The sequence below is a fragment of the Strigops habroptila genome, chromosome 4 (assembly GCF_004027225.2).
Source record: "Strigops habroptila isolate Jane chromosome 4, bStrHab1.2.pri, whole genome shotgun sequence".
Taxonomy (NCBI): Eukaryota; Metazoa; Chordata; class Aves; order Psittaciformes; family Psittacidae; genus Strigops; species Strigops habroptila.
In genome coordinates, this window is record NC_046358.1 from 48640005 (window position 1) to 48776730 (window position 136726).

General features: G+C 45.7%; 2 protein-coding genes and 1 long non-coding RNA gene across 7 annotated transcripts; 2 read left to right on the forward strand and 1 right to left on the reverse strand.

The window, feature by feature from the left end:
• The first annotated feature begins 5635 nt into the window (after positions 1–5635).
• On the forward strand, positions 5636–73579 carry LRRC56 (leucine rich repeat containing 56). The gene is made up of 14 exons (XM_030484646.1): positions 5636–5724; positions 6983–7128; positions 18619–18785; positions 28798–28885; positions 35487–35547; positions 54007–54103; positions 54510–54707; positions 58654–58831; positions 60957–61157; positions 63471–63535; positions 64720–64850; positions 65604–65797; positions 68411–68774; positions 69539–73579. The coding sequence occupies exons 2-14, from the start codon at positions 7065–7067 to the stop codon at positions 69726–69728; spliced, it is 1998 nt and encodes a 665-aa protein (XP_030340506.1). The 5' UTR covers positions 5636–5724; positions 6983–7064; the 3' UTR covers positions 69729–73579.
• A 19197-nt stretch (positions 73580–92776) lies between these two features.
• RASSF7 (Ras association domain family member 7) lies at positions 92777–128502 on the forward strand. Of its 5 annotated transcripts, none has more exons than XM_030485350.1 (6): positions 92777–93088; positions 123620–123773; positions 123988–124886; positions 125852–126020; positions 126706–126816; positions 127518–128502. In XM_030485350.1, the coding sequence occupies exons 2-6, from the start codon at positions 123671–123673 to the stop codon at positions 127547–127549; spliced, it is 1314 nt and encodes a 437-aa protein (XP_030341210.1). In that variant the 5' UTR covers positions 92777–93088; positions 123620–123670; the 3' UTR covers positions 127550–128502. The 5 variants fall into 5 exon arrangements, with proteins under 5 accessions (XP_030341210.1, XP_030341213.1, XP_030341209.1 ...); XM_030485349.1 differs by lacking the exon at positions 92777–93088 and adding an exon at positions 109874–110059; XM_030485351.1 differs by lacking the exon at positions 92777–93088 and adding an exon at positions 121823–121883.
• Positions 128503–132414: 3912 nt separating this feature from the next.
• LOC115607729 lies at positions 132415–134777 on the reverse strand. Its single transcript, XR_003991330.1, has 2 exons — positions 134709–134777; positions 132415–134271 (listed from the first exon to the last, which is right to left on the reverse strand). It is a non-coding gene; the product is annotated as an uncharacterized LOC115607729 (long non-coding RNA).
• Between the last annotated feature and the right edge of the window lie 1949 nt (positions 134778–136726).

Consider the following 136726-nt stretch of genomic DNA (forward strand, 5'->3'; position numbering starts at 1 on the left):
CATATTTGAGTCAGGAATAATAGAAACAAGGGACTGCAAGCATACTTTTCTGGTTCTCAGTATTTTTTTTTCGGATAAGAAAGTTCTTTGTAAAAATGGAAAGGGAGAGAAATCCTACATTTTAAAATTAATTTATTTATCCATTTATTTACAACTCTTCATTAAAATTAAAGCAGAATTAGCATTATTTAGGAGATAAACCTTTCTGGAATTAGGAAATCCTGCCTTGGCGGCTCAAATATTAATACAGTACACTGTCTCACCTTTGCTACCTCATGTCTTTCATCCTGATCAATCATTTGGACTGCACTGTTATGCAGCCATTTCTGGGTAGAATCCCTTTGTTGTGAATCTGCCTTTCTAAAGCAATAGTACAAAGGAAAGAAAGAAGCCTCTGGTGTGGTGTCTACAGTGGGTATTGCTTGAGAGTAAGTGGGATTCCACCAGTTCTTTCCTCCCAGAAGAGCTGAATCAGGGCTTAAGCTAATGAGATATCCCAACACAACTGAAGCCTGCCTTAAGCTTACCTTTCTTTAAAAGACCCTTTACCATGGGAAGGTGCCATTTGCTGTTTTTATTGCCTTCTAGTACCCCAAAAATGTACCCCAAAACTCCACCAAGACAAGGTTTGTTTTCTTTGAGTGAGCATGCAGCAGTGAGAGAAGACAGGCTCTGTCACTCAGAACCTAGCTCAGGACTGCCTTCAGACACCACACATGACTTCTGTGTGACTTTGTTTACTTCAGTAGTTTGGTTTACTTGTTCACAGAAGCAAGGACAAAGAAAAATGATGGCCCATTTTTCAGTGTGGGTTAAAATACTCCATAAAAACTCTTAGCAGAACTCTTTCTAGGTCTAGTTCAGCTTGAAAAGATACAGCCTTGTACAAAATGCGGTATGTTGCCTGATGAAGCTGTCCTTTCAGATTGCAGTTTATGAATTCACATAAGCCAGTGAAAAGGAACAAAGACAAATGCCTGGATTCAGTGACTCAGAAAAGACATTTTTTTTAACTGGATCCTCTCATCGCCCTTTCTTCTCATGCCAGGTGCAGTGACAGCAAAATAAATTTAATTCACAGTCCCCGTCATCCTCTGGATCTTTGGATCAGTTCTTACTCCCTCCAGGCCTCATTCATTGCTTCTGAGGATGAAGTCCTACACACCTGTCATGGTTGAAACGTTTCTTATATAATCTTCTGAATGCAGGGACTTCAAGCACATGAAATCATGAGGTTAATGCCATAGTCAAGGCTTCAACCAAAGCTCTTACTGCAGACCTGAGCTGATTTTTTTGAGAATGCCATGGTAGTGGTTAGTTCTTAACCAATAGAGGAATTGTCAAAGGTAGTGTTCTGCTTATCATGCAATACAAGAAGATGTGAGAGTTTTCCAGCAGAGTAGCAGTCTGGACGGGAGTGGCAGTACCATAGGATGAATTCCTCACTTAATCTCAGATTAGTTTTGATTTTTCTCTGTTTGTATGCAATGGAGATAAATAACCTTGCTCTGTATTTTCTACTTTGAATTACAAGTTTCTGGAGGCATGTCTTTTACCATGCATTCATGCATTCATCTGGTAGGGTTAGCTGTATTGACATCTTTTTGTGTAAAGATTAAGAATCATTGAAAGTCAAAACCAAGTGGGGCAAGCCTGAAGATCATCTAGATCATCATCTGGATGTACAGCTAAAGTAATTTCTGTTCCTCTGCTTTCGATAGAGAATAACACTGCGGCAGTGTTATTGTGTTGGATGTGTTAGATGGCTAATGAAAACTGCACAGAAATGGAAGTTATCCAGGGGAAAGCAAAATTTCAGGAGTTTAATACGCTTCACTTGGCAAATGAGTAATTTCTGCCTTGCTGTGCTGAAAGAACAAAATTGTCACATTTGTGACGATGCTACAGAAATAGAGGACTAGAAGTGCGTGCCAGTTCTGAAGAAGTTGAGAGGCAAGAGAGAGGAGATGTAGGCTAACACACACCCGTCAGTCTGACCCCTAACTGCACGCAACATTTTAGAACAAATTTTGACTGCAAGCAGAATTAAAGACATGGGAAAATGTGGCAAGAGTTTACCAAAAGGGTATTATAGCTACCTCTGGTAAGAGGGCTAATCCCATAGATGAAAAAAATACTACTAGTTTGTGACTTTAGGACAGCCTTCAGTACTGTGTCCCAAAGGAAATTGATAGTTCTGGTGGAAAAGGGATTCTCACTAGACAAAAATGTGATTACATTTCACTAATGGGGACTGTCAGGCTGCATGCTGCAAGGGGGACTATGAGGCTGAAAGATAGTTTGTAGTCAGGGTTCTTGTGAACAATACTCATCTTAGTTTCAGTTAGTGCCATTTGGAAAAGACAGAAGCCTGCTAATGACATTTGCTAATGATTAAGGGGAATCACCAGGGGAAGACGGGAAGAAGGGGTTGGTATAATAGGAATTGAATATAATGTAGTGGTACACAGATCAGGGTCATGTGCTTACAAAACCTTTTTAGTACAGTGGGGACTTCCATTCCACTTGACTTTGAACCTGGGGAGGACAAAGAAAGAGAGGAACCCCATCTTAATAGTGATTCTGAGCCACCAATTTGATATGACCTTGATTATGTGACCCAGGATATACCAGACATTTACAGTACAGAAAGGAGAGTATTTATTCCACTGCACAAGACATCTGGAGTAAATTAAATAAAGAAAAAACAGGATGATAAAAAGAATTGTGAGCCTGTCTTTAATGACAGGAGATTTTGAGCTTGGCTTGTATTACTTAGCAAAATAAATGTCAAGAGGAGATGACAGTGGGCCCTATAAATATATCAGGAATGCAAACATCAGAGGGTAAGAGTTATTTTAAGATGAAAAATAATTTGGCAAAAGAACAAGTAGGTATAACTTGTCAATAAATAATTTTAGCCTATAAATTAGGCAGTCTGTAATCTTCAGAGAGAGGCTTTCGGAACAAGGAGGAAGAGACTGACAGGTATCTAAATGCCTCTGATGTGATTACCTGCAACAGCAGAAAACTGGTGCCTCTGACCAGAAAGCCCCTTCTGGTCCTGCATTTCTAGGTTGTAGAACAATGGAGTTCCTATATGTTAATAATGCAAGTGGCAAGAGCAATGAGCTATTAATCAATAGTATTAATTAGGATAACTGGATGTTGCTTGTGACTGGATAAAACCAGGAGGACAGACAAATCTCTTCTTTGTAAGATAAAAACCCAAAGGAAAACATCTCCATCTAGGCTTGGTTTTCGGAGAAAGTTTCCCCCGATTCCCATTCATTTCGGTAGCAGCAATGTAATTAATAAAGACTAACCTGTTTTGTGGAGTTTCTGTGATGGTAAGATCAGAATCAGGTCCAACATTTGTGAATAGGTCCAGGGACGGAGTTGTCAATATTAAGATTTAAAATTTTTAAACATTTCTTAAAAAAACTGAAACATGAATTTTGTCTCCTATAAAGCTTCATGAATGTACAATGTGACTCCTGGATAGAGATCACATCAGCTCCACAGTTATTAATTTACAGGTTTCTCACTGACCTTAGCTCAGCTCTGGGAATGGTGCCAGCACAATTACAATAACTCTGAGCAGGGCAAACATAAAGCTCCTGTATCTACACTGAAATTGTGCCAGATTTTTCTCTTGCTCAATAATGGGAAGATGCATTTCTTCTTTGTTTGGTTTCAGACAGTTCAGACTAGGTTGGCCATAACAAGATTATTTCCAGCAAAAGAAGGGAAAGAAGTATACTGCCATGGAGATGTGTACATACATGATACACTTACTTCATAGATAACCTTTGGGAAGTGTGTCCCAGGAAGAGGTGTGGAGGAAAACCGAGTCAATGTGACTTGAGCTAGTCACCTGGAAGATAAATGGCAGAGTCGGGAATAAAATTCAAGGGTCAGAATCCTGATTCGGTGTTGTTTTCACTGAATCACGCTAGCTTCCCCAAGCACGTCAAGGCCCATTGCCTTCCTTCCTGTGAAGATGGGCAGCTGGACTGCAATGACACCAGGTGGAGCTGAGTGAGCTCATCACCTTGGAAAATCAGGCCCCCGGTGATTTTCTCTGATGTTAATTGAGCATCAGACCCTGCAAGAGGGGAGTTAACACATTTCCTGACCTATGGTCTAAGATAGCGTTTTCCAAACCCCAGAGTAAATTTAATGTTGCTGCAGAGGAAATGCTGATGCAATCCACCAGCAGCTGCTGCTCTCCAATATCCTCGCAAAGATACAGTGTATATCGGAGGTGTGAGAGGGTAAGTGTGTGCAAGTAGGGTATTTAAAACCCCAGCTTCTTCTAAATGGCAGGTAGGATTCCGTGTCTTCCTTCCAGGCCTCCAGTCTTCCTGCCCCCAAGAGAAGTACTGCTAAGGACTGCTCCCAAGAAAACACTGGGTACCATCCTGAAAGTAAACGCCTGAAAAAGCAGGCTTTTCATATGAGACCACCAAGGGTGTGATCACATTTTCCTATGTGCTCGATTTATGAATCCTACATCTAAAGTGTGGAAATGTGGATTCCTCCTAAGTGTGAGGGAGAATGGCAAGAGCAATGTTCTGAATAAATATATTGTGATAAGTCTAAAAGATCAGGTAATGCGTGTGTTCAAATAGGCAAATTTAATTTATGAACAGCTGAGTCTGGATGATTGAATTAACCTGTTTTAATGGATTACTGCCTCTCAGTGGAGCTGTGAAAACTGACTGCATTGTGCTTTAGTCCCTTGCTTTTTAAAATAAATCATCTTAAGGGAAAGCAAACATGTTGTTTGGTTTATATAGTGGAAAGTCTATTAATGTGGTCAGTCAAGATGGCTCTGCAGATGCACGGTAACTCATTAAATGGGAGGAAGTTAATCCTGCGCGCTAGCCTGTCTGTGCCTTGGGTGTGCACATGACACTGATGGCTCTCTGTGATTTTCTGGTGTCCCAGAAAATTCCCCCCCCCCACCCCCCCCAAATTAGTGAGTATCCTTTATTTGCATCGAGGTTGAATAGTGAAAAAGGAATATGATGATGCCATGGCAATCTCCAACCAGGAAATGGTGAATGGGAAAAGAACAGTGCATTGCTGTTCACGGAGATGGACTGGAGTTGCACTCTTGCACCAAAAGAGCTGTTTGATCATGTCACCGACAAAATTTGAACCACATCCTAATCTTTTGACCACTCCGTTTTGGAACTTTAGTCTTTTAACCTGTTTCTCATTCTTAAAAAATGCAAAATCATTTGGTGAAACCTGCCTTGTTACACACCACAAGTTGTATTTTTCAGTCCTCAACACGCCACAGGAGTTCGGAGTCACCTTTCTGCACGATGGCAGTGTCAATTATCCATCAGCCCACAAAGAACATTTCAGATGCCCCCAACTCCCCTCCTACTGCCACCCCGACACTGTCAGCTGTGTGGTCACCTGCCACCCAAATCCTGTTGCCTTTCCCGTCCCGTTCCTGTCCTCAGCGCCGTACCCACCCTGCTCTCCCCACTTGGCTGTTGACATTTCCACTCTTCCCCCTGCAAGCATCGCCCTCCGCTCCTTCTACACAGAGACGGGGTGGGCGGGCCCTCAGGGAGATGGGCGGAGCTTGCTGCGGTGTGCGGGGCCGGGTGAGGTTCCTTGGCCGAGCGCCGTCGCGGCCGCGGTTGCCGGGTGACGGTCGGTCTCGGCGTGCCCCAGCGGCCCCGGCCCCGGCCCCGCTGGTAGGTAAGTGCCGGCCTCCCCCCGCCACCGGCAGTCAGCCCCGTGCAGAGGGGTCGTGCTTCCCGAGGGTGGGGAGGGCAGCCTGGAGGTGGCTTTGTGCGTGTGGTAGCGACTGGCTGAGGGGTGGTTTCCCCTGTGTTACCCACTGTTTACACACGTGTGTTTAAGGGCCTTTAAGAAAGGCTTTTGTGGTGAGTGACCACGCTGAGTGTGTGCGGTACACATCCAGTGCGTCCCAGGGCTTGAAGGCCCCACGAGTGTGCATTGGTGGAAAGCACCTGAAGGTCTCTGTTTACATTGTCATTGATGTTCACAATGAATCTGGTAGGTTTAACAGCGTGTTTAGGTTTTGTGCTTTGGTGTAGTTCTGAGAAGAAAAGTGCTGATGAGTAAATAGTCCCGGGCCCTTGCAAGCTGTAGAAGCATCCCTGGGCATTTCATGTTGAGAGAACGCGGCTCCTCCATAGAGCCTGCTCTGCTTCTCCTGAATGACTGGAGACCCTTGCCAGTGCCAGGTTTATAGGCTTCAAGCTTTGTTCAGATTCTTGCAGAAAGGGCTCAGGTATGGTCCTTGTCCTGCTTATGGCCCCTCTGTGCTGTGGAGAATGGTTTGGGGATGAACCCCCAATCAGCAAGGCACTCACAATACCTGCCCATAGTTTTAGCAGACACTAATTGGTTAATTGGTATCTTAAGCTCTCCCTTTGGCCTGTCTGTGAGGCTGCACCCATCTTCTATAGAGATTGTTTCCTGATGTAACTGTTCCTGCTCAGCTATCACTTTTCATTCTGACAGCTTTTACCACGCAAAATTTTCTGATGAGAAATACAGTGAAAATGTATTAAATGTTGAATTCAGCCTTTTACCCCACGCTAGTTTTCTCTAACACAGATACAACTTACTCCTACAGCTAAGGAAACAACTGTTATTTGAGTAAACAATTTGTCAGTGAATAACTGTTTTTGCAAATATGTAGATTCTTCTGTATCAAATTCTTCGTGTTCTCATGATCTCCTTGGGAAACCGTTTTCAGTTACACTTTTCATTAAGCTCTTCTGGGCTGCGCTGCTTCATATCCTGTTACGCTTCTAAGATCTATTGAGCATGGAGTTCTGCTGCTACAGTGGATGAAGTACTCCTTTATTATTAATTGTGGAATGCTCAGACTCTCTGGGTTTGGTTTTGGTGGGTTTTTTTCGGTTTTGTTTTGTTTTTATTGTTTTGTTTTCTACTGAAGGTTGTGTTCTTATTGTTGTTTTAGCAGGATATGGAGCAACCAAATGAGAAGTTGCACTGAGTCTCTCTGTTCAAGATAGATGGAGATGAATAGCTGTGACTAGTAAATGAAAATCTGCACAGGAGAGGAATGGGAAATAATGCCAAACAGCAGTGGCATTGAAAGAAAAGGTAAAATAATTTCAAATGTACAAAATATTTCAGAACTTTTTTTTAATTACCCTCCTATACACTTTTATTTCACAGAATCGTGGAATGTTTTGGGTTGGAAGGGACCTTAAAGATCATCCAGTTCCAACCCCCCTACCATGGGCAGGGACACCTTCCACTAGAGCAGGTTGCTCAAAGTCCCGTCCAACCTGGCCTTGAACACTGCCAGGGATGGGGCATCTATGGAAGCATCAGCTTCTCTGGGCAACCTGTGCCAGTCTCACCACCTTCATAGTGAAGAACTTCTTCCTGATATCTAATCTAAATCTCCCCTTTTTCAGCTTAAAGCCATTCCCCCTTGTCCTGTAACTGTATGTCCTTGTAAAAGTCCTTTTCCAGATTTCTTGTTCAGGTTTTACTGGGGAGGGAAGGGTGGTGATTTATTTATTTATTTATTTTCCTCTCCCTGGCCTTTGCATTCTCTGTCTTGGCTTTAACACTGCGAATTACTGTGCTCCTATATGTCTGACTTCTCAAGGGATTGATATGTGGATATGTCCACCTACGGGCAATTAAATTTGTTCATTTAGTTGTACTCTCCAGTCAATGGAAGAGAGAACAGGCTCATGGCCTGGGATGCCATCAGCCTGTTCTTACACAACTCAAGGGACCTGATCCTGTATAAAAGCAGGATTTTGATTCAATGTGAGACCAGATGTGAGTTTAGCACTGGACTGAAGTGATATTATTGTTTATTTTGATGATGAAGCATGTGCTTATCTAACTGAAGCTCCTTAGAGAGCTTAAAGAAACCACATTTATTCTCTGAGTTTGAAGTCGTATATAATTTAGCGCTGCAAAATAGTAACATTATGTAATATACCATAAATTTGGGATTGCTACATTTGTCACTGGTGGAAACAGTTTAATATCTATTCAGGAGAAATTATGAAGAGGTTATTTTTTTTTTTATCAGAAAATTCATGAGCTTTTCACAGAAATTAATTTAGTTACATCTGCATAATTTTAATTTGCTAGATTCATATGTTGGCTTGAAAAACAATTAGGAGCAAAACCTGTTTTATATCAGTAGAGCTACAAGTACTTGCTATAATACAAATCAGAAGACCAGATTTGCCATGGCAGATATAATAAAGGCTAATATAGCAGTATTAAAAGGAAAAGACTGTGGACTCTGTCCAGTTCAAAGAAACATTGTCTGATATTTTAAAAAAAGTATTTCAGAAGGCACTCATTTCTTTGATTGTAGTGTCTCACATCAAGAAGCAGTATTTGAAGTATAGCATAATGCTGGCTGTTTATCTTACATTTTTTGTGTCTTAAGTTTATATTTTTTAGAGTTACTAGCATGAGTAGTGCTTGGGTATGTTTTTATTTTATTTTAATAGAGTATCCACCCAAGCTCAAAGTGATGAATGTGGGGGAAACAAACATATATAGAATGAAGAGCTTCATGTAAATTATTGCTATTCGGGAAAGAGCAACTGTGGTAGTTCTCTGAAAATATCATCTTGCAGCTAGCCAAAGACAAAGAGTGTTAAAACTTTGAAGAAAAGGAGTCGAAAACAGTGACAATTCATGTACTGTCTCTGTGGCCATTATCTTGAATCTTGAGTTCAGTTTTGATCATCCTGGAGGGTAAATGGCAGAACTGAAACCGTTTCTGTGAAATACAACAAAATAGGAAATGGTAAATGGACAAAATATACGAGACTTACCAGCTAGAAGAGGAGATGAAAAAGGAGATGGTGCAAAAGAAAGCTATAAATTAATGAATAGCATGGACATATGGATGAATCCTCCATAATTCTATCTAACTGCTTTTGACTTTATTTATAATTTTAGCCTCCACAACAACCTATGCCAGTGTCTTCCACAATTAAAAATAAAATGATGCAAAAATACACTTTCCTCTTTTTAGAAACCGATTTCTAATAAAATTCCTGATGTTTCTTTAGTCGTTGGGTGACTATTTGTCATGTCTTGAGACATGACAAATCACTGCTTATCTATATATCTCCCCGGCTGTCGAACACAACACACCTTTTGGCTTGGGAAGTTACTGAGGAACTGATTGCTAGAAATTAAAACAGTGTGTCAGTGGAAGGATCACTTTAGACTACTTCTGCTTCTGTTACTGTTTTTTAAGCATCTGTTTCTGATTACAGTAGCTAGCTGGACATCTGCCTTGATCTAGGAGGACAGTTATAATTCAACCTCATTAGTAGCCTATATTTAATTTGCGAAGTTATTTTTCTGCCCTTGCTAAAATTTTGGGAATGTTTGTTAGTAAATAAGTTCCTGTGCCATCTTCCACTGTTTACTATTTTCCTATGAGTTCAGCTAGAATTAATCTCTTTTTGTACAATGTATCCCATGTGAGCAACACATTGGAAATCAGAAACATCCCAGTGTTGAAAATGACTCTCCAAATGGCTTTGTAGGCCATGGAATCTCTTGCTTCTATCAGCTGAATTACCTAATAAAATGGACTGAAAATTGTTTGGGGACAACAGAGCACTTTGAAACTCATGTTTCAATGCCATGTATGATTCATTTTCATCCTGCACAGAAGTTTGGATTTCAGAGGGCTCATAAAAGCAATTCAGCGGTAGCCAGAAAAAAAAATCTGGTTTCATTGTCCTTTTCTTAGCTGGAATCTGGAAGTGTTTCTAAATGGTGGATACTAAAAGTGCTCTGAAGACCAAAAACGTAGTTTTTCTTCTCTGCAGCTTTGGACTGTCACTTAGCCCTGAGTCCATGGGTTAGAGTGGCCTGTGAATGAGCAGCCAACGCTATTGGAAGCTTGACCTGAGACTGTGCTCACCTGTGCAGGGAGACACTGAGCTCTTTGTGTCTCAGAAAACTGAGCTGCACTGTCATATTATTATCCTAATGAACGGAGAGAGCCTGCAAGATCTTTGGGCATGTGGGAGACATGGGGGAAGGTGCTGGAGAGAGACCAGTATACAGGTGATTTACCCAGCTTCTTCATGGCAAGGTGGGAGAGCGTCAACTGATGTGGAAGCCTCTTGCCGCAGGTAAAGGCAGCAAGGCTAGGTTAGAAGCAGTATTTGTGCAAGGTGAGCAGAGTTTACATGTGACAGGAAAGGATAATTACTCTAACACTAAAGCAAAACTAAGTTTGCAGTGAGAGAACTTTTTTTTTTTATTATTTGTCACTTCTTTGCAACAATTGGCCCTGCCTTGTATATAGTATTTTTTAAAGTGTGTGAACTCTTGAGTCTACGTGGGACATATTAGCTTATTCTTTGGCTCTCATCACTTACAGAAGATTAATCTCAAACATTTTGTGCCGTGTGACCACCAGTGGAATATGGTACAAAGTGTGCAAATCAGCTGAAAAATTAGTTTATTCACTTGCAAAAGCTTTGTTAAATAAGAAAGTACCTTTACACTGGTACCAGAATAGATCCAAAGGCCTCACCCACCAGCACTAACCCAGGGAAATTATTGCTTGGGTGATGAATTAGCCCTGAGCCACTCAAATCTTGATTAATTTTTTTTTATTCCCCCCTAAAATATGATTTCATCATGCTGCTTCTTGCTTTTTAAATACATATACTGCAAGCTATGTGCTGAGACAGTATTGATTATTTTTCCAGATGTTAAATATACATCATAAGTGGAGAGCTCCCTGAAGGTACCTTTTCTTTTAACACACTCAGACTTGCATACAGAGTGGTTGTAGGATGTGCAGAGCACATCTTGGGCACATGCGCTGTCTGACTGCTTTTTTTTTTTCAGCCCAGCTCCAGAAGTTCAGAAATAGTATGCTGGGATTCATATTTTCAACTCTTCTCAGTTAAATTGGGAGCTAAAAAAAGATACAATTTGAGCAAATTTTACTTAAGTGTGAGCGTTGACCTATGGGACTTTGTGTAACATGGCTGATGAACCTGGTTGTGGACCACCTCTTGCATAGGTGTTGTGGTGAAAGAGTACACATCTGGAGGAGGCTGGTGGGAATGCTTTTATTGATACTTTACATTATACCAGTGGGTGTCTTGGGTTAGCCCCATGATGAACTCCTCTGCTTGCTCTGAGTAAAGTTCTTCATGTGAATGTGTCTTTTTCAGGACTGGGACCTAAATCCTATGGTGCTGACTTAAATTTACTCTTCAGGCTTGGAGAGTACAGATGTCTGCCCATGGCACGAAGAGGGGCTTGCATGCCTTAAAATTTGTCTTGTTTTCTTAAATATATCTGTTGATCTTAAAAAGATACTGACTCTGCAAACCCTTACTTTGTTCATGTCCTTCCTTGACCTGTCCAGTAATATGCGAGCATCTGCAATTTAAGTAATTGCTGAATTAGGCCTTTTGAATGCAAGAAAGGTAAATGAAGGACCTGGCTGATGTTTTAGAAAAAAACAGTTGTTTGGGTTATATCCAATAGATATTAAGATAACCTGTGGAGTATTAAACATGAGATCAAATCTTAATTCAGCCTGACAGGATGCACTTACCTGTACATTCTGTCTTCTGAAATAAGAATAGGATATCATATGTAAAGCCCCAAAAGAAGGATATTAAGCATTTCCTGACAAAAGACTTCATTAAGCTGATGCTGTGGTTTAAATTAATATCTGTACCTTGGGAATAGTTTAAAAGAATAACATTATAGTTGAGTACTTTTTATTCTAACAAAGCTGAAAGTGTAATGTTAGAATTGCCTAAACTAATTACTTTCCCTGATCTTCTGCTCCAGTGACATCTACATTTAAGGCAGGATCTATGTGTGTGACAAGCACAGGTACGCTGATTCCTGTGTACCTTGGCCTGAGCTATCCATGGCAGGATCCCAATGTAAGGACAGGAGAATTTTAAAAAGAGCAGCCTTGTTTCTCCCTTATTTAACATGTGGACACCGTTAGATTAAAGCTTGTGGCCATAAAGAACCAAACGTAGCTTCCTGATCCCTGGCTAGCCTGCTGAAGTTAAAGTAGTGAGAGACTTATTCTTCTCTCTCCCACTAACTGAAATGATGATAAGATCATTTGGCAGCCTTCTAGCAGTGAACATAGGCACCTTGGGGCTCTGTTTTTCCATAACCGCTGTTGTTCACCACCTATCCCCCCATTTACCCCCTACTTTGCTTTCCTTAGGCTGATTGTGGGAAGGAGTGGCGGCAGACAGCAGAAGAGCCTCTTGAGACATTTTCTTGCAGCAGGAAGTTCACCTATATGAGAAAAAGAAAATCGTCTCAGTCTGTAGCGTCTTGCAGTTTCGCTGAAGGTTTTAGATAATCCATGTTCATTCATAGCCACTGTCTGTAGGCTTGCACTGCAGAGAGTACCAATGAATATTTGTAGCCAGACAGAAATTGCCACTGATCCCCTCACGCCACAGGACTCTAAAAGCCAAACACAATTGTTTGGACACTGGTCTATTGTTTCGTTGACACATAAGAGCACATAAAATAGAGTGATCTGCTTTTTACCCTGCTGTTGGACAGCATTTGACAAGCTAGCTTCAGAATTATTTAATTTAGAGGCATATCCAGCACACATGATAAAGAATTTCTCATCACCTTACAATCTCCTCAGCAGGACTTGGGAAAGTATTATATATCCTGCTTTTTTAATACATGTCATTTGCAGATATATAAAGGAGAAATGGGTAGCATTTAAATACATTGCCTTTTTATTTATTACTGCTATGGTTTTTTTAAGATTATGAAACACCTTTTATTGCAAGCGTGTTGGCTCAAACCTGGTCTGGGTTTGTAGCATGCATTTTCTTCTCTGGGATCATGGCTGCTTTAGCTCCCAAGAACTTTTACCGAGGACTGTATGGGACATAGATCCTGAGGCTCGCCTACCATGGTCATGGCAACTGTAGAGTAGGATTTACATGTACTACCAAGGGACTTTCTGGCACTTAAATAACAACGAGACAAATTGGTACACTTGCTTTATATTTGCAAATTTGGGTGCTTGAACTAAAGCCTCTAATTGACTAAACTGTTAAATAAACCCAGCATTGTAAGCATTTGAGTCATTCAATGTCTTTGAAGTCAGTGAATTTTTGATTAAACAGGATATTGATATCATGATATTTCAGCATTCTTATAAGAGCTGTTTTTTCTTTAGTGGGGCACACAAGTGGAATATTTATGTATGCTCTTTATAGTGTTTACATGATCCCTTGATAGTAAAGCAGCATTACTGAAGTAGTCATTATCTCCTTCTGCTTAACAAATACAGAAGATTAAAACAAGATTGTTTTGTCCTATACAGAAAAGATTCACATTAATATCAGGTCAGATGTTTTATTTTTCAACTTTTTAGAAGTTGCACCTGCTAAAATAGACTGATGTGTTGCAGGATGCTTTGTATTACATAAATGTAGCAGGAACTGGTTTTGCCATTAGGGGTGGATTATTTTAACAGTAGTTTCCTGATGACATCATAGTAAATTCCAGCTGCCCAAACAGTTATTTTCCAGAAGAGGTTATCTATAGTGCACTTGCACAAGATTACGCTTAAAAGGGCACTCATAGTTCCCTTGGGATTTATAAACCAAACTTTTTGTCAAATCCTTAGTAAACACAGAATTCTTTGTTTTCCTTCTGTGGCAGTGGTAACAGTACGGGCACTGCTGTAATTTGTGATTCTGGATTAAAAAAATAAAAACTACATTATGCAGGGCAAGAGAAATGGAAGTCTGCAGTGCAAGCTTCTTGTTGTGAAGAGCTAGATAGCACAATGGTTCTCAAATGGGGTTTTTTTCTGGAGAATTTTTAGGCTGGTGACATAAAGCTACGAGCATACAGATTGCAGTACCCTACCTGAACTGGCAATCCTCCCTGTCCACTGAAGCTTTTTGAAGGCATGGGAAGCCACAGAACTAGAGGATGCTGGTTGAGAATCTGGCCGAAGGGAGTAGAGATTCATTCTTGTATGAGATGTTAATATATAGTGGTATATTTCTTTCCTATAGTAAATCTGGATTGATTACTGTTGGTTGTTTTTTTGTTGTTGTTTTTGTTTTTAAATGGCAATGTATTTGCTTGGACAAGCTCTTTAGCTGATGTCTTAGCTGCATTAGAAATTATCATGCCTAGTCACACTACTCAGAGAGTCTTTCCCAGACTTAAGAAGCCATAATTAATATGAAGTCAAACATTTCTGGCAATTGCTGTATTTGAAATGCAAAATAATATATATTTAATGAGAATACATGATCCCATCATTGACTCTGATAAATCTTGTAGCAGGAAAAGAAAACCTTGGAGTTTTACCAGTTTGTTGGACCCTAAGAACATCAAATAACTATTTTCTGCCAATTTCTGTTTAGCAAATTACAGTATTCTGCAGGAGTTTGAATAACATGTTGTTCCAAGGATCATTTAATTTTGATGATAATCTTTATTAGCTGCATTACTCTATATAGGTTGCCAATGTCATGCAGTTTTTGATGAACTTTCACAACATGTATGTGAATTGAATAGCTTACCATCATCACGCTTGCTTTGGGAAGGGGAGTGGCAGCAGTGGGGAAAGTTGGCAGATTAACTGTTTGTAGGATTCAAAATCTTCCATCTCACTGCTTTGGTCACTGATTTCTCCTGCACTCACTGATTAGCGCTTCTAGTTATCAACATGTGCAAGAGCCTGCAAAGTCAAGACCTATGATACAAATCCTGCAAAATCTAATTCATTGATTTCTTTCTCTTCTCAATGTTCACATGCAGGAATGCAGGACAAAACACCATGTTTTTTTAACCCATTTTCTTTCCTGACACTCTCATCTGCTTACTGATATTGCTTTGCTCTCCCATTGAATTTATTGAAGGTTTTCATTAGGTGCATTTAGCTTCCATCCTTGTTGGTCCTACAAAGTCTTGCAGCAATGATCTGCGTTACCATTGAGAGTATAGATCCAACATATATCCAATGCAGCCATCTTCTCTGTGGAGTAAATCTTCAGGTTCATGACTTCTCAGACCTCTTTAATGACAATGAAGTCTTTCCAGTCCCTGTAAACTGTCCTGCTGAGGGTGATACTAGTTTGGGTCAGTGGTTGCTTGTCCTGTGCATTTGACAGAGCCATAGATTTTTGTCATAGTTTGACCCCAGCTGGCAACTAAATACAATGCAACTCCTTGCTCACTCACACACACACACCTCCCAGTGGGATGTGGGATGAGAATTGGGAAAACTGTTGAGGTAAGAACAGTTTAATAATTGAAATAACGTATAAAATACTACTAATAATAATAATGAAAGGGAAATAACAAAGAGAGAGAGAGAAAACAAACAAAAACCCCCCAACAAACAACAGTGATGCCTGGTACAATTGCTTGCCACCCACTGACTGATGCCCAGTCTGTCCCTGAGCAGTGATCAGCCCCTCCTAGCCAACTCCCCCCAGTTTATGTACCGAGCATGATGTGCTGTTGCATGGAATACCCCTTTGACTAGTTTGAGTCAGGTGTCCTGTCTCTGCTTCTTCCTGGCTTCTTGTGCCCCTCCTCACTGGCAGAGCATGAGAGATTGAAAAGCCCTTGATCAGGTAAGTGCTACTTAGCAACAACTAAAACATTGGTGTGTTATCAGCATTATTCTCACACTAAATCCAAACGCAGCACTGCACTAGCTACTAGGAAGAAAATTAACTCTATCCCAGCTGAAGCCAGGACAACTTCTCATTGCTTTTTGGTATTATGAGTGGCTGAGGTGGCTTTACAGGAATGGTTTTACCTGTCTCAGAAAGTCAGGTGGACCTGACAAAAATGAGCAATCCAACTCCTGTATCTGTAGGGGGACAAGCGTTGTGCTGGGCCCCATTCTCACTCCTACGCAGTGCTGGAGATTTCAGAGGTTTACAGATTTTTATGTAAGATTGGTACCTTACCACTAGGATTCCTCCACTCTTAGCTTTTCTGTATTCCTCATTTTGAGGATGTTATTTTGATCCATGTTCAGGACAAGATTCCTCTCTGGAGAAAGTTCTGAAGTAATGGAAGCATGTGAAAAAAAAATAGTTTTGTTTGCTGACAATAACTCAATTTGATCCCAGACAATTTGTAATAAAAATACTTTTCTTCTCACTAATCCAACTTTACAATAATTACAAACAGCAGGTCAATAGCAGGAGCTATGGAATTGGAAGTGTTACTCAGATATTAAGCCACAAATTGATCCCCCTGTCAAACCTTAAGTAAGTGCTGTATCAACACATATTTCAAACACTGGAGGGTGTTCTGAAATGTAATAGTGATGGACTGAAATAATTTGTTTTATGAAAGTGTATTAACTCTTCACAGACTGAATCTACACAATCCTGCTGTTACCTCATTGTGTTTTGCGCTCACACATTACATCAGTAATTTCTGACTATTGCTCCACTTGGATCCAATAACATACGGGATTATTTCTGGATAATCACAATCCTCACTTGAATTAGAAAGAACCACCAGTACTTGCATGGGATCCAACACATGTGCAACTGTCGAAGTATTCCAGCATTTATATGGCAGATATTCTAATGCAAGTCAATTATTGACCAAAATAATTCTTTCTTAGGAAAATAAAGACAACACTGGAAGACCTTCATAGAGTATAAGATTCTTGAATTTCCTTGGACAGCTGATGACTGCTGCAACTCAGTGTACTGACTAAATCATACTGATCTGCTGTAAACAATGTAGAGGAAAAAATCTGAGAAATTATAGAATGCTTTGGAAAAAGAAACATAATAGAAATCTATGGGTTGTAGCGCTTCTTCCAAAAACTAAGACACACTATTTTTTAGATCTCTTTTCCCTCTTAATGGGCAGAAGTAGGAAAGTTGTCCTTATACTATAGGCATGCTGAGGTTTTAGAAGCTACAAAGGTCAATGCTCAATTCACTTTAGGTGGTTTTTTTATAAGCCGTTAAGAAAGATTGAAAAGAGTAATGTGTCTGAAGAATTTCTTCTTGAATATGTTTTTTAAGCATTGAATGTTGCTGTGGCTCAGGCATCGCACATTTGAGAAGTCAGCTTCTCCTGTAGGAATGCTTGTAGTGATCTGGGAAAAACAGTTGTTGCTTTCTGTGGGTTGCCTCTTCCCTGATGAGCACATGGAAGGAGGATATGGAGTGTGAGGTTTTGGTTCCTCTCTTCCCAGTGCTAGTAGATCATGCAGGGAGAGGTTTGGTGGTTCATTAATTTTTTGTTCTAACTCTTCTTCAGGTAAGGGCTGCTATTTTTTTTCTGACAGTATCGAGTCTTTTGAATTTCTTTTGTTAGTGCAAAATTGAAGACTTCTGACTGGCCGTGAGTAGTCAGAGCAAGAAGCCTGTTTGGTGTAAACCTCTCTCACCTGCTAACCAGTCAGTCTTCTTGAGTAGAGATGACTAGCTGAGCAGTCAGAACTTCCATTTTACCTAACAGAATTCACTCCTGTGTTCAACAGTTTATTAGTATGAGGGGGAAGGAAGGTGGTAATTCTCAGGGTCTGGCCACCACTGAAGCCCTGTCAGCCAATTATGATTAGCTTGATTATTTAATTACTTTTCCAGCATGAAGAATAAGTACTGCTTCACAATGGAGAACAGAGGAAAACTGCAGGTGTCCCTTCAGCAGAGTGAGAAGGCTTTTCTCTAGTCTAGCCTTTTGTTGTTACAGCAATGTTTCCAGCTGTGATACTTCCTTGCTGCCAAGTAGTAGTAAATAGCTGTATAAATCATAGTAATGCTTGTACCATTCGGGTACAGCTGATTTGCTTTTTGACTCTTAACAGGTGTACATATGCTTATTCTCATATTTCAAAGTTAATTGTTAATATTTCTGTGAAAGGAATAGCTTTGGGAGTTGAAGAATGAGCACTTCTGAACTGCTTTATCTTCAACTTTGTATTTAATTCTCACTTGAAGCATACACGGTTTTGTTTGAATTGTATTTTAATATTATTTTCTCCAAGACTTTCTTCAGAACTTGAAGTCAGTAGCCATGGCCTGCCTGACCAGAGGGCAGTCAGTAACAGTGCAGGTATGTTTAATTTAAGACAGTAAATACAAACTGCTGCTGTCCAAGCTACCTACAGGCAGAGCTCAAAACTCTGCAGAGAAACGGTGGCATGTCTTGGTGCTGGCACTTGCAGCCTAGATCCTGGCAGAGTTTTGCTGTGTGCTGTTTCCAGAGAAGACTGGAAAGGACTAGTGTCCTGGTTTGCTGCTTCTTGACTTCCTTCTTTGTAGAGAGCCATAGGTATGCCTGGCTTTTTGTATAACTGCAAATGATAGCTTGCTGTAAAAGCTTACACTCAAAGCTGAATGAGACGTGGGACTACAATAGCTCTTGAGGGTGAAGAAAAGGAAGAATATATGTTACATAATGCATTGGGTTCTTTCTGATTAAAGAAACCTGTATCTCCATAGCCACTTTCTGACTTGGAATGGGAGTCAAAATAGATTTTCCTGAAGGGAAAATAATAAATACAGGGGAAAAAAGCAGACCACATGTTATCCTTTTATTCAGAGAATATTGAGATGGACCTGAAGTGGAATCCTGGCAGAGTTTCTCATCTGGACTCAGCTGCAGACCGAGTGACTGATTTGAGTTGGCGAGGCAACCTAAATCCCAGTCCACTGATTAAAGATGATGGAGAGCTACTTGTGGATGAATACCTTTCCCCCAGGAAACTGGTGAGTAGACATGCAGCTTTTTAATGAAGTAGAAGAGGCAAACTGGCATACACAGAGCTGTATTAACTTTCCAACTGCCTTTGTGATGATTGCAGATTGTTGCATATCTGACAGTTAGACTTCTGCATAAAGTAGATTCTGTCTTATGGAAATTTATCAAATGCTTGTCCTCCTTTCACCTTGTTTCATATAAAAAATACTCCCGGTGTGAATGCTGCTATCTTTATTGCTAGGTTTCTTGAAGCAGCGTGAAGAAAAGTATGGGTAGCATAATTATAATTTAAACAGATCTCATTAATGCCATCTGAAGTACCTTGAATCTTAGCAGAAGAAAAAGCCTTTTTACATTAACCTTGTTCTAGAGATTGGAAATGTAACTTTAAAAGCACAACTTTTTTCTGAATTAGTGAAATCTTCTGTCCTGCTAAGAAGCCTATTAAAATATTCTGCAAGTGCTGGAAGTACTTTCTATATATATCAAAGTGTGTGAAATTTCAAAGCACATTTGAAAGCCATGTTCATTTTTGACAGGAGGGAAATGATTTTGGCATGCAGCCTGTTGAAAGAGAATAACATGCTGAAATCTTCATGAAGGAATTCACTTTGCAAAATATTTGTGAAGGAATACTTGATTGTATATTGTGCTGTATTTGCTCAGGACTAATTAAGGGTAAAATCCTTTGGGATGAGTAGGGGCTGAGAAAATAACCTCAGTGATTCTTGCTAAAGGAAGGAAGAGGTGAGAGCAGTTTCTGTGTTGCAGAGTTGTGTAGAGCTTAGTGAGGAAGAGCTGGGGCCAAGGCTGTGGTTCGGATGCTTCCAGCGGGCAGGATGATGATCACTGTAACCATAATCCTCTGTGCATCCACTGCACCGGTGGAGAGACACTAGCTTCTGCAGGGGCATGTTCCAGCTGCAGGTTTACACCGCTCCCTGACTATACACCAGCCACAATTTTAACTGTGTGCTGGAGATTAGACAGCAAGTTATTCTCAGAACTGCTCTTAGCAGCTAAGTTTTCTAGTGTTTATAAAATGGTTGGAGATGTAAAAGTCACTTTCTGCAGAATGTCTATTTAAAGCATTCTGAGGAAATTTGATATATGATCTTATGATGTATGCCGCTCACTTTCTTTTGGCGCATATGAACCTCTGACAGCTTCTTGATCTTTTGCTAAAATCTGGCGTATAGTTTGGCCGGTCTAACGTGTTTGTGGCCTATAATACCCTGTATAAATCCAATGGCAAGCTCTCAGATTAGTCTGTTTTCTTGGGGCATGAACCAAAGTCCATTAGAGTTACCAAAAGAGCTGCCCTCTGACTTCAATAAACTCTGAATTAAACCCTTAGGAAGTTCTTTCATTGGCAAGAAATTCTGTTTCAGAAGCTCTGCTGCTTTTAGTTCACAGTAAGTTTTAAGTGTACGTAGTACGTACCCACATCCTATGAAGTTGTAGTTCATTATTTAATAACATTTTTTTAAAATACAGATCAGAAATTAAATTCTCCCATAATTATAGGCTATTGTTAAAAATGGGGGAAAAAACCTTTGCTATTCATATGTACCTTCTTGAAATTAATCAACCATTGCTTCTTTAAGATTGTGCATATTAACATTTGTAAGGAATTCCATTTCAAAAAGTCTTTTAAACTGATGTACACTATCCTACCAGTTTTTCTGGACACAGTTATTTGCTGGCCCTGGAAACCAACATTTGTGTTGGCACAGCAGGGATACTTCCTGCTCAGAGGAAAAATTATATGACATTGTCAAGGAAACATTTAGAGTGTTTGTAGCTTGTTTTAATAACTTATCCAATATATCTATTCTTTGACCTTTATGTTGATCAAATGAAAACTGCTGCTTCCATAAATTTACTTCCTCTGGATTTGCAAATGTAAAAATAGAGACACTGTTCAAACATTTAATCAGAAACAAGTTTTCACATGCGTATTTTTTAGGGAATCTCATGCCATTGGTAACCAAATGGTTTGAAAGGTTGTTTTGCTTAAATCAATACACTTGCAATATCTTCTTGATTGTCTTCTAGTTGTGAGTATTTTAGGAGTTATTGATTGTATTTGCTGAAGTGCTCTGAGAAGGAAATTAATAGATTTTTAAAATACAAGTTCACTAAACTAAGATTCTTTTACATTCAAATAAAGACATAGGCCCCAGTTCTGCAGTGTTGTGTAGGCAGATTTCTAGAGGTTCCTGAGGAATGTTTTTGTTCTGAGATATATACTCAGCTTTACTCCTTGCCCTTGCAGTGTTCTGTCTTGCACCAGTTCAGTTTAAACTTGGGGAGGCTGGAAGGTCTAGCTGTACAGAATCTGTGAAGACTGGGCACCTTGAATTGTAGCCCGTGGCCTTATCTCTACCTGCACATTTTACTACTTTTTCCCTTTTTTCCAGGGATATGGAAGTCTAGTAGTGAAAATGTTAGCAGTCCTCATTATTGAGGTCTTTTTAAAAGGTATGATACTATATTCCTTCTTTTTACTTTTCTTTTCCCAGTTGCCAGGTTGTTTTCCTCAAAGAGAGGAAATTTTGGCTCAAACTGACCCTTTTTCTCTTTTGTTTTTCCTTTTTGCCTCCGTGGATCCTGTTGCACATTACAAAACTTCCACAAAACCACTGATCCTTTTCCTATTCTCTTCCTCTCAATTCTGGATCCTCACCTCACTTAAATGTTATGCTCACTCACTATGGGATTTGTGCTCTTCTGTGGCCTCATTTCAGCATAAGGTTCAGTTTAAAGCCCTGTGTGATTCCATATTCCCATTATGTTAATCTCATCTTGAGTAGTTTCTGCTTGTTGCCATCTCTCTTGCTGCAATGTCATGTAATGTCCTTTTATTTTTGAATACTCTTCATCCAAGCCACAGGTCAAAAGCTTTTTATACAAGGGTTGGTATCATTAGATGTTCTTTTTATTCTTTCTGCTATTATCAATGTCAATTTTCTGTTGTGCTGTGTAATCTTCGTCTCTATGAATAGGCATTCTTGCTTTTCCATTTGTACCTGGCCAGTAAATATTTCCAGCTCCCTGCTCTGCCTGTACTTGTGTTGTGCATTCATGTTGTTGACAAATGATGCAGGGTGAGCAAATTCCCCATTCCCCCTTTATTCTGAAAACTGGCTATTAATGTGCAATACATTGCAGCCCTAACATTGTTAGGGCTGTGGCACAGATTCCTCATTAAGTGTGGAGGAACTGAAATTAAGGGCTTCACCTGTCTTGAATCAGATTTTTATTGTGTTCTATTAACCCCCATCTCCTTCCTGCCCTTTGCAAAGGATCTTTTCCTGACTTCCACAAAAAGCATTCCGATTCTCAGAATAAACTCATTTTACAAGGTCAAATGATCTTCCAGATATTGTCATGTTATCACAACTAATCACATGTGTGTGTGATCTTTAGAGAAGAAAGGAAGTAGTATTCTGATTTCACTATTTAGTGATCCTGCTCCAATTAATCATGTTTTCTAAACTTACGAACACGTGTTCGGAAGTGGTGTTTAGTTTTGTTGCTCAGGAGGTTAGGGTGTATTTCATATGGTATGCACTCATCCTCAGGGGGACAAGAAAATCCTGGAGGGTCCTGGAACAACAGACTGGATTCCTGCTGAAATGACTCAATCGTTTCCTTTTTCCCTTTGCAGAAAGTTTTCCTCTTAGTTTCAAGCTAAATGGATTTGAGGGGGGAAAAAAAAAAGGTAATAATGGAAGCAAGTGCAAAATTGTGTTAAATTAAGTGGAGTCAAGGAGATGGAAGTAACTGACCAGATTTGGACCTGCTGAATCCTTTATTAGAATTATTTGAATTGTATATTAATTTCAAAAATTAAACCTAAAAGACTTGAAGGGACCTCTGGAGGTGTTCCAGTTCAGTCTTCTGCTCAAAGTGCAGCCAGCAAGTTTCAAGGTTAGATCAGATTGGTCAAGGCAGCAGATAGTAGTAAACATAATACTGTGAACAGGAAAAAAATTACAAAGCCTCATTTGGTTTCAGAGCTTTTATTTTATATGTTCTTGTCCTAACACAAATGCCTTTACTGTAGTTAAGGCTTGTAGTTGTTACATTAGTGTTCATCCAGCTACTTAGGCATCGGATGTTTTATGTTCAAATCGTCACATCAGAAACCTTTATATTTATATGCATACACACACATTTGCATGCCTTTATATGAAAACTCCAGATTTTCATTTGAATACAGTCACAGCTGCTTAGCTAACGTAAAATGGCAGATTACAGTCTTGAGTTTTACATGTTCAGTGACACAGCACTGAGCACTGGTTGTAGCTACTTATGCATCTAATTGCTAGATAGGAAAAAAGAATTAATATTAGGTATGGCTTTTTTAATACCTATTTTTCTTTTAAAGTAAATCTTTAAAAGAAATTTAGAGCAAAAATCAATGTAAGAATATTTACTATCATGTCCACTCCTCACCTAATTCAGCACATAATTGAAACTGAGCTTGTTTCCTCCTACAGAAATGATACAGGCTATTTCTGAGAGATCAGCAAACCTCCCATAAAGTTTCTGGTGCCCCACGTGCCCACTGAGGTTTGTGACAGTTAAGAGATCTCTCAGCAACTTGCAACATTAGATCATTAATGCTGGTTTAAAAAAAGGTGTCAGTACTGTGAATCCCCTGCTCGAGTCAGTGAGGAGCTGAACTGGAGATGGCAAGACTAGGCAAGGGCCCATCCATGTAGATCTGTTGGTGTAACTTGGAGGCTTTGGCATGAGAATAAGGACATCTTTACTAATGCATCCACCACTTAAATTTCACAATTATTGCCCTCATCTATACTTTTCATACAAGCCAAGAAGATCTCTTTATCACAGATTGAACACCTAGTTAATCTCTTCATCTGAGCTGAAAGAATGTATTTGTATGTATATGTAGAAAATATAGCTAAATATTGTAACTATGGGCATCTGCAGCATTTAGCCATTTTGAAAAGAAGATTGCATGTGGGACCACAGGGAAGTTCTGTTCCGTCTCGTTGGAAATCCCTTACTTAGAATCACTTAAAACCTTGTTAACATTCTAGTAATTTTCTTCTTAGAAGCAATATTTTGTCATACTTTCAGCAACATTAGGGTTTTTGTGCAGGGAGAGATGGGAATTCAAAATAAAATCCCTACAAAAAGCAATGAACACATGAATGGACATGATTCTGGTATTTCCATACAGGTGTAGTATTAAAAGAAAATAAGCTCACCACTCAGGAATTCCTGTCTTAGCCAAATTAACCAGGATCAGAAAAATAAACACACAGCTGGAAATGCTTCTCTGACAGCTGCACACAACATGCTCTTCAGTAACCTATCTACTTTTCTTGGAGTATGTGAAAAATCTAGGGAAGAGGGAAGAAAACAGTTGTATACACCAGCTTTGATTGAACAGATATTATTTGCCAATTAAGGAATTTACAGAGTTGCAAGTGGGACTTGAACTGAGTTTTCCAGCATTCCCAGATGACTGTTCTGCCAGTTGGGAAGCTTTGCAAGCACAAAAGTATTTTTCACTTGCTATTTTTTACAGAATACTTATTGGCTCTTCTTGTCAGTCAGAGGAAAAGCTTTCCAAACTAGTGCACACTCTCCTCTGAGATGTTGGCCAGACATTTTGCATGGTGGGAATGATTTGTGAGCCATCATGGAGTTGCTTCTTAAATTACTGGCTAAATTATTTACCAATATGTTCTGCATGATCTCATGTGAAATAATTTTACTCCTATTTTGAAGGAGGTGCAAAAAGATAAAGAAAACTTTATCTGCTCTTGTTTTACTCATCAGGTATTAATCTTCAAGGAATAGTGCAGTGCTTTACCATGGAAATTTATCTTCTCAAATAAACAAATTTAGGGTGAAGTTTAATGCTTGCTGTCAGGCCACCTTCTTGAACATCATGTGCCAGAAAGGACTTGATGTTTGATTCTTCAGAAAACATCTTCCTTCTCTATCTAACTGATACCTACCTTGCTGGGCAGGCAGTAGATAGGTGGCAAGCAGAATCCTCTTTGAACACCAACAATCAGCCTGGAATTATAGTTATTTTTTTCAAAGTTTCTTTTTGCTGTAAAATAACTCTGAGTATATCCAATTCTTTGCCTAGAACAGATCCTTGGTCCCGTTTTTGTCTGCTCTACATTGAGGCTGAGCAGCTATTCACAGACAAAGAAATCCCTAGATGGCACAGCACCTTCATGTCTGAGCATTCCTTGGGGACAGGCAGAGAGACATTCTGTTCCTGGCTGTCAAAACAGCCCTTTGAGCTGTGGGCAGGCAGTCATTACCTGGAGCCACAGTGGAAAACCTCTGAATTAGTGCAGTAGCCTGCCCTAGGCCTGGCATGGCCCTAGGAATGAAAAGATTCAGAGCACCTTAGCATCGCTTTAGCCTTCATGGTGCCAGGTATCTCTATCCAAGCTGATGATCCCTTCAGTGTTTTTGGCTTTTTTTTTTTTCCCTTTTACTACTCAATAGCAACAAAATTATTCTTAAATATCCTTCCTTTCAAATTTTGGTGAAGGTTCCTGTGCTTTGGTGTTAAACTACAACATAAAAGGGAGATCCTGCTAAATATGTGTCATCTTTGTTTAAATGTTTCCACATCCTTCCCTAAATCTCCTTCATTCCTGGTGCCAGAATTTTAGCTGTGGCACATGAGAGATGTCACACTTCCAGCTGCACCAGTGTGCCAAGAAAGGTGTCTGGGGGGTACGATTGTCCTAATTATCTTCCGAAGGAACCATTCACCACAGAACCTTCTCTTGAGCTGCTGCCCTGGCCTTTTGCTTGCTAACTAGCTTGTAGTCAACACCTGGGGTCTCTGTGCTTCTGGTGCCTTTCAGTGAGCTCAAACTGAAGAGCATTTCTTGTTTCCTTCATGTAGTATGATAGCTTTTGCATCCCATAGCAAATCAGTTCCAAACTCTCCAACCATCTTCTCAGCATCAGCAGATGGAAGGACAATGATTTTCACAGAGACTTTTGGAAAAGCAGAACAGGGAAGTGGGGACTGAGAACACATGGAGTCTGGTTAGCACATGCTTCAAGGCAGCTATCTGTAGTTCAAAGAGCTGGTGATGGCAGCCAATAACCCTTTTCAGCACTGGAGCCACAGCTGTGCCTGTTGCAGTACAAAATGTGGATGTGCTAAGCTGCTCATCTCTCAGACAGGGGAAAAAGTACAAACGGTGGATCTGGAAGAGGAAAAGGAGGGCAAAAAAGCACACTAATATCCCTGGTTTGAGGAAAAGGAATAGGGAACCCTAAAAGAGGAGAGAATATAACTCTGTGCAGTTTTTATGCTTAGATTTTGAAAGAGGAGGACAAGGAGCAGAACTGGGAGAGGAGGCTATCTAGAATACAGCAGGGGGAAGGATAGCATGCAGGGAACTTGCAGACAGCAGAGAAGAAAGGCAAAGCCAGGAGCTTTTGCTACTCTGCTTAAAACCTGTATGACCCTAAGCTTATTACTTGTTCTGAGACTTCTTCCTATTCTGTCTTCTAATGATGTAGGCTTTTAAGACTATTTTGATGGGGAGGGGGGAGATATTTTTCAGAAGCAGCTTCCTTTAATGACCAAAGCTTGTGTCCAAGTCCAGCAATCCAACTGTGTACTTGTGTGCCAGGACATCAGCTAGCTCTCATTTCGCACGTACTCTCGTGCTATATGACAGACAGCGTCATCTGCTGAAAAGGATTACTGCAAAATATATCTTGCAGTGAGGGATTTTATGTTTATTTGGGGGGAGAAAGCAGTCTGTAGTTGGTAAGCATGGCTTCTTTGCAGAAGCAAAACAGTTTTTGTGGTGGCTGCATCTGGGGATAGAAAGCAAATTTTTGAATGCTATTGGGAACTCCCAGGTTTTCACCTTAGACCTTTGTTTCTCATACTGTAGGGGGAAAGCAGGAAAGTCTAGAAGCCTTCTTAGGTTCAGGCTGCTGAAAATCACAGTTTTAAAAAAATAAGATTAAAAATAATTTCAAACACAGTGTTTTAAAGACAATTCAAAAGTAGTTGAAGATTTTTGATAATTCTGACCTTACAAAGGGAGCCAGATTTTCAAGGAGGGATGCTCACCATTTTCAAAAAACCATGCCCTTTTAATCTGCTACCTCATTTACACTCAGATTGTGTTTGGTCCTTTGTAAAAGGATGCGGAGCTATCATAGAATCGGGTTGGAAAGGACCTTAAGATCATCTAGTTCCAACCCCTGTGCCATGAGCAGGGACACCTCACACTAGACCATATCACCCAAGACTCCATCCAACTGGCCTTGAACACTGCCAGGGATGGAGCATTTACCACTTTTTTGGGCAACCTGTGCCAGTGCCTCACCACCCTCACAGTAAAGAACTTCTTCCGTATATCTAACCTGAACTTCACCTGTTTAAGTTTGAACCTGTTACTCCTTGTCCTATCACTACAGTCCTATCAGGGTGGATGAAGTTGTAGTCGCGTGCCTGCAATGAGCAGGAATGTCGCAACTGCCGTTTTTCTCTGCAAAATGAACTGGATGTTCTTGTGGTTATTTTTTCTTCTCCAAACTCATAAACATAAGTGGTCCTACACATTCTCTTCTAATGAATAATTTCCCCTTTATTAAACAAACTAAAGAATGTTATAACTTTTAATAGGAAGAAAACTTGTCTCCTGTATGTGAAGGTTGTTGAATGACTTCCTGCTTTCATCTTAAATAGAGGGGCAAAAGGCAGGTGACACTACTGACCCATGCTATTGATTTCATTAGTGAGGGGGAAACGCTGATGCCGGGGTCAGCCATTTTTTTGAAGTGGGCTTTTTTTAGCCCCACATCCTAACTTCTTTGGCACAGAAAGGTGAGAATGTAGCAGTTGTATCACTACACATAGCATCAACTCTTTCAGGCAGTTATTGTGACACAAAGGCCTTGTTTCTCATCTTTCAACAAGTGTTTCAGGCCCCTCCATAAACCACTAACAAATCAAGGACAAAATATATAGTTCCCTCCTGGTCTGTTTTGGTGAAACCATGCGTGGAAGGATTCACTAAAGCACCCAAAGCTGTTCCAAAGGACATGGTGGGACATGTAGCCTGGATGACAGAAACTGGGGAGAGAGGAGCTGAGTTGTAGCAGGAAGGAATAGGGGATGAGAACAGTGGTAACATGAGATTGCTTCAGCTGCTTGTGGAATTGCAGCCGGGCATATTAGGACTCTACAGCCTTGCTGTAGTTTTCATTGGCTGTCCTAGAGCTTCCCTCTCTCTTCTGCGTATAGTTTCTGCTTGTTTCTGTCCTCCTGCTTACCTCTGCCAAGGCTAAACTTACATGAACATATCAATGCAGACTTTAGGATACTAGGAAAAATCCTGTATTCACACACTCACCCTTGCTTAGTGCAGTGGTTGACCCTATTACTAAGATTTTGCAAAAATAATGGAATATTTTGGAGGCTTTTATTTGCATTGCCTAGATATTATCAAAAGAATTTGCAACTCTTGTAATTAGTGCTGTCTTCTTTCAGAAAAGTGGGCTGCTTGACCTAAAGTCATGTCTCTTTTTTGTAGTTTTGGGTTAAAAGGCTAAACAATGTGTTTTGTTAAGTTTTACTACCTAGTGCCTTTTTGATTACAGGTGACAGAGTAACACTTCTTATCTGCTGAGGATTAGTACAAGACTTATGCAAATCTAAAAGCATGGACATACTGTTTAAATGAAGTTAATTGGCGTGTAGGTCTGTTGATTTGCAGCTTGAATTTAATCCTCAGCTTTCACTTCAAATTATGTGAGACTAGAATAATTTGGAGCTATGAGGAAGAAATATCTTTGAATACTAAATTTATTTCAATGTGATCACACATCTAGCCATTTTGATCTGGAGTATGTGTTGACAAAGCACTGGTTGAAAGCCTTTCTACACCTTTTTACTTGTCATCTGGTTTATTGCATGTCATCTGGTTTATTGCAATGAAAATATACATATATGTCTGCTTATCTTTACAGAAAATTTTGACAGGGGTAGATGATCTGCAGCAAGTGAATGCCCTAGAGATGCGAGTAGATACAACAGAGAACAGCTTGGGGAACTTTGGTAAGAAAACACTGTATCTTCTGCTCACTGTCTCAAATTTTCCTTTATTGTGTCTTGAGGCAGGACTGGGAACTCAGAAACTAACAACCATTGTAATGTACTGTCCTGCTCAAGAGCTCCTGAAACATGGTCTCCCTGGTACCTCGCATTCCTTGATCTCTGTTTTCTGTGAAGCTCTAAACAGGACTGAAAACTCTGGCAGTGGGATGAGTGACGCCATTTCTGTCTAAAGCAAATTAGTTTGGACAAATTCCTCTTGAATGACATGCTTCTAGGACCTAAATGAGCATTTACTGATGACCTTGCCCTCTAAGTACTTGGCACTAATCTAACAAAACAGTGGCCAAAGTTCACAGGGCCACTGTAAGGTTTTCCTGTGGGTGAGAAATCGCTAGTGGTATGAGGCTACTCATGCTGCCAGCCGCCTGTCTTTGCGTCCTGTACTGCCTCATCAAGCTGTGCTGGATGATGTGACAGAGGAAGGTCCTATAGATACATCATTTTGATGAGTCCTAAACAGCCCTAATGCTTGTGCTTGGTTTCTATGTCATCATCACTGCACTGGGGAAGTAAGGAAGTACCTCTGTGGCAGAGGAATGGAAAGGAATTCCCTCTGTAGTAGAGTTAACACTGAGAATATGAAACCTTCCTTTTTTCCACTACTGGCAGTCATTTTCTGTCATGTGGATGCCCATCACAACCAAGTCATCTGTTACGATGAAGCTGGGTAACTACTGCAGGGTAATGTTTTCTGTGCCAAAAGGAGTCACAACCCCAAAAGTTGGTGTTGGTGTTTCAGCCAAGCAGTTCATTTTTGTATGCAAGGGGCTACAATGTAACAGCCAATTAGCTTTAGTGGATTGATTGATGTCGATTTGGCAAGAATGGTGAAGCAAGTACAGTGAAGGGGGCTTTTGCCTTGAATTATATAACCACTTTGTACTGGTTATTCTGTTTATTTTGTAAATAGTTCTCTTTATGATAATTTAAGGTAATTTAAGGTAAATTACATGCATTTTAGAAATCATAATCTATTCAGTCATGTTTCCTCCACTTGATAAGAAAATCTCATTATGCCTTTTCTGTAATGCTTGAAAGTGCTGCTCCCATTCCAATGCCATTTTACATGAACTGTGACAAGCAAGCAAAATATTTCACTCTTTTCACTCTGTACTTCCCTTTCCTTTCCATTACTGGAAATAAATCCCTTTCTGCTCCCTGTGGTTAGGCTTTTCCAATTTTTACAGAATGCAGAGCGCTATTCCCATATTGCAGACCATTTCCATCTTGTTTATATCCCACCATTTGCACCAAGACTTGGCCCTTGAGGGCTATAAAAACCAGCAGCTGCAGGTCTCCACTGCTGTTGAGAATAACAGAATGTCAAGACCAAATAAAACTTCCTTCTGTCCTTTTTTTTTGTATAGTGCAGGTCTGAATTTCCATCCTGTGAAAACCTCTTTACAAATGTCAGCAGGTGGCTAGGGCAGAAAGTTTGCCACTTGAAGTTTCCAGTGATCATCAGTTCTTTTTTTCACATGACAGCTGATTAGTAGGTGCATGGAGTAAGGTCTACCTTTTTAGGGGTATCACAGAGCAGTTTGCACCATCAATGTGAATAGTGTAAGCAAGTCTGCTGTTGGAGGTATTGGGCTCCTTGCATGCTCCTCGCTGGCTGCCTGCCCCTGAAACTCTGCTGCTGACCTGGTCTCTGCTCGCATGGGTCTGGATAAATAGCTGGAGGGAAGGAATAGGGTAAGAACCAGACCAGCTGGAATGACGGAAGTTACAGTGTGACAAGAAAGAAAAACTTCTCCACCATTAGGACAGTTAAGCAATAGGGGTATCCAGAGAGGTTTGAGTCTCCACCCTTGAAGGTTTTCAAGATCCAGCTGGGTGAAGACCTGAGCACCCCAGTCTGATCTCACAGAAGACCTGGCTCTGAGCAGGAGGCTGTCTTGGGACCTCTGGCTCTCTCCTCCAGGCTGGATTGCTCTGCAGTTTGGTGGTTTTATTTGCATTCCAGACCTAGCTAATTAACTTTCTCTATAGCCATATTAAATCAGTTTACTTTGCTCTCACTGTTTTCCTCAGTTGCAGGAGGTGGATTGGGTAAGAGTATCTGTATCATCAAGGAGTTCTTTATTTCTGTGATCAGTTTACACTCAATAAACAATGTTGTTTGACTGGTTTTATGTGTAAAGATAAACTGGGCTGTGCAAGCTCTTAAATGGCCAGGTAAAATAGTTGCAAGTTATGAGACTGCACATAACTCTGGGTCACCTGGAACCTTGCAGCACTCAAATCCCAAATTTACACTGCAATTTCTACTTGAGAAACATTTCAATGTTCGCAGCCATACACAGACTGTAACACAAGCCCTGAGGGCCTACATCTCCTTTAGCATGATTTCCAGAGTGATTTAAAACATATGACTTCAGTTTTTCTTACGAGCATTCCAGTTTGGGATGTGCTAAACTTCAAAGCGCCATCTTGCTAAGCTTTCCCAGTTTGTCGGACCAGCCTCTACACAATGCTGTGACATAGTGGGGAGGAACTGTTGCATTTCTTAGGGACAGAGTGTGGGCTAAAACTCAAAAAGACCAATACTACAGTATTTTCATGTGATCAATTTTAAAATTAAGGAAAGACTTTGTGGCAGAGCTTGAATCTGAGTCTCAAGGCTTGGGATAATTGCTGACATCTCTAGCTGTTTGTTTTCAGTGCACCCTGCTGAATGACAGTTGAAACAGTGAACCACCCTGGCAAGTCTTGTATCCAGCTTTGCAGATCTTGGGCTTCACTTCTGTGCTCTTCAGCTTGCATGTAGGCTTTAGTTCATACTCAAACAGATGGACTCTTTTTCTTTTCATTACCTTATCCCTTCAGTTCTGATTGCTGACAGATCTGGGACTGCATTCATGACCAGCTCGTAGAAATTCCTGTTGAAAGTAATGGTGGGATACAGTCATTTAAGACACTACATAGTCCTCTTCTTTCTAAGTGAGTTTAATAGCTACAAATCAAGTTACCCACAGTGCTGTTCGCTGGTACTTATTGAATTGTTGCCTGCTGGTGGCCAGGCTAAGTGGATTATGTGTCTGAAGACTGCTGCTTCCCTTGCATGTGTTTTGCCAAGGAAAAGCTCTGCTAAAGTTTCAGAAGTAGGCCCATGTTGTTTTTCACTCAGAGTCATCATCTCTCTTTTCTCTTGTTCTATTTGTCGATATTCCTGATGAGAAGCTGGGAGACATTTGTTGGGAGCCAGCGTTGCAGTGGCAGGTACTTGTGTGGTCAGGAGGCCAGTGTGGAAATAACATCAAGGTGATGGATTTTACTTGATTAAACACAACTTAAGTGAATTAAATAGTCTGTTTAATTTACATATCATGTTGTTCTTGCTAGAAGACTGCAGCCTGTATTCACATGTTCTGTAGGATCACATGTACTGTAGGATCAGCAAAAGGCATAGGTTGCCTGGTAGCAACTCAAGTATTTGTCAGTAATTTCTTTTGTGTATATTTTTCACTAGTCCATATTCCCGAAGGCATAAGAAGTCAAGCCACAATGATTTTTTTTGTTAACAATAGAATAAATTGTAACGTAAACAAGTTTTATAAACATGTGTTGTATATTCTACAAGCGTAGCTTGTAGAATATGATAAAACCAGCATCTTGCCTATATTTCTCCTTACTCCTAGTCAGTTATCTAAACTTCATCTGCTGTACCAAAGCAGCTCAGAAAGACATCTGCATTGCTACCTTGCTTGTGAAGCACAGCACTTAAGGCAGCATTGTTGAGTGTGCATGTATCACTTTTATTCACCTACCTTACACTTTGATTTCTTTTGCTCTTCATTTAGTTTTGTTCCACTGCGATAATACAGTGGAATAGTTTAACACTAGCATATTGTTGGTGGTTGGTAATTTCAGAGACATGTAACAAAAAGGGTATTCAGTGAATGGGAATCTTAGACCTATGAGATAACATTGTTCAGCATTCTAAATTCTTAGTCTTGTACTGTGGTCATCAGCATTTTTCTAGACCATTCTTATTTTAAAAAGGCAGTTTCAAGATGAGGAATATATTGCTTGTACTTTAAAAATTATTGAAAGTTACTATTGTTGATATTTTAGGGTATCTTTATGTTAGTGTAAGAATAAATTACATCCTTGCTCTCAGGAAAGATGCCATGAGGGTTAAAATTAAGAAAATTAGAAGTATGTCGTTACATTTGGATAGATCTCTTATTTCTGTTATCTTAATTTTTCAACATTCTTTTAACTTAATCTTCCAGTCTCTAATATTTATATATGTATATACATACGTATGTAAGTGGGACTATAAAACCAAGTAAAATTAAATGGGCAATAAATTCTTAGCAGCAAAGAATAATTACATATCAAATATAAACCTTAGAGGAGGGAAGAACCTGCAGAATTGGATAAATATACAAAAGTCTTGTTGGTAGAATTTTGCACCACTGCACATAGCATACTTTTATTTCAGTCTAGTAAACAGCATATTAGAGCTTAACACTCTACAAGTTCCCAGGGATAGATTGTGCCAAAATACAATAAAATGTCTGAGATGGAGGATCAGGTTACAATAATGAAATAACTAGATGTGAAAATTGTATTGTCAGCCTGTCACTCTGCCTCTTTGTATTCTTTAATAGTTGCTTTTTTCCTGAACCGACTCTAAATGCATTCAGTGGGAAGCTTTTTCTTGAGCAAGTCTCTCCTTTTTCTCTGAGCTAGTCTTCTTGTCTCCTCATTCAAATCTTCTGCTTGATACTAGTTTTTAAAACCCATTTACTTTGTAATGCTTTGCAGTAGCCTTTGCTTGGTAACCCTTTAACCTCTCTGGCTGAACCTGTGGCAAAGCTATTACCCACTGCTGTGCTGGGACTAGAAAGGCTACTGCATCTTTCTTGTTCTTTCCTTTAACACTTTGGGGAAGGCATTTCTTCCTTCTATGCTTCAGTTTTTTTATCAGAAACATGGTAGCAATCTAGATTAATTAACAGAGATGCTAGTATCTCCCCTGTCAGGACTCCAAATTATTTTGTGCTATGCTTTATAAAACTTATTTGACATAAGAAAGTATGCCCTGCAGGATGAGGATGGTGTGTTATAATTTGTACAATTTTTATGGGTTATGAAACATTATAAAAAAAAGTTAGAAATGTGTTTTGAATTTTTAGTATTTTCTAAAGAGGTTTGCAATGACATGAAGTTAAATATTTGCAGTACAGCATGAAGATTTATGTGTATTATATGTGTTATAATCAATATATGCATGAAAGTTGATACACATTGTAATCATTCCCAACTACCATTAGATATACATAATGCTTCTACTAAACCATGATTTATTAAAATGTTTTTGCTGTAAATGCTCTTGTTATGTTTGGGGAAATGGGATGAACAACACGACCTCCTTTGTTTGCTTTTGAAAACCCACTCCCATTTTCTTTTGTTTGTTTGTTTTGTTTCATTTTGATCCTTTGCAAAGAGTTGGAATGATGTCTCTCTGGACAATGCTAAGTCACCCTTGCTAGAGAAAGATTACTCAGAGCACTTATAAAAATATTTGCTTAGAACAGATTTTAATGTTCTAGCAATGATCCGGTTTGTCTAAAATTGGTATTACCTTTACATGGTTGCATGTTATACTGGAGGGTGCTCACCAGCCATGGGTAAACTCCTCTAGTGGGAATGGGTAAAATTTTGCTGTTGTCAATACCAAATGTTTCCTGGGACTAGAGCTTATGTCCAAGTTATTTGGTAGCTTGGAGAGATTTTGTGTATGATTTTGGTTCAGATATATCTGTAGAAACAACCAAAAAGAGAAATGTCTCCTGGGAACAGAAAAAAGCATTAATCAAAATAATAACAGAATACTGAGGTTTTCATAGGTATGAAACTTGTACAATTGAATAGTAAGCAATAGATGAGATCCAGAAAATTAAAAGGAGATGACAATGCATATCAAAACAAAGTAGGATTTTGGGGACCTCTGAACTATAAATGGTGAAGTTATGACATGAGAAATTATGCTATTGTTGTTTGAGTCAAAATTACATTTTGAAGAAGTGTTACTTAGCTGTGTATCCAATAAATCCATCACTACTTGACATTAAATTGGTAGAAAAAGCTTTTTGGGGAGAGAAGCAAGAACATTATGTAGAAATCAGAGGTCATGGACTGCTATACTCTGAGCACCCCTTACTTCTTCAGAGTAATCTCTCAGTTAATAGGCAATGAGGGTTGGGAATCAGACCAAAGCAAGCAGTCACCCATAAAGCCAGTTTCTGTTGTTGTCTGTCTGGAAAGGTGCTCTGTCGGAATTGTCAGAGCAGGGTTCCAAAAATTATAGCTGGGTAGTCATGCAGACAATACGTATATAGTGCAAAAATGCAAAGGGTGAAATATTTTTTGAGTGAAATAATCTCATTAATTTTCTTAGAAGAGTTCCAGCACAAATCTGGCAGAAACAGGTAAGAAGTGCATGTAAAATTAGATGCTTCAACTTGTAATTTTCAGCAGTTTCCTTTACTCCCAGATCTGCAAAGTGATATTTATTCTGTTCCCATAGGTGCCTATCTACCTAATCTGAGAGAACTGAAGTTGAACAATAGCTTGCTTGTGTCTGTGAGGTAAGAAATGAATGAAAACTGAAATAAACATAAAGAATAAGAGCCCTCAATTTTATTTAAGTGATAAAAATCTTCATTTCTTCTATTTCCCCATGCCATGATAATGGATTAAGTCATGAATATATGATCCACAAGCACGTAAATTTAAGGACAAGACCTTAGCTGGGATAAATCAGTGTAGCTGCAATGGTGCCAATGAATTAGCCCCAGTCTACCACCACAGAAGTTCTTGCCATGCTGAAGTCTGTGAAAATTTGTTACAGAGAGCTAGAAATTCACCTCTTACCCACGTCTAGGCACTTGGATTTTGGAACGTTTCAGCCTTTGGGCGTTCATTGTGCACAGTAGTGTGTTCTATACAAGTCAGACCAGTTCTTCAGCTGATAAAAATCACTTTGGCTTTATTGAAGTCAATGAAGTTGGTTTTATGAGAGCTGCTATGAAGACTGCATGTCCCTGGCTTGCTGAGCTCCTTGAAAACATCACACATTTTCTTGCAGAGAACTGGGGAGTTGGCAGGTTGGGAAGGTAGAAGTGAAAACCATCACAATGAGGAGGCAGAGCTGTCTCCTCTGTCCTGTGCTGATATCTGTGTTACCCTTGCTAATTAATGCATAATGGAGAAGTACAGTTCATATCCACAAAGGACTGTGTAAAAGGCTATCATTTTGTTAAATAGGACTGCTTTCTCGCTTTGCATGGCTATCTGCTAAATTTTTTTGGGGGGGAAAAAAAGTGGAAAAAGTGATTTTGCAAATTCTTGTTAAAGAGAATATGTTCCCTGATGGTAAATGGCAACAAATTCTTCCTGGTCTCATGCATCATCATTGAAGTAGCTCATGAACTTGAGTTATCACACTTTGATATTATTTTCTGTTGGTCTGGTAGTGAGATTAAGTATTTGCAGAGTAGTTTTTTTTTCTTTTCCACCTTCTAGTCTATAGCATGGAGAAGTAGTGATTCTACGTTGCTGCAACTATTTTACTGGCAACCAACCACTATCATAACCATTAAATTGCTCCATTATTGCAATGGAGGAGTAACCAGTGGGTGGAAAATATATTTTTTACAATATCAAAAAGTATTTCATTATGTTAAAAATACTATTATATTTATTTTTTTATTATAATAAAAATATTTTTAAAAGGTGGTTTTTTGGTCAGAAATCCATATTCTTTTAAAATGTGTCAGTGGAAAATGTTATGACAGATTCTGTTGGTACTGAATACAGGGTGCAGTTCAGGGAAACTAAACTTTTTTTTTTTGACTTATGGCTGTAATAGGATTTTGCATATCCCTTTGTATTCTGAGGCTCTAACTTCTATCATGAAAAGTTTTGTCAAACCATTTTCTGTGACCTGTCATCCCTGTGGTCCTTGACAGAGGTAATGTTTGGTCTCAAGTCGAGCTTTGGTTTGATCAACTGTAGCATAAATATGTTTGGGTTTGGATATCAAGTCTAATATTTTGATGCTTCCCAGGCACACAAACCCTAGAAGATGCTACCCGTTCCTCCTTTAAATAAGCATGCTTTTTGTGTGCCAGTTAAATGCAATTGTCAGAGAATAGGTAAAGGAAGAAGACGACTCTGTTAGGTCTCCCTGTCTAGAACTCAGTCAAGTTCTTTACAGTGAGGGTGGTGAAGCACTGGAATGGGTTGCCCAGGGAGGTTGTGGATGCTCCATCCCTTGCGGTGTTCAAGGCCAGGTTGGACAGAGCCTTGAACCACGTGGTTTAGGGCAAGGTGTCCCTGCCCATGGCAGGGGGGTTGGAACTAGATGATCTTAAGGTCCTTTCCAACCCTTACGATTCTATGATTCTATGATTCTATGATTCTATGATTCAATACAGTTACAGCAGTAGCTTTCCTTTATTAATTCCCATCTTGACAATCTGTCATTGATAAACACAGATTACTTAAAGGCACAGTCCATGCAAGCACAGCCTGGGTACTTGAACTTTATTTTTGGAGGTCTGCATCATGTCAACTTAATGCCCATTAAAACAACATTGCAGCCACAGTAGTAGTGATGTCTGATATTGCTAATGTAACATAGCTGCTTCCATTCTAGCAGGCTATTGCCATTTACTTAAAAAGATTTAGAAATCTTATTTCTGAATTAACTTGTTGATGTTTGAATTCTGTCAAAAAGTGACTCTTTTGTTGTATTTGACTTAAACCCTTGCAACTGAGGTTTTTGAGGATGATAGGAAAAATGTTCTTTTCACTAAAAGCAATTCCCACAGACTTTCTCAGCCATAAGGTCACAATCATTGTGGTTGTAATTTGAAAATGGGCAGCAGATAACAGGAAATGTCTTGTAAGGACAGACTGGAAGATTGTTTTGTTTACTGAAAAGAAGGTAAGGGCAGAAAAGCAGGCAAAAGGTGGAGAGTGTTTCATATATACTTGGGGTGTTGAAAGCAGACATTCTTTTAATGCTATATTATATGAAAAAAATGTATTATGGTGAATCATTCTAAACAAAAGACTGTCAGTGTGTACGCGTGAGTGGTTAGTAAGATGGGAAACTTGCTTTTTGTCACTTTATTTTTGTTTTGTTCTGTCTTGCAGAGTAGAATTTCCTAATTATTTTAGGATGAAAAGGAATTAAAACATCTTTTTCTGTTTGAAAATAGAGGAAGAATTCTCTTGATAGTAAACTGCATATAGGGAGATGTCAAATTAAGGATTTATGATCCTGATCTTTAGTTACTGATTTTTTTTGTTGGAAACATTTGCTCGTGTTGACCTCGCATAGGAAGCTAAGTTGTGAGGATGTTGAGGTGCATGTTGATTCAATAGAAATCAAGGGAGGGATGTTCTGGACGTGAGGAATCAAGGTACTTGTGTATTACAATTTTGTATGGAAGGGCAAGGCTTGCTAACTTGATGAGTTTGGATATTGCCTTTTCCTGGTAGTTCCTGAAGAAGCTCTGATTTCTTTGATGGGAAATGTAGTGGAGCTACTTTAGTTGTAAATTCATGGTCCCTCCCCAACCCTCCTAAAGCTTGAGTTACTTTCGAATACTTGAAACTTTGAAAGGCTATATGTAAGTGCAGGATATAATTATCAACTATTTCATTTAATCCATAAGGAAAATATATCCAAATTTATTTGCACATAATCCAGCCTGGCAGTTGAAAGGGAATTTCTGTTTTGGCTGTTTCTGGGTTTTAGTTTTTACTGGCCTTTTACTAAAGGGGAACAACTCTGGAAAATCCAGTGTACTGTGGAAAGAAATTAGTTCAGATTGTGGTTGATTTTCCAAATCACACTAATTTTATGAGGTCCTTTTTTTGGTGACCTTCACCCATCTGCTAGCAGCTAAGAAATTCTAGATTGATGAACTGATAATTGAGGGTGAAACATGGAGCCCATTCTAAAGAGTGCCTGTTAAAAACTGCCCCCCCCTTTTTTTTTTGTGATGACACACGGTCCTCATCTTCGTAATGTTTCCAGTAAAAGAACTATATTTCAAGGCCAATGAATTACTACTTCTGTTTTTGGCATGTAGCCTATGTATTTTTTATCAGATTGCTTTTATTCTCAATTCAGGGATGAATGAAAAGATCTGTTTGAAAATGTTAGATAGATATCTTTATGAAAGGGCTTTTAAATCAGATATGGGGATCTCAGGACCTGGTTCCCATAAGTTTATAGCAAAAGCTGTTTCACCAGCTGAAGTTCATTTCCCCCCATTCAGCTGTACACATTGTACCCAGCAGAAGACTGATCGGCTCCCAGGGCTACGTAAGCGACTGCTTGTAACAGAGAGAAGTTATTATATTTTAGGTGAGATGAAACACAGAAGCTGCAGAATGTGGGGACAAAAGTAAGTATGAGGGATATAGGGAAAAGAAAGCATATTTCCTTCATCTAGACAAAGTTAAAATTTTTTCGAGCAGTCTGTGTTGCATGCAGTTCTCAAATTGCTCTTGTCCTCCTGCAGAAGAGTCTCCAAAACAAGTGGACAGAAATCCTGATCCATCTGGGTCAGTAAAGTCATCATGGAAATGGACAGCTGTCCTGAAGGCTCAAATGAGCAAGGTGCAGAGTACATCCAAATTCAACAACTCTCATGCTTTTATGAGTCTTAGGATAGATTTTTTTATTATTATTTATTTCTTTTATTTTTTTTTAACACCAGCTGCTGGGGACAAGATTAAGCTACACAGGAATCTCTGCATTCACTTTTTGAAAGTTTCAAGCCCTCTTAACTATGGAAAAAAATAACTGCAAGTGTGAGCCAAGTGATTTGAGGAGGGATTTTGCTGATCATTTCATGACTTTCAGAAATCAGAGCCAAACTAATTCTTTCTTAATTGAGGGCAACGGCTTTAACCCCATGTTTAAAAATATTTTGGAGACCTGAATTAAGATCTCTAGGAATTCGAATTAAGCAATAATTCTCCTTGGTACTTATCCAACAAAGATTTTAAAAGCAAATGCTCAACTCCTAAAGTCATAACAAGTTTGACTTTGGTGGAACTGCTCACAAGCTGAAAATTGAACATTAGCCCAAGTGCTCTGCTGGATCTGGACCAAGTTATACCATCTTGTATAAGACTAAGCCGTGATACTCATCAGCCGAAAATTTGATGTATTGTTGATAGTATGTGTCTAGACACCCACTGTTTGCTGCAGTTTTCTTTCAAGCAGAAGAAATTTAGGGCCGTTTTCCCCCTAAATTTGTTTTTACCTTGTCATTTTTGCTTATTCGTTTCCTTGCTCTTTTTCGTCTCCAGTTTGCTGTTTCTTCTGCCTGTCATTTCTTCTGGTTTTTGTGTTAGGTTTTTTGGGGTTTTGGTTTGTTTGATTTTTTTTTCCAGTTACTGGACTACCACGTTTGTAGCATAGGTACTGCACATAAATGCAATGAGTTTTGTGCAATAGAGATCAGCATTGCTTTGATGATAGATAAAATCCCAAAATGTTTTCTAAAATCAATTCAGTTTAGTTTGTATTAAAGATGTAAATGTTTGTCAGCAGATGATTTATTTGTATTTTACAGTATTTTTTTTATATTGTTTAATAAGGGATCAGGTGCTCTTGCTCTAGGCTGTGCTTAAACATGCAGTCAGAGAAACATTGCTCTGATTTCGTCCGGGTGAATCCCTTCATGTCTTTATTTCAGTGCCCAGGGCATCGCTGTTTACTTTGACGTTTGCTTTTCTGGATGGGGAAAGCATTTACTTTCAAATGCAGGCTAGTTTCTTTAGGAAGTGCTTCTGTTATTTCTTTTGTGTAGACAGCCTGAAAGTCCTTCAGCAGTTAAAGTTGCTATGAAGTCTATCTTAAGAACATGTTCTTTGAGGCCTTTGGGTGCTTGCCAGGAGCTAGGAAAGCATTTGAGTTGATTTTTAATCTCTGTATTAATGAGCCTTCTCTGTATTAATGCCTGCAGATCCCTGGGAATATTACAAACCTTGGCAACATTGCTGTGGCCTCAGGTTGTACTTAGCATTGACAGTTTTAAGGACATTCGTCTGAGATGAGAGTTCAGCTTCTCTTTACTGCTGCCTCAGCCACTACCTTGCCAATGTAGCTCTGTTGAATATTTGAGCAGTAAATACCTCTGCTGGGGCCTGGGCTTGTTGACATGAAGGCCTCAAATGTTTTCCATGTATAATTTTCTCTGGGGTCCAGCTTCACTTGGTGTTGTCCACCCAGGAGATGTGGCTCATCTCAAAGTAAGAAGTCCCAAGTTGCAGATGTGCTGACGGTATGGTGTGTTCTAGGGGGTCAGTGAGTTAGAGGGAAGACTGATATTTCTCAGGTTTCCCCTTCTGAGAAAGACTGAGAATAGAGGCTTCCTGCTTGCCTTCTCTGACTTTTGAGGGTAGACTGTTTGGTCCCATGGGAAGAATTCAAGCCCTCACTCTTTTAAGGTCAGTGAGCAGAAGCAAGTGCACGCATCCACACCTGCAAAAGTCATATCTCTGGCTCCTCTCACCCTCTATACACCATGTCTCCTTTCCTTCATCAAGAAAATACATAGATAAAAGCTTTTGTCATTTCCAAAGGGAACATATGAAGTTCTATACAAATACTATTTGCTTACAAGCAGTGATTACTTAAGATGCACCAATTTGTTTTTAGTGAATGAGGAACCTTTTAGAGGTCCACCAGCTCACCTGATTCCAGTCTCTGGGATTACAGGGGCAGCTTTACTCTTTGAACCAACTGGAGATAGCAATGGTAATGACTAGGGGTTTGTGGCTGACTAGGCTTTGGCTAGACTAGGTTGTGGCAAGACTTGGCTTTGTGGATGAGCCACTGAACTAGGATTTTAAAAATCTGACTCAGTTCCTGGGTTAGCTGTTGTTTCTACAGCATCCTGGGTTAGCTGTAGAAATTCACTGTATTTTCAATCTCAGTTTCATTCTCCAGAGCAGGCAAAGTCTTTTGAATGAGTTATGTACAAGGCTTTGCCTAATGGGATCATGATCTCACTTACATCCTCTGGATGGCTACTATAATATGATAAATAAAAGCATTGGTAATAACTAGCTGATTTCTGCCAGCAAGTAAGTACTTACATGCCTGGCCATTAGGGTTTGCAGCTGCTCTGATTCAGCTGTCAATGTCAGGGATCACTAATGAAAATTTACACCTAAATGTTCATTTTAGTCAATGATGAGAAAGAATGGTTATAATTGTTGTCTGAGAAAATCCAAAGAACTGGAATGGGAAGGAGTAGTAATTATACAATTGCCAGTGGAGCTATCCAGCTGCGGAATTGTTGTCTTCATGGAAATTGGTAAGAAAATAATCTTAGCATTGGTTTAATGGGTTTGTAGGTTGCTTTGATTCTCTTGTACTAGAGTTGCTTGTCTGCAGCTTGCTTTTGGTTTTTGGTTTTTTGTTTTTTAATTGAAAATAATTGTATTCAGTGGGAAATTATGTTCTTGGAATGCTGATTTTAAAAAAGGAAGAGAGTCAGGTTGGAGGGGAGATTAAGCTATGTGATTGTATTCATCAGTTGGTAACTGCCAAGCAATATGAATAAACAATGAAGAAATAAATAGAATTTCAGTGTGCAATCAGTTTTTACAATCTAATTTCTATAAAATATTCCCCCAGAAGTTAATTTAGTTGTTCTTTTTTTCTGTGGACACATTACTGCACACAAAGGACCTGCTGCTATTTTTTTTCCTAAAATACATGCACACTTTTTCAATAGATTTATTTCTGATTTGCTGTTTGGCACAGTTTTATCCTTCTGTCCTGAGATCTTTACAGGGTGCACCAGGTCTCTCAGGGGTGGATCAATACCTGCAAAAAGAACTAAGAAATACCTTTATGTTTTAGGCTAAGTTTGCAATTCCATCAACAGGTATTAATATGTGTACGTTCTTCACCCTTTGCCTTAAGCTGCATTTCATGTTCTTCTCGTGGAGATGAGAACCTGAACACAAAAATCTGATGATGAAGCCTACAACCCGCTTTTGGTAACAGAAGTTTTACAAAGGATTGTGTGTTTGAAAGACCACTTGTAGCAGCTCCTGGTTTGAACTTCATCAGCCTCATAGTCCTACTACCCACTTTCCTCTGCTTCATTTCACCATAGGCAAGAATTTACAGTGCTCTCGGTTACTCTGCCTACTGTTGTTTAGTTTATTGTGCCCTTATTTATAATTATAATAATTATCCCTATTAAGGTCCCACAGACTTTTTTTAAGTTCTTGCTCTTAGCATCCCAAGGTAAACCTAATTTTTAAATGTAACATTTGTTGCATAAAACCTTCTTAAAAAAAAAAGGGGGTTACTTCCACATGTTAAATTCTGATCCTAGAAATAGTAAGAATCAGCAGCATAATTTTTCTCCTTATAGAATAAACACATTATAGTTGTTAAATCATACTGGAGGATCTTAAAAATAGTTGAAAATGTGCTTATTTGTGTAATCGTTCTTATTTTGTCACTCGTGTTTAAACAATACAGTGACCATTGCTGAAAAGACCTTCTAAAAGGTTCATCTATTTGAATAAGAAAGTTTTGTATATTTTGAGTATTTACTCTCATTTGCAATATGCAACGATTCTTACCACTACTCTAAGGTAAAAGTGCATTTTGGGTTTTTTTTTTCCTGAGTGGATTGGGGTTTTTTGTTTTCAGGAATCTCATTACTTTTTATTAAATAGTTTAGGTTAACTGGTATTTACTTTTAAACTCACAAATCATCATAATCAGGGGGAGTCATCTTTCTCTACCTTTTACACTCATTAATATTAAATACCACTCATAGCCATCTTCACTGAGGATTTTTTTTCTTTTTGCATTCCCAAGCTAACTTAATGGAGCAGAAGAAACATTAGTGTCAACATAGTTTGAAAGAAAACTGTATATCTGTATGTCTATATATTCGTGTCTTGTGAAATACATTTCTTACTGTCCGTACTTAACAGTGATACCAAATTGTTTGTACAGTACCTTTGAGTTAGCTTATTAAAATTTGATAGGCATGTCAACTTGGAAACTTTTGTCTTCACTGGGGAGATACAGAGAGCCACTGAAATTCATTGTATGAGTGTCTGCTTTTTAATAATGTGGCTAGGGAGCCACTCTGCTCACATGTGATGGGGTTTCTCCCTTGATCAGGGGAACTGATCAGTGGCTTCTCTGGCAGCTGAGAGCCCTTGTGAGGGTTTGCACTTCCGCCGTAAGGCTCAGCTGCATGACTGAGGACACATTACAACACTTATTGCTAGATCCCACTGGAGTGGGAATCGGCTTGGAAGGAGTCAAGCTGTGGGGTGTGGAATTTACTGTACATCCACTTAACACACCTGCACCAGATCTGGGATGTCTATTGGTGTACTGTGAAATAAATACTGAGGTTCTGTGTTGTAGCAACACTCTCAGTATGGAAACCTGTAAGGTCTCATCTGCCTCAGTAGCCAGGCTGATGGGCTCAGGGGTCCCCCAAGGTTCTTTTCTGCATCATTTGCTTGTTGTAAAAGAACATCTGGAGGCCAGTACAGGCAGAGAATGTCTCCCTTGAACCTATCATTTAAGGAAAGTCTTGACTCAGGAAATATGGAGACAAGTCTATCATGCCAAATCTGGGGTGAACATTAGAGGCTGAGAGAGAAAACAATTTTGGAGGAAATCAACTGGCATTTGCCAGCCATTCAGAGGCACAAGTTGTTCCTGTATCTCTTCCTTGCAAGCTTCTGTATTTATTCTGTTTTCTTACTGAATATATGGACGGATAAAAAAAGAAAGGAAGGAAGAAATGCCCATCAGCCATGGAAGAAAATCATTAGTATCTTACAAATGTGCCTAATCTAAAGAAACTCAAGAACCTACATTCCCATCACTGTACATTCAGACTAAATCACTTTAATTTACTTTTTTTCCTCTAGGTTTTAATATCAACCCATTTCTGCAGTATCTCAAGTTTTGGTTGTTTTTCCAGTGGAAGCTCTATAGCCATTACCATGACAAAAGTTGAATAGCAACTCACAGCTGATCCAATTCTTTAGTTCTGTATGGTCAATTAATCTAGAATTCCATTTTTTTCTGGTACTTAGAAACAGGGGTTTGGGGGCTTTTTTATTTGTGTGTCTTAGCATCACTGAATCTGTCAATTGATTTGGATCTTTGACAGAATATTCCTTCTGCTTACCCTGCAGCATTAAAAGTTTCAAATGTTGATTTTGAAGGATGAGATCTATACTAAATCAAAGCTGCAATATATCTGTCTTACTCTGCCAAAGCTCAGACCTGGAACATGCTGTGAAACAGGCACACAACATGTGGGAGACTGAAAAGTTATTCATGCAGGAAATTTTAAAGCACTGTGGGATTCATTCCTTTAATGTAAATAACTCATTCTGTAACCACAGTTTCATTATCTTTTATTTTTTTAATATGTAAACTTTCAACAATGAGAATGAACGATTGCCAAAGCTATAGAAACTGTCAGTAGCTCTGGGGCTAAATTGAGGGGCAATGGATATGTGGGTGTGAGAGTTTTATTTACTGTCTCAGCTTTATCCTATTTGAAAATTCACTTGCTCTTGTGGAAGATGGAATGCACTCAGTGAGATGCAGCACAGTGCCGTGGGTTTCTACAGCATCTCTGGGGTGCAGCTTCATGCCAAGGGCGGGAGCTGGAGTAGGGTGGAAAAGAAAGATCAAGGGCAGGTCTTGGCCCACAGAACCACACTTTGGCAACCCCTTCTCCTTTTAGACTGTGGGACCTGAGTTAAGGCAACTGATCTTTCATTGTTAAAATGCTACCAGTAACTAAGCTGACAAGCAGTTTTAATGATCAAAAGGAAATTAACACAAAATTACGTTATCCTTCCCACACACACTGTATATTCGTGTATTAGGGAATTGCTGTTCCTAACTCCAAGCACATCAACTTTGATCAAGCCCATTATTCTGCTTTAAGTTTTTTGACAGCAACTAAAAATGAGAACACTTGAAACTAAAGCTATATTTCATGTGTATTAACTTTAACAGAAGTGTCTGGGTTAACTTAAGCATGATTATGACTAGTTGCAGAAGTGTGTGTATCAGCACTCAATTTAATTTACAAATACCTCTTTCCTCTTGGTCTCAGCAAGCACTTTTGGTTTAAATGAGGTATAATGTGACATGGAAAATAAAGTGCTTGCAAGTAGCATAGCAGTTAGTGTAATATTGCGGTTGCTACAGTGAGTTCAGTGAAGCAATGAGAAGCAACAATGATGAGTGAAAATGTTGAAAGTGAAGAATGGCCCAGAGATATATCTCGTTGGGGTTGGGTTCTTCCTCTGTTGTCATATCCTGTCTCCAGGTGCCACCCTAGCCTGCTGGCACCAGAGAGGGAGATCTCAGCCCCACTGAAGGCAGGGGGAGGTTTGTCATTGGTATTAGTGGAAAAAGGATTTTTTTGGAGTGTCTTTGGTTGAAGCATTGGTCACAGATGTGTCATGACAGAGCTCAAGTACTCTATCAGGACCACCAGCATGGTCTCTGGCTCCAGTCCTGTGCAAAAACCAAACTGCCTTGAACAGTTCGTGATTTTTACTGCTGTAGGCAGCTAATCTTCTGTCCTTGTTTTCAGGCTTTCGCTTTAGAGAAAGTGCTGGCCAAAAGTATGTGGCTCCTTGATAATCACAAGCTGCTCTAGCAAGCCCATGAAAGCTGCAGCAGCTGGCTTTCACTTTGGCATAACAAAGCTGAGAAGGCAGAGTCGGGGGCTGGACAAAGCGTGAAACCCTGAATGCTGTCCCCAGCTTACCCATTGTGCAGCACCATGGGAGTTGCATTTCCTACTGTCAGCAAAGTGTGCGGCAGAGACCCGCAGGTAAAAAAGCAATATGCCAGACCTTTGCCCCTTTCCAAACTTGAAACTTAAAACAAAAGCTACCAATGAGCAACAAAAACAAACAAACAAAAGAGGACTAAAGCGGTGAAATCCTTTTGTTGGGAGAAATATTGCCAGTAGCATCACCACTGCAGCCCATTTGGGAAACATCTTCTTATTGATGTGAAGTTTGCCTCAAAAAATGGGACGACAGAGACACCCTACTGCAGAGACCTTTGGCAACAATAACTTCATTTGCACAAATTCTTCATTTGCATGTAAAAGGGAGTTATTTAAAAAGACATTTTGTAAATGCATGGTTTCTGTTCAGCTTAAAACATGCTTGCCTTTCTCTGATGTGTTTAAGCTTATGAGTTGAGAATTGCCTAGGAAAGTTTCTTTTTGCTTAGTTTTTGAAGTCTCCAATATCATGTCTCAGCAGGATTAAGAACCCTTACTTGGAAAAGTGGAAAAGCTGCAGTGTTCAGAAGAATGAGGCCAGAATATTAGGCGCTACATTTCCATGGCATTTCAGCCTAAAACTGGGCTTCTGGCAGCAAAAGATGGGACATGATCCTTCCTTGTTATCTTACACCTTGGGCAGTGGTTCATGTTTGCTTAAGTAAGCTTAGGGCAGCCTATGTGCCGTCGCTGTGTGAGGTGCAAGACAGAGGAGACCCAAGACAGTTGTATTTAGCGTAGTGCTACTTGAATTTGGAAGAGTAAGTGCAAAACCAACCAAGGCTGCAATACTGCAAAGTGAGTCAGGTCTTCACATTCATATGACATTTGTTTGACTTCAGAAGGACATGGGAGGGACATAAGGACATGGCCTCAGCGCTGCTTGCTGACTTGGGGCCTGTGTCATGGGTTTGATCAAGTATGAGCAACACATGCATACAATCAGTTTTACAATTTTGAATACAGCTATTTGAGAGTACAATTAAACTATTATGTAAACTTCGTATTAGAACATATGTTACTGATTTAAATAACATCCAGGCTTTAAAAGTTTTTGCTTCTGATGTCAGAATTATCTGTACAACCAAATCATTGTGTGCTGACATGTGGACTGGATCATTGTTATCACAGTGCTGCTTGATAAATTCTACTTGATTTCTGTAGATCAGAGATGAGATTTCTTTTTTTCCTTTATTTTGGAAGAGTGTAACTTGGTCACTTTTTAAAAATCTGAATCTCTTCAATTACTAGTGCATCTGTTTTCAGAGCGACCTTAAAAACGAAATGATATCCACATTAATGGCTATTTTAGATATATTGCTACTGAAGATTTACTCAACAGATGCATGTGTGCTTTGAGATAGTTTGCAAGTTCAGTGGATTTAGTGTTTTCTTTCAAGGTGAATGATTCAAAAACAGCTTCCAAAAGAAACTATGGTTTTAAAGCTGATGAATGTGTTCAGGGTTGTGCTGTTAAGTGTTTACCGGGTAGCTTGATCTCAGTGGAGCTATTCAAGATTTATTGTGGTGAAACCAAGAGCAGGATTTGGCTCTCTAGGTCTGGTCTCTGTCCAGTAAAATTTTGGCTGGAACGATCAATCCCTGAAGAACAAGGATGTTGGATTAATGGAGGAACACATTATTTCTCAAACTTGTTATTAGGTGTTGCAAGCCAAACTGTTCCTTGCCCCTCTGCTCTCTCCCAGGCTGGGGGAGTGATGACAAGATGGGAGCATCAGATTTCATGGGAAAGAAATCCTAAAGAGTCGTGCACAAGTGCAATGGGTGTTGCCAAGACCCTCACAGAAACACGGAGTCGTTTGATTCATTCCCATCCCTGCAGCAGTATCTGGAGATAGTTAGAATCCAGGTTTCAAACCCTTCAGTTTATTAGCATTACTTTTTAAAAATCAATTATAAATGCAAGTTTGTGGGTCCAAAGTGAAACTATATGTTGGTTTCTTGGCACTTTTGGATACTAAAAACATGATCTGGTATTCAGTGTGTGTTCTTCAGGCAAGTGCGTAGGTGCATGTGGAGTAATTGCTCTGGAGGACACTGGTTTGGCAACCTCAGAGGCTGTAATCCTCTGTTTATCACAACTAAAAGATACGATGTACACATTCCCACCACATGCCCTGTCTCTGCTTCAAACCTGAGCTGCAGGATATGCAGTGGCTTTACCTATTACTTCCTTGCCCTTTCTCTTAAGTTCCCAGCTTCCATGTCACTCGGGACGGGAAACTTGTCTACTAGAACTGAATTATCCGTTGTGTACATTAATGGGAGCTACGTTTCCTCTGCAGTGCCCTCTGCTTCTTTCAATATGGTCTTTGTCATTTGCACATTACTGAGGCACTCCTGTGCTACACCACATGACCCACTGCCACCAGCCTTGTACAATGTCTCATTTTTTTTCCTATTTCAGCTGTCAAACTTCTCAATCATATGCTCAACCCTATTTTTTTTTTTTTTTTAAGAGAAGCTGTCACTTTCTTTATGTTTATGTCATGCCTAATACAGGAGGGTTCTGGTCTCTGACATGTGCCTCATTAATCTTTGTCTCAGTCAATGATTATTTTGGGGGGAGTGTTTTATTACACCTCATGTATAATTTTAGTGGATTTTCTCTCTTGCTCACCTTGTAATTTGTTATAAAGAGTTTATTATTGTATTAAAACAATTTACCCTGGTGAATTATTATCAGGGAGATTCCTGTTAATTCCATTTCTTGTTAAAAAGTCATGAGATGCCTCTCCCTGTTTTGGTCTGATCTGACCCTCTGCGCTTGACATAAATGAAAACATACCCGTGTGCATGCTTGCACGCACACGGCAGTCATGCGTGCTCACACAGCTCCTTTCTTTGCTCTGGCCCCCTCCAAGATGGACGTGCTGGATGCAATAGGGCTGGTCCCAGAGGAGGCACTCCCATCTCTTGCAAGCTCTTAAGTTCTCTTCTCACCAGCCAGAATGTTTCAGAAGTATTTTCAGAAGTGCAGGTGCATGCGGCTGTGGGGAGCAGCTTGCTTTGACTTACATTGCCATTTCACCTCACAGCAGACAAGCTCTTAGGAGCAATTATCTGTGTAGTAATTAACAAGGGAGTTTTCTCTGATGCTGCAGCGTGATTCACACAGATTCCAAGAGATTAGTTTGTTAGTTACCGAATAAAATATTTGCAGATGTACTTTGCTGTGATAACATCTCTGACTGGAGATGACTTGTTACGGACGCAGGAGTAAAGATCTGTAGGGCCAAAATGTGACTGCATGATCCAGAATTTTAGGCTCTTCCAGCAGCTAGCATGACCCCAGAGTCAGTGAGGGGAACTTTGTTCCTGGCTTTAACTTGCAGCAAAGTTCTGCGATCGGGGCTGGGCAGAGGAAAAAGTCCTTTTGCCTCTTCTCCTCACTGCTGCTTGTCTACAGTAGCAGGGAAGGAGAGACAGCAATCATTTGCCCTTCCTAAGAGGTGAAGTACTCTTCTGAAGAGGAAGAGGACAAAGATGCCTTGGGTTGCTAGCTCCCTTTCCTGAAATAGACAGCAAATGTGGGCTGAGTGATACCAAACAGTGCAACAAAGTTCATGCTTTCTTAGTATATTATGTCATGAGTTAAAGGTGAGCTTGGGACAGCCAACTTTTGTCTCCTAAGAAGCCAGTTTGCATTAGCTTTCCTTTTTTTTTTTTTCTTTTCTGAAGTGTCTGTGTAAGCATTTCTTAATAACGAGACCTGTTATCAAACACTGGCCTGTACTGCAAACAAATGCAGCAGTTCTACCTTTTGCAAGTACCCAAGACGTGGGCTATACAACTGAATTCTTTTCTCTGCAATACTAATACTAATCAACAATGTTTAATATCTTGATTAGTATTAACCTTATTAAACATGCTGCTCCTGACTTGTGCTGAAGTTAGCTGTAGGAGAGTCAGAGCTGCAACTCGTGAATGAAAATGCTACAGATTTGAAACTATAGAGTTGGCAGTGTAAATTGTAAAGAGTAAGGTAAGTAGGTTTTAGAAGTAATTTAAATTAGTGTCTTCTGATGGTGTCTGCAGCAGGAGAATGTTTGAAGATTTGTTGGCTAATAATTCATAGTGAATATGTGCTGTGCATGACTTAGCAGGTGCGGTGAGTAGGGACTGACCCCATTTGTGTGCACTGGTTTAGCCATAGCCAGCACTGGAACTGAAAACCATAACACACAGAGGGAAATATGATTTAACTGTATAAGTCTTTGACCTCTGAGTAGGAGGAGGGGACTGCTTTTTCAAAATTCATGAAGTGATATAGGTTTTAGCAATGGAGGGGATAGCTGTTTCTTCCCAGGGCCTTGCATAAAATCTGCTTGGGAATTAGTCCATTGCTTTATTTTGGCATGCTTTGTATTGACAGAGAAACGTTAAGAACAAGCATGTTACTGAAAGCTCCTTGTGTGGCAAAAAACCTTCTGTTAGGAGGTACAAGACAAAGAAAAAAATAAAAATTAAATTCATTAATCATACCTTACCATACATATGTAAAATAATCAGGTTAGGTTGTCTTCAGTTTTGATGGCCTAATAAACAGAGCGTCTATCAGAAACACTGTTTCAATGGTACAAAAATGAGCGTGACCACTTTCTTTAGCTATGTTCAGCAGTTTACAGAAAGGAAAATTCTGTACCAAAATTTGCCTGAAATTTGAAAAACTCGTCAGTGCTTTAAGTGGTTTGTGAAATGAGCAATGTAGTTCCTTCACATTACTCCTAATGCCATATTTGTGTTTATGGATGTGTTGGCCTTGGTTGCTGGTAGGTTCTACTTTTGTAATTTAATTTCTTTCCTATTATACACATGCAGCTTACAAATCTAATAATAAATTTATATAAATATTACTTTGGAGGCATCTGTTCCTTAAGGAAGCCTTAGAAACCAGTGTTTGTTTTATTTATAAAATACAACGTAAATAGTCCCTAGAAGATCTTCTGCAAGGCTGGGGATGTGGCAACATACAGGGACATTACAATCCTTCAGGACAGGCAAATCTGAATGAGTACTTGGAAGGAAATGTGATAAACTTCCATCTTTTTAGGTGCTTATCTGGTCACAGGTACAGCGACACAATACCAAGTGTTCCCTGTTGCCCTGATAGCTGTAAAAGGTAGAGGTAAAGTAAGTTTGCAGCAAATTGGCAGAAGGAATTTTATTGTTTATACATGAAGGGAGTTTCTGCATGTGCTTGGCTTGCTTTACCCATGTGTCTCTACTAGGCAGCTATGTCCTGTGTCAGTACGGGCAAGCTGCCTAGATACACAAACTTCAGTGAAGCAGTTGTGGTTTATGACAGTTGAGGGTTTTCTCCTGTAAGGAGGAGTAGCCTTAGACAGAAGGAGATGTGCTGTGTGACTGAGATTTTTCTTATTGGCTTTGTTCTGGCCATTAGATCAACTGCATTGTTTGTACTTCAAAGGCTATAAACTGTTATGCAAACACATTGCATGGTGTATCCATCGTGAGCTTACTTAAATTTGCAGCACCGAAAAAAGAGACGATCAGAGGCACCCAGTGCATGGGGCTCCTGCGGTGGTGGTGGATGGATGAAGCGAGACAGGTCTGAATGATGCCTGTGGACAAACCCAGAAGGCAGAGGGGTGAAAATCCCCAATTTCACACTAGAAATTCCTATTCAATCCTGTATTGGGCAAATCGCAGGAGAGAGGCATCTGGGCATATTTTTCCATGCATCCATCTTTTATTCAGCTTTATGTAGTCTCTTTTCTCCTGACATGACCCTTCCCAAGTGTTCAGATAGTGGAGAAACAACAACAAAAAAAAAAAAAAAAAAAAAAAATAAAATGGCAAGAATACATTCACGCTGGTAAAAGTACTGTTCCTGGCCTCTTGGACTGCCTGGCTGTGCAGTATCCCTGAAGCAGACAATTTGACTGTAGGGGTTTTTTCTGCAAGGCTGCATCAAAGCTGCAAGAGGTTCTCAGAGGGCAATGCAAAGCTGCTCTTTTCCCCCATGATCCATAGAGGGAAGACATGAGTAAGAGAACTGTATTCCAAGATCGGAAGGGACCCCATGACCATATTATTTTCTCGTCTGCAATTTTGCCTAAACAATGCATGAAAGTATTATTTAATTATTAATTTATTTATTATAACATACATTATAAAAATTGATATTATTTAAAGATAGCCAGTCCACCATTTTTAAGTCCAAGAATCTCTATTTAAGAACTATTTTAGCTGTTTGAATATGGTCCTGGGTAACTGGCCCTGCCTGAGCAGGACTGGAGAAGATTACTTCCGGGCGTCCCTTCCGACATTAGCCATTGCTGTGATTCTGTGAACTCCTCTGATAAAGTGTCCTCATATATAGTTCCCCACTGATTAGCTGTTTGTTATTAGATAGCCTGACATCATGGTTACAGTAAAGAATTCTGAGTTTCTGATTGCTTTGTTATTTCATAAAGTGCCGTATTTTGTTTATAATTGAGTAGTGGCTTTATGCAGCTTGGTGTTATGGAAGGTGGTTCAGGCCCTACTTTGATTTGCCACCATTTCTGCGTTTTGCATTATCTTTGTATTGCACACTGTGGCAATGGACTTAAGCAGGTCAGTATGTGGTTTTCTGGGTTAGGTCCAGAAAGGTTGGAATTCATATAAATGATCCCTTATTTCTATTTTGCTAGGCTAAAAGGGTAGGCAAATATGATGGAACGGATTATAATTTTCTGCTGATTCAAAAAATGTTATTTGGCAAGAGTGCTATTCCTTTCAACTGCAAAATCAGAAGAAAGGTAACTCCATAAGAGGACAGAGTGAGGTGACTTTGCAGTCAGCTGAGATATGTTAATTTGGGTTATGTGTGTAGAGCGAATGATGCTAACATAAACAAACTTCACTTAATTCTTAGCAGTTACCTGCCATTTTTGACAGAATTACCATGATGTAGCTCTTGGAAGAATCTTAATCAAACTGAACTGGAGCGACATGTTGTCATACAAGAGCAAAGATCTCTGAGAGGTAGAGAGAGATATAATTTTATTCTCCACCTTTGAAGGTGAACATTTTTAGTGACATTTCTTGTAAACAATGTGGAATTTGAAGGATGTAGCAATGGCCTAGTCTTAGGAAAAAGAAGCAACTTTTGATTTCCTTCATCCGTTCAAATAGAGCTTGGATTGTTTCTTTTATAAGGGATCTTGGAACCACATTGTCCCATCTCTACATCCTGTGGATGACTCACTGTGGGCTCCCAGATTTAGATGGGATCTCCTCCTGCAACTCTCTAAGAGTAAGTATAGATGTGTCCTGCCAAATGACAATCTCAAAACTATCTTCAGTTGATACTTTTTACTTGTAGTCTTTTTTCTCTTCTCACTCTTTGTTTTTCTAAAGGACTTTAGTTAAATGCCTTGAATTGCATGTGTTAGGTTAAAAGATGCCACAGTTTTTGGTTTTTTTTTCATGAGGTGTAACATTCGGGTCTGATCCTGAAGATGCCTAATGCAGCATAGCGTTCTTTGCCATATTAGCCCCAGTTATTTAATGTGGCAGCGGCCACACTTGAAAAATGTTCACTTGCATGCTTATTTCATGCTGTCATGTAATATTTCAAATATTAGAAAACATTTTGCAAAGCTTGAGTGTTGCCTGTGCAGTCTGTGGTTTACATATTTGTTTTGTTTACTTCTGCTGAGGAACTCTACATAGCCTATAACAATATCTCTGAGCTGAGCCAGCTGCCCTGGCTGGATCACCTTGAAGTTTTGGACCTGGAAGGTAACAATATTGAGGACATCAACCAGATGCAGTACCTGGGACTTTGTTGCAAGTTGAGCCGCTTGACAGTGGAGGGCAACCCTATTTGTCTGAAGCCAAATGCAGAATCTACAGAGGTGGGAACTTGGTTTGCGTATATTGTGTTAATTTTTGACAATGCATTTTTAGTTTTGAGTTGGAAATAAGAAATGTTTCTGCATCTTCTTATTGTATCATTCTGAGTGATGATATGGGATGTATTTCCCATTTTTCATTTCTGTTGATATTGTCTTCTCATGGGTATTGTCTCCAAGATGAGCACCAACGAAATACGAGGAGTGCTAGTGAGACTCAAGCATGTTTCCTAGCAGTGTGTTCCTTCTTACCTATGAGAATGGGATTGATCTAGAAACGAGCTTTTTCTGATCCGTACAGCTGTTCTATCTACTCCCAGCTTCAAGAGCAAACAGGCATCTCAAAGGAAGACCAAGGAGAGCATGGACCCCAGCTATTTGGATCTTTCTAGCCTGTAGGGATCTTGCAGCAGGTTAGAAGGCAGCCAATATTTTTCTTACAAAATGTGCCATTTGCAATGTCTCAGTTACATGTCTGTATTAGGGCTTTTACATTTCTTTTAGGAGGCTCTCTGGTCCAACAGCAAGTGCTCCAGGACCACCACACTCAGAAGTTGAACCCTCAGAAAAACAAAGCTTGAGATAACTAGGAAAAGCAGTGTTGTAGGAACCGCTACTTGTCCTTTCCCCTGAAAGGTTAAAATCAAATGACCAAAAATTACAGTAGTTCACCTCTTATTACTGAAATTATAAAACCATTTCTGTGGAGGTTCTGTGGAGGTGTTGAGGGCATGAGATCCTCTGTGTCACAAAGATGAAAACACAATGATACATGATCTGTTGGCATATAAAACCAAACATCTTGGCATATACTGAAAAGGTAACTGGAGGAAAAGCAGAGTTTAAAAAACTTGGTCAAAAAAGACTATTGCTCATTTTTGTCACATAATGTCTAATGCATATCATCAGATGACAGTTTATGGCCAGTGCGCAATATATTGTCATCCAGGTCTTTTGGAAGGTCACAGGCCTATGCACATACACATAGATATGTAATACACAGCACTCACTTTGAATGCTGCAGTCCCCAATGGCTCCATAAAGAGCTGATAACGCAGGGGTTAGAAAGCAAAGCAGGGCTTGGTGCTGTGACTCCGCTGTGCCATGTTCCGTAGCTTCGCTGTGCATTTCAAAATGATCATGCCCATGCTACTAATTTTCATAAAAGGTTGGGTTCGATATTTATCCTGGATTTAGACTTGAAAACTGAGGTGCTATCACTAACAGTCAATCATGTAGTAGACATAAACATATTTTAAATATTCTCACTTCTTAGATAGATGAGTTATTAGCATTTTTCAGATTTAATTGTTAGCTTGATCATATTCCTCAGTAAAATGAGCCACAGAAGGTAGTGCTTTAGCTATGATAATATTCCTCTCTGGAATACAAAAGAAAATATTGTACTCTTGCCTTTCTGTTTTGAACTGGTAGAAGTATACTTCAGAGACTACACTTGTAACTATCTGTAACCAAAGGATGCAATCATGAGAGGAAAAAACATATTCCTACAGTAAGGAAGCACTGCCTGCTTCTCATGGACAAAGTATGCTTAATATTTTGGCTCTCATGGAGTCAAATACAACTTCTGACACTTCCTTGCCATAGCTTCCTACCTTGAAAATGGTGAGGTATATCCTAACAGCATAGAAAGACTCTCGTCATTCCTGCTAGGCAAAAGTGGTGATTTTGGAGGATGTCATTTTCTCTTGGCATCTTCAGTCCTTAAATGTACTTGTAATGGAGAAATGACAGATTGCCCTTGGTTTGTTTAGCTGAGGAAATGAGTCCTTGGGATGCTGCTGCGTGTTGTCACGTAAGAGGAGTTCAAAGAGGAGTGGTATGTGGTCATGAGCCCTACTGCTCTCCTCCACGCTGAATGGCTGTCTCTATTCCTGTGCTATTAGTTGCATTCAAATGCCAGCCAGAATTTGGTGAGGGATGGTGTGTTTTACACTGAACTGTAACAGAGACAGACTGTAAGTTCACTGTAGTCTCTGACCCAGTCTCCATGCTGGGAAGCTGCTCAGCCCCAGGGTGGTTACAAAGGTGGCCCTTCCCTCAGCTGCTGAGAGTTTCTCCATGGACTTTGTTTCTTTCTCGGTTTCAACTGAAGTTTGTATTTTTTCAGGGTATAGAACCTGAAGATATGGGCTTATTTTGGTGTGCCCTAGATGGCCAGCTCTAATTCTTCAAGCTCCTTCTTGCAGTCTGGCCCTTGCTACAGCTCTGTAAAAAGCTCTCCTATTTATTTACTTTTAATCTACAGAATGGTCCAGCTAAATTTACTGCTTTTTCTTCAGACAGCCTGTTTGCTCTCTGTAATTTGATTTTCGGATGAGCTCATCTTCCCCTGTTATCTAAACCAAGAGCACCAACCTGATGATAAATCCTGCAGCCTTTGCTGCACTAATGTAACATGAGTGTAATGTGATGCTCCTCTCCAGTAGGACATGGCTGGAAATTGGCTGTAGCCCAGACACTGTTCAGAGTACATGTGGTACAGGGTAGCATGGCGATTGGTTGACTCGTTTTCTAAATTAAGATTAAAGGCTTAGTTAGAGAACTCCAGTGTTTGCCTCTCAACAACAAAAAACACACCCTTTATTTGGTGAATTCCCACTGCCAGCCTCAGTGCTGGATTGTGCAGAGGAAGGGAGCATACAGCCAGCCAGGTCCCACAGAAAGATTTCTGTTTGTGACAGCTCTGTGTTGAATGAGGACTTGGCTTTGTGAGGTTTTCTAATATTGCATGCAACATCCTGAAAAGCATAACATTTATCTGGATGAAGCAATTCATTTGCAGGGAGCTGTCCATTCATATTCTGCCACTAGCAGTGCGCTCTTGCTTTATATTTTCTTTTAGTAACATTCATCATTGTTTGCCGCTTTTTGTAAGCTGAGACTATTTTAACCAGAAATATTCCCATTGCAAAGCAGCATGACCCAGTCAGCCCTGCTGTATTGCTAACTGTGCTAAAGACAAAGGTGCCACATGAAGGTGTCTTTATACCACCTGAACCCACCAAAACAGCCCAATTTGCAGTGTGCTCTGAGCACAATTGTAACTGTTCTGGATTGGCCTTGCTGCTCAGATGTCCCCAAGCATTGGCATGTGCTCGTGAATCATTTTATAACATGTCAGCTCCCCACACACATGCAGAAGGGGCTACACCTGTGCTTTCCACATGGCTGTCACACTGAGTCCATGTGCTTTGGGAACAATGGCATTGTTTTTCCAGCACGCAGAAAAGAAACCCAAGTGCAGTCCATTTTAGCCTTCTGTGTGCCTGCTGTTGGTATGTGACTTCTTGCAGAAGAAAATGTAGTTTGAAGTAAGCCATCACTTCTAACAGTGTGTAAAATCCCACACCAAACCCCTGAAGGCTGCCCCAGAAAACCAGTGCAGTTCACTTGCTGTACCTAGTTTATCGGTGTGCCTAAAAACACAATCCATGAAAACGCTCTTTTCCATCAGCAGGTGTAGCAACACTCATCACGTTTTCAAGTCTTCCTATGACCTGCGTATTGGCGCAGCAACCGGAGAATCACAAAAGCAGGGAGAGAGGCTGGCTGAATGCTGAGGGTGCCCGGGCTTTCTATGGGCATTAGTGGTTTTGTACACTTTTGTACATTATACATAGTAAAACAAAGACAAATGCCACAATCACCAGTGGGTAAACAGCAAAGGAGCCTTTGGGCAGGTGTCATATGTTTGCACTGCTCAGAGCATGTTCACAATAAATTTTAGTAGAAATTATGCAAGGAGAAAGCACAGTGAAATGAAACTCTTGACTGTATTTGTTTCTGTTGAATTAATAGGTTTGCCTCATAGAAGGCGTTTCAAATTATATGGCAGTCACACAAATTGAACACTGCTGTGCTGCTGGTGGAAGTCCACAGTCTGTTAAATCAACTGTTCAAGTGACCACTCTCTCAATTTCACCAGGAACCAGATTATAATTACAGAGCTGAAGTAAAAAAACTCATTCCCCACTTGGAGTATTTGGACGAAATAGCAGCAAGCCAGACTGCTCTCCTTCCTTCCAATAAGATGCATGAGGATTGGCTAATCATCAAGGAATCCATCAAGGAAGGTGGTTTAGCTGGAGACATCTCATGGTTAGGTATGTCAGGTTTCCTGTCGGGGTTCATTTTTCAGGTTATGATGTGTGAAAAAGAAAGATGAAAAGAAAGCTGGCCTCTTCAAAGCCAACATTTAATTATAGTGAAGGGACAAAGGATGTTGTCGTGACTTGGGAAGTCAGGAAGCTAGAATTCAGCACGGTGCAGGTTTAAATGAAAGCTGTCCTAAGCTGGGCATCAAGATCAGAAAAATGCAGATGACTTCTAGAGCATCAAGCAAATCCAGTAGTAGCTGGAAGTCTGTGTTTAGCATTAATTCTGCATGATGGGAAGAAGCAAAGCTTGGAAAGGAATGTTTCAACAGCAGCTCTTCGTAGCTCTTTTCATGGTAGCAGTCAATCCTACATTGGGTGGATGTAGCAGGATTTCCTACTCCAGTTTAATAATAGGAAAGGCAATTTGGTCACCACCCTGCAATAGTAGCAACATCCTAGCAACTGAGATTGCATGGAGATCTGTTCCATTTTCCTTGCCGCTGCGATGAAGTCCATCACATTCATTAGTAGGGAGTAAATGATTTGAAAAAAAAATCTGTTGTCCCCTTGCCTGTAGCCTTGGTTATAGTTCAGTTGTCCATGCTTTTATGTATCATCCTGCATGCATTTTACCACGTACCATTAAATATTACCGAGTATTTCCTACAACTGCTCCTGTTGCTCCCCATTAGTGTGGGCAACGCACTTGGCTTCCCAGCCCTCTCCCCCACCCCCATTGTGGTTTGCCTGCCAAGTGTATTCCATTAAATATTTAATTTGTTTTGGAATAAGTACATACATTTGTCATTTATTTAATCCCTATGGATACAAATCAGTAGTGTAATAGATGCTATTGTAGGGAAAAAAAATCCATTAAAATCTGATCCCTCAATGATCCTGCTTTGGCAACATAGCTATGGTTCAGAAAACTAGTTAACTAAAGTAAGCTGCCAGAAACACTAAGGACAGGGCACAAAATTGTAAGTTCATATTATTTTCTAGTGTAACCAGACTCATATTCTTGCCTTCAGCTCTAAACTGATGAGCTCATAGGGTCAGGTTTGAACATCCCCATATTCGTTTCTTTCCTAGAGCAATGTTTACTCGGGTGCTTTTCACGCACTGTGTGTTTCGTGAGTTTGTATTAACAACTATGGCCCAGATATTTTACAGGTCCCTAACGCTCAGCTCTTAAGGAAATGGCCATGTTATTACAGAGCTGATTGCTCCACTGTTAAGCTGGTAGGTGCTCAACACTTTTCAGTGCCTAGATGAATGGCATGCTTAGTAATGAAATTCGCTCTCCTGTGGGTTATTGGCTGCACATGCTGCTCTTACAGCTGTGATGTGCTCCCAGGACAGCCTGGGCAGGCAAGAGGACAGGGCTCTATCTGCCTTAGCTTTTGTATTATCCACCCTGCCCTGTAGCATTATGAAACCTCAGTTTTCACCTTTCTTTCTATGGTAGAGAAATATCTGTCTCTGATGCAGTACTGGAAAAACCTATCACTGCCATTCCCAGATTTCCGTAGCTCCTGGTATGTAGTTTGCTCTGATTGTCTAATAGCTCTGGTAAGGTGGCTGTCACCATCTGCATTATGCCTGGGCATTTAAGCAATATATTTTAAGACTGGGGGCTTGGACTGTGCCTGTAGCAAGCCTGCAGTGGTTTCCCCGCAGGCAGGTGGGCAGCAAATGAGAGGCAGCATGCTCTTACCCTAGATATGCAGACAGGGGAAGTAGCAGAGCCCTGGATATGTCCAGGATCACCTGTGGGGCAATCGGAGGTGAGTGGTGAGCACAGAACAGTTCCCGACCCCATGTTCAACCACAGTCGGTCTCTGGTGTCCAGAAGCAGGAGGAGGGTGGGAAGGCACTTTGGTTTAACTGGGGATCCCCGGGTTCTACTGTCTGCAGAGAACAGCTATGGGGGACTGCATGCAGCACCAGGAAGCCGCCTGTCTCTGGGCTTGACCCATTCCAGCATGTTTCTTCTATCTGCAATGATGTGTTTTATTGTCTGCTACAGCTCCAAGTGTGCAGCAGCAGCCCCTGTATTGGCAGTGTATGGTGATGCTGTGGTTTGAAGCCTTGAATGACTGTGCTTACTCTAGCAAAATCTCTCTCTTAGATCCATGTCTTGGGGCAGTAGCAAGGCAGTCTAGATGCAGCCCAAGACCCTCAACAACTTCCAGACCTGGCACTACACAATCATGTGCTCATGCAGGGAGATCTAGCAGTGCCTGCCTCTTGTATGGCGACTGTCCTCTTCCAGATCCCACTGTTTCTGATGAGCCGTTCACAGAAGACGGCTCCAGTGATTTGATACATGGTAATGTATGTTTTTTAATCCTGTTCTTTCCCACACCTCCACCCCCTTCTGAATGTTACTATTGCTGATTAAAGCCTGAGTGCTTTGAATACCACTTACCCATGGTGCTGCTAATCAGGTTCAGCACATGTTTTCTTCTGTGGGACTCACTTGCTTTAGCATGGGATTTCCTTTATTTCCCCTTGCAGAAGAAGGCGCATGTCATCTGGGCTTCCCCCTCCTCAGCCCCTCACCCCCATCTATTATGTGCTGCTGTCCCTCTTAACAGCCCTGAACTGCAAGGGTGCTCCCTTCCTGAAGTTGCCTTTCACACCTTGTCAAAAGCTGTTCTGTTCAGTCCTTCAAATTACACATCAGCCTAGCTGGAACTCACTTAAGTCACATCTGGCACATCTTGTTCAGTCATAGGAATGTGGTCCAAGGTAGTACTCTAGAAAGGCACGGTGATGCACGTTCACTCCGTGTGGGATCATGTGCTCCAACATCATGTACTGCAGTCTCATGCTGCAGCAGTATTGCTGATGTCAAAGAGCACTTTCTTTTGGGTTTCCAGGAGTGGGTCCCTCAGCAAGAGGGGTCAGTTCCTTGACTTCACATACCTGATCTACAGGCTCACCCAAAACACAGGTGTATCACCTCCGTTTGTGCCCTGGCTACCCGGAAGTACTGCCAAGTTAGCAGCTGCTGGTGTCAGCTGGATGGAAAGGGAGCTCACTTCTGGTACAATATTTGGTACTTGCCAAGGTGTCCTTTCCTGGCTCCTGAAAATATCTTGATGGTGCAACTCTACTGGCCCGTAGAGTGCAGATTAGATAGGAAGAGGTGTTTGCTTTCCCAACATTGTGGCTGTTTCTCTCAGACGCCAGTTTCAACTCAGTTCTTTGCTGTAGGTAGGACTCAGGATGATGAACTAGATGAAGCAATGTAGTGTCAACTGAGTGCACATTTGGAAAAGAACACGGAAACTGAATGCAGCTTGCCAGGGAATGAGACCCTCCAGAGGCACCTTGACAGGCTTGAGAGGTAGACTCGTTCAAACCTTGTGAAGTTCAATAAGGCCAAGTGCAAGGTCCTGCACCTGCGTCAGGGCAATTCCAAGAACAAATACAGGCTGAGTGGAGACTGCATTGAGAACAGCCCTGAGGAGAAGGACCTGGAGGTGTTGGTCAATGAGAACTGATCATGACCCATCAGTGTGCGCTCGCAGCCCAGAAAGCCAACCATATGCTGGGCTGTGTCAGAAGAAGCGTGATCAGCAGGTCAAGGGAGGTGGTTCTGCTCCTCTACTCTGCTTTCAGGAGACGCCACCTGCAGTACTTGTTCAGCTCTGGAGCCCCCAAAACAAGAAGGATGTGGACCTGTGAGAGTGAGTCCAAAGGAGGCCATGAAGATGCTCCGAGGGCTGGAGCACCTCTCCTACGAAGACAGCCTGAGAGAGCTGGGGTTGTTCTGCCTGGAGAAGAGAAGGCTCCAGGGAGACCTTATAGCAACCTTCCAGTGCCTAAAGGAGCCAACAAGAAATCTGGAGAGGGACTTCTGACATGGGCCTGTAGGGATAGGACAAGGGGAAATGGCTTTAAACTGAAAGAGGATAGATTTAGATTAGAGAGAAGGAAGTTCTTTACTGTAAGGGTGGTGAGGCACTGGAACAGGTTTCCCAGAAATGCTTTGGATACCCCATTCCTGGCAGTGTTCAAGACAAGGTTGGACATGTCTTTGAGCAACCTGGTCTAGTGGAAGGTGTCTCTGCCTATGGCAGGGGGGTTGGAACGAAATGATCTTTAAGGTCCCTTCCAAGCCAGACCATTCTATTATTCTATGATAATTTTACATGCACTTCCAGGTAGCTGGCACTACTGACAGAGACAGTTTCACTCGGTGTTCACTGCTTCTTCCTGCCCCTTTGCTACCTTGTGCCTTTTTTGGCAGAGCATCTGCATAGCCACATGGGGAACCTGATTCCGATCGAGATCCAGCTGAAAAATAACCCAGCAAAACAAACACACACACCCCACAAAAAACGTATTTAGTTTTAATCTGGATCTGTTCCCTGATCTGACTCACTATGTGGCCATACAAATGTTTGCAGCAGCACAGTGGAGGAGGCAGGGCAGAAGCAGAAGGAAACAGATTCTGGTAGAAGCAGAGAAATGCCTCTTAGCAGTGGTGTCAGGCCATGCCAGCTCGCACTGTGAACCTACGCCATGAAATATTACATCTTCCTGCCTATGGAAATGATATTGACTGATTTCAAAGACAGCACCATTTGTTAAATGCTGGAATAAAATGTTTTCTTTTTTCCTTTTTTCTTAGGACTCAGTCAAGTTACATGTGGGAACCACACCGAGGCTATTTGTGCAAGGAGGCAAAAGCTAGGTGTATGTTTTTCTTGTATATGTCATATTCCTGCCTGGTAACCCCCAGGATCCTGGGATAAACTGAACTCCCACTGTGGCTTGTGGCAGCTTACTCTCTTCTGTAGCACAAAAGCCCTCCAAGATGCAATTGGCCTTGAGGAGGTCAGAGAGTCTCTTGCCCTGAGGTTACAAATGCTCCCATGTGCTAGCAGCAATTAATCATCAGCCTTAAAGGAACACATGAAAATCAGGTATCAGCTGCTGGCAGTGCATTTCCTATTGTCCTGGCTGAGCAGAGCACAAAGCAGGATCGCAAAATTTGACAGTATTTCTACAGCAGCTATTAAGCAAAAGATTTTTTTCAGCAGTGTTTTTTTTTTGATGTTGGTGTAAATAGTCAAATTGCTGCAAAGTCGTTCCTATTGACTAAACAAAGTTTGTTCCTCTTGGCAGTGGGGTTGGTACCTCAGCCCTGTGGGTCAGCCTGCTCATTTCAGCAGAAACTTAGTGAGAGGATGCCCATGTGTGTAAAGGGGTGCAGTATGGGTCATCATGGTTAGCTTTTGTGGGCCCTGAGGTTCAACACGGCACAAATGCGCATGCGCATGTTTAAACAGGCTGGACTAAACCAGGGAAACAGCATGCACAGGACACCTGCATCACTGCACTGTCAGCAGCCTCACTTAATGCTGACAACAGATGTTGAAGAACCACTGGAAAAAATGTGTCCTTCCCTTGTCTCTCTGCTGCCACTGCATAAGCACTGGAAGCTTTTCTGAAACAAATTTGAACGTTGGAACTAGATGATCTTTAAGGTCCCTTCTAACCCAAACCATTTTATGATTCTATGATTTGAATTAATTACTCAAATCATAATGTGGAAGGGGACTGCAGTCACATGCTGAATGATGCAGTTTCTGGGGTACTGGTCTTAATATGCTTATTGTCATAGATACTACAGGCTTATACACCAGTGAGATATAAATCAACATCTGTGTTACTGCCACCCTGGGTTCCTCAAGCTGTAACGGTGCACACGAATGGGGTGTGGGGCTTCTTTAAACTGAAGAGCAAAATAATAGTGAGGTGTGATCTGAAGATTCAGGAGTAACAGCAGACTTTGATGCCTTCTAAAATCCACAATTTAGAAGCAGAGCTGGAGAGAGCTCCTGAGGTTACCAAAATAATTTCTTGTCATTTTCCAGCCACCTGCAGTGAGCTCTTTGAAACTGTGTGGTCTGAGGACAGAAAACCTTTACAGCTCTGCAGGAGGAGGAAGTCTGCACCAGGAAGATGTGTTCTCTGAACTGAGCACCAAGAGAGAACAGCAAAAGAGGTGAGATTGCAGGAGAAATCTTGTCGTGCAAGAAAGCGGGCATTCATTTTCTGCTGTAATAATAAAATAAACTCCTTGGCCACCTGGTGGCGGTTTCAAGGGATAGTCTTGGCCTCCTGCCTTCCTGTCCCTGCGGTGGCAATCCTTCCATCAGTCCTCCCCACTGGAGCATCTGCAGGGTGGGCAAGGGACAAGAAACCTCTGACCTCTCTCTAGAGCAGGCTGAAGACCTGCATAGTCAGGGTGGGCTCACTTGCTTAGTGAGAGCAAGGAAATGACTTTTCACAACTAATAAAACATTCTTGTTTTAAAACATTCCTTCAGACGGTAAAAGAAGTGAAAGTGAATAAGGTTTTCTGCAAGCATTGCATTGGCCTAACCAAATGAAAGGGTGAAAGGAAAATAATACCCAGCTGACATTCTCCCATCTCATAGACAAATAATGGTTGTTTTGGAAGGAAAACCAAAACTCAGCTTTATTTCTCTGAGCTTACTTCACTGTGTTGTATTTTAAATCTGCCCCATTTCACTTGGTTAACTTTAGGACACTTTCAGATAATCAGATGCAGGAAGATTAAGTGGCTGATCCATTTAGAATGATTTTCCATATCTCTGGGAAAGCAGGATATCACAGTGGGTGACTAAATCCACTGCCCGGGTGTTTGCCTATGTGGCCGTGCCAAGCTCCACGTGGCTGGCTGCATATTCACAATGCAAAGGCTAACTAAAGGTGTGATATTTGATATTGTCCAGATGCCTGCAAAGAGGACAGCAAGAAAAAGTTACCCAACCACTGAAGATAACTCTTAGTGATGAGGAAGAGGGTGAAGACTGCAGCCTGACTGACAGCTGGGAAGGTGCATTGAGTGAGACCTCTGATAAGGACCTCATTGAAAGGATTTCACTTGATTCTTCTGGCCTCTCCTGTCTCTCCCAGTCTTCCTCAGGTACTGGACCTAAACCTCTGGGGAAGGATTAGCATCAGGTAGTGACACATGCTACTAACCATTTGTAGATAGGTGTATTAGTAACTTCACTGTTTTAAGAGATCTGGCTTCTGTGCTCTAGATCAGCAATTTGGAAATACCATTGGAGAGCCAGACCCTAAGTAATCCATTCTAGTTTTTAAGCAGGACATGGTGGCCAGCTGTGTTGACTATCAGTTGATTCGTCAGCATGGATCTGTAGAATTAAGAGGAACAAAGCTGAACTTTGTTCCTCTAGACTTAGCATCAAGTCTAGAGGAAGGACATGCCTCTGTCTTCCACCTTGTATCATTAATTTATGGCAGTGACAAGTAAATCTAAAACACTGGTGTTCCAACTGAGCTATATTTTAACCCAGTTGGCACTGGTGGAAATATTGGCTAGGCTTATGATTAAGGTTTAATTGGGCAACTGGGAATTCTGGAAAGATATGCAACCAAAGGGATGCATTCAATAAACAGTTTAAAAATGAAATATGTTCCTCTACTCATCAAGAACAAAGCCAAAGGCCTCTCCAGAATTGCATTTACATGAATGAAGACAGAATTCCTGCTCTTCACCACTTACTGAATATTGTATTCAAGAATATTAGAAACATTAATAATGGTTATTTCAAATACATACCAAGTAGAGGACCTTACAAAAGTACAACTTTAATCTATTACTATTGTTAATGATAACTTTTTTTGGGGTCTCAACAAATACTGGCATGTGAGTTTTTGCTGTATGTTTCTTTCAAGGGCAAAATTGATTTATTAAAATTAAAAAATAAAAGTTTTGGAAAAATCAGAAGTATCATTAAACTGTTCAAAGCCTCTGTGTACTAACAGTAATATAAGCACTATCTCTTTAATAAGAACAGAAACTGGAAAAATCTAAAGGAATGGCCAATTGCCCAGTGACCACAAAGGTCTTAGATTATGATCTTGTGGTCTCTTTAGGTTTAATCTGATCTTGTTTAGATTTAATATGATTTCCATAAATTGAGTATGATTTATTATGATCTCACCGTCTTTGTAGATTGAGTAGACAATGCCCCAGATGTCTCACAGTGCACCAGTGTCATGCCTTATAGGACTATCAAAGTGAATGGTTGAACATAAATCTGCCTGTCTTGTAAGCAAATCTGCTAGCATTTGGTTACAAGATTGATAGAGTGGCTTGAAATCTAGTATTACATAGGGGATGGGGGGTGCGCAGATGACCCAGATCCCAAATTACAAGCAGCTGGCCACAATAACCAAAATTCAAATAATCACAAGCACAGTAACCTTGCCCACTGTCACTAATAGACATATGTATTTTGCAGAGCAAATACCTGATAAAACTTTAGCAACTGATAGATTTTATTCAGCAAGGCAATTAAAAATATACTTGACCTCTGTGACTTGAGACTGTGTCAAGATTTGGAGAGGCATTTAAATGCCTCAACACTTAACTTCAGAAGCGTGTTCTACCCAATGTGATTTTCTCACAGAAGAACTTGTTGCTGAAAACAGTCCTTCTGACCAGGAAAGGACAAGTCATTTGAGCAAAACCACTCTATTTAAAAGTAGTTGCAGCAACAGATCCATATAATCTGCAATCTTTGGAAGTTGTTGAGTGTTATTTCGGGCTCTTGAGTCAGACATACCAGTCTTTCAGAGTGTCTTTACTTAAAGCAAATAAAAACCCCTATGAAATTTAGACATTTTTCAAGTATATAGTATTATGGAAATCGTTCAGTGAAAATTTTGTATCAGCTTTAAGTGGTTACCTAAGCAGTAGAATACATCCCCGTCAATTAGGAGCTATGAAGCTGAACTTTCTGGGCCTGGGGTTTGATGGCACGTTCTTTAGATTGTGTTCCTGCCCTGGACCCTGCACATCAGGCACTTAAGTACAGTTGGTTCTTTTAATAAACAAGAGCAATTGGACCCCTGCTATATATAGCATGGTTTTAAGCATGCATACATGCATGTTATATTCGTAAGTTAGAAACAAGACTTTTCTTCTCTATATGTTACACCTGAGATTACATGGGCTAAAATATGAACAGCCAGGTAGTAGCCCTGCATGAAAGACAATATTTTCCCTGGCAGTCAGGCACTTTCCATAATTTTAAGGCTAATCTCAAGATTAGCCAGGCTAATCTCTTATTCTTACACCTCTGCCTTCGATTTAAAAAAAAAAAAAGTGAATCCACACATCTGCAGTTATTCCTGTGCTTTGGATTTCAGATCACTGGATGAGTTCCTCAGGTATTTAAAACAACTCAGTGCAAATGCTGGCCAGGAATGATGCACATATGATCCTGCCAGAGAACAGGAGGATGGGTGAGCTGGTCTGTTCCACTTGAGCTGTGTGTGGCTCATGAGCAATTCCAGTGCTTGGCATGTCACCAGTAGTACTGGCTGGGAGGCTGCCAAGTAACCCAAACCTCTGGCTATCAGAGGAAGCAATTCAACAAGGCCAGGGGCACATCTGCCCGCCCAGCTCCATCACACAGCATTCTCCAATACCTTTTGCTCACCAGGTCAGTCATTTAGGAGTAAGATAAACTGGTAAATCGCTGTGCTTCTCTCCCTGTTTCAGGTTCGTCACAGGCTCAGGAAGGTGCAGTGTTCTCCAACCCAAACCACTGCCTAATTCCATCCCCTCCAAAAACCCCTTCACCTGCATCTGTAACAGGTGTTGCAGCAAGACCCTGGAAAAAAAGGAACCACAGGATAAGATGCCTAAAAATACCCAGCCAAGAGGAGAGGCAGTGGATACAGCACTGCCAGCCAAGGGCTCATCAAGAAACTTCAGCCCAGCTTCTGGGCAAGAAATTTGCTCTTCTGAGCCAGCACAGCATGCCGGCTGCCTCTGGATCTCGAGGGCAGCACCAACCTGCTGGGAGCAATGGCCAGCAAAGGCCTATTTCAGTACCAACAGCTGTTGGATCAACAAGCATCAGGTATGTACACGGCCAGCAGCAGTGCCTGCAGTGTGTCTGGGGAAAACAGAAGGGACTTCACAGCAGGAAAAAGCAGACTTCTGTGTTGTCTCTGGAGTCTCCTGTCTGTTCTGTAAAAAACCCCTCCATTTATTTGTGCTGACATTTACCTTTGTGCGTCTAGTGCTAAACTAAACATTTTCTTATGTTCCTTATAGCTTAAGCATTGGAAATTTTGTATTTTCTTAAATAATAGTCCAGAATTTTCTTGTGTTCTTACTGCTCCATTCTCATGGGCTGATGCCCGTGTCTGTTGCAGAGCTCTTGTAGTGGCACTTGTTCAAGACTCTCCTTGGCTAAACCCCCGGACAAGATCCTGACATCACACTTTTTTTTTTTTTTCCTCCCCTTAAAACTTACATTAATTCATGTTAGAATGAGCTTTGGAAAATAAAGTAGGCATTAGAGAAGTGCTACATGCACCAAAGCATGGTTATTTATGAACCTGCTTACTGTAAGATTAGCATCTTGTTGCCTCTTTTTGAAGAAATAAAATTGTGGAGTTGCGAATGACACTTTGATTTTGAAGTTAACATAGACATTCTAGAGCAGTATAGGCAGAGAGTACATGCCTTGTGTGGGAAGCTGGTGTGTCTTCTGCTATCCTAAGCCTGGCAGCTTTCAGTTGACTTTTCAGAGTGAGAGACAGCAGAGCTCGTGGGGAGGATGCAGATACCCAGACCCTGAGTGCAATTTCACCGCAGTGTTTCTCTCTTTTCTCTCAGGCCCATCGTGGATGAGAGCCCTCCTGGAGAGAACAACCACCACCAGCCAGCTGCCTGCTCATCCACAAAAGCCTCACAAAGGTCTGGGCTGATGAACACTGCTTGGCCCCTGACTGCCAGGGCCATGCTGCAGCCACTGCCACACAGACCCACTTCCTCAATATCTCAGAAGAGAAGTCCCCAGTCCTAGAAGATACCTAGGTGGCAGCATGTGTTGGATCCACTTACACAGCACAGTCTCGAAGGATTGATGCTATCTTCTTTCAGCTTCTTCTGCAAGCTAAATGCAGAGCTGTGCAAGTAGAGCAGTTCAAACAAATGACATGATTTGCCTTAATTAAGGCTACAGCTGGTCCAGAACTGCTTTCTTTAAAGAGCACCCGCTGATCAACAGAAGAGCTAATCAACCTCTTATTATAGACAAACATGGTTATTTTTGCAGCCTTCATGCACTAAAACAGAACAAGTCCTAGTGTATTTCCTCTCATCCACACTATGCTCTGCTCTGTGAGTCAGGCAGGGACACTGAACCAAGCAGAGCATGGAGCTTGCAGTTTGTGGTGTAGAGTGGGCTGGAGGAGATGAGGGTCACAGAGCATTCCCTCTCACTCCTATACCCCCGATCTAGCAGCATCCCACAATGTGTCTTATGCAGCCCTGGATGTTTAACGTGTAAGGGACAAAGCCAAGGGCTTGAGAGGAAGCGATGTCTGGAGCAGGTTGTAAGGAGAGGGTGCATGGCCTGAGGAAGAGCCCAGGAAGGCCGCGTGTTTTCAGAGCTTATGCCCCCACAGCAGCTCACCCATTCGCAGGCATCTGAGGATCTTGTTGCCTACATTGCTATGGGAGATAATGCTGACTAGGTGGCTTCCAATATTAACAGGTTTGTTGGCTCCATAGCTACCTGGAAGGATTTATCTTGCTTCCTATGGATAGATGCACACTGGAATGTCATTAGCATGTAAGCAGGTGTCAAGAGCGTCCTCTGCATGTGCCTTTAGAGTCAGGCATCCCATCTCTAGCTTTCTAGACCAAATAGACTTTCTAATTTCATATGACCGAATAATTTTAAGTAGTGCTGCAGCAAAGACAAGGCAGGGAAGCAAGGGAATAATCTCTTCTTTTTTTTTTTTTTTTCAGTAGGGCATTTGTTTTATATTTGTGAGATTCAAAACATTGATTTTAGTGACTGCAGACTGAGATGCTTATCCAAATGACTGTGCCTTAAAACTTCATTGATGTTGCAGTCTGAAATCATGCATCATCATATTTTTTTCCAGTTTAAATTACTGTGTTAGATATATATTTTTAAATTGGTTGATAAACAGTAATTACATGATAGGTTAATGAATTGGTTTATGTCTTCTTTCTGCTGGTCAGCTTAACATAGAAGAGCAGAATAAGAGAAAAGCCCAAAACTTTGTCTCATCATGGTTATACTTGTACCAATTTTTCCTACAAAATAGTCTGGAGCTTTAAGCTGATTTGTCCAGTTTTGGCAAGTCCTAGAGGAAATCATCCATCAAAAATCATTAAAACCTATGAGGTGTGTGATTCTGTGCAATACTGTGGGTGCAGGCAGGATTTCCTGTCAGATGTCGCCCAGCGCCAGTGCCTGTGTCCTTAAACAGGCTCCTAAAATTCACTTTTTGCCAGTGTCGCTGACCATGACCACCACCAAAACACAAAAATCTGACCTTGTAAAAGAAAGAAGGAAATGGCAGCATAGTTATCAGAAATGCTCTGTGCTCCCTCCTCCTGCTTGAGGTCTGCAGGCCTCACTGACCATCAGCACTGGTGACAATCAGGCCCTTCTCTATAGCCAGGGTCATATCAGTGGGTGATGGATAGAGCTGTCTTCTCCAAATATTCGAAGCCAGCTTCTCAATTTGCATCTTTCATTTCCAAGGGGTGGAGAGGAAAAAAGAAGGCATAAGTGATTTTTTTGTGAGAGGAAACGGGCAGCTAGATGGGTCTGCATGTGTGCATCTGCAGATGCAAAACCCTGGGTACAGATCTGGAAAGTACTCTCAAAAGCTCCTGTGAGCTTGTCTCATGGCAAACACAACTTGGCTCTGTATGTGCATGGGGCAAGATGCTTCTCTGTGGTGGTGGAAAGGGCTTGCAGAAAGGGTCAGGGGAAAAGCTCTCCCCTCACGCGTGGGAAGAGTGACTGAGGGCTTCATCAAAACCATTTAATACAGGATTTCCTCTCTCAGATGGAACTTGCACTTAGGATGCCCAACGCTTCTTGGGGAGGCATGCTCAGTCTCGAGCTGCATTGCTGCCTAGAGATATCTGGGCTCCTATGCTCAGCAAAGTGACAATGCTTAGATCTTGCGCATTGCTCTCCCAAAATGGATCTCCAGCTGTGTTACCAGAGCAGAGACTGGTTTTGGGCATACAGAGAGGAAGGTGAAGCAACTTGGCAGGAGAGCAGTGGCATCAGTAGGAATCTGACTTCCCTTGATCAGGCACACATCTTCTTAATAGTTTTGGTGATTGGGAATGGGGGAAGACTCATTAGTTCTCAGCACATGAAAGCTTAGCAGGTAGCAGAGCCAAGCATTGGTGGACAGCTCTGTCCAAGGCTTCAGTTTTTGTGTACCACATTTGTTGTGTGCTTTCTGGGTGATCTGACCTGCTGAGTAGTATGTGCAAGAGTGCGTGCTCTGAAGCTAAACGCATAGCATGACTCAGCGGCAGGCTGTCATGCTTGGAGCAGCAGGGAGGCTTGTTAAGAGAGCAAGCTTGTGATCACAGCCAGACCCGATGGCTGGAAGAAGGGCTGGTTGCCTCCTCTGCCAGTAGTGGGTGCACCTCAAGGCTGCCATGCTGTTGTCTGTTGCAGTTTCCAGGACAAGCAAAATAAATAAAGCTGTTGCAGATCAGATCTGCACAGCTGTAACAGATCCACAGAGGAAATTGTTGCTCTGATTTTAGCCTCTGCTCATCCACCTTACACCCTTTTCATCTAGAAAATGTAAAAAGCCAGCCAGGGCTTTATGGGCTTATTAGGAAATGTCGGGCATGATGGGCTACCCAGGAATTCTGTTCTCTTGGCCCAAAAAGGAAATATATGGGGACTTTCATTGTGAGTTTTCTTGTCACTGTTTCCTCTGCTAAAATCCTGTGTTGGTCTATTGAATATGGACAAAGTCCTTTAATGAATTAGCTTATTCCTATCCCCGCCTTTGTATACTCAAATGATATTTATCTCGATAGGATCCTTGCTTTTGGTTGGATGCAACTAGTTTCACATGCACATTACCAGGGTCCCATCCCCTCATTCTTGTAAGGAGCTGCTGATGGCTTTAAGTATCTCACTGTCTTAATGGGATTTGCTCCCAGCTGCCAAATTGATATCTAGTGTGGAAGCAGGAGAGAGGGGTGAGAACTACTCCCCCCCCACAGTCCCCCCCCAGCTATTAATAAATCAGCACTGCAGGGAAGTGCTTTCTGCCAGGAGCTGAGTCTCATCAGCACATGCTGCTAAGGGAGGGGGTGGTTAGCTGGGGCAGCTGCCCTGCAGGGAGCAGGGCTAGCAGCAAAGGGATGTGGTCCGAAGTGACACTGCTGTGGCGTTAGCAGAAGCACGGTCCATCCAGGAGGCCTCTCAGCCTCTTAGCTGATGTCCTGCGAGCCCCTCTGCTGGAGTGGCTGGTGATGCCCTTCATACTGAAAGGCTCCACTCAGCCAGAGCTTTAGAAAATACAGAAGTGTGGATCTGCATGCCAGCCAGTCAGTTACTGCAGCGTCTAAAAACCCTTTTTTCTCCTGAAGGGAGCATGGCTGGGACAGCATCCCACCCAAACGGGCTCTGACCTGTCCCCCAAACAAAGCATCCACCACTGACTCTCCCCATTGCCATCAGGAACCTTGCTGTGCCTGCGCATCCCCAGCTAGAGTTCAGCCTGATTGTGCTAAAATTAAGGGAGTAATTGAGATGATTTTTTAAGCATGTCAGGGGGTGATGGCCTTGCAACAGGATGCTCCCGCATGGCACAGTGTAAACCAGAAAATAAAATGTTGGACTCCTGGGCGGAGAGTTGCAGTATCATTTATAAATGTGAAACCTGTGCCTGGGGAAGAGGGTGACTGCACATGCAATCAGGCAAGCCGCCGCTTTGCTTGAATTTGAAGCGCAAGAAGAACGTCTTGAAGTGGACGCTAGAGGGAAGAAGAGAGTCTCACAAGTGTAACTTTTAGAAGGCTCGGAAACCAACCACAAGTAGCTCCAGAGCATTTGGGAGGTGTTCGGCGCTCACTGGGCTCAGCATTTTCTTTCTTACCTTCTCCAGCATCCAGTGTGCTGGCCTTGAATGACGCTCCTGAATGCACTATGCTGTATCGCATATGACTTTGATTTATTTGGAAAAACTTCCTTAGGAAACCTGCAGTGCCCACAAAATGTAATGGAGAACATCCTGGGCCCTGCCTCAGCATGGAAAACTGTGGTGCTGTAGAGCATCCGTGATACTACAGGACATCTGATGATGCTACGTGCAACCCCAGCATGTCTTAAAGAGATGATTTTTGTCACAGGCCATAGCTGCAGACAGGCTCTAGACTGCATGGCTTGAGCTCAAGCTATATCCCCATCCTGCCTCTTGCCATGCCCAACTGAACTGAGCTGGTTTGGGGAGGGGAAGGGGGTTATCCACACAAGATCTGGGTGCTCCTACAGTTGCAGCAGGAGCAAGTGTCTGTTGAATCCCCAGCTCAGCAGCCAGCCTGGTCATCTCAGCTCTCAGGCTCTGCTGGACAATGCTCCAGGAGCGCTACACCGTGTGTCAGGGTGTGCAGTGCTGTGTCCCCTCCTAGGGCGATGCGTCTGTGTGTCCAGGCTCTGGAGCATGGGGCACATGGGATGCCTGCATGGGAATGCTGCCAGGCCCGAGCAGGAGGGGCTGTGCTGCCAACGCAAATGGGCAGGGATGGAGAGGGGCTGTGGTGTCATGCTGGCATTTGGGATGGTGGCCAAAAGTGCTAGAGGGGGACTTTGTGTGTGCGCATATGTGTGTGACTGTGTGTGTACGTGTGTCTGCTCCCTGCCAGGTATTGAGCCCTGATGAGAACAGCTCTGGCACCACTGCCACCTTGCCCTGAGCCAAGAGCAGAGGGTGTGGGAGGTCGAACCAGGACAGCAGGGGGGGTTCAGGCTGCAGGAGGGCTTACCCAGCAAGATCCTGATCATTCTGAGTCAGCCATTGCCAATCTGGGGCCAACGTGGAAATAGCAAAGAGCTGCAAAAGCACTCCTCCTCCATTTGCAGGTCTTGGCAGGGTTTGTGTCTCCCACTGCATGCTTCAGCCGGCACAGTCCCCCGCGGAGGCTCTGGCAGAAAGGCTGTGAGAATCCTTTCATTCGAGATGCCCCAAGCAGTGTCCTACCTCAGGGCACAGTCTCCATCTACTCTGTTGCAGCCCTTCCCTGCCCCTGGCTCACCGTAGATGGAGGAGATGAGGACCAAGCAGCTCTGCAAGTCCCAGCCTCACTGCTTCCCTCTCTTTTGAGGTGTCAGTGCAGTGGGGAGCACCTCCAGGTTCAGTGGTGTAGTTGGGTCATCCCCATGCCTTCAGTGATCAAGCAGCATTTCAGCCTCACAGGAAGGTAGCAGAAGTCCTTTCCTCCTTCCCGTGGCCAAGGTAAGCTCTTGAGCAGCACCCTGTGGGGTGCATGGGGTTGGAGTCAGTCCTTCTGGTTTACAAAGCCTCAGGCCAGATTCCCAGCTGGTGCAAACTGGTGGTGTCTCCCTGATTTTCACCCAAGCCAGATTATATGTGCTAGCTGCAGAGCTGGTCCTTCACTCTGTAAGCACTGTGCCCATCTCAGCAAGGATCCTGGAAGGCTGAGATGGTTTATTTGATGGGCACTGGGGCTGTTGCTGCCACATGCAATTTGTTCCTGTTCTGGATCATGGAGCTTGAACCATCTTTCCTATTTTCATTGCTTTTGCCATGGCTTCGTTTGCAGCATCATCACTGTTCAGCAGCTGCCCATGCTGCATGTCCAAGTAGGGTACCAGAGCTGAAGGGCATCTCCCAGGCTCCCATGGGACCAACAGGTGCTCAGCAGCCACCTACATCTGTGTCCTGCCCACCTGCAGAAGGCATTGCTCAAAGCTTGTAGCTTCAGTCCAGGAGCAGTGTGCTTTGGTCCTGGAATGTTGTTTATCCAGTGGGTCCAGGGTTCCCTATCTGCTCAGGCTTTTCATGGGAGCAACCAGCTTTTTGTGATGGGATCAGGTTGGCTTGGGATGAGAGACCCAGGGACATGCTGGTGTTGGTCTATGTGAACAGGCAGGTGCCGATTCACCTGCTCTGAGGATATTCATGATGCTGTCAGGGAGGGGGCAGCAGACAGAAAATAAATACAGCTCAAACGCAGGAGAGAGGTGAATATAAGGAAGCACAAGAATACCTCTGCAGGGTAAATTCTAAGCCCCTGGTCCTGTGTCATTTCCAACTGTAGCAAGTAGCAGATGCCCAAAGAAAAGCCATCAGAGCATAGGAACAGGACAAGTAATTTCTCCTCGTCTTGCCCCATCTCTCAGCTAAGTGCCTGTTGCACAGGACAAATGAGCATCAAAATGGGCCCAAAATGCTCTCCCAGTCTCCAGCAATCTGTGAATTTAATTAGTGAATTTAAATCTTTGCATTTAATACATGGCATTGGTTAGATATGGTTAGTTTTTTCTCCATTAAGTCTTACAGGCTGTTCTCCAGGGGAGTATCCTTTCGCAGCTCCTTGTCCCCATGCCACAGCCTGAGGGTGGGATGCAGCTGGTGTGACTGCCAGTGGCTCCACATTTCCAAAGACTTGGTGTCATTTTGTCTTTTTTCTAATAACGAAAGCCCAGAATAACAGCCACGAGGGGACACAATGTTTGTTTGCCAAGTGGTGTGGAAATCCAGAGGGGCTGTCATTGCTCCTCATTCACAGACTGTTAGTCACCTCCAAGTCTCCCCGTTCCCCCCCACACTGCCACACGCCACCTCTCCCATGCTCCATGGCTTCCCCGAGTAGGCTGTCCCATGAGGGGCCTGTCCCTGAGGCTTTCCCTTTTTGCTCTGCTTTGGTTTGCTGCGGCTCACTGATGCATGCTGAAGCCAAGGGCAGGAGTTTGCTGTGGCTCCACAGACTTCTGCCTTGCCTTGCAGGGGCTGGTGTGAGCAGCGATGCTCCATGCTGTGAGCACTGCCTCCCTGTGCAGCATCTCTAATGAGAAATTTGGGTGCTCTCTCTCCAAACTGTGGCGTGCAGGCGCTTTGTGCTCCAGCGTTATCACCTGCTGCCTGCAGCCCCACTGCCCCACTCATGCACAGTAGCTGATATCTATCTCCTGCCAAACTGCAGAGCGAGCAGCAGAATCATGCACGGGAGAAGGGACAAGCATGCCAGGCTCCATCCCTCTGTAGCATCCCAGCCAGTGTCACGGTCTCCCTAGCATGCCCATGCCTCTGCAAGGGCAGCAGGCACCATGCGAGATAGGTGAGTACCTGGGGCTGTGGGTGCAAATACGTGCATTCAAATTCCTGCCAGTGCTGCAGAGGGGAAGAGCTGTCCCAGCCACATCCCCTGATGCCCTTGTCACCCGGCGGGGACCCGCCACAGTGCCAAGTGCTGCTCTTCCCCGTGGCTCAACCCTGCAGCATCCCGCCTTTTCCTTATTTGTTTTTCTCCCCTTGAGAGCTATTCTTTCCCTCCCATATGCTGTAATAATTACAAGCGATAACTCAGCAGCTGCTCTGCTATTCCAGGCTCAGCAGAGCCACGCGCCTCCGCCTTCCCTCCCTCCCACGGCTCCAGGTCAGCGTCTTGGCTCCAGCAATCAGGGATTCCTGTGATTTCTGCCACTTGGGAGGATCTGGACCCTTCTCCCCTCCGTCACCATCTGGCTCCTGCCTGCCCGCCCCAGCATCACCAAGGGGGATGGGACTGCGACATCCATCTGTTACCATGGAGAAAGCTAAGCCAGTGAAGGGATGCGCCCCGCATCCCAGGTGAAGGCCAGCGGAGAGGGGGCGAGAGGGATTTTCTAGTGTATTTGTTTTATTGTCATGTATCTGGTGTCACTCGTGAGGTCTGCTGCAGATGACAACCACCACTGTTGCTCACAATGGATGGTACCTCCTAAGACCTCTTGCTGGAAGAGGTGGTGACCCTAGACATGGTGTGGCAGATGCCACCATCATAGCCGGTGGACCAACTCCCCATCCCTCAGATGAATGCAGTGCCCCCAGCGCAACAATGGCAGGGCAAAAGTGGTTACAGGAAAAAAAGCTTCTTGGGTTCAGCTGTTTTTGTAGCAGCCCAACACTGCAGGCTGCAGCCAAGTGAGCTAAAAATGGTGCAGAGATGGAGAGCAGAGCAGAGCCAAGAAGGCCAAATGCAGCTCTTTGGTGGTGAGCAATGCTAGTTGCAAAACCAGACTCATGTAATTAAAGGTTGCATCTTGTGTTGGCCTGGGCTGACCCCAGAGATGCCTTTGCTAAAGAGATAAGAGAAGAGCAAGGAGGCTGCCTGTGGCCTGGAGGTCCTCTTCATTGTCCTGTGCTGCATGTTGCTCCAGCTGTGTTGACACATGCACACACAGCCCATAGACCCCCTGGGCATGCAGTGCTATCCTCACCACTGCACATCTCATCTCATCCTGGCAGACTCCCAAGGAGGTGATTGTCCCCCATGCAGCATCCCTGGGGTCCAGAGTAGCACCCAGCCCTCCTGCTTTGGGTGTGAAAGGGGTTTTTTCTCCCTTTACAAGAGACTTTTGTCTACAGTTTATCCGATTACTGAAAGCTCAGCATGAAAACACGGCAGGAAGAGGTGTTTCTGCCTGCTCCCCTCCCTGAAAGCAGCTCTGCCTCTCCGAGAATTCCAGCCTCTCCCCAGTCAGTCAGGCTGCTGAGGCCAGAAGCTCATCTCCAGCACAAATGAACCTTCCCAGAAATGTGTCAAGACAGCCTGATCTGTGCCGATGGTAGGAAGACGTGAGAGTCTGCTTTGCACTCACCCAGCCCATGGAAGGCTGCGCTCCCCTCCCCAGGCGGTGCAAATGCAATGCCTGCCTGCTCCTGCATGATCCTATACTTGCTGCTTCCCATCTTCCAAAGCTGGCATTCCCAGCCCAGTTGCAGTGGGCTTGGGACAGTGACAAAGCCCCATGGCAATGTGAGGCAAGTGTCTGCAGCATGGCCAGCACCTGAATTCGTTTTGGGGAAGCTGGGGTGCAGGCAAGCTGCCTGTTCTTCCTCCCTCATGTGCTTTGCTTTACTGAGATAGCAAAATGCTGGGGGTTAAGGACAGGATTTTACTTAGGGATGGGATTTGCCACAGCCACCAGGTGTCAGTGGTCCTGGCTCTTCTCACCTTGTCTCCGCATGGTGATGTGTACCGCAGCAGTGACATTTTCCCCTGCAACCAGCCAGCCTGTCCCAGCAGGCAGCGGATCCTGCGGGATGCCTGGGCAGATCTCTCTAAGGGACAGGGGCGGATGCTCTTTCTCGTGGTCCTCCCAAAGCGGTAAGTGGGAGTTGGCAAGGAGGAGGGTCTTCCCAGGAATTTCGTTTCCCAGGCTGGGAATGCTGCTGCTGGCACCAGTTCAGCGTGGTGGTGGGCCAGGTCAGGGTCTGTGGCTGAGGATTTTGTGCCACAGAGGTGCAAAGTTAACCACGAAAACTGCATCCCTCTGCTTTTGGGCCAGCAGCCACAATGCTCTGCCTTGAATTACTCTCCACTCAGAGGGCATTTGGAAGAGGTGACATGGTACTTATCTGAGCTGGCTTTGGTGCTTCATAGCTCTGCGAGACCACCCAGCACAGGCTTCAGTGCTGATGCTGGTGGCACTGGGACTTGCTGGAGGACCACTCATTGGAGAAGCAACACGTGCTTCGCTTACACCTCCCACACGGGAGTAGGCAGCCCCAGGAAGAGGCAGCTTGAGCAGCCTGTGCCATCTCGTACGGGCGAGCTGGCAGCTCCATCTGGCTCCGCTTTGGTGGAGCTGCCGAGGGCAGCCGGGGGGGTCTGTGGGTGGCGTGCCAGGAGCGGGCGAGGAGGAGGAGGAGGTGGGGTACACGTGCCCCACGCTGCCAAATTTCTCTTGGCGGGTGCTAACCCTCCATTAAATCAACTGTTCTGCCCCATGAGAGGGGTGGTAGGTTTAGGGGCCCCATTTACAGTGGGTTGCTGGTGCTCAGCTGGAGGGGAAGGTGCAATAGGGGCTGCAGGTGGCCCATACGCAGTGACCCAGAGCTGGGCTTCATGCCCAGGAGCTTCAGCTCACAAGCGCACAGCTGCCATGTGCATTGGCCATACGGTGAAGTCTCTTTGCGGCTCTGCTCATTTTCGCGGGTCTCGCACTTTGCTTTTACTCTCCCAAAAGGCGGCGAAGTTTTTCCCTTGAAGCTAGAGATGTGATAGCAGACTCCTCATTGAAAGAGGGCAGCTGGGGCATTGGTTGGGGTAAAAACACGTGGCTGTGTCCCTCGCCTCTCTGAGCCCAGGCTGATTCGCAGCAAAACTACAGTCCTTATCTACATCCAAGCTTTGCAGCAGAGTAACTGCAGCCACTTGGTTATTGGTTTCTTCATTTCAATCTCTTTGATCATGTGCCACAATTAATCTGATCTCCATGAGGCAGGATGAGTAGGAGTCAGAAGAGAAAATGCAGTCGTCTGTGCCTTTGGCATGCTGGAATGGAATAATTCTCTAGGCTCATCTCCACGCTGGTAGCTCTAGGAAAAGCCCCATCACTTTAATGGCCAACAATGCTGTGCAAGGCTGAGAGACACTGATATAAATGGAAATATTCGACCCACGTACCATCACTATCACTTGTTCACTCAGTTTTGCAGGGCGCAGCATCACCATGCTACAAACCACCATGGTCACTGCCTACCAACTGACTGGTGTCAGTGAGCTCCGGACACAAAGACAAGTCTGTGATACACTCCCTCCAGCCTTGTCAGTGTCTGCTCTCACCTGCCACATCATGATACCAGGCAGCTAATCCCCAGCATTGTTTTGTTGCCTGAGTGGAAGGGAACACGAGCTCTCAGTGGGTGGGAGGAAGGGGATGAGTGGAAGGGGCATGGGGACATGACACTGTGCTGCCCAGCCCTGCCCTGGCGCTCCTGGCACTTTTTCCTTTTCAGATCCCAGCAGGGCAGTGCTGAGACTGGTTTCTGCTATCCTGACAGCTGGGATAGAGGTGTTTCCCTCTATTATTCCAGACCACCCCTGACCCCACCACAAAGCATTGCTCTTCATTCTGCCTGCATAAACCCAGGTCTCCATCTCAGCCCCTTCTGTATTTGAAACATCTCCTCAGCCTCCTCTTTCCTAGACAAAATGATCCCAATTCCTTTATCAACCGCTCCCTGATCACTTCGATCCCCGTCTAATTGTGTAGCTCTCTTCAAGGGTTTCTTACCTCTCTTGAAAAGCATCACCAGCACAAAGCAGAGATGACCATGCCTGTTTTACCCCGACCAGCATGACATGATTAACCCATATAATGGATTATGATCCAAAGCACATTTTCTATAGAAATTCTTCCTCTCGTCCTGTATTTATCCAACTGATTATTCCAGCTAGGACAACTCTGTCCATCCTCCATTTGTCCAAATGATTATCCCATCTCACTTCACCCTCACTTCTATTGAATTATGTTCTGTGAATTATGTTATGTTTTTCCAGCTTCTTTCTCTGATTTCTCAAGACCATTTTGCATCATAATCCCTTTCTCAGGTGTGCCAGTCATTCCTCCTGTTGCTGTTATCTCCAAACTGAATATCTGAATGGATTAATAATTCTGGGCCCCCTCTGTTTCGACCTGAGCAAAGAGTATTCACCCTGTGCACTCCCTGTATAGTATTTTTCACCTCTATAATCATTCCCCAGACTTACCTATGAGAATGTTTTATCCATAACAATGCCTAAAGTCTTACTAACAACAAAATACATTGTCTCCTGCTTTTCCTCCCTGCGAAGCTGGTGGGTCCACAGCGGGAGGAGGTTGGATGAGTCTGATGCAGCTCACCTTTGACAAATCCCTGCCTGCTGGTGATGGCAGGGGATAGTCTACACTTGCTCCACTCGGTGGAGCAAAAGCAAGAATCAGGTGGAATACGTGAGCAACGGGGGCTGCTGTTCATCCAGTGTTTCACTGTATGGTCTTGGTTGCATTGGAGAGCAGCCCAGCGTGTCATGCCTGGTCTGACCGACCTTGCTAATGGTGCATGATAATAAGATCTGCTGTGGATTGCATGTCCTTGCAGCTTCCCATGCACTTCACTGCCACACCAGCACCCCCCCCACCAGGCAAAACTGGTGCATGGTCTCACAGATAAGTATACCCCAGGGGAAGAGCTAAGATGAAGGCTATCCTGTCCCTTTGGACTTATCCCCCAGTGTCTCTGTGGCACCTCTTGCCAGTTGCCACCAATCATTGCTGGTTATCGATAACCCTCATCTCCCGCTCTGCGCCCAGAGCCCAGCTCTTCTGCAGAACAGCCAGTACATTTCACATCGGTACATTTTCCAGAAGCAAAACCTTCGCTGTCATCCTCCTCAGGGTTCCCCACGTGGAGCAGACCTTCTTTGCAAAACAGTTTTAGAAGGAAGCCCAGTGAAAAGCAGCTTAGGCTGAGAAGTCTAAATGGGCTCTCACTAAAACACCTTCAGAGGATGATTTGCACAAAGACCCTGACACTCAGCTGGGACTTATCTGACTCCAGAAGAAAATTAAGAGAAGAGGAAGAGGTTATTGATGCAGGTTTGTGGGCAGAGAGGTGGCTCACAAGTCCCTGCAGCCTCTTGTGTGGATAAGGCTGGGCTCAGCCCTCCACCTGGCTGTTCTCTGCCCTCAGCCTGCCCAAAGGCTGATGCATGGGGCTGGTGCTGGCTGCTCCTGTGCCCATCTCCACTGTGAGGCGATGGGCTGGAGCTGAGCAGAGCCATGCTTCCTCCTCTCTCGCATTGTGGGACACAGATGCTGATCGCTCCATTCCTGTTTCTGGCTGGGCTGGGGTGCCCAAATACCCCAAGTTGATGCTGGCTTCAGGGAAGAAGCTTTATTGCCTTACAAGTGATAATGGACAACTACCAGGTGAGGTACAATTTTAGGGTCTGTATCTGCTGTGTGCTGTAAACTACAGCACTGGGCACATGCATAACCTTAATATGCACCCATGCAGTTCTGAAAAGGCTTTGACAACTGATTCCTGTGCTTCTGGGTCCCTATAAGGATGGAGGGTGGGCTCCCCCCCCCCCCCCCCCCCCCCCCCCCCCCCCAGCCTTAGGAAGTGAGCAATTCCCTTCCTAAGCCGTCTCGGAGGACAACAGGGACCAGGGAGGTGAGAAGAAGTTGAGACTAGAGATCCCAAAAGGGCCATTTCTCTGCTCAAGCAGTTGCACTTCTGTTTGCAGCACCAGGGCTGAAGACAAGACTTGGATATGCCATCACTGTCTGCAGGTCCCCCTCACAGACCAGAGGGTTTCTCGGTTGCCCGGAGGAACTCCCAGGTGATCCTGTTCTGCTGTGGTTATGACAGGCAATATAAAATCAGCTGAGAGTTGTACTGGCAGTGTCATTTGGAGCATAATGGACTAATGCTCCCTTTAGCTTGATTAAGGGGTTTTTTATGAATTAAAAGTTAACCTGAATGAAGAGTGTTTATTTCAAAATTTCAAATGAGAGTCAAAAAAGACTTACTATGGTTCCATTAATCCGAATTTGCAATCTTATTTATTTTGGATTCATTTTCCAACATTTTTATTGGTATAAAACACCAGTCAGACATGCGGTCAGAGTTTTGAAAGTGAAATATTTTTGTCTTTTAAGGGGTGCAACGCTTGATATAAACACCTCTTCTAAGCAGCTTTATTGGTCCCTCCTTCCCAGGCAAAAATAAGCTATACTAATTTAATGGGTGCTGATGTAGTTTTACAGGGAGATAGATAACTATGTGCACAAAAAAATGACTGGGAAAGTTGTTCCACTTTAACTACTCCAATAGCTGTAAATCAGTGCAGCTTCTGTGTGCTAACCAGGCTTGAAGCAGTGGCCAGAAGGTGATGGCAGAAGTATCTGTGGTAGTTTATGAGCTGTTTTAACTCCTATTCCCTTCCTTCTCCCTCTTCTCCAAGCTGCTCCGTGCTCTCTGACTGCTTGGGATTGATGCATCTGTAGCAGAGAGGGTGGGAAGGGTTGGGGAACCTTTTCTCATCCCATAACACGCTCAGCTGGGTTTAGCTTATACAGCCCTGGTCCCCTCTGAAGCTCCCCCAGTGCCCAGCTGGATCCCATTAGGAAGCAGGTCCCACAAGTGGCTTTTCTGCATGGGGAAGTTGCCCCAAAGCCCCCCATCCACAGCAGCTGCTGGGTCGGCACTTCAAAAGGTGTGTGGTAGTGTTCATCAAACTTTGCATTGCAAAGAAGAGCTTTATAAGGTACTGTGATTTGCCCTACTGCCCTTAATGCTGCTGATGAGACTGGGTGGGTTTGGGTGCAGGCCGGTGCAGTCCACATCCCTCTGCACAGCAGCACCAGGGGAAACAATCCACTTGCTGTGTTTGAGTTGCGGTACCACCCAGGTGAGCAAACAGAAACCACTGCTCCACTGGGGACGTCACCGTCTCGGCACACACCACAGGGGTGGCGAGGGGAGGGGTGATGACCTTTGCTTTGGAGAAGAGTCTCCAGAGCCCAGTACAAGGAAACCCACGGGTGGCTGAGTCAGTCCGTGAGCAGCCTGCCTGGCATCGTCACCAGGGAATCAGCTGCGGAGCCGGGAGCTGCAGCCTGCTCTTCCCCGCACAGCTCAGGTGCCTGCAGACACTCGCAGGCGCGTAGGAGTGAACTCCTCCTGGGAAAGACACCAGCGGACTTCAGATGAGAGAAGAGCCGTGGCTTGCCGGTGCTCCCACATCCTGCCAGCCCATGGCAGAGCAGCGTCCAAGCTGTCCTTCAAACCCAAGGCAGCTCGTCTGCAAGAAAGTGAAAGAGGACAGAAAAAAAGGAGAACTGCCTTTTTAAAAGCGTTGGCTCTAGCTGACCCCCCTGCCTCAGGGTCTTGGGGCTGAAAGGCAGAGAAAAAGGGCTTGTTGACCTGATGTTAACCTTCAGCTGTCAGCCATTCAGCTCCCTGGTCCTCACATGCCGCTGCTTAATCCAGGAGGAAAAAAGCACAAAGCCTGCCTGGAGCCTGTGCCATCTCATTAACATTTGGCTTAAATGTGATTTTTATCCTGCACTGCCAGTGCAGCGGCTCCAGCTTAAGGAGTGTTCTCCTCTGCCATTGGCTTCCCAGGCTGTCCTGGAAGCGTAGAGGCTTATCACGACTTCTACAGCACCATGCTTCAGGGCTGGGTTCCCTGAGGTGATCGCTGGCTAGTGAAATGCAAGCTATGTGGAGGCACTGGCATTTTTTGGCTTCACGAAAACTTGAAAAGAGCTCTCTGTGAGGTTGCATCATCCTTCTTTTGGCCAAGATGAGGTGGTTCCCAACAGGCACAAGACACAGACCAAATGGGTTTGGCTGTTGCCTTGTACCGCTTGTTGGGGTTGGTGATTCCCCAAAGCCATAAAAGTGAAACCGCAGTGTCTGGCTTGCCATCATGTCCCTCATCGTATGTATCCAGAGGAAGGGAAGGTCAGAGGGATGGTCAAGGAAGACATATGGGAGAGACAACAAGGAGCACATGTGCATCCTGAGCTTCAGCCAGCCGTCTCCTGCCCCCCACACCTGTGCAGACTTCATTAAGCATTAAAGCTCTGCAGTTGCCTGAGCTAGCAAGTATTACATGTGGTTAAGCCCTCATGAAGTTGGCAGGGGGACCTGCTGCCCTGGGGGTTGGCATGGGGCTGGCAAAGGTTTCCTTTTCTCAGCTGGGAGCTGGCGCTGTGGAGAGAGCTCCCATCTGACAAGTGGGTCGAAGGAGGAAGGCTTTATGCTGTCTAACACGTGTGGTGTGCTTTTGGTGGTGGAGGAACACAGCCATGAGCTGAAGAGGGTTGCATGAGCTTGGAGATGGAGCTTCAACCCTATAAAGACGGATGACTCTCTGTAGGCTTCATGGGATTCTTCAGTGGAAGGACCTCTGTTTCTATTGAGTGTAACAAATCATCCTATAGCAATAAGCCATTTGAGGCTGAAGCTTGGTTCCTTTGTTGTAGGCTAGTCCTACATCAAAGCCTATCTGAGGACACACACTACATGGAGAAATCACTTGCTGTCAGGCTTTCCTGGTGATAAGCTGTAGAACAGCTCTGAACATGGGAAGCCTAATGGGACAAGACTGGGATCCACGTTGCTGCTTAGCCATGAGTAAGGAGAAACCCCTGTACCACGTCAGACCAAGGGTCTGAATTGCTGAGCGTCCTAAGGAGCCTTCAGGGAACAGTAGGTGCTCCCAAGGGCATGTTGCTTAGCACTCCCTCGATTCCTACCCCTTGTCATCTCCTCCAGGAGTAAGGCCCCTATGTCACCTCACCATTCTCTACTAACACAGGTCAAGAGAAAAGCCTCACATGCTTCCTAAACAGCACGTGTCTGTATTTATTAACCCAGGTCATTCTTTATTCCCCACAACTTTGTCTGGTCTCGTCTTGAACCCACGCAAATGCTCACAGCTGATGGCATCCTTGTGCAAGCAGTTCCCAGGTCTGTCCCCCACTACACGAGGACCTGTGTGCTTTGAAATCAGCCCTAGTTTTGCACTGGGGAGAGGCAGCAGGGCCAATCCCTATGAGCCTTCTTTAGTCCATGCATGATTTTGTAGCCCTCTACCATAACATCTTCAGTTATGTCTTTTCCAGACTGCACAGGTCCTTGCTTGCAGGGGAGCTCCTCCAGACCTTTGATCCTCCTTCATCCCCTTCTCCATGTTCCTCTGTTATATTTTGGGTCTGAGGCAGCAAAGAGGAGCCTTTTGGGGCACAGGTCAGCGCGGTGGCTTGGCGAGCATGCCTGCTCCGCAGCGCTCACGCCAGATGCTGCTGTTTCTTGGCCACAGGCTGTGCCAGCTCCTGTGATCCCATTTGCTGAAGTAATTGGCACCACACACCACGCATAACCTGCTTGTTATGATATACATAGAGAGAGTCTCTTTTTTGGTATCCAGGACTCTTTCTTCTCTGAAGGGTAGAGGTGACATATCTGAGGTGGTTTTATGCGCATTGGGCTGTCTCCTGACCGCAAAGTCATCCTCCCAGTGCTAAATCTCCTTTGTTTTCCTGCAAAGACCCCATGGTGCGTAAGGACCATAGGTGAGAGCCTGGTGTGGCCCAAGACCTGAAAGGAACATGTTTAGTGCAGTACCAGCTTCTTCCCTTTGCTTTTATCCTAGGTAAAACATATTTACAAGACAACACAGAAAAGCAAAGCAAGCAAACAAACCTCACTGTGGTCAATTATCTTCTGGCTTATTTCATGCTGATAAGTCAGACAGATTCCAACTGGAACTTCAAACTTCTTTGAAGGCATTCAGACTATTATAAAAGCAAGAACACAGTTTGGGTCCTGAGACGAACTTTGCTGTAGGTAAGGCTGTAATGTGATTCTGTCTTAAGGAATGATAACTTTTTTTTCCCCAACGATTTTTCCTTCCTCTTGGCCCCACCACAGATTCGCTCTCACTACTCAGCTCTAATCTTTTCTTTGGCAGCTGAAACTATTATCTTTATTGTTTCAGGGCTTGGCTTCTTCCTCTTAGATCTCCTAATTGGATTTTTACTCTCCAATCCATTTAATCTCCTCTTTGCACTCAGTAAAACCCTTTAACCCTTTGGCACCCCTCCACCTTGCTAACTGGTTACCCTTGAAGGTGCTGTTTTCCTCATGCCGCTCTGATTTACCTTGTCTCCCTGGTTTGCATGGGTACGGCTTTCCCAAGCAACAGCTGCCATCTCCAGTCTCGCTGTCTGTAGATAGCATGCTTCATCGCCATCTCCTCCACTCTTTGCAGGCTGCAAAGATTTGTTGGCTTTTAACCAACACAAAGTGAAACAACCCACATCACCCTTTAAAAGAAGGTTTGAGGTCACTCTAGGGCCAAAATCATCCAGAAATTATGACATTTTAGCAGTGGCTAGCAAAAGGCTACTGCTTCATCTGGTTGCCCCAGAGAAGTTGTGGATGCCTCATCCCTGGCAGTGTTCGAGGCCAGGTTGGACGGAGCCTGGAGCAACATGGTCTACTGGAAAGTGCCCCTGCTCATGGCAGGTGGGATGGAACTGGATGAACTTTAAGGCCCCTTTCAATCCAAAAATTGTGATTTGCCTCCCACCTCAGAGGAGAGACCAGTCCAGCAAGACCAAGTGTCAGTCCTGTGTCTCTGGCTGTGTCTTAAAGTGTTGGCAGCCACAAGAGAGGTGATAGAGCAGTGGGGCTGCATCCACTTCTGGCTCTGGCATGGGCATCTGGGCTGACTGCGGCCAGGTTGCCCAGCCCTTCCACTTCTCTACATCCTCTTTGGAAAATGCAGATCGTGCAACATGCTTTCTTCCACCTCCCATCAATCTTGCTTCTTCGGCATGTAAGCTCTGCAGAATGGGGTCTTGCCTATGCAGTGCCCCACGTAATGGGCTCAGGGTCTTCACTGGAGGCTTCAAGCATTCCAAGAACTATACAATTGGTGCTTTCTGTACAGCTGCAATGATCTCAGTCCTCCATACCAGCAATCTGTCCTCTCCATGAGTAAGTTGATGCAAACACAGGAAAATTGTGCTTTGATTTATCCAGGCAACAGGCATGCTTGAAGCTATCCTATGAGCACAGGTGAGATTGTGATGGGGTCTGGAACGGATGGGACTTGGGCACCCTATATCCAAATAAGGAGCTGTTTGATTTCATAGCCTAAGCCATGTGGCTCAGCTCATAGGAGGAGAATGGAGCTGAGACAATAGCATCATGCCACTGGTCTGGTTTTAATGTCAGGCCATGTGGTGATGCCGTGCTGTGATTTTCAAGCAGCTGGGATTTTCATTTGTAACATATCTTGATTACAACCCAGGGCACAGTGAAGCAAGCTCTACTCCAGGTCAACCAAGCCTAGTGGTGGAATAAGACCTCTGCTTAGCGAGATGCTGAGATGTAAGTACAAAGGGAGGAAAAGGAGGGAGAAGGGGTACCATCATCCTACTACCTGGCTGCTTAACCCAGGTCCAGATGCCTTGCTTCTGACAAGTCTTGAGGGACCTGGTCACGCTCCTCTTTTCATGCTTTTTTCCAGCCCTTTTACAACCTCGGTGCCTTTGTTTTTGTAATGTTGGTTGCCATGGTTAAAGCTGTTATTCTCAGCACGGTTTGCATCGTACCCATGAGACAGATATGGAGATGGAGATGTGCATGAATACATGTGTTTATCCTTATTCCAGTTCCCACTGGACATGTGGAAAACCAAATCTGATGGGGAAGGAAAACCCTTCGGGGAAACGGAGAGAGAGGGAGAAAGTCACCTGGAAGGAGTTTGTCCAATTAAGACATAGACTAAGCCAAAAGTATGGGAGAGATATCACCTCAGAGCAGGTGATGTGGGAGGGCAGAGGTTGGCTTAGGTTTCTTGGAGGCATTATTGGACTGAGAAAATACACAACTTCAAGTCTATTCTAAGGGTCAGCATCCATGTGGAAAAGTGGGGGTCATGATTACCTTCCTGTACACCATTCCCCCATTTGGCAGAGCCAACACAACTCTTCTCCTCATCCCTGGCATTTTCATGGTTGCTGCAAGTGCTAAAGGGGTTTGCAAGGATTTTTTTTGTCTTTTTTCAGATGTTCTTGTCAAATACATATATTCTTAATTTTACTTTATTCTTATTCTTATTTTATAATATGAGCTATCCAAGGAAAGGGGGAGACATGGGATTGGGTCTTTGGCACATTCCCATAGAGTATTCTTATCCAGAGAAAAGTGATAGCAAAAGCTTTGGCTTTTAGACTTTGAGGGGTTTTGGCTTTGGTGTATCAGGCCGAGATCATCTTATTGTTGTAACTTGGAGGTTGATTCAGAATAATGAATCTGCTAGGAAAAAGGGACCAAGTTCCTGAGTTCTGTGGCTAATGTTGTTGCACAAGTCTGAATTGATGGGACAGTTCTGAATTGCTTCACTCAAACATGCAACGAATGAAGAATTGAATCAATAACTGCCGGGCCTTCTTCCAGCCCCTCCAGAAACAGCTGATTTATTTCTCTCCTTTCACCAGCCCACTAGCTCTGGTGTTGTCTAGTTGGGAATTTTGGGCAGCTCCCAAAGGAATAACTGCTTGTAGGGAATTCACACTTTGCTGCTGCATCCAGGTACAGTCTTATCCCATCATGCCACTGCATCAGTGTGTGTCCCATCCACAGCCACTGATGTTAGTGCACATCTGCACAGATAACAGGCAGAGCAGATCTGGCTTGTAGAAGCAAGAAGGGGCAAAACTGAGCCAGTGGACCCTGGAAAAGGCTACCTGCTTGCTGCCCTGGACAGTAAAATGGTTGAGTTCACTCTGCCTCACCACTGATTTAGTTTAGCACATTTTATTGCTATCTTTTAGCCTTGTCATGTGATGACTCATAGTGGTATGGTGGAGGAGGTTTCTGCTGGACCCTTTCAAAGGGACCATGGTCAGGTGGCCCATCTGTCTGGATGGATGTCTGTTGTCCAGCAGCACAACAGCTTTGCTGACAGCTCACCTGCAGGAGAGCTGTGCAAAAGGGGATTTTGTGCTCCCCCCCTGTGCTGGCAGCAGCATCAGCATTGTCTTCAGCTCTGGAAGTTGCTGGTGGGTCCTGGAGGAGGGAGCTGAGCTCACTCACCCAATCCACCAGTGATGCCCGTACCTGGACAAAATGCATGGGGCTGGTCCATGATAGCTCCTAGGTAAGAAGTGAGGCCCAGGTCCTCTGGGGTACTTTGGTATCTCACATCCTTTGACTTTACCTGGAGGCAGGTCTTGTCTCCCATGTAACATGAGGCACTTGACTATGCCTGGGTATCCCTGACTCCTGCCTACCTGGAGGAGGGAGATGGCATCTCTAGGGGCTGACTCCGCCACCTAAGAGACAAGTCGCTCTCGAGCATGTTTTTATCATTGACTGAAAATCTCCCCAGGAGACTGTAATCCAAGATTAGCTGCTGACATTAAGACCTGAGATAAGAGATCCTGAGTTGGGGGGCTGGAAATTCACTCCTGGCGTGGGTGGGGACAGATGGGTAGAGGACAAAGGGGACCTCTTCTAAATCATATGCAAGAAGTGCAGAAATGGCTCTTTCTCCACCAGAGCAATGCTGCTACATCCCCAGCTCAGTGATTTTGACAGCCTCACCCCTATGTCCAACTGCTGGCCAGGGCTGGCCATTTGCCTTTGGATTGGAGCAACATTGCAGCTCACTGCCATGTGTTTCTACACCACAGTGATGCCCAGCCAGCCAGGTCTTTGTGCTTTGCAATTTTGTCCAGCCCTCATAACCTGCTGCTGAAAGCACTGGCAGCACTGGTGAGGATGTCGTTCATACCCACCTGGCTCCACGGTGATACGCATCTGCTGTCTTGCCACGTTGTCTGTTCCCTTTGGGAAGACCCCCAGAAATGTTGTGTTCTCACCCTTGTGCACCGTGTGTGCCGGTGGGGCTGCAGCCCTGTCTGACAGCTGCCACCCTCCCCAAGCTTTGTAATTGGGATGATGGAGCTAATGAGGGAGTGAAATCCATCCCATCGCTTTCTGTGATTGTTTTTTCCCTTCTCCTCCATTGAGTCAATGGGGAAATCTGATAGCTGAGCCAAACAAGGGATGTCTGTAACCATGGTCCTACCAGCACTGCTGGAGGCTGATGCCAAGGATGGGCAGAGCAACCCCAAAGCCACATGGACACCTCCCTGTGCTTTTGTCTACTCCATAAAGTCACCACAAATTAACTGCAGGTATATCCTGGAAGTGAATGAGTTGAAGTCCTTTACAGCCTCATGTGGGCCATCGTCAGCAGAACGTGTCCTTAATTCAATCATACCTCATTCATGAGGCGCTGTATTGAGCCCGATGGCAAGGAAGGCAGTCTGGGTGCCTGGTGCTGTACAGGCAATGTGCAGGTCCACTGAGAAAGGCCTGCTTACAGCTCATGTGCATCCTCCTGTGGAGCAGAGCAGGGTGAGGAGCCAGCCTGGATTCATTAATTGTTGTCAGCACTAGGTGACAAGCAAACCAGCGCAAATGCCAGCCACGGGAGTGGATTGCACCTCGGCAGTGTAGCTAATTAATGAAGTAAAATGAGTGTTTGAGAGATGGTATACTGGAGATGTGACTCAGGCACAGCACTACATGTAGCTGATCCTGTGGTTCCTCCCTCCAGCATGTGCTTCTCTTGGGAGCTGGCAAAACCTCAGTTGTCTTCTTCTGGGGAGAATCAATGACAGGCAGCAGGGTTAGCAGAAGCCAGGTACGTTTATCCCAGAGGCTCAGCATCTGCTTTGGGCATGGAGGGTGTTACATTGCAACTTTGTCCCATGAGGAGGAAGGAGATCCACGTAGGTTCCTGGGTTGGACAGTTTGAGTGGCTCAAATGGAGGAGCTCTGCCAGGTTACCTGTGTCCCTGTTGTCACCCCTGTTGTCCATCCCCCTACCACCACCACCAAGGTGATGGGGAGATCTCTCTTCAGTATTGGCCTAGGCACCTGGACCTACCCTGCCTTGGGAAGAAGCCTGGTGGGTCTAAGCCTCTCCAGCTGTGGGCAACCAAAATGCACCAGTTCCCACCACTGGCACAGAAAGAGCAAAGACAATGCTGCTTCTATCACCCAGCTGTGCGCCTTGGTAGCAGCTGAAGAGCAGGGAAGACAGCACCAAGGATGGTTTGTCTGCGTTACACACCTGAGTACCTTGTGATCATCAGGGGCTTAGGACTCCTGTTCTGGGATCTATACAAAACGTCTTGCAGGGCCTGGCTGGGAGAAAAAATGCCCTTACGACTGCATCTGAGCTCGAAAGCAACCCTGAAGCTGTGAGTTTGTGGGTCCGTGCCCATGCTGTGTGGTCTGGGGCAGAGCTATGCAGGTGGCAGTGGCTGCACTGGGGGCACAAGGAGCCCCCTGCCAGTGCCGAGGAAGCTCCACTGCTCCTGGGCAGAAATGACCTTGGGTGCTGCCTCTCCCCGGCGAGGTGACCGCCAGGGTCCGGGCTGGAGCTGGGAGGTGGAGAAAGAGCACATGCAAAGAGCTCTTTTCCCTTCCCTTCTCCGCGGCTCTTTTGTTTTCCCCAGCCTGGCAGAAGAGGCTTCCAATAAGCGGCCGGGGCGGGGGCAGCGCCAGTCCGCACAAAGGCAGCCCCCCACGGGCTGTGTGACCGCTGTCACGCTTTTTCGCTCAGATAAACGCCGGTGGCGGATGACGTGAGGCTGGTGCTCCCCAGCCCCGGGGCTGATTGGTCCCAGCTCAGGTTTGAACGCCAAGGTGTCCTGGCAACGAGTAGCAGAGGAGCCAGACTTCCCCGTCCCTGCTCCCCGTGCTGGGGAACGGCAGTCGCTGCGGAGCGAGGAGCGGCACACGGAGCCACCCACTCCAGGTACCCCCTGCGCGGTCCCGGCCCATGCCCCTTTCCCAGCTCTGGAGTTGGGGTGAGTTTCTCCCAGTGTGGGTGCCGTCAGCAATGACTTTGCAGGTCGCTCAGCCGGCACCTGCACGCCCTCACAGCGAAGACGCTTGTTTTAAGTGGGAGAAGGGCAGTGGAAATCGCTGGGGTTTTGGGGTCTTGAAAGTGGGGCACGAGGGAGGGATGCTCAGGGAGAAGCTGTGTGGGGAGAGGGGAGTTGAGGGGCCTTCAGACAGTTGTGGGTCAGCTCTCTCACCCCAAGAGGATGGTGCAGGTGATTTCGGGTAGGTTTGGCTTCGCCTGACTAATCAAACACAAGAAAGCCCTGCAGGGCACCCAGGGCTGAGAGCTATGCTAGAAGAAGGTGGCTTTAAATTAAACCTAAATTAAAGAGCTTTTCCCGCTGATAGAGAGCTGCTCTGCTTTTACCTCAGTGAGAGATGCCTGCATACCCGTTCCCTGCAGCCAGGGGGATGAGGGGAGAAGGGCCCTCATGGCTCAACTGTGTGCAGGGAAGCAAGGGGCATTTTTGGGGGGTGTGCTATAGAGAAAGGGGGGTTTCCTCCACTTGGGAGATGAGAGCAGAGATACAAGGAGCTGGCAGGGAATGGATGCTTGCCTGCATGGGGAGGCAGCACTCAGCACAGTGCATTTTGCACCCATCACAGCTGTGCCTGCTGTTAATGATGGGGCAGGTCAAAGCTGTCCAAGATGAGAAAATCCTTCCACAGGGTAACATCCACCCCAGAGCAGCCTCCTGGCTCAGTAGCAGGTCATGAGCTTCAGAAGGGCTGGTGTCCTGCATGGATGCAGCAGCACATGTTGAAAAGCAGTGCCACAACTCAGAAAAGTCTTGGTGCCACAAGTGGGGGACAGAGAGGGATGGTAATTCCAAATCCTTCTGGATCACAGCTTATGGTACTTTATCAGGGCACAGGGCTGGGGGCTGCCTGAACAAGCCTTTCCCGTAGACCTGAAGGTACAAGGAGACTTGGAGATCCCTCCTAGCATCGTGGTTGTAGCAGAAGAGCAGTTTTCTGGCACCCTGGTGGCGGGGGAAGGCAGAGGGACACCACAAAATGAACAGAAAGGGTTTTGCTGACAAGTGTGTTGAGCAGAGCTGGAGCAGGAGGGGAGGATCCTGAGGCTGAGGGGGAATATTTGATTTGTCTCACCCCTGAAACAGCATTTGGAGGTTTTGTCCAGAGATCCCTAGGGAGCACACCTGGCACAGGGCACATGCTTCGGCAAAGTGACTGTAGAGATGGAGCTGTTTCCCTCCACCCCCCAGCCAGATGACAGCTGGATCTGTCCCTGGAGTGGGCCAATGGGGCATAGAAGCCATTCCAGACCATTTTCCGTACAGAGGCACAGGGGCTTTGGGAGTAGGAAGCGACAAGGGCTCCTCTGGCAAAGGAATTCCCAAACCAATGGTGCAATCACCAAGTAGCCTTGCGATGGGGAGCAGACTGCCGGTTATTGCTGACCTGGATTTGCACTGGTGACCTGGAGGTGTGAGATTAGCACAGCCAGCCCACCCCAGGGCTCTGGGGGAATTAGAGAGAGGAAAAGGGTCATGCCTGTTACATACATCATTTTTCACTGTTTCAATGGGAATATGTAGCACAGGTTATCTGTTAAAAAATAAATAAATCCTGCAGCATGCAGTGTTGCCAAAGTTCACAATTTTAGGCAGAGCCTTACAGCAGGATAGGCTTTGCCTAGAAGACCCAGTTACTAGATCTGTGAGAATCAATGATGCTTTTTGTATCTAAATAAAAGCTAGGGAAAAACACGTGTCTGTGTAGTTAGAGGAGGTTTGACCTGGGTGAACCTGGACATTCAGAATCCTAAAGGTGAATGCAATGAGTTGGGTATTTTAGTTTGGTTTGTTTGGTTTTTTTTTTAAACAATCATGGTTTTAGAGCCAGATTTTAAAGTTCAATGACTCCTGCTTGGACCAACAGCTCTCCCTGCTCCAGTTAGTTCAAACGAGCCTTGTTTCTTTGAAGGGCTAAGCCAAGCACATTCTTTAGGCTTTATTAAACCCATGAACAGTAATGTCAGTCTGAAACCCAAGAGAGAGGAAAACATACCCACACCTTGCAGGCCATAAACAGGAATAAATTCAGCTTTCACTGTATCTCCCCAGCAGTTCTGTTGACGCAGTTTATGAACTGGGAGCAATAGCCCCAGAGAAGCAGGACTTTCCCAGATAGTCATTAAATAACTTCTCTTTCCTAGTGTTTTATGGAATAAACACTGCCTGTTGCTCGCTAATAGCATCTGCTATGAGTGGGATCATATTTTATAACAATCCTTCTGCTCAGTTTGTATGTTTGCAGTGACCCCAGCAAGTAATCACTCTGTGGCTGGTAGTAAATTCACTCCCAGATGTTTAATGATAGTATTTGCTGTCAACTACAGGAGCTAGCAGTTTTAGGGCTGTAGTGATGATGTAGCTATTAAGGTGGGTTGATGGGACACAAGGCAGTTGGGTAATTGCTAGCGATGAGCTAGTGAACTCCCAGGTAATTGCACCTTACCTGGAGAGGTGTGTTGTCATGAGTGGTGTTTTAAAGGCAAAGCTGTGAGGTGTATAAAGGACAGTCACTGACTCCATATGACAGCGCTGAATCATGACCAGGAAATTATCCCTTCTCCTTACCAAGAAAATAGTGCTTGATCTGTTTTCTTTCCTCTTGCTTTCTTAAAAAAAGAGACACTCATGGCAAGACTTGTGTGCCTGTCAGTCTGTGCCTCTTCCTTTTCTTCATACCCTTTAAACGTTGTTGAGAAGTACAGATGCCTAAGACGGGACACCTGCAAGTGTCCCAGAAATGGGTCTTGAGGGGAGGAAACAGAAACACAAACTCACTCACTGCCCCTAGGAAGGCTCAGCATAGACGCAACCTCTTTTAGGCACCACAAAGTCCTTGTAGCAGAGGGACCCTGGCAAAGCTCACTCACCAGAAGGTTTCAGCATAAGCTCAGATCTTCTCCATAGACACAAGCCCCAAGCAATCCTTGTTCCTAGGAGAGCAGACATCATTAATGAGGTTATTAAGGAGAGACATTTATTTTACTTTTAATGAATGTGGGATCTGCAGGAGTTCACGCGGTCACTCACTAGAGCCCCGTTGGCCCTTGGGCAAGATTTCCCAAGTCCCAACCATCTCTGCACACATTTGGACTCCTCGGGATATTACTCAGCCCCAGTATACACGATGCTGAACTAGCCCTAGTGTCTGGGGCTGCCTCCAGCTCTGCATCACCCCAGAGCCTGCAGTCTCCAGCCTTGGCACACTGTGTTTGCTCAGCCTGTGTAGCCATCAGAGGAGAAGCCAAAATTGCTTTGACCTCCCTGTTTATGGAGGAGAGGGTTGGAGACTCGATTCTTATAATTGCCACCTTCTCCTACCCCAGAAAGGAGTAACCTCCAAAGCAATGGTGACACTAAGATCCTCTAATGCTTCTGGAGTCTTCATCAGCAAATCCTGGAGGGCTTTGGGAAAGGCACTGTATGTGTTATATCTATCTTACAGCTGAGAGAATGGAAGTGGGGGTCAGACACACACCATCAGGAGGAGAGAAAATGGAAGGTTTAGGGGAGGGTCTCACCAGCAGAGCCAAGAGGCTGATAATGTTGCTATCACCTCACCCATGGGAGCAGCTTGTGAATCTGGTAGTGGGAATGCTTTGATTGAGTGGCTCGTTATCTGCTAGGCACTTCATTTTGCCTCGTAATTAAGAGACAAAGATGGGGAGCGTGTCTCTTCTCTCCATTTTAGTGAGCTTTTTCCTTCTTCTGTGGTAAGTGAGAAAAATTGCAGCAAAACCAGCAAAACAATCTTCAGTACAAGATTGTTCCAGTGATGGGGAGAGAATAAGTAGTTTATGAGCCCAGCACCACCCAGGAGAGTCTGCTCTTGGCCCAACAATGATATAGTAGGTCAGGAATACCGACGGTAAAGCTGTGGCAGGGTTATCAATATATTATCAGTTTTGGGCTACTGGACCAGATATTTCCAGGTGCAGGCTGATACAAATGACAGTGCTGGTCTGGGTGTCTACGTTGCGGTAGCTCCATCGTCGTGACACTGGAGCTGTTCTACTGTTATGGTTAGCAATGGAAAGTGTTTTAAACTGTTCCCATCCGCCAGCCTGATCCAAGCGCTTGCTCCTCCACCTTCTCCTTTGTTGGCATGAGCATTTCCTGACAGCCCAATGTAGAGGCACTATCTGACCAAAAAAAAATTAACCATTTTCTCCCCTGGGGTTTTTCTACAGCTGGACCAGTCTTTGATCCAGTTCTCTGCAGAGTAGTGCTGGTGTGATGGAGAGGGCAGCGCAGGCTGCGGGACCACCACTGCCTGCTTTAACTAGTCCAAAATATCAGCTGGGATGAGAGGTCACGAATGGATCATTTCTGTTCTCTTTTCTGTGGTGCTGTTAAGGGAAACACTTGCTGATCGTGTTTGCTCTATATACTGCTAGATGTTTGAGATTATTTAGTTTAATCATTGGTCCAGAACCATTCAGTCCAGTGTCTGCGACCACAGGAGTGCTGAGCTGAAGCAAATCCCTTGAAATCTGCTGTCTGGTACCCAGATGAGCACCAAGCTTCATGACACCATTTTTAAACCTAAAGGTAGCGAGGTACAGGCAAAGATCAGAGCATGAGATTCAAAGGCAGGTGCTGCTGAGTGTCGATCCTGACTTTACTGATGACTCTTTTTGTCCCGAGGCAAATTATTTAGCTTTGCTTTGCCCTGCTCCCCTTCCATCCCCTTTCCAAAACCGTTGTCACATGAGAGTTAGGGAGAAGCGTGCAAAACATCTGCTGAAGCACTTTGAAGATGCAAAGCAATATGCACAAATGATAAGTTGCACAGGCAACATAAACAAACCTGGCTATGTATCTCCCAGGCTAAATGAGGAAGGAGGAGGGATTAACTGGTGGGTGGTACCCACTTCCTAATTACAAGGCTTGTCTCTGGATCCTTTCAGTGTGAAGCATCCTCTTGGCTGAAAAACAGCTGACATGGTCACACATGAACAGAGGTAGGGGAGGAAAAACTTGTCCCACAAGTGAACTGGAGTGGCCGGAAATTTCCTTTGGGTGGAAGTGGGGGAGCAGTGGGTGCTGGGAGTGGGTTGGACATGGTGTCCTGGACCACCTCCAGACCTACTGGTTCTGCTATATCTCCTCTTGCTGCTTGTCTGGTGAGTTTTTCCAAGTGGTTGCTATATGGTCTTAGGAGTCCCATAGGATCTAGGAAAGACCCTCCTGTAGCTGCCATTCGACTCCTTTTATCCTCCCTGACACCTGATTTGGGGGAGGGGGGACACCTCTGATATTTCAGAACTCTGTTGGTCCCACATCAGTTGGCAACTTAAAAAGCAACACACCGCTGAAGTGTAAGATTTAAGAAGTTACGGGTATGCTTTGCTTTCTGAACCTTGGCAGCGTTTCTGGGTCACACTTCTAATGTGTCTTCGCAACAGTGAGTTAAAACCTGATGGTGCTTGTGTATGTGCTAAGAAAAGTGAGATATCCATGTAATCAGCTACTGTTGGAGTGACAAGAAACACAGCAGATGCCACGAGGGCTGGTGAATCTTCTGAGATCAGCCCCAGCCAGGTGCCTTGGTCCTCTTCCACAATGCCTGTGGCGCTCTCCTCACTGCTGCTTCTTGCATTTCACACGTGCTTATGACCTTGCTAAATCTATGTTATTCTTGCAGGCATAGCACCCTGTGAAGAGCACCTGGGATAGGTTTGCAGGTCTGGCCCTTGCTTTGGCTGAGTGCAGCAGCAGTTTTCTGCGCAGGCAGGGAAATGCAGGTTTAGCAGCCTGGGACCAGGGAAAGCAGTTGCAATTTGCGTCTCTGCCTTTGGTGCTTTGTAGCTTAGGCAAAAATCAGCCAGGACCAGTTGCGTGAAGACAGGTAAGTACCTAAAAGTGCAGGTTGTGTCTACCTACTGGTTATTTTGCTTCTAAGCTGAATCCCAGAATTTTATTCTCCATTTGGGGAATAGGAAGAAGTACCTTTTTTCTCCCTGTTTATTAGTCTTCTCCAGCCTGAAAGTTTCTGGGCTAGGACATGTCCCCATATGTGTGCAAATGCATGTTGCAGGCCCTGATCTCAGCTGGAGACACAAAACCAGCTCTGGAACTGAGCAGTCCAAGGTGCTCTTTAAGCCTCACAGAACTGCATGCAGTGGAGGATATTTTTTCCCTGCTGAGTGTTTGATTCCTGCAGCACTATGGGAAGAAAGGGATATCTGCACCACTTGGGTGTTCCTCCATCACTTATTGGGGCAGAGCACTCGCGTTCATAATGGCTGCTTCACCTCGGAAACCCCCAAGGGGTGCCAAATCTAGCTGCTGCCTAATTTCTCTCTTAGTCCGCACATAACAGCCTGGGAGATTACTGCCCCCACCCATCCTGCTTTCCAGACAGATGTTACGAGACAGTGATGGATCTATCTGCTCTCAGATTAAAAAGCTGTTTAGAATGCATCCCCAGCCAGCTGTGGCCCTCTGCCCTGTTAGCTTTCAAGCGCTCTCTTGAAGAAATCCTCTTTTATTAACTCAGCCTGACTGTTTCCTACAGTTTTCTGCTGGTTTCTGCCTGGCAAAGCCCCAGCAGCAGCCCCCGAGCAACGTGGCACGTGTAGTGGAAATGACTTTGGCTGACAGGGATGCTTTTGCAGGGAGCCCAGGTGTTGCACACAGTACAGTGGGGAGGAGAAGACGCCTCCAGATGGAAGTTAGAGATCTCCTCCTCCTCCTTTTTTCCTCCTGGATCCAGCAATTCAGCGGTGTGTCAGTATAACTCAGCAGTGTGGAGATAGGGAGGAGCTGGAGCTTCCATCGCATCAAATAAGAGCCTCACTTTGCTCTCAGTTGCCTGTTGCAGGCTCCTATTTATGCCTCCTAGTTATAGTGGGAGAAAAGGAGCTGCACAGGGAGGACACATTAGGACAACTCCTTCAGGGGGAGGGTAGACTCTTTCTTCGCTGCATAGAACATTTGTATTCCAGCTTGTCCTGCCCTGATGTGTCTACGCAGACAAGGTCTCCCTTGGTATGGATTTTCCTGCCTTTCCCCAGGGACCCTGAGAGCTGGTCATCCCTGGGCTGCCTTCCCAGGGCTTTTCATCCTGTCAGAGACTGTAACAGCATGGGCTGTGGTACAGGTCTCATTCCTTCCCTCAGTTTGCCCTGCCATGGCAGCAGCGACAATGTGCTGGTCCATGCAAACTACAGGCAGGTAGGCTGCCCTTTTGCTTACGTGGATTTAAAGGTCTAACAGAACAATCCTCAAAAAAACACCTCCTCCCTTGGTAGGAGATCTGGGTAAGAAATTCTGGCTGGGGCTGATGTTGTGTTAGGACAGGGGTGCTGGGGTGGCAGCGTTAGTGGAAGATAACTCATGGGAAGTGAGGGGAAATTCTTAACCTGGAAAAGAAACATGTAAATTAGATGTGCTCAATAGATAGATAAAGCATTATTTCTATCACTGCTGTAAATTCAGCCATTTCTCCCCACCTCCTCCCAGATTTTACCAGCCTAAAATGGAATTTTCTGTGCAATATCTATTTTCCTTACTAAGACTTGAAGGAATTATATTTTCTAGCAGCCAGTGACTTTTTTTTCTTTTAAACCCTCAATTTTACCCCAAAAAATCTCAATTTTCCCTCAGAGCACCTGTCTCTTGGAAAACCAGGCCCCTTTAAGATGTCTCAGGCTGCTTTGAATCACTAATTGGTTCTGAATAGGCAAGCCAAATGTTTTATCACTTCAAACTCCCATAGCAATGCAAATCTATACAGCTGAGAAGCCTCTTTCCATGCAAGGGGGTGATGGGTATAGATAAGGATTAAAAATGGAAACAAATTCAGCCCGGGGGTCTTCTTTGTTCCTCCCTGCCCTCGAAGGGGTTGCCAGGGCTACGTTTGTTCCCCTGCATCTTTTTTGGATGGGATCCAGCGACCCTTGAATGCAAAGGCAAGAGGTACAGTGGCTGGAGAGGGCTGGATGAGGTCCTAGGTACATACATATTTCATTGCCCATGCCAGGCTCTGTATTGACTTCTCTCTCTGGTTTCACAAAGGTGGTGTTTTCTAAAACTCCCACTTGTTGAGGGTGACTGGGTCCAGGCTTCATCCTGTCTAAAGTTTCTGGCTGTTCAGTTGTTTTCTGCCTTCTCTGAATGCCAGCCAGGCATATTTACTATGCCTGGTGGGAAAAGGGGGGGAATGCTTGGTGGGAAAAGCAGGACCTGCCAGAGAGCCATTTGGAGGTGGCAACACCTGCCATGGCATGTTGTTCTCAGGGTTGTTGCACATGTTTTGGGGCTATGCTGGTTCGTGCAAGGTACAGGAGATAAGCAACAATTTGCAGAGCCTCATGGGTGCTGGGTCGCCCCTGACTCCTTTAACCCACAGCCTGAAGGCAAATCTGGACTATTAAGAGGTGGAAAATATCAGTGAGCAAGGGCAGTCTAAATCCTCCTTTTTGCTTACATCGCCTGTTATTAGAGCTGCCTGCCATGTGCTGAGTATGGCTGCACTCAAAAATTGTCAAGACCTCAGCATTATGGAAGCAAAAGCCAATTTACTGACTTTCCAATAGAAAGGAAGATACATGCTGAATACGCATCTGTTGGATGATACTTCTATTTCAGGCATGCTGCTAACATACAAATGGAAAGGCAACTTCCTTTGCATTATTTATTTATGTAGTTACTAGAAAACCTTGGATTAAGAATACAGCGATACTTCGTAGGCATTGGGTACTATTTATTTTTAGCATAGTAGGTAATAAATCTATTTTCTCTTTGGCTTTGCAAATGAATTCCAGTTGACTGAGATACATTACCTAACCTAAATCATGTACTCTGGATGGGGAGAGCAAATAAAGTATCCTGAAAAATAACATCTTCAGGTAAAATCAATAGCTAGTAAGGAATTAGTCCCTTGAAGATAGTAACAGTTTACCTTTAAAATTAGAAGAAAAACCGCAAAATTTTGACAAAGAGAAAAAAAACCACTTTGCTCCTCTTTATTTAGGTGTTATTGTTTCTGTGTTTCAGGTGCATATAGGACCCACTTAGAACTTGAAATAACTAAGGATAACTATTGTTATCTACATTGTACTTATACAAGAGACAGCTGCTTGGGTGTTTTCCCAGCAGACTGGGATTTCCAGGGAGGCACAGCTGAAGTGAGAGGATGTGCCAACCCTCTCTACCTGGAGCAATTTTAGGCCTCCATTCATCCTTGTTTACTGAAGAGCTTTGACTCAACAGGACTGAAACCCATGCTTAAATCCTGCAGGGGTTTAAGTCTTTGATGATGTGTTCCAGTCAAGGCACAACTATCTTGCTGAACTAGGGTCTTCCTACATAACCCTGGGCTTCCCAGCTGGAAAAAAATAAAAAATAGTTTTGAGTATAAAAGTAATACAGGACAATTAGAAACTATAGAACTTGCCTGTCCTTTGCATCTAGGTTTGTGTCTAGAAGTGGTCTTGGATGTCCAGGTTAGTACCCAAAGCAATTTGGGCCTGGGAATCTCCTAATTTCTGCCCGAGGTCCCCACCTGGGTACCACCAAGGCACAGGCCTGATGCAGGACTGTGCTGTGCTCTAATGCCTGGCACCAGCAACTGCAGCAGAGTGAGGCTGTGGGAGAGGACCTCTGGTTTTAGTGGTGTGAGAGAGAGGACTGTGAGGCTGAAAATGTGGGGCTGGCTGTGTGTAACATGGGGTTTTCTGAAAGCACAGGCTGGCAGGTGGCTTCTGAGGAGTGGTGTTGGAAATGCAATTTGGGACCAACGGGAATGGCATGGGTAGAGAGCAGGAAAAGGTGTCCCAAAGGATGGAAGTCAGGCTCCTCCCAGGCTCAGGTGCCCTCCCAGTGTGAAACTAGGAGCCCAGGCAGGGAAGGAGGGGAAAAGTCTGCAGCGAGAACCAGAAAAACCTGCTCGTACCAGCCCTGGATTCACATTACTCACACCAGTTTAAAACAGGTCAAGCTCTCTTTGGTTTCAAGGCAGAGATGGCCAAACTGCCTAAAGACTCTTTTCAGCCCAGCTTAGAGCTCCTGCTTGCCTGTTTGCTGTGTCACTGACTCCATGCTCTCCTAACCCATAGCCAGTGCAAGGTCTTACAGAGGATTTAAGTTTTTCTAAAAAAAGGCTGGGCTAGGAGCATTCACGCTGCATGTTCCCCAGCCCACCTGAGGGGTGGTAACCATGAGCACTGGGATCACATCTGGGTGCTTGCACCTCCTGACCTGCAGTGGGCTTTGAAGAAGCTCACCCAGCAAGTTTGCTGGTTGAAGCTGGACAAGAGTCAGCTTCTGGGGATGCTCCCCATTGCAAAAGAAGAACAGTCTGCCTCCCTGTGATGCCATTACAGGTGAGAAGCTCATGTCAGTGGTCCAAGTTGAAGCTGCACTGCTGCAGGTCTCATCTACACTAGCACTGAGGTTGGTTGCATCATCCTTCTTCTTTCCACCAGAAGATGGGCAAGATGGGTCAGACCCATATGATTTATTGGGTTATTAGATTCAACTGGGTGAGAGTAGCAGGGGTGAAACCACACTCTTGTGGGGAAGAGGGAGGAAAAAAGAAGCTAACAGAGTTAGAAATCAGATTGTCCAAGGCTAATGGCTGTATCTGCTTATTAGGCAGCAATAACAATAATTTGCCTTTGAATTGCAATAATTCATCATAATGCTTTGCACCTACCTCATGAATCCTTTCTGCTTATCTCACCCTTCTTGTTCACAGATCTGAAAGCACTTCATAAACATTAATTAAATAGTCTTCCACACCCCTGCAAGCAAAGTAAATATTATCCCCATTTTGCAGCTAGGGAAGCTGAGCTCACCTAAGGAGATAACAACTGAGCAGGGATGCAGGAGCCCAGAGAGCAGGTCCCTACCCTGGCTTCTACCACAAGCACGTTTCTGCAGAGAGCTTTGCAGCATGGATGCTGGGGACATAAAACAGGGCAACTGAGACCCTCACCCATGCATGTTTCTGTGCTTACCACCCATTTCAGGCAGCAGGACAGTTGTAAAAAGGGTGAGGGCTGCTCATGGCCTGAAGATGTCTGCAGGAAGGAGCTCATCACTATCTCACCACCTTCAAGCCTCCACCACAGGGACCAGGCACCTGCGAGTGTGAAGCGCCTGTCATTATTCACAGCAGGACTCTCCCTTTTTAATGACTGCATTAATGATCCTCATCTGTTGGTGTAAATGTGGTTAATCCCACAGCTCTAGGGACTGGCAATTCAGAAACTTTTCCTCTCCTGCCTTTTCACACCTCATTTTGCATCTTAACTTCATGCTTTAGCACTGGGCTGGGCTGGTGGGACTTGTTCAAAGCAGAAGGCACTGACCCCTGTCCTGGCTTGGAAATCAGGCTGCCGTGAGTAAATATCCAGGATCCAACAGTAATGAATCAGGCCATCCATCTCCAGCCTCTCAGCTAGGGGATGTGCAATGTGCAGTGCTATCCCAAAACAAGATGCTTGAAGTTAAACCTGTGCTCAAGTGCTTTGCTGATGTTGGTCCTTGAGGAAGAGGAGTCTGGCACCATGGATGCAGTGTGTGACAAAGATATAAAAAGGAAGGATGTCCTCTGAAAATAATGAGCCTTGACAGTGGAGGGAAGGATGAGACACCAAAGGTCCGTGCAAGGCCAGTAGTAGCCTGTTGGGAGGGGGTTTATACTTATGGTTTTTTTTCAGAAACCAACAGTTGGCTTTTGAAAGCCAAATGGATGCCAGAATCAGAGAAGGAGGAGGGTCATGTTTCACAGACAAGTCATGGTGGATTAAATGTAAATGAATCTGCAGCTTGATGGACAAATGGGACCAGTGCCGGGAACTCCAGCTCCTGGTGGGGGATGGATTAGTAACGGGTACCACCGCGTTTGCATGCAGGGAGGGAATGAATGGCAAGGCAAGGAGGTTTCCAGCGTTGCCCTGCCTGTAGCACTGCAAGAAAGAGACATTTCTGGGCTCAGAGAAGAGAGGTCAAGCCTCGATAAACACCAGCTTGGTCCCCCATCAGAGAATCACTGAGGCATGAAGAAAAACTTTAACAGCTGCAATGCTGCTTTTGAACCTCCTAGTAAAAGGGAAGGTCAGAAGGTCAAAACTTTCAATGCCTCTGGGAAGGAGAGGACTTTTTCCGGCAAGCCTTTGAAAAACCTGAACTAAATTAGCATGACCGCACTGCTAAACGCTTGGGAAACCCGGACAGCTCGGGTCACAGGCTCCCCCAGCAGCAGAGTGGCAAAGAGCTGCTGCATTCCCATACTCAACAGCCATAATTAATGGGGCTATTTCCTAAGTGAAAGGCAGATCTTGAGAATCCTACACAGCACATGGACAGGAAATAAAAGTTTGTGGGATGTGCCCTGGGCATCTTTTCTCCTTCTGACACTGTTGCCCTTTTCCCTTTCTATTTCTGCTCTCCATTTTCTTTCTCTTCATTTTCATCCACTGTTGTTTCGGCTGTTTCTTCCTCCCCTGTTCCTTTTGACACATGGCTGAGCTGCTGTTGAAGTGGGGAATGGCAATGAAGGGGTAATAACCCAGCCAAACTCTCTCCTGGGGACACTGGACAGGAAGGCAGGAGCTCCAACCCAATTATATCCTTTTATTTTTCTACTTTTTTGTTGCAGAAGGTGTAAGTGGGAGCCCTGCTCCACATTTTGAGTTATTCCCTTGCATTTTAAAGGTAGATTTTGCTGATTTGGAACTTTTGCAAGAGTCATTCTAGCAAACGGCAGGCAATGCAGGTTTCTGGAGGATATAGGTTCCTAAGATTTCTGGGTCTGACCCTATTATGTTTTTTACAATGCTGCCTTTCCACTTGGCTCCCATTTGTCTGCACTGTGAGTTTCCTGGGCACCACTTTTCACGAAACCCTTTGCAGGTCATCACCCTTCACAGCTCCCACCACCACTGGTGTGGAAAGCGGTCAGACACACACTGCTGTCAGTGTTTCCAGAAAACTGCTGTATACCTACGAGGTGCAATCCAAATACACAAGAAAACCAGCGTAGCCAAAAAGTTTACTGTCTAGGGCTGCGAACCCGCAGGATGCTGTTGAGCATCCCATCTCCTGCTGCAGCTGCAGGACACAAGTGCTCAGCAACTTTTGCAGGCTTGCTGCAGAAGCGGAATAAATACTTCATTGAATAAAGGAGGAGGACAGGAAATATATCAAGTTTCCTAGTCCAGAAGGCTTGCCCTTGAAGGAGAATGGCTAAGTCTTCCCACCAGACCAAGGTTTCTCCTTCCTGCAAGCCCTAACCCAAACAGACCAGCAGGTGGGAATGGTGGGATGCAGACCATAGTACACGGGCAGTCAGCTGCAGTGGCTTTGCAGTGCTGAGCCCAATTCAGCTTTCCTATGATGCTGCAGCATCTTTTCTTTCTCGTGTCTCTTGTTGTCCTAGAAACAGAGGAAAAAATTATCCCAGACAAGCCCTTTTGTTACACTCAAGGCAGCATCTTCTGTTTCTTGGTAGAGCAGTGTGCGGTTGCATAATAAAACTCTTGCCAGAAAAACAACGATGGGTTCAAAACCTTCCAAGGAAACCTGTAAGGACTTCACACCCTCTAAACTTTCCTGAAGTCCTAGGAGTGCCGCAAAGGTCAATACGCCGTTCCTGACCCTGTTTCAAGTATATGCTGGGCAACAGGAGGCAGTACTCCCCTGGAAATGCCGGGATTTGGGGAGCAATTGTTTTTATTTGGGAGGGAAGCTCATCTTTTGGAGGAAACGTGCACTTCTGTGTTCTGACTCAGGCAAGGGTTATTTCTCTGTGGCGTATGAAATGTCATGGCTGTGTCGGGAAGGGATGATGACTGAAAAGTTTCCTGAGGCTCATGGGGTCTGGAGGCAGATTCCCAAGGTTTCAAGGAACCCATGGCAAGGGGAGAAGGAGAAGAAAGCACAGTGGGGACCATGCAGCCCTTGTACCCCAGGAGGAAGGGGACTGCAGCTCCTGCCTCCAGCAGTGCCTGGTGGGAGATAGTGAAATAGCAGATGACCTTCAGGCCAGCAAGAAGGTTTGATAGCCATGATGCTGACCACATCCAGCTCCTGTGGACACCAGTGGATGTGGAACATCTCTGAAAATCTGAATTATTACTTTCTCCTTTTGGAGATGGGCCTGAAAAATAAACTTTCCTCTACTCTCCCCTCCCTGCGTCAGCTCAAAAGGTTTTGGATTTCAGCTCAAAAGCTAAAACCCAACATCTCTGCAGATTCTGACGCCTCAATTACCTGTTTTCCCCTCATCCCCAATGCTGACCATGTAGTGGCATGTTGTAGCAGGGGCTAACACTGCTGTGCTTGAGCTGTCTCAGGTGGCCCTCTCAGTGAAGATATGCTCTGTTAAGAGACATGACAGCTGGTCACCAAATGATGACCTGCTGCTAGCACACAGCAAGTTTGTACTCATGAGAGGGGTTTTTGTGCAAACAAATTCTGTATGTTAAGGAGCATCAGAACAAGGAGTCTTCTTGTTGCACTCCTGAGCACATCAGTAAGACAGCATCATCTTCTTTGGGGAAACTCAGATAGGGTTACTATCTCATCTGCAATAGGGAGGCTGCTGGAGAGACCAAAGGACCTGCTTGGTTATAATTCAACTGCTCAAGATGCTGAGATAGCTCCACTCTCCTCCTGAAAGCAGCTTGGCTGCTCGGTGTACAACAACTATCTTTAGAAAACCCAGGAAGGAACCAGTGAGCACAAGCCCAGAAATCAGCTCAGTCGCTGTTCCTGGGTCAGTCCCTGAAAATGACCTTGGCACCACAGGAGCTTCTGAGCTTCGGGAATAAATCTGGAGGTTGGGCTGAGACACTGCAAGTGTTGGAGAAGGTGGTCCATGAGTAGCCGGACTGGAAGGGCTCACCAGTATGAAACTGTCCCCTGGACACTTTCATCTATCTCAGCTGATGGAGGGCGTGGAGAACTCTTTATAGGGTGAGGGATCAATGGTTCATGTAGATGCACAGGTGTAGTTTGAAGTTTATTTACTTTTCAGAGTAATAGCTTTACTTTTACAAGTGAAAAGAGATTTCCAATCTTTTTACAAGCTGCTAAAGGTAGAAAGATTTAAAACTCAAAATCTTTATATTAAAAGGCAGACAACCATCCTCACTAGTGGCAAATGAACCTCTGCTCAATTTGTGTCCGATTAGGATCTCAGAAGTGTATCCAAGCTAATAAATAAGATATGTATCTCCTGAGAACAGCTTTTGTTGTTTTCTTATGGAGATCTTTGTTCCTCCTGTGCTGTAAGGTCTCCAGGGCATGGCCTGTGTTACAGAGTGCCAGATGCATTATCTGATTTTAGGAGATCACAATTATGAGGAATATGTCAGGACAACAGAAAACTTCATTTAAAAACCCAATTAAAGCTGCCGAGTGACAGCTACATACTTGTGTGTTGCATCACTTCCTAATCCCAGCAGCTCAGATGTGGAGGAGCAAGTGGCTGAGGATGTCATAAACGTGATGATGTCCACATGAGATGGGGATTTTTCTGACTGTATGTAAAAATTAACACACATTTTGTGGTGGAGCAGCAGCTCTGAAATCCCTTTTAGAGCAGCCACCTCGGGACCTGTGTCTGATGGGTAGGTTATTCTTTCTCATGAGCAGTAGGACATTTCACAAGAGCTTCCGGATAAAGAAATATATAGGTAACTCTGTGTCCGCCCCACTGCAGGAGATGCTTGGCACTGCGGTTGCACCCGCACAGGCATGGCTGAAGCACCTTTGCAGTGGAGACACCATCATCACAGCCACCCTCATTGCTTGGCTGGCCATGGAGGAAAGGCATTGTCATGAAAGGCGTGAGGAGCTTTTGGGTGGGTTTTTTGGGAGCTAGGATGGGAAAAGCAGGCGGAGGGAGGAGGTGAGGAGTTTCCAAAGCCTCAGGCACGGCAGCAGGCACCTGCTTCTTCCCAAACCGGCTGAACCTGTCTCCCTCCCATCTCCTCTCTGCAGTTTTAGGGCGTTTGAAGCCCCTGGACAACTGAAGGGCAGCCGGTATAGGAGCTATGCCCACCTCCTGGCCCAGGCCGAGCTCTATCTCTCTGAAAAGGGGTTGTCTCCTGCCGGGGCAGGCAGGCCCTGCCGCTGGACAGGCACTGGCTTTTCAGTATAGCTGAGTGCTTCCAGAGGGGAACGAGCCTGCCTGCATGGCCCCACGGGGCCGGGAGCTGGGAGTAGAGAAGTACAGTGTGGCTTTGGTTGGTTTTCTTATTAAAGAAGGAGAATTTGAGACTTCTTTTAAAAAATGTGATAATGATTTCAGACTTTTGTATTATTATTTTTAAGAGAATTTACGAGCTCTTTTTTGAATGGAAGAAGAATTTAATACTTCTTTTTTTAAAAAAAAAAAAAGGAGTGACGATTTTTAAACGGAGAATTTAAGATTTTGGGGTAAAAAGGAGAATTTAAGTGTTCTTTTTGGTAAAAAGATGGGAGAACTTAAGACGTTAAAAAAAATACGAATTTAAGTATGTTTTTATTTAAAAAGATAAGAATTTGAGAGTATTTTGTTACAAGGAAAGGAGAACTGGCGGCCGCCGTTCCGCAGCACCCCGCCGCCTGCAGGACCGGGGCGCGGGGGGCGGGGCTCACCTGCCGGGGGGCGGGGCCTGTCGGGGGGCGGGGCCTGCCGAGGGCGGGGCTCACCTGGCGGGGGGCGGGCGGGGGGCGGGCGCGGGGCGGGGCGGGCCGTGGTGGCGGAGCGGCGGAGCGGCGGGGCGCTGCGGCTCCGCGCTGCGGAGCGGAGCGGCGGGGCCGGGCCGGGGGGGACCGGACGGGAGCGGCAGCCGCAGAGGAGAAGAGCTGCAGCCGCGCCGCCGTGGCTGGGCCGGTGGCAGGTGAGTGCGTACCGGTGCGGTGGGGCCCGGTCGGGCCTCCCGGCGAGGGGCCGCCGCCGCTTTGCGGTACCGGCACGCGGCGAGGCCCTGCCCGCAGCCGGGCCGGCACCCCGGGGAAGGGCAGCTGATGCGGCGGGGGGTCTGCTCGGATCGAGCCCCCCCACGGGGACAGCGGGCGCGTCGCCCGCCTGGTAGGGCCCACCGGGGTCGGTGATAACCGCATTATATCGGGGCTGTGAAATGCTACGGTGTGCCCGGAGTGGGGCAGGGGTGGCGAGGAGGTGACTTGTGGGCAGAGTGCCTGCAGAAACCTCAAATCCATCAAGGAGAGCCCGGGCTGGGATGACTGGGAGCAGCTTTCAGCACTACACGACCCGAGTTGCTGTGCCACCTGCCCAGTGCTGCGCTGGTTGTGTCCCAGGTGGTCGAGCCCTGAGTGGCTTTGCACCAGGCGCTGACACCGCATCCCCAGCAGCTCTGCCACCGGTATATGGCACACCCAAGCCCCACTGGAAGGAGCAGCATCGCGGTCCCTCTTAGCACGGAAAATACCGGCCAGAGCCCGTGGTGGAAGAGCAGCCAAAGTGGTGTCAGGTCTCAGCTACCCATGCCAGGAGCCTCCTCTCACAGTCTGCATCCACAGGGCAAAGCTGTCCATCCTCCCCCCTTCAGAGACATCTCCAGCTCCCTGAGGAGAGGGGTTAAATTCCTCGATAAGAGCCTGGCTCCTCGCCGCATACTTCTGATGCCTTCTGTGAACTCTGCCAGCAGGTTGTTTCGTAACTCTGCTTGTGGCCCACTGCTGGTGGGAGAACAAACTCCTCTCCCTGGTTTTTTGCCTGCCCTGCAACAGCACTTTGTAATTGCATGTTAAAATCCCAATGGCAGGTTAAAAACCCAAATGTGGGTTTGAGGGTGGTATTGCATGGAGAAAGGGGTCATGCACCTTGCACTAAAACAGAGCTGCTGCCTCCAGCACATCCCGTGGCACGCACCTCTGGATGGCAGATTTCAGGAGAAATTAGGAAAAGGCAGGTGAAAACGGGTGAGAAATAGTCCAAAGAGGTGAGATGGGAGTTGTGGGTGCTCCTCACAGTAAGCCAGGGCCGGCTCCCATGGATGCCGGTGCTAACGGCGCACTCGCGGGCCCTGGCTTGGTGCTCTGCCGAGACTTGCCGGGCAGGCGCTGGGCCCCGGAACGTGTGGCAGCACGAACAGCAGAGCTCAGCTGTCAAATGGTGGGGCACTGGATCCAGCCAGGATGAGACAGGGATGCTACATGCAGCCGTCGGCTCACCTTGCAGGGTAGCTGTGTGGGGCCGCACTCCTCGTGCAGTGAGAACTGCAGCTCTTCCTAGGGAGAAGAGAGCAAATGCATGTGTGCACATGCTCTGTCTGCAGTGGTTATGAGCAGGAAGCATATCTGAGTGCCGCTTGCCTTCTTACCGGGCAGTGCTGGCAGTGTCTGCTTGGGAAGGGGTTTCGGGGAAGGGGGGGATGCTCTTACCTTCTGCTGGTGCCACTGGAATGCCAGGAATCCTCCCACATCACGGTTATCTGCCGGTTATCTGTTGGGAGAGCCTGAGAACAGTGCCTGGTCTCCCTCTCAGCATAGCTCTGCTGGCTTCCCCATGCCCTCTTGAAAGAAATAGCCGAGGAAACTGAGAAGCCCCCCGCCACAAGTGAATGCATCTTCCTAAAGCCTTTCTTCCACCCTTTCGCAGGCCACGGAGCACTGCAGCTTGAAGTGCCTGCAGGTGCCCAGCACCCCACAGCACTGAGCACTGTGAGTCCAGGGGTTCTGCGCTCTTGAAATCCCCTAGCAAGGGTGTGCTGGTTGCTCTAAAAATTTAGACTCTTCGCGAATGAGTGCGAGAGAGATGTGGGAGTTAGCTCTACCCAGGGCTTGAAGGGGGGAGCCTGTTCGACAGTCTGACCATGAGATAATAAACCAGCTTAAGAACTAAATCTGATTTATTTTAAATACCTTATTCTTATGCTTAAGAAAAAGTTAGAGCTGTGCTCAGGCGCCCTGTAGCTTTGGGTACCTGCAGGCCCCAGCGAGCATGCTGGCAAGCTTGCCAGGCTTAACCAAACCTTTTGGCAGCAAGCGGTGGCTGGCCGAAGCTGTGTGGCAATGACCGGTTTGAATCATCTCGGGGTGCTCCCATCCCTGCTCTTTGAAATATGACTTGACCAGAAGAGGTAGTGTGGTGTAATTGCTGAAGATACACGATTTACTGCACCCAGGCAAATGGAGCTTCTGTGATGAAGTATTTTGGGGGCTGAAGGTAAAAGGGAAGGTGGTGTGCTTCGACAATGTGTGTGTTGTCCACCTCTACAGTGGAGACATGTCGTGATTGCCTTCACCATTGCCACATGCTGCAGACAAGTATTGCCCTACTAGTTCATCTCATCCATGTTTTAAACGTCTCTCTGCCCTGTCCTGTGCTATGGAAAAAACCTCCAGTGGTGGCTTGCAAGTGACCCGAGCCATTCTGCTGTATGCTTTGGGACCAAATCCAGGCAAGCGGTTAATCCTCCCTGGCTGGGAGGCCATGGTGCCTGTGCCAAGGCTTCAGAGCAGAGTCTGCTATGTCGGGTGTTGTGGTGAGCTAGGAAGAAGTCCAGGTGCTGCCTGGAAATGTGTTCTCTGTGCCTGAGTTTAAATAAAGGCGTGAGGGATGTTTTAAGTATTAGCTCTGTTTGTATGCATTGTTTTTAAGAGCATCTTTTTAAGGGATGTTCCGTGATCTGTCCTAACTTGTCTATGCCCTTGTAAACCTGTGTAGTCAAATTAAGGCATAAGCGTGTCTCCACAGAAGGTTTTTAACAAAATCCTATTATTGTAAATGATTGCTAACAATTTCATGCCCTTCCATTTTTCAGATGCCAAGTTCATGAGTGTCTAAAAGCAGCTGATTATCTGCCTTTTTGTGGACTGGAGTCAGCACTTTCTTGAGGGCTGACGTGCTTCCAGGTGCCCCAGGCTAGTCATCTACAATAAAAAAAAAAGGGGGGGAAGCCACAACGCAGCACTTCTTACCTGAAGACATGGGTGGATCAGCCCTGAGCTGGGGCAGCTGAGCGCTGCCTCAATTTGGGAAGGCTTCCTGTGCTCTGCTTTGTAACCCTGCTGCAGCGCAGGACCTGCTGGAGCTCTTAGTGTTAAAAGCCACATGCTCAAACCTTCCTATGTCTCCCAAGTGCCTCCTGCGTAACTGGCAGGGATGCCACAGTGCTCTCAAAAGTGTATTAGGGTCCAGCATCCCCTTGGATGTCTTCCATGTTGTTCGACTTAGCACTGCGCTCCTGAGCGCAGGGACTCTAGAGGCACCTATAGGATCCTATAGATGAGTAGCTGGGTCAGCAGAGAATCCTGATGAGCAGCAGCCTCCCCTTTGCTCCCTGCTCTTCCTGCCAGCATGGGGAAGCCATCGGCAAGGGATGGGAGCTCTTGCTTGTTTAATGATTCCTGATGGGAATATTGCCTTCCCTGGGAGGCGCGGGCATGCAGCAGGGAGCTGGTCTCTGCCTCTGGATGCTTGCCTAAGGCAGCTGGTGGTGCGCAGGGTGTTGAGAGAACACCACGGAGATATCTAGATAAGAATAAAAATGGGTTGGGTTAGTTTTTTTTTTGGAGTCTCTGAGGTTGCTGTTTTCACTTGCTGATTTTTACTTTTTTCCTCAAGTTCTGGCAATTTTGGGATGTGGCAGTGCTCCTTTCTGCAAAGACCCAAACATACCTGTGGTGAGAAGGCTGGGTGGACCAGGCTTTTTCCTCTCAGCATGTTGTGATTGGTGCTAGCTAGTTCCTGCAGTTTGACACACCCCTTGCTTCTGTGAGGGAAAACTTGAGCTTAATTGTCAGGAAGCAGCTTGTGGTCTCCTTGGGCCCTTGACCAGTATGCCCAGGTCTTTGCTTAATGGTTTGTGACTGTAGAAAGTCGGGTATTTCCTAGGCTTGCTCCAGGGAAGTGCCTTCTTCCTCTCCTCCCTCATTCCTCTGGGACAGAGCTTTCTCAGGGTAGCTTGTCGAGTCCTCAGGGACCCATCCCAAAGGGGTGGCTCTGTGAGGCTTTCCCAGGGCTAACCCAGCCTGGGCACCAGGTTGTACCACATCATACCTGGTCCAAGGTATTCCCACCTGCCCTACCATCAGTGGGGAAGATAGCTGTATCTGCGCAGGGATTTGTACCATGGAAAGGGTTCCTGTAGGGCTTATTTGTTTGGCTTTTTTTTCCGGTTGTGGGGTTTTGGGGTGGGTTGGTTTTGGGTTTTGGTTGGTTTTTTTTTTTGGTTCCTCTCCTATTGCTGTTTCTAATCTCTTAAGAATCTTGCAAACTCAGCATCTTACGTTGCGAAAGGATGCTTGCTCTCCCACTCTGGCAGGGAAATATCCCTGGAACTCAGGATTAGATGTGCTAGAAACAATATAGCTTTGCATCTTTGAGATGCTGCACGCTGAGGACTAGTTGTCCCTCAAATCTACTCCACCTCAGGTAATTATTAGAGTGTTTTAATGCAGTTTGAGGGTTGCCTGGGCTATGACGTTGGACTTGGTGGTGTTCTCCTTGAATTCATTTGGCTTTTTAATGACCTGCTGGGAGCATAAAGAAGTTGGGGTAGGAGGTTCAAAAGGCTGAATTTCCCCAAAGCAACCCCAGGTGAGCATGAGTTGCATGAGGATTAAGCTCTTCAATACTTTTGAAAACCAAGATATTTTTATTGCATCTCCCTCTCCATGCAGGCAAGAGGGCCAGTGCAGTTCCTGGCACTGGTTTCCATCCCACCTTGGTCCTCCAGGTAACACCAAGTGCCAGCGGAGCCCTTGACCCCCTAGTGTTTGTAAGGAGGACACCTATGTGTGGAGCGGGAGATGGAGACCTTTGCCCATCAAAACTGCCCTTCAGCCAGAGGTTTGCCACCCCCAGCAAGGTGGTTTTGGGGGTTAAAGTCGGTCATGCAGCCATGATCTCCATCACTTGTTGAAGGACAGTGACTCGTACCCCACCCCCAATGGATGGCCCCTTGTATTTTAGTGCCAGATAGGGGATTGAGTTGCCTCTCCAGAGATGTGCCTCCATTTTAGTGCCTTAAAGGGCTTATTATCTCTGGGTGGGTTCAGGCAGGGATTGATAGCACCTCTGCCTAATTAATCATGTGCCAGGTAACGTGAAAGCAGAGACTGCTAAAATACCCAAGTGTCTTATCAAAGGTTTCAGCCTGGATAAATTCTGGGTCTCTTCTTTGTTTGACTCTCTGCCTGTGCATGTGAGAAAAGAGTGATTTCAGCTCTCGGCAAATGGTCATTAAAGGCCTTTTTAATCCTACAAAGTTATAAATAAGTATCTGTGGCAGCATGCACCTGCATATTCATCAGTGAATCCTCTTTTCTGGAGACCCAGCAGTGTGTCCTTGACGTGTGACCGCTTTCCAAGGCAGGGTAGGAACTTGCAAGTTATTTTGGAAATGGAAAACAAAATCTGGAAGGTTTATCCCCAGTTTTGCATTTGCTAATTTGTTAATTACCCCCTCCCTTAGGATGAGAATTGGAGTGGAAAGACATTTGCTGCTGGCTGATGCCAGCTCTTCTGAAGGAGGCTGGAAGGCAGGTTAAGGGGGAGAATATTTGTGGGCCATTTGGCTTTTTCATGTCCCTGGTCTTTCTCAGAGGAGAGGTGCAGAGCCTGAAATTTCCTGTAATCCTATGGAAATAAAATTCTTGCTTGCTTTGAGATGAGACGGGGAGAGCAGCAGGTCAGTGTCTATCTCCACTTGGCTCGTAGGTGGCCAAGGTGCACCTCATCCTCTGGGCTGGACCAGGCAAGCATCACAAGGAAGCTGCATTTTGAGGGTCATTTCAGGCTTTTTGGAGGCATTGGGAAAAATAGATCATTGACTGAGTTTTCCCCATTTTGGTCTCATCCTTGGATTGGGGAAGTGGAAATTTGCAGGAAGTTGAAACACTTCTCCTCTTTGGCTGGGGAGGAGAAAGCAGGTACTCTGGGTATTTCAGACTATTTCCAAGCTTGAACAGGCTCTTGCACCTCCAGATTTGCAGCATTCCTCCTGTGTGACGAGAAATACAAGCTGCTTTCTGACTTGGGGAATGGGCTGTGTACCATAACGGGGGAATAGTCACAAACAGCATCATGCTTTCCCTGATCACTGCTGTGGAAGATGAATGCTACAGAGATGCTGGATCTGCTGGCAGATGTGTGGAGGGCTTGTGTTTGCACGCAGATAGTCTGGCAAATACCTCTCAGAGCTTGGCTTTTAGCAGCTGGATTGTGAGTCTTCCACTGAAGTCCACTTGAAAGCTGATGAGCATTTGGGCATCCCAGCACTGCTGTGCTGAGGCTCGCAGCTGGGCAGTGGCTGCTCAGTGCAGCAGTGCCTTGACAGCAAGCACCAAATTCTTTTGTATTAAAAAAAGGCAATAGTTTTATGGAAAAATTGTGGGGTGGACTTGATCCTGAAAGGTTTTCAAGTCCAAGCCCTAATCCTCAAGCCTGATCTAGGTCAGCCTACAGCCCAAAGGTACCTACACCCAGCCTTGCCCCTGTGCTGGGAGCTGAACACCTAAATACTTCCTCTGCCCCTCCTCGGCAGGTTCAGTTGCACAAGATAAAAAGGAGCGTGGCAGTGCAAGAGCCTTTCCTCTTTCCCCTTTAAGCTAAACATTGCTAATTTTGCTTCGCCCCCTTGAGAAGAAACTATGAATTTACTCTCAGCTGTTTCCATGAAGCTGCTCTTCACTTGTGTGTCTATGGTTGATGGTAATGGTTACAGCAATAACAGGTGTTGCTAATGTGTCCCTTGCAAACCTTCATCTTTACAGCAGACTGTACTAGCCAGCCTTGCCAGCTCTACTCCCCGTGTGGACAGTAGTGCTGCAAGGGAGAAATACAATGCATTAAGTTAAGGAAGATGATCCTTCCCCTTCCAGGCTGAAATGCTGTAACATGAGTGTGTGCAGTAGGTGAAGAGGGGTTTTTTGCTTCTTTTAATTTATAATGAGGTTTTGGTTGGTTGCTCATTTGTGGGGTGGACTGGCTAGTAAACATCCCTGACATGTCATCGCTGCCCACAGTCCTGGATGTTTGAACATCGCTCTCAATACTTGCCTGCCATGGTCACCAGTTGTGGTTTAACACAGGGGAAAAAGGTTCCCCAGCTCCTTCCCAGTGCTGTTTCTGGAACCTTCTTGTAGGTCTGATGCTGTAGCAGACCCAAAAGCTTGGATGGAAAAAATGGTGAGAGAAGTCTCTGCACGTAGAGCTGGCATGGGGTTAGCTGCTTCTGCATCAGCTGGGTTGTGAGCCTCTCTCCCCTAAATCCCTGGGAAAGGCCATCACCCCAAGGCCAGGCCCCATCCAGCGCCACAGTGCAGGGCAGGATTTGTCCCTGGCTCTTCCCACCCTGCTCAGCATTGGCCAGGCTTGCCTATACACCCTGGGCATGTTAACATGGGTCTGTAATTTTTGGGAGGAAGTGGAGCAGAAAATCCCTAACCCTCTGATTTGCTCTTAATGGGGGGGTGCTGGCGTGGTGCTTATGGCTCTCCAGAAATCTGTCTCTTCAGGCAGTTCCTGCAAGATCCTAATGCATGGGATATGTCCCCCTTGGGATGCCAGGGGACTTAGACAGTGGTCTGTGGCTTCAAGCTCAAGTGATGCTTCTTGGCAATGCAAGTACCACAGGACTTTGTTTTCCTGGTCTTGGCCCTTCAATCTCCTTTGGGTGCAAAAAGCCCTTGGAACATGAATGTAACTTCTGGAGATGCCAAGTGTGTGTTATGCGTTGTAAGATGCCTCCAGCAGAAGCTGCTTGCTATCAAAGTGCAACAGAGCCTGGGGGTGCATGTGGGTTGGGATCCATCCGCACCTCTTTGGTAAAGCTGCACCTTCAGGGTACCTTTACAATGGTTATCCCTGTCCCCAGCTGGGGCTTCTCCAGCTGAAGGGGGATAAAAAAGTGGAGTTCTCAAAGTCCTCGTGGTTTTAAAATTACCAATTTCAGCATTTGCTGATTTTTAGGACTTGCTGTCAGGCATGCTGTGGCAGAGCAGGGAGCTGAATGGGGCATGATGGGTGGATCAAGAATGCAGGGATTATTATGGCTACCCGTAAATAAGCCATTTGGGTGTGAATTAGAGCCCTGTGCCTGCTGCTTCCTTGCTCCTGGGTGCTTGTGGCCACCTTGCGTAAGAGCTGGTGGCTTCAATGGGCCTGGGGGGTGAGTAACGCTTGCACACCCTCCCTGTGACACGGTGAAGAGCTGCCTCTCTGGGCTGTGACTGCTCTGGTAGGACTTGTTTGTCACCTCTTGAGCTTGTTTAACCCCTGTCAGCGCTTTGCATGGGGATAAAGTAACCCATTTGCTGCCCCGGGCCGGAGCCCCGTGCCTATGTCCTGCTTGCACCCTGATGGCCTCCACACTGCAGGAGAGGATGATGACCTCTTTTTGGCAGGTGACGCTCTTGCCTGCTTTGCACTAGGCTGGAATATGATGTCTGCTTAGGATCCCAGAGCCAGCATCCTCAGGATGAGCATGGCGCTGTGGAAAGGTCCTGCACTGCATGGCTGCAGGCAGGGCTTTGCCTGGTGCTCCCTGCTGCAGTGGCAGCAACCATCAGTGGTAGTCAGATTCTGGTGCACAGAGCTGTGGATGGCCATCTCTGCCCAGCGTGGGACCTGCCAGCCCAGGAAGAGCCACAGTGTCAAGCCTTGCCATGGCTGACCTTTGCCCAGCATTGGACCTGCCAGTGGCATCAACCCTTGGTGACGACCCCAAGCTTTGACTGCGGTGTCACCTTCTGGCCTGGAATGGACATGGTGTGGAAAGCCCAGCAGAGCTGTTCTATCCCTGCAACAGCCCAGCTGAGTGCAGGTGATGCCGCTCCAAAAGAGGGACCTAAGACACGAGAACACTGTCAATGGACTGGAGGAGAGCCCGGACCAAGGCCCATCTCCTCCAACCTGCTGCAGGATGAGCACCGTCAGGGGGATCTTCTCTGTGTTGGGTCACCTCTGCACATCTGAGTAACAGCAAGGCTTCTGTCCCACTAGAAGGTTTCAGCATGTGAGCAAGTACCATCTCTTCTCTTTGGTGTCTGTGCTTGGGGCAGGGAGAGACCTCAAGAAGCATTAAATAGCTGCTGGATGCATCACCACAGCAGCTGATCCCGGGCGGTGAGTCAGAGCCATCCTGCCAGTGTTCCGGCATGCAGGATGGTGGCACGGGCAGCTCCTCCCTTCATCACTTGCTGTTTACTCATGTGTTGGGGTTTTTTCTTTACCTGTGTGTCTGCACACAGCTGGGATGAGCATCCCACCAGCACAGGGCAGGAGAGGAGTGAGAGGGTCAGGTTCAAAGCAGGAATAAAATGATCAAGAGTACCCCAGCATCTGCCTGGAGCACATCCAAAGGGATGCAGAGCTGCCGGCCCCGTAGACACCTTGGTCCTCCTTGGCTGGTGAGCTCATCATAGGCTGCTGTCAAGTACAAATACATCTTTATTTATTAGTTATGAGTCTTCTAACCCCCAGCCCAAACCCTGACATGAAAGGATTTCTAGTCTTCTGGATTTGGCAGTATTAATTAGGCTTGCTGGGAAGCTCTCCCTGTGCTTCCTGCCTGCCCAGTCCTGCACCCAGCTCTCTGCGAGGGGTGGACATAGCAAGGGAAGCAAGTGAACCCCCCAAAATGGGTGAAAACTCAGCACTGGTGGGATGCTTGGCTCAAAACCTTCATGCTGGTACCAGACAGTACTTGTTAGGAGGTCTGTTAGAGGTGTTTGGGATGCAGCTGAGAGGCATTTGGGATGCTTTGGGATCTGGGTTGCAGCTGGCGTTGCTGTTGCGTGCAAAACTGGTGGGGTTTTTCCTCGTAACCAAATATGATTCTTTTTTGATTCTGTGTGGGAGAAACGCACTTGTAAAGGGTTTGCAATCCTTGGCTGGAAGGTGCTGTCTCAGCTTCTGAGAATTCCTGTGGAGGATGTGGGGGGAGTCCGTGCAAACTGATGGTAGTCCTCGCTTCTGTAAGGAGGGTGGCTGGCCAGGTTTCTTGGCTGGCCATATATTATTTCAGGTCCAGGGACATCACCAAACCTTTGTGAGTCCCGGCAGCCACAGGAGCTGTGTAAAACATGCATCCCTCTCCTGCACATGCAGAAATGCTCCTTCAGCTCCTCTTCCTTTAGCCCAGCAGCTTCGGGGAGACTGGGGGGCAGCAGTGCCAGGAAACAAAATAAAGCTGCAGGATCGGAGATTGTTAATTTAAAAAAAAAAAAAAACAACCAACAAACTTCCCTCTCTCTCCCCCCCCCCCCCCCCCCCCATGTCAGCATGTGAAATTCCAACTCCCAGTTAGGAAATTTGGTGGAATTGTGGTATGAATCATCCTTACCCTTAATTTTAGGACCCGTTGCATGGGGAAGGGAGCAGAAAGTCACTTTGTTAATCTATTTCCAATTAAAATTATTTATAAATCCATGGAGGGGGGTTGTAAGAATAAAATGAGAGCAGCTTTTGGGATGCTTCCTGGTGCCTACAGCCACCTGCTCACTTCCTTGTGCTGTTTTTGGGACAGCCAGCAGGACCTGGCAGCTGCCTGCACTTCTTGTTCATGGTCAAAGTGACCTCCTAGGGCAACTACAAAGAGGCAGCTGGAAACCAGCCTCCTGCTGGGAAGTGCTGCTTCCCCCAGAAAAGTGATTCTTGTCCAAAAAACAAGAGCTCTTTTTGCTACCTGGTGGTGTAACAAAGACACTTGTTGATTAAAGCAGGGGGTTGGCACTAAAGCTTGGATAGACAAGGGTCACATTTGCAAGTGGAGGAATAAGAGTGCCCCCCAGCTGCTTATTATTTTAGAAGTGATGGTAAAGAGCTGAGTGGGGCTACAGCAGAGGTGATGCTTGTGTGGTAGGATACTGCAGACAAGATGCTGCATGCAGGTTGTGATGTGTCCCCCTGAGCAGGGAGCAGTGCTGTCCCCCCAGATGAGGATGAGCCTTCATCCCATCAGCTCCTCCATGAGTGCCAGGGCTTTGAGGGAAGAGGGGCAGCAGGGCTGGTTTTGGGTGGGCTGGGGGAGCTGATCCTGATACTGACAGAGGGTAGATTTAGATTAGACATTAGGAAGAAATTCTTCATGACGAGGGCAGCAAGACACGGGCACAGGTTGCCCAGAGAAGCTGCGACTGTCCCATCCCTGGCGGTGTTCAGGGCCAAGCTGGGCAGAGCTTTAGGCAACCTGGTCTAGTGGAAGGTGTCCCTGCCCATGGCAGGGGGGGTTGGACCTAGATGATCTTTAAGGTCCCTTCCAACCCAAACCATTCTGTGATTCTGTGATCCTGCCCTGGAAGGGGTGAGGAGGGCAGTCAGAGGAGGGAGCAGCTCCCAGCCATATTTACCACCCCCTTGCAAGGGGTCAGATAACATCTCCTACCTGGCTAGGAGCTGAGGACAGCAACCCTCAACGAAAACTTGGATTATGGTGAGCAACTGGTTAACAGGGCTGCTCTGTGCTTGCCAGGATTTAAGGACATAGTAACAAAAATGATTGGATTGGTGCTTGGGGATGTGTCCAGGAAAGGTGCACCAGCTGCTTTTTGGGTTGTTTCCCCTGTATCAGGAGAGAAGCTACTGCTGCTCCCAGCTCTTTGGCAGCGGTGCTGCTGGTAAATGATTGCCAAGGCGGGGCCGGAGGTTGGTGCTGGGTTTGAATCCAAGCAGGTGCCTGGGACTGGTGTGCCGGCAGCCATCCTGCTCCCACACCCGGTAGCACTCCGCAACCCCTGGAATTTCCGGGCCAGGTAAGGCTGTGTGACACCTGGGTTACTGCTCTCTTATTTCTTGCTAAGCACCTGGTCTTACCCTGGGGTCGGGGCAGGGGAAGCCGGGTTCAATGCTAGCAGGCTCCATAGCTGCGGGGGGGTTACTGCTCACCAGTATGCGTTGCCGCCCTAGATTTCGCATTAGGGTGCTGTGCTGGGGAGGAACCAGTGGCTTCGGGGTGACCTGGGTGGTGCCGTGGAGGTGCTTGGACTTTGCTCTGCACCAGGGGCCACTTGTGGCTTTGAATGCACAGGGTGGGGGCAGTGGTGGCAAAGCCCAGCGTTAGGATGAAATTGGGCTGAACCTTGCAAATCTTAGTGGGTTTGGGCTCACAGGGAGACCAGCCGAGCGCAGGGTGCCCTTCACCCTCACCGGTTTTCCCCGGCCACCCAGCCAAGGCAAACATGAGCTCAGCACCAAGGTATTTGCGGCAGCCGCTCCGTGCCCACGTTTTGGAAGTGGGCTGGGGGGTGGCACCTGTGGGCAGCGGCCTTGACAAGCTGTGTCCTCCCTGGTTTCTCCTTGCGTTTCTCGTGTTATGGCTAAAATCCGTCATCACTGGGAGTGAGACCCTTCGAGCCCTCCCTTCGCTTACTCAAGCAGGCAACAAGCAAGAAGTGGTGTTTAACCTGAGGCCAAGCTTTCTTGCAGCCTGGCTACAAACTTGGGAGAGCTGCAGCTGAGGGATGGAGAGGCTGCAACCAGCCGGGTCAGGGTGGGAAAGTGGTTTGGGACCCTCTGAACAGAGGGCCTTGGAATGTCCTGTATACAGTCCTCTGCCCAGGGCTTTCAGATGAGCCTGATGCTGGAAAAAGAGAGTGTTTATAGGGGCAGGAAAAAGGTACATGTTTGCACAGCATTTGAAAACACCGTAAGCTCAAATATCTGAGTCCTTTACAGATTGTACTTAATTGGTGTTTTTTGGGGGGGTTTTTTGAAGACTTGCAGTTGTTGAGGTGCTGGAAGAGGCAGCAGTTAGGTGCACCTGGGCTAATTGGTGTTATTTTAACACAGGAGAAGTAACTGCTGGGTGGGAGTCAGGCTGAGTGCCAGTGCTGGGAAGAGCATCCCCCAGGAGCCTGGGCTTTGCCTGGCTCCCCCTTCCAAACAGCACCTCTGGTTTTGTGCATGAAGAGGCTTCATTTTAATTTCTTAATCACTCTCTGATAAATTGAGATGGAGGTAAATAGATTAGAACATGCACTATCTGCCCCTTCTCTCAATATCCCATTGCGAGCGTGTGCAGCCGGTGGCTTCTCTGCCTTTTCTACTATTGTTTGGTGCTGTGCTGCCAAACTGTAAGAGAAATCACAGTGAAAGTCCAACAACCCATTAAAGAGATGTGCTTGCAGCCGAGATAACCTGGGCATCTTCTTCTGGGCACCATGCAGGCACACAAACCCCATCATTTTCCATCACGGGAAGATCCAAACCCACTGCTCAGACATGAGAAGAAAAAGAAAATCAAACAGCTTTGTTTGTTTGGTTGGTTTTTTGCGGGTGAACACCAGTGTTTTAATAAAATCAACAAACATGCTGTCTGTGTGCAGGGTGAGCCGCGGACAGAAGGAGGGCAGCAGCGAGCAGCTGCTTGGTCTAGGGTGCACCTTAAGGAATGCTGTTGTTAAAGATGATCATTGATGCTGCTCGTAAAGCTTCTCCTATTCCTCATTAGCAGCTTGCGATGGAAACCTGGTTTCTTTTCTCCCTACAGACAACCCGTCCTGCAATGACTCAGTGCACCTGAGGCCCGGCAGCCGTGGGGATGGAGCTGAAGGTCTGGGTGGACGGGATCCAGAGGGTTGTCTGTGGCGTCTCAGAGCAAACCACCTGCCAAGAAGTGGTTATTGCCTTGGCGCGGGCCATAGGTGAGCCATGTCCATCTGCTGGGGGAGGAGGGATGCCCCTTTGCTGGTGGTGGCATCTGCCAAGGGGATGCCCCATCTGCAAGGTGCTTCCTGGGAAGAGGAGACCTTGGGTGGGTAGGGGTCCTGCTTTGGGGCTCTGGGGATGTCAGCAGCCTCAGCACACCGATGCTGGCCGTGGCTTTCCCAGTCTGACGTGCTCCCCTTCTCCTGGCAGGTCAGACAGGCCGCTATGTGCTGGTGCAGAAGCTGCGGGAGAAGGAGCGGCAGCTGCTGCCACTGGAGTGCCCCTTGGAGTCGCTGGCCAAGTGCGGGCAGTATGCCAACGACGTGCAGTTTGTCCTGCGGCGGACGGGCCCCAGCGTGGCCGAGCGGCCCTCCTCGGAGGGTGCTCCCCAAGCCCCCGAGAGGACGTTCATCCGGGCCAGCTTGCCCATCAAGCCCAGGCCTGCCAGCACGGATGCACCCCGTTCCCGGGAGCCAAAAAAATCCATGACCTTCAACTTGGGTCCTGCAGGTGACCCATTTGTCATGAGCCGATGGAGGCACCAAGCACGGGAAGGGATGGACTTGGAGGGTGGTGGGGTCCTCCAGCCCTCCAAGGAGGAGCTGTTTAGGAGGGTGCTGCGGCAGCAGGAGCAGCTGCATTCCTTGGAGGCCCATGGGGACACCCTGGAGACGGACCTACGGCTCTGGGAGCGTGGCCGGTTCACGGGTCAGGAGGATGAGATCCTCTACCTGGAGCACCTAGTGCGGAGGAACGAGACAGAGCTGGGCGAGGAGGAGTTTTGGCAGACCGAGCTCCGGCTGGAGAAGGAGTGTGAGCGGGAGCGGCAGGAGCGGGTTAGGAGCCTCCGGGCCAGTCTGGAGGAGTACACCCAGAGGATCTATGAGCTGAGCGCCCGGACCGAAGCCCTGCAGGAGGAAATCCAGTGGGAGATGGCAGAGAGAGCCAAGAGGGGGAAGGACATCCCTGTGCCCAGCCCCACAGAGCTGGAGGACATGGCTGCCAAGATGAAAAGGGACCTAGAGGCCAAGGTCAAGCAAGGGACCCAGCTGGAGAGCAACCTGGCCAGCGTGGAGAAGGCCCTGGAGGAAGCTGAAAGGAACCTGCAGGTAGATAGAACCAGGTCAAAGCAGCCTCATGGGGTGGTACGACCTCTGGGAGGTGATGGAACCAGCCTTCCAGCAGCATGGGGGCTGATGGGTTGTGGGGGTTGGTCTTGCCACACTTGACTGGTGAGCATGGGGCTGGGTGCGTGGAGGTGGCTCAGCGGCAGTAACCGCTGTCAGGGGGACACCACTGCTCTTACCCAGCCAGCACAGGGTCCCACACAAATGCAGCTTGACCCTGTGCAAGCTGCATCTGGGCTGGGGCTCCACCTGGCTGGTGCACAGGAAGCACAGCATCACCCTGCTACCGCACGGGTAATGGTGCCAGAGCAAACGGTCCATGTGCAGGGTCAGTGGCGTTGGCGTAAGGGTCGATATCATCTTGGATAAAGGAGTCACAGAGGGGGATAGGACAGTGTAGGTCCCATGATGCCTGTGCAAACTGTGCAGGGGCCCGAGCAGTGTGGTGATGGCAGCTGTGGGGCTGAGCCGTGATGCTTCCTGGTTTGCCTGCTTTCCAGATTCAGGGGGTCCAGGCGCTGCATGACACCTGCTTTCTGCCCACCGGTCCCCTTCAGTGGAAGAAAATGGAGAAGGCTTTGCCCAGCCAGGCGGTGGTGGCTGACCTTCCCCAGGGTGGCCATGCTTCCAGCATCTTGTCTTGAGCATTTCATTTGTGTCTGGCACCTCCCAGCACCGCAGCGGTCACAGTTTGATGGCTGCTCGCACCCTCTTGTGGAGATGCAGCAAAGCAGGGCTCTTCCCAAAACAATGCCTTCCTCATCCCCTCTTCCCACAGGCCCTCAGAGAGGGGTGGCTGAGCCACGCTGCCCGTGAGGTCTCTGCTAGCTCTGGCAGGGTAAGCCCCAGCTAGGGGAGCAGCCCCGGGGTGGGTATGCCAGCTGGTTTTGGGGCACGGGAGGGACATGCAGCTCACCCTGTCCTCCCCCTCGGTGTGTGTTTTGCAGGCCCAGACCCAAGAGCTGGAGGAGTTAAATAAGGAGCTGAGGCAGTGTAATTTGCAGCAGTTTATTCAGCAGACGGGGGCCACGGTGACCGTCCTGCAGGCCAGGTCCGAGGAGGATGCCCAGCCGGAGCCGAGCCAGTGCGAGCTGCCAGCCTACCGGAGAAACGGAGGTCAGCACGCTGCCGCCGGCTCGGCCGCGGGGGCTGCTCCGGGGGACTCCTGCCCGCTCCCTGCCTCCCCCTCCAAAGGGGTCAGCACCCCCTCCAAGGCGGTCAGCCCCAAAGCTGGCCACTTCTGCCCTGGGCACTGAGGTTAGGCAGCAGGAATGGAGTTTCGGTGCCGGCATGGCAGTCACTCGCCACACCAGGGGTCTTTGAGGTTTGCCGGCCGTGGAGCTCCTTCTTCCTCCCCATTGAAGCCTTGGGGTTGCTTGTAGCCATGCTGAGTGGTCACATCCTGCGTTGCTTTTTTTGGGGCTGGGGCAGCTGCAGGGAGCTTTCCTTCACAGCATTGCTGCATGCTGTCGCCACAGCAGTGGCAAAAAGGTGGCTGAGGGCCACTGCCATCCCCTGTTGGCTGTGCCTGGTGGGGAAGGGCTCCAGCCACCGATGACCTCTTTGTGTTGGGGATGGGTGAGCATGGTGCCTGGGGCTACATCCACATCCTCACAGAGGCAAGAGGAGGTGGCGGGGGGCTCCTGTGGAAAGGGACAGGGGAAAACAGGGAACCAGTCACTTCTCCTCTGAAGCACCCAGAGAGGATGATGTGGCCGCTGCATAGCACTGCAGCAGCTGTGCCCAGCAAGCGCGGGAGGTGCAAGCCCGGCCTGAGCCAGGCGTTTTTTCCCATCTGTAGGTTTTCCTCCCACTGCCAGCGCAGACTCGCCTTCCCAGGCCAGCACCAAGCAGCTCCTCGGCCATCCCAGGACCCTGCCAGAGCCACTGGTGTCCAGCCTGAGCCCTGAGGGTGCGTATGTCCCAGTGGGTGCCCAGGAGCACAACCTGGGCTGGGGAAAGATGCATGGGAAGGAGGGGGAGAGGCTTTTGCTGCCCAAAATGGGCTGCAGAGAGCGAGCGTGTGCTGGGAGCGGGAGGCCAGAGCTATTTATAGATGCCATTAGGAAGAGCAAAGCTTACACCCTGGCAGCCTCCGCTCTGCTGCCAGGGGCTCACATGCTGGAGGTCCAGCACTCTGCCCTGCCAGGATCTGCAGAGGATGTTCTGCATCCCCTCTCCTGCCACCCTGCATCCCCCAAGGCTAAGACCTTGCTAGGGTTAGGATGGGGAGGATTTGGCTCCCATCTTATACAGGAGTCACTTTTGCTCCATCATGGGGGCCAGTTCCCCTCAAAACTCTTCCCACCTACTGTGATCCTAATCCTAACCCTGCACCATAAAAGAGCAAGCTATGATGTCCCTGCCTGCCATGGTAATGCTGGCTGCATGCCGGCATCCCATTCCCAACCACACCACCGTCCGCTCAGCAGGACCCTACTGCCGTCCCCCTTGCAGCCCAAAATGTCCACCGCTATCTCAGCAGGTGCACTGGCATCTGCTTGTCCATCTCCCAGCCCAGGCTTTGCACTCATGTACATCCTGTTTTCCGTTCCCTTTTCTGCTTGCTCACTGTGATGGGGTTGCTCAGGTGGTTTTTGTCTTGTCTTGCAGTCGTATCAACCAGGCAGAGCATCTGGAGGTAGAAGGGCCTGGCCAGCGGAGGATCAATTGCCTTGCAAGTGTAACTGTATAAATAAACCATATTTTATATATATATTTTATTTTTTTTTTACTGCTTTATATTGTGAATGGATGTGGATGGCCAGAGTATTTTTACAGACTGTAAAATAAAACCAGAGACCAACAACACAAAGCAACCCTCTTCCCCTGTGGATAGAAGCAATCTCCTTCTATTTTTATTTTTTAAGAGCTTTCTATATTCAACAGAAAACAGCGGTGCTCCCATTCTGCGCAGCCTTCTCAAAAGACCCATCGTCCTTGCTCTTTTGACTAGGGGAGCGAAGCTGCAGTGAAGACCTGCCTGGAGGCTCACCTGGATGGAGCAAGTTAACAGCTTTTACAGCATCTCTCCTCAGCAAGCGGGGCCATGACAAACAACCTCTTCATGGGCTGCAGGGGAGGCACAAGAGCAGCTCTAAGACAAATTTCTGCTCCCCTCTTTTATAAGAAATCTGTAGTAGAAACCACCTTATCGCGGTGCCATGGACCAGGCTTCAGGGGAGCAAGGAGCACACAGCAGGGGCTTGTTTTTCTTAAATCCCCTAAATTTTCCAACTTGTTTTTAAAATACAGTCATAGAACGAGCCCTTCCCCAGTGGCAGTGCACATGGGGAGCAGGACCAAAACACTCTTGGTCACATTTCACTGATTTATATTTTGTTTTTCCCCTTGATGGCCAGTAGTTACTCTCGGGTGTTGTTCATCTGTTCCAGTGGGTCGCCTTGTATTTTAATTGTGAAACCAAAGCGGTTTGGGGAGGGGATGGGTTTGTCGAGGAGGTTTTCAACACATCATATGCAAAAACTGCGACTCGGGCACACTGTGCGCCGTAACACCCCGCCTTCCCCCTACGAATGTAACCTGGTGTGCCGTGGTTTCCGTTCTCAATAAATCTTTGGGAAAGGATTTGAGCAAAGCGAGTGTGAGCGTGCTGTTGTGGGCCAGGGCAAGCCCTCCCCGATGGCTCCTGGTCAGGAGTCCCATGGGCACATTGAGCAGTTTGCACACCCTGTGGCCACCTCTTTCATTTCCAAGCCATCTCTTCCCATTTGCTGAATTAAAGCTGTAAGTATTTTATGACTGAACGCATCTTATGCACACGCTGCTCTTTTTCTTTGTTGTTATTTATTTCATTTTTATTTTATTTTAAATCACAAAGTGCTTTACAACCAGCGGATGAAGCTTGTCTCTGGTGAGAGGCCGGCCGTCTCTGGGAGGAAACATGGCAGCATTTTAATAATGCACAGCAGCAGCTTGGAGCATTTTAGGACAGGAGGCGAAGCGGATAGCGCTTGGCTGCAGAGAAGAGCAGGTAAGGGGGAAGCCTCTCATTTGTGTTCAAGCCTCTCTGTCTACCCCTGGATAGCTGCGAGTGAGAACATTCGCTCTTGCTCTCCATCATTATCTCCCCCGAGACTCTGCTGGGCCCTGGGGATGTGTACCTCTCAAAGCCGATTTTCGAGGTGCCCCTGCAGCTCAGCAGGTTGGCCAAGTGATATTGAAGGATTAAAATGTGCTTTCTTGGGAGAGAGCTGGTGCAACCAGTTACGACTGGAGAGCTGCTGCAGTGAGGAGATGCAATTTCAGAGTTGTCTTTTTTTTGAATCATGGGCTTTGGGGCTTTTGGGCTCGTTGGTTTTTTTGTTAGGGTTTTTTTTTTCCTCCTCCTCCTTAAATCACATATCTCAGGGAAAACGAGGTAAACCAGTTTGCTCCATGCAGCCACATCAAGGAGTTTCTCTCCTGTTTGCTTGCTTTTTGGGCTTCTTGCAGTCAGCTTTTTGGACTCTCCTGCTTTTAAAACGAGACTCCACCTTGATAGGAAGAGCAGCAGAGGGTGATGGAGGTTGTAAAGAGCATTTCAGTGCTGCTTGGGGGAAAAACACCCAAAAAGCAGATTCAGAAAACCCACTTGCTTTGGACATGGCCAGATTTGGGATGTTGCGTGAAGTCCTCTGTGTGCCCTGAAAAACTGACCTCCAGAAGTTAAAAACTGGATCTTCTGGTTTTGGGGCTAAATCTGTAGCTTTGCCTCCTGCAAAATAAATGGGAATAAAGACCAAAGGGTCATTGCTTATGGCAACTCCTGCTGGGAAAAACAGGGTGGAAAATTAATGTGAATTTCCGACTTTGCATAGGATTTTTGCCCTGCGCTTCTGCTTATATGTTTGATTATTCTTTTTGCGGGTCACTTCCACTCAGCCATGATCTGACAGGCCAAACCAGCATCAGTCTGCCTTGGGGCAGGGGAATAGGAGGGGAAATAAAGGTTTAAAAAATACATATCACGGCAGATTTTGGCCCTGCGTGCTGGGATGAAGGATTTGGAATTGATAAGTGGGATGGGGGACAGTGTAACGTGGCTGTGTCTCTCGAGAGGTTTAAGAATCACACATGGGGTTAGAGTGAGTGCCGTGGCTTAGGGCTATCTCTGCTTTTCCAGCTCAAGGCTGTGGGATTTTGCATCCCATAAACCATCACCCAGCTGCTGTAAAGGCAGCGGTGTTTTCTAAGGTGATAAATTACTTTGATTAACGCCTCTCTCCCTGCTGTGGTGCACACCAGAGGGGGGAGAGGCGTTAATCAAACTCATTTATTACCTCGGGGAAACTCCCACCCATGGGTGACCTATATTCCTCCCGGCACGGGGGGTGTGCAATGGCATGGCGAGTGTGCAGGTTCCCACGTGTTATTTAACCCAGTGAGGCTCGATACCTGCCCTGGCTCCCCTGCCTTTCTCTGCTCTAAAGGCTGTGTCAATAATACATTTCTGCCATTGAATATTTTATTGATGGTTCGACTTTTTTTGCTGCTCGCAATTCCCATTTCAAGGCTGCGTGATTGTTCCTAATTAAAATTTTATGCCCTGGGAGAAGCCTTCTTGCTACAGTGGAGATGATGCTGTCCTTTTCTAGGCCACTACAGAGCGCTAGGAAGGAATTACTCATTGTTATGAGATTAAAACAAAGCAAATGAATTATTGTTTTTTCCCTTAAAAAAAAAAACAAAAAAACAAAAACACAAACCAAAAGCCCAGCGTACGATGCGTACCGGAAAGGGAACAACCAGCTGCTTGTGGCTGAGGCAGGGATCCAAGCGTAGCGGGTGCCTCGAGGATGCTGTACTTGGGTAAATGGAGGAGAGCTGTCGCCCCATGTCCCTCAGGAGCTGTGGGCCAACCTCTTCCTTACCTGCAGCAGGCAGGAATGGGCTTCAGGGTTTCTCTCTCCTTGAAGGCTTCTCATCACCAGCCCCAGTGCCACCCAGAAATCACAAAGCAAAGGACATACCTGTTCTTTCACTGGTGAACAGCCCCTGCATCCTTTTGAATTTTTAACTACATCTGCAGCCTCACAGCACAAGGCACCATTGAGGAGAGTAGTTCGGCCACCTCCAGCCTCCCTGGGTCTCCTCCTTTCTGTGCTACCCAATTATTATAAATTTTTTTTTTTTTTTTTAATATTGCATAAGCAAATAAAATGGCTCCCAGCTCCTCACCCATCTACTCTGGGCTGTGCCAGCTCTTTGGGTCAGGCATCTCCCGCAGATGGTGGTCAGGGTGCCAGCACTGCCCCAGGCCAGTGCAGTTCCTCAAGGGCAGCACAGCTGCATATGTCTGAAACACACCCAGTTTGTAGGCATGGATTTGTACGAGTTCCTCAGTGTTTGGGTTTAGGTTTTTTCCCCCTTAAATCTCATCTAGAGTGCTAGAAGCATTCATGCTGCCTCCCAGCTCCTGGACTTGGCAAGCAGCTTTTAAAGCACACGCTTCAGCACCAGTTACGTAAGGAAAGGTGTGAATGACTGGAGGAGAAAATGCCTGTTGGTTTTGCTCCCCAAGCCATGTACAGATGCTCTGCTGCTTGCTCCTGGGCACACAGTTCCTACGAGGGTGGTTCACTGCAGAGGGAAAAGAGAAACTGTTTGAACTGCCACATGTGCCCATGCAGGGAGCACTGTCTGCTCTCCCTACGATGCTTTTCCTTTCTCTGTCTCAGAGTAAAGACCGAGTGCATTCTACCTTGCCCTGGAAAAACAAAAACAAAACCAAAAAAGATTTAAAAAATCATAAAGCACTAGAGGAAGCTGGGAAGTTTCCTTGTTTATGGATGAGCAAGTTTCTCTCCCAATGGAACCTCCTGCCAGCAGAAATTTTTTTTTTTTTTTTTTTTTTAGGATGTATTATGTAAGTCCCTGCTTGCGTTTAACTGACTGACTTCCTCTTAAACAATTCATGTACTCCTTCTATTCCTCACAGGCCAGCTTGCTCCTTCGGTGAGGCTCACCACCAACCTGCCACTGGCACACGTTACAGACAGAACACAGTAGGCGCTTCCTAGCGCAATGCTTGAAGCATTAGGCCCGCTCGCTTCCCTCTGCAAAGAGCTGAAACAAGAGAACGAAATCTTTGAGGAGCGCAGAGAGTCCCTTCAATGTAATGGGCCTGACAGTCAAGCATCTTCCCCTTCTATAAGGCACACCCCTGCTTCTCCCCAGAAATCTCACAGCATCAGTTCTGAGTCAGAGCTTTTAGCACCAACTACTCTTGCTACCAGGCTAAGCATCTCCTTACAGATCTGCTTATTAGCTACCAAAAACCATGAAGTTAAGGGGTATTTTAGCCCTGGTGCTGGGGTTTCTGCTTGAGAGACAAGTAGGTAGCGCCGCTTTTGCTCTCCTTTTCAAGCCACCTTTGCTGGCTGCAGAGGCAAAATAATAGATAGGAGGCACGGGGCATGCAATGCACATCAGACATGTCACTGAGAAGGCACAGCTTTCCTCCTCACCTGGTCTGGCACCCAGTAATACAGTAATAAGCACCCAAACACTGGTTTTGCACTATTTATTGAAGACTTCAGGTGACAGCACAGCAGGTTAGTTTTGAATCATGCCACAAGAATGTTAAAAACAGGAATTAAGCTGTATACTTACCACTGCTTACTGAAGAGAGACACAAAATAAAAGCAAAACCAAACAAAATTCAATTCAACCCCTTGCCTTTGCTTACTGGAGCTGAGCAGGATGGTTCCATAGGTAGTGGGAAGTTCATACCGTGGTGCTGCTCATGGGAACTGGGACAAGCCTTGCCAAGGGACCGCACAGAGCTGCTTCTGCCAGTGGCATCTCCAGGGGTTAGTCATCTGGCAGCAAAGTCCCAGACACAGGGCTATTTCTTCAAAAAGAAACAAAGCACCTTCATTTTCAGATGCAGGTTTGTTACACGCACAGTTACACATCCCGATGAAATGGGGTGGTAAGGGACCACAGGGCTTCGGTTTGCGCTCGCAGACACGCTCACGCAGGTGTATCTTGCACCAGGTTTCCCTCTCCCTGCTCTCCACGTGGCTATGTCGTGCTCCTGTCTGCTCGGCACCAGCAGTGGGAAGATGCTGTAAGTGCAGCTAGGGAGGAGGAAAGCCTTCTGGGGCTGGGAAAGCTGTGAACTTATCTGTCCCCCCAATCGAAAAAGGCCCATTTGGCTTCTGAACAAGTGAGAAAGCAGCTTTGGTAAATTCAGGTGTTTTTCCTCTCTTTCCAGCCTGTTCGAGCACCCTGGACTCACCCAGTCTGCGCGGGGCACAGAGGCAGCTGATTTTTTTCTTGCAGAAGAGCAGATGCTCGTCCAGGACCCAGAGGGAGAAACAACAAATTAGTGCAGGCAGGAGAGATGGGGACAGGCAAAATTACTCCATGAGAGACTCTATCAGTGCAGAAGACGTTGCTCTGCCTTCTGAGGAATTAACTACTTGCTGACCAGAGCACTGCTGGCTCTTTCAGATCAAGCCTTTACAAGTAGTCCAGGGCTAGGTATGAGAAGACCTGAGCCCTTTCAGGAAACCTCGGCAGGCTGTGGTGAATCCTGGCTGGTTGCTATGAGTTTAAGCTGCTGATAAAGCTGCGCTGTGCTTTAGAAAAGGTAAGTTCCAACTACCCAGCTTCTTCACCAGTCTAAAATTGCAAGAGAGAACTTTGTAGGAGAAGCAATCTGCTTCGTCACTTCCTCCGTTTCTAGTGACAGCCACTCTGGGCAGCTGGAGGAGTCCCTGCCCGGCTTGCCTTCCTGCTCCTCGGGGCCATGAAGTCAGAGTCCTCTGCGTGACATCACGGCGTGACGGCGCAAGGCAGCTCTGCCAGCAACCAGCGAAAGGCTGGGGACCCAGTAGAGCCCTGGCGCAAGTAGGGGAAAGCTGAGTGCAAGGGTGGGGGGCTGGATGGGAAACAGAACAGCCACAAAAAAGCAAAGTGAAGCTCATTTCTGTTGTTCATTTAACAGACTAGAGAGTCTCTCTTTAAAGGTGACTCATCCGGGGCAATACCAAGCAGTTTCTTCTGTTAACACACCCTTGGCAATAGCAGTTTAGTTAGTCACTGACCGGGTATCAAGACGTCACTGGCTGGGATGAAGCGTCTCTTTAACTTGGTACGGAGTCCACTAGCACTTATTGACTTTGGAGAAGTGCAGGGAAGGAGAGAGGGGGGCACACCATCCCTCCCGAGCAACTTCACCACCGGCTCTTAGCACCCGCACACCGCCACGGCCCGTTCCACTCATCTCTGTTCGCGCTGGTCACACCAAGCCCTGCTGCATGAAACCTTAAATCTTTTCACGCTCCACCACGCCGTGTGGCTAATTGCAGGGCGCTATCTCTGCACGTCAGGGGTCTGCCGGGCCGAGGATGGGAAGCTGCTGGAGGCAGGACAGTGGCGTTAGCGGGGGGACGGCTCCGCCTCCTCACGCCGAAGCCTCTCACCTGGGTGGCACGGAGGGGACGCAGGCGTCGCGGCTCGGGTCCGTGGAGGCGAGGCGGCCGCACAGCGATGTCCGAGGAGCAGGTTAGCCGCTGTCACACGCACAGTGGAGTCGCCGAGAGCACAATGTGCGTTAGTCAGTGGCTCACCTGCTCCTGGAGGGTGACGGGCAGCGGCGGGGCCCGCAAGCAGCACAGGAGACAGCGCGAAGGATGGGGCGGGCGAGGAGGGGGGTCGCGCCGTGCCCGGGCTCCGCGGCGCACCCCGGCACGGGGGCCCGCAGCTCCGCGCACGCACCGCCGGGACATGCCCCCCCCTCCCCGATACCGCCGCGGGGCCGAGGTGTCTCGTCCCGGCACGGCCGCCGCTCACCTGGGCTCCGCGCTCTCCCCCCGCCGACGCCGCCAACTTCTCGCTCTGCCCCGGCCCGGCCCGGCCCACGCCGCGCGCCGCGGCCCCTCGCCCCGCCCACCGCGCCGCGCCCGCCAATAGCGACGCCGCCCGCCCGCCCGCCGGCCCCGCCCCCGCACGGCGCGGCCCAATGGCGGCTCGGTCGCCGCCCGGCGGCAGCGGCCTCCTCCGCCCCCCCGTCAGTGACAGCGGCGGGCGCGGCGCGTTCGCTTCTGCACGTCGCTGCTGCGGGGAGGAACCATTTGTACCTGTTGAACCGCCGCCCGCCTCCCGCTCACCCCGCCCCGCCGACCCCCTCCCCGCCCTCGCCGCTAAGCCTGGTGCCGGCGGCCGCCGGCGGCGCCCCCTTTTACCCCCACCGCCGCCCGCGGGGAGCCCCTTCCCCGCTACGCGGAGCCCCGTTGCCCCCCCACTTCGCTCCCTACTTCCCCTCCGTCCCCTTCCCGCCCCCGCCGCAGCCCGGCCCATGGTACGGTCCGCCGGGGCCGTGCCATCAGGGCAGTGTCGGGGCGCACGTACGCGGTGCGCGGGGAGGGGGGTGTGCTGCGGCCGTGCCCCCCCCGCTGCCGCCCTGCACGTCGTTGTGGTGAGTTTCACCTCGGTACAGTCGCTTGTTATATAGCGCTTCCCCTTGTTCCTCTCCGGGTTGGAAAACCTGGCCACGGGGTGCTGCTCCAGGCGGCCCCGCAGCCTGGAGCCCCCACTGCACCCCGGCGTCAGGGCCCGCATGACCCGGGCGTCTTCTTCCAGTAGCGCTTTCCCCCAAAAAAGCACAGCTGAAAGCCTCCTGGATGTTCGTACTGTGAGAACTCACTCTTGCCCATCAACCTACAAGCTGTCAGCCAAACAGACGGTTGAAACGCTGTCAATGTTAGCGTGCCTTTGCTCAGCACCAAAGGTAGTGCTCTGTGGATGGACGTGGCACTGTCCTGCGGAGGTGGAGAGCCTTGGGTGCACACACACGGAGAGCCGGGTGTGTGGCTGGCTCCCATCTGCCCAAAGACACACACCTTCCTCAGACCAGAAACCAGAGCATGTCTGGGGGGGGCACATGTGGTGGGACCCCCCCTCTTCATTCACACTGAGTGTTCAAGAGAAAGAACACTTTGGGTGCAAACGTGGCTGCTGACCAAACGGGCCAGACACCACATCCCTGCTGAACTGGTAACACACGCTGCCGAGCAAAGTGCACGGGTTCTGCATCCCTTGGGAAAACTTTCTTGGCATCGGCTGTCGCGGCTCTGATGGGCGTTCTGCACTCTGGTGCTCTTCCTGCAAGGTGTGGTGCAAGATTTGGAAGCAAAAACTAGCGCGGGCTCCCTGGTAGCCGGCGGTGATTACCAGCTGCAAAGGATTTCCCTGCGTGTTTCGCCGGAGCATGTACCAGCCATCCGCGGCTCTGCGCTCCCGCTGCCGGTGGGCAGGGGGGATGGGGACAGCCCCTCTTCTGCGTGACAGCCCGCACAATGACAGCCTCTGTTGTCATTTCGTGAGCGTGCTGTGTGGGGCTTTTTTGTTTTCACCCAGCAGCCGTAGGGAAAAAGTCACGTATTTTACGTGTTCCCTAGTACAGGGCTGGCACCCAGACTGGAGCGAAATCGGCGACGGAGCACACAGGCCCCTGAGCCAACACCAAAAGCGAGGCACGGCCGTGGAAAATTGTCACTTTGGTTAAAAGCAGGTATTTTGTGTGGAGCAACGTGGCTGGGAGCTGCCCTGACACCTCCCTGCCGGGCTGCTCCGCGGGACACGCGTGCCGTGGGCTGCCGTCCCTTCTTCCAGGCGGTGCCCGAAATTTCATGTTTGGTTTTAAAGTAAATAAATAAATACGTTAAATCTTTCTTCCCCCGGCTGCGAGCAGACAGGGAAGGAGTGTGTTTCGCAGCGGTGCTTGCACAGTTGGCTGTCGGCACGTTGCTCGGACCTCCCTGCGCGCCGTATTAAACCGTCCAGCGCGGAGCGAGGCTGGCGGGGGTCCA

Coding starts and splice junctions, on each gene's coding strand:
- LRRC56 (XM_030484646.1), top strand. CDS start 7,065: ATGAAAATCTGCACAGGAGAGGAATGGGAAATAATGCCAAACAGCAGT. Junction 35,548..54,006: donor AGCTTGCTTGTGTCTGTGAG/GTAAGAAATGAA, acceptor TTCTTTTATAAG/GGATCTTGGAACCACATTGT. Junction 63,536..64,719: donor CAAGGAGGCAAAAGCTAGGT/GTATGTTTTTCT, acceptor GTCATTTTCCAG/CCACCTGCAGTGAGCTCTTT.
- RASSF7 (XM_030485350.1), top strand. CDS start 123,671: ATGGAGCTGAAGGTCTGGGTGGACGGGATCCAGAGGGTTGTCTGTGGC. Junction 123,774..123,987: donor TGCCTTGGCGCGGGCCATAG/GTGAGCCATGTC, acceptor TTCTCCTGGCAG/GTCAGACAGGCCGCTATGTG. Junction 126,021..126,705: donor AGCCTACCGGAGAAACGGAG/GTCAGCACGCTG, acceptor TCCCATCTGTAG/GTTTTCCTCCCACTGCCAGC.